General features: G+C 39.6%; 3 protein-coding genes across 6 annotated transcripts; 2 read left to right on the top strand and 1 right to left on the bottom strand.

Annotated features, from left to right (window-relative positions):
- Nucleotides 1-1,737: 1,737 nt before the first annotated feature.
- On the bottom strand, nt 1,738-29,218 carry gabrb3 (gamma-aminobutyric acid type A receptor subunit beta3). 2 transcript variants are annotated; one of them, XM_087836888.1, is made up of 10 exons: nt 29,104-29,218; nt 28,933-29,024; nt 28,784-28,851; nt 16,713-16,933; nt 15,531-15,613; nt 14,802-14,939; nt 11,155-11,307; nt 6,317-6,561; nt 4,971-5,051; nt 1,738-4,075 (listed from the first exon to the last, which is right to left on the bottom strand). In XM_087836888.1, exons 1-10 carry the CDS (start codon nt 29,181-29,183, stop codon nt 3,728-3,730), a joined length of 1,509 nt encoding a protein of 502 aa, XP_087693014.1. In that variant the 5' UTR covers nt 29,184-29,218; the 3' UTR covers nt 1,738-3,727. The 2 variants fall into 2 exon arrangements, with proteins under 2 accessions (XP_087693014.1, XP_087693015.1); XM_087836889.1 differs by lacking the exon at nt 4,971-5,051.
- A 4,815-nt stretch (nt 29,219-34,033) lies between these two features.
- Nucleotides 34,034-55,217, top strand: gabra5 (gamma-aminobutyric acid type A receptor subunit alpha5). Of its 2 annotated transcripts, XM_006790389.3 has the most exons (11): nt 34,034-34,213; nt 34,344-34,459; nt 35,348-35,432; nt 35,622-35,740; nt 36,473-36,540; nt 37,244-37,464; nt 40,735-40,817; nt 48,855-48,998; nt 51,427-51,579; nt 51,836-52,047; nt 53,591-55,217. In XM_006790389.3, the coding sequence occupies exons 3-11, from the start codon at nt 35,350-35,352 to the stop codon at nt 53,891-53,893; spliced, it is 1,386 nt and encodes a 461-aa protein (XP_006790452.1). In that variant the 5' UTR covers nt 34,034-34,213; nt 34,344-34,459; nt 35,348-35,349; the 3' UTR covers nt 53,894-55,217. The 2 variants fall into 2 exon arrangements, with proteins under 2 accessions (XP_006790452.1, XP_006790450.1); XM_006790387.3 differs by lacking the exons at nt 34,034-34,213; nt 34,344-34,459 and adding an exon at nt 34,492-34,864.
- A 6,569-nt stretch (nt 55,218-61,786) lies between these two features.
- Nucleotides 61,787-131,635, top strand: gabrg3 (gamma-aminobutyric acid type A receptor subunit gamma3). 2 transcript variants are annotated; one of them, XM_087835935.1, is made up of 10 exons: nt 61,787-61,839; nt 62,051-62,196; nt 81,061-81,128; nt 107,606-107,826; nt 113,612-113,694; nt 122,476-122,613; nt 127,470-127,622; nt 127,873-127,896; nt 130,160-130,359; nt 131,354-131,635. In XM_087835935.1, exons 1-10 carry the CDS (start codon nt 61,787-61,789, stop codon nt 131,633-131,635), a joined length of 1,368 nt encoding a protein of 455 aa, XP_087692061.1. The 2 variants fall into 2 exon arrangements, with proteins under 2 accessions (XP_087692061.1, XP_087692060.1); XM_087835934.1 differs by lacking the exon at nt 127,873-127,896.
- Nucleotides 131,636-132,948: the final 1,313 nt, after the last annotated feature.

The raw sequence follows: 132,948 nt of genomic DNA, 5'->3' as shown, positions 1-132,948 counted from the left end.
CGTATGTTTGTTTTTTAAATTAATCTGACGCCCCCTGGTTTCTCAGGTCAGCTGACAAGCTGCTCCTGGAGGTACCCGGGTCCAAGAGGGAACTCAGAATAACCTGCCCCTGCACATTAGACAGCCCCCTCCCCGCCTTTTAAAATGTAATTTAATATGCTTATCATTTTTTGTTTGTCAAGTGTACAGCACTTTGTTTCTGAAAGTGTTATATGAATAAATTGCTTGCTTGTTTGCTAATCTGAGAAAAGGGAACGGTTGATGCCGTGACCGAGTTAGTCTTCTTCTTCTTCTCATATCTTGCTGATATGAATTAAAATTTGGTTCTAAAGCACAAGAATGCCTTCGCGTTCTCTTCTCCGTTCTTACGTATGTGTTCGATCTCCAGCGATACATAAAACGTGATCGAGTGGAACTGTGATGTCCACCTCGGCTACTGTATTCAAGATGGCAGGGCCATGTGACGACTTCCACAAACCAGCTTCCGCTCGTATTTATGTTTAATAGATTAATTCTCACTTTGTGAGAAGGCATCAATTTGTTGAAAGATGTAATTAAACACTAATCAGTGTATATTTATGAGTACAATATTCAATATAATATTTAAACTTAAATGTCTAAATGTGACCCAAAAACAATGAGTATACTGTTACTTTCATCACACATGTAACAGTAACTTATTAAAAAACATTTAATGAAAACATATGTTCCTAATTTCCAAGAAACGTCACTAATTTATTTAAGGTGGGAACGCTATTGTAATTCAGTTGTTAGCTAAGCTTGAGGAAAAACTATACGGCAGGCAAAGTCGACCACAGTGTACCATGATATTTGCATAAATATGCATGAATACAATTAAGTTTTCATTTTTTGGCACAATGTCTTGTCAATAATGATCGCTGAGGTGTATTTACTCTTACTTGGGCTCACATATTGGACACAAAGGTAAAATTTCAACAGGGTACCATATAGAAGGATGGCTAAAAATACCTTCTGTTCATGGCACAGACAGACAGATATCCACACAGATGCTTTTATCCATCTCTCAAAGATGGAAAAAGACAACACAAAAATCTACTTATATCTCTCCAGATATGTATTGATCTTTCCATTCATAGTAGATGGATGGTTAAAAAGGAATGGATATCCTTGAGAGAGATAAAAAGATATAAAATCTATATTATAATGTCTGTAATGTAATTGCAAGGGTTAATCCTGGCAGCAAAGCCGAAGTGTTTGCGTAGCAGGGATATTTATAGTGCTCGGACCAAAAATTATGAATTAAAATGTTCTGATTTATTTAGCAAATGCCAAAAATATGTACCATTTCCTGCCCCGATCTTCCTGACCCATTAAGACTTTGAAGGTGGAGCACTTCATGGAAAAAGCTGCAGTGTCTGCAGAAACAGATCATCAAGCAAAGTGTTTAAAAAAAAAAGCGAAGCCCATTGAGAAAGCGTTCGTTATGTGCGATTCGTTCTTGATTTTGGGCTCCGTGAGGCCGGCGCGCATGGATGTCACCGAGCTGCGAGGATTACTGACAGGTGGTGTCACTCCCACGCGCTGCGAGTTGCTCAAGCAAGCAGTCAGATGGCATGTTGTAAGCTATGTCTGGCAGGAATGGTTGTTTAGGAGACGCTACACACCTCCCATCAGTTCCTCCTTCACTTAACAGGACTTCACATGCTCTACCTTTAGGAAAGAATGGAAATGATAACGAACTGATATTGTGTTTTTATATTTACTGTCACAAAAAGGAAATGATAAGTTTGTGTAAAGACTAACAAAAACAGAACAGCGAGGCCAGAAATCACTGAGCAAAACACCGTTGACAACATAGCCATGTAATTACTGTGAGCTGAGAGAAAATGTGCACAGTTACAGTATGTACATCAAATCCCCAGAGGGTCGGGATCTGCAGCCACGACTCAGTCCTCAGTACAACATGCAGTCTGAAACAAACAAGGAAGTTATGGATTGTGCTGTATTATGTACGTGTTTCACAAAATCAACAGAAAGCAACGTGACAAAAATAGTGGGACGATGTAAACTGTTCTAATACATTCCTCGATAAAAAATTCACTACAAAAGCCTGGAAACCTTTGTACTAAGGTCACACAATCTCTCCAGTTTTTGTCGGAAATATGGCATTTTGAAAATGTGTAAATGCACACGTTGATAAAATAGTTTGATATTTTGGGAAGTCCTTTTATTTTTGCATTTTCTTTAGAGGATTAGCCTAGCTTAGCGGTAAATTGCTAGCATTGCTTTGAACAAATATGAAAATAATCCATGTACTAGCCTCAAAAGCCCACAGAGTAACACAAAACATCACTCATGACCTAATTTGTTCACACAAAAATGTTAAAATGACAATTTTATTGCAGTGGTTGAAGTGGCATGATGTGTTAGCATCAGAAATACGATTAGGGCTAGCTCTTCCAACCTTTTAAAAATCTTTCATTCATGGCACTAAATGAGAGAATAAAGTTATTTCTAAAATGCAGTACTGGTTCTATTCCTGTTGTTTAAAATTGGGTTCTGAAAATTAAGCTAAGTTGATTGGATATTGGTATTTATACTCAACTTTCTGAGTCATCATCAATGACATGCGATAATCCTAACTCTACTTTTACAGAAATACTACATGTTGTGTCAGGAAGGTCATTATTGTTACTGACTGCAAAGACATGGCTCTGTTTTGATATCATAGAGTAACGTGTTATAGTTACTTTCCATCATCAACAAGAACTTACAGGATAGAAATGAGCATAGCATTAAACTATTTGATTAGCAGAAATGCTAACAAAGATTTTGGTCAGTAGGATCAGTAAAAACCTACTGAACTTTTTAAGAAAGTAGTATTTCCATTAAATTTAAATACAATTTGAACTGAAACCAAATGATCTCAAGTCTACGGAACATTTGAACACACGGCACAGGGACAACAACACACGGTCCAGCTCCTGTAACCTTGGTACAACTTATAGATTGAGCTTGTTGACCACAGACTCTGTTTCTATCGTCTTGAAGCAACTGGAACTAAACACTTAACGAGCTTTGGCATTTTGGGAGAAACAAAAGTGCACAATTGTAAGGAAAAGGGGTATGCTGGATGTATATAATACGACAAACAAAGGGCATCGTGAAAAATAACAAAACTGGATGCAGCCTTATTGTTTTAATGTCATTTTTATCTCAACTTGGCTTTTGTAATATCACATTTCCCAAAATATCACAACTATTCCTTTATGGCTGATTTCATACCAAATAATTTCCCGCCTGGGCAAAATCTGTTTAGTCTGGGTGCATGGGATCTTACAGGTCCGCCTTTGTCCATGTGCAGATATAAGGAAGGCTAGCGCTGTCATAATACTACAAACCTTTACGATCAAATTTAATAGTGTGGCCACATGTTATACTGAAATTATAGGGGAAGGTTTCAGCAGCTCATCGAAACCAACTTAAATCATCTTTTGGAGATGCAGTGCTGCAAAAGTGTGTTTCAGTTTGTGTGATAGAGTCGCAGGTGATCACAGGGCTGACTTCACATGCAAGTCTTTGTAAGATGCATGTTCTGCAGGTAAATCCTTGTGGCTGTGCATGATTCTTTCTGCACGTATCATGTTAAAAAAGCGTTCAGGACGTTACCGTGTCGGGTCGGCCACACAAGGCTTCTCTCAGTCATAAACCAGAATCACATGGGCTTAAAAAAAAACACTGTGCATTAATGAACATAATAAAGCCAGTAGATGAGGTTGAAGAGGGAGAAGGCAGAGGGGAATATAATCCGTGACCATCTGTCGATGGCATTCACATCAGTGAGGTCTGGGATTTTGATTTTGAGCTGCGAGGACCGTCTTTGTAGACGGGTTTTCTTAAGATGTGCGTTCCTGTCCAGGCTGTGGCGGACCGACTCGCGTGACCCGCTTGGCTTTCTGTACTGGATAGCTGAGTTGTCGAAGACCATGGAGGACGAGTTGTGGGTCTCGCTCAGACTGGTTGTTATCTCGTTCCCTCCCACCTCGTTGTGGATCTCCAAGGTTGTCAGCAAAATGTTCCCCTGGGAGTCGACCTAGGACCGACAAACAGCAGCGATGTTTAAAACAGGCTACAGCGACTGACGACACATGTGCAGCACGCATCGGTTCCCCGGGGTCGGTCTCCTCTCGCAGGCTGACAGTTTACAGCCTGGGAACCAGAGCGACCTTCAAAGGCAGGTTTTTCTGTCCCAAAATTAAACGTCTTCTCACAAATCAGCTCAAGGTTGGACTGGCTGGCTTTAATACTAATGTAGTGACAACTATTGATTCCCGCACAAAAACAGATATATCATTCAGACCAGTTGAGGCACAGGAGGAACACAGATATAAAAAGGTGACCACAAGGCATGAGAGGAGGTGAAAAAGTGAATATTTGTCTTGTTTTTTTGGCTGTGGTTTTACAGATCAACCTCGGACCTGACATACACTGTGTCTAAAAATGAGCTCAGGTCTGTGTTACACGGACTCTTTTAACAAACTGCAGAGAGTGGATAAAAACTCTCTCCAGTCCTCATACAATTCTTAACCAAAAAAAGAAATATTTCTACATGATTCATGGTCAAATAGACCACAGGACAACAAGGATACGCCTGACTGCTAAATCCTGTAAACTGATTTAAAATGTAACTCATGATTTTTCATGTTTTCTATAGGTATTCACCTAATGACATTAATGATGGAATGGTTTGATTGCACTTACTGGATAGCATGTTAGCAACACAGACATATAAAGACATTAAAAAAGGGCAAAAATACGACAGTGGGAAAGGCGGGCTAAGCAGAATGTACTCGTACGGTGAGATGTTTAGAGAAATGGTTGTGATGACGTGTTACTTTGTTAAATGAGGTCAAACTTTGCACTGCAGCAGCAAAGTTTCAGCCAGAGGTTTCACAGATGTAACACAACAGGCAGTGACAGACACTCACCCGTCGTGAGTGACGACGCCCTTGTACCTGATTGGACAGTTTAAGAGACGAAGACTTGCAATTGCCTCCTTCCAGAAAGGACTAGCCAGGAAAAAGACAAACACAAACCCTTTTGTCTGAGATTCGGTCACCTAAGATGCTCACAGAACATCGGAGTCAGGAGTCAGAAAGTCACGCAGTGTGGACTGGTTAAAGCTGTGACTGATGATTAATTAAAAAAAAAAAACATCTGTAGGATGTATTGATCCAGTCACATTAAAAATCACTGTCTCCCATCTTATCCCTCAGAATCGGCTCATCGTTATCCTTGATTTGACGATCATCCTGGCATCAAATGTAGGAAAAAAGGAGATCTTTCATGGTGTAAATTGTTCTGATCAGCCAGAAATTCCACAGACTATTGAAAGCCATGGTGTTAAGCCAGAATGCAGTTTTTGAGTTATCAACCCCAGTGCTTGTTTCTACTAAAGCTGAGGTTTTGGCTTTGTACTGTGACTCTTAGAGCTGATTTGGGTGAAAATGTCTGAATTAATGAAATTATGAGGAAAATGGTGTAAAATCTCTGAGGAGCTTAAAGTCTGAATACATTCATAGTATGAGATATATGGTTTCATTAAATATGTTAAAGCTAAATGTGCACAAAAGACTCTCAATGTTCAGGTGGGAATCTGTAGGGATCCACCCCTACAGTACTGCTAGGGGTGGATCTGAACGCATGGCCACTGGTTTGTGACCAATCAGTAACAAGGCAGACACATCCTAAAGCACACCCTGATTAATCCTCTACATGTTCCAGTTCGAATACAGAGTTTCAAGGAATACTTGACCTGAGAATTAAGACTGTAAAAATGTTTACTGGAGTCAAAGATCAAGACAGAATTCGGATTCTTTTCACACAAACTGCTGTACGACTGGTCTTCTTATTGCAGTTAGCAGCTAGAGATACTCCCACACAGTTAAATAGGTAACTTTCAGATGATGTGAGTGATGACGCCTACTTAAATAAATCACTGCTTGAAATGGAATCCACAAAAAAAAACCAACCTGAACCACGATAACGCTGCATCTCGGCACCGAAAAGCCAAAACATAATGACTACAGATGAATTACTGCAATAATGTTCATTATCATTATTGTAACAATGCTGCATGGTGACATTTCCCAGCAGCGGTTTTAATGTAACGGCTAATTCGTGTATATTTGTGTGATGTCCAAGGAGAATTGCTCCACATGGTTGATTTAACAGCTATAAGCACTAAAAGTTGTTAAATTTCAGCCTCGCTTGTTAAAAGAAACACTGCAGTTGTTTTTTATGAACCTTCTTGATGTTTGGAAATAATTCTCACCTTGGGCCTGTCAAATTTACTGCGGTCATTATTTGCCTTCTGCGCCCTTTCGGCCAGCTTTTTCTGCATCTGAGGACCTCGGCCAAAGAAGATGTAGTTGACGAAGGCATATTCCAGCAGAGCCAGGAAGACGAACACGAAGCAGCCCATCAGGTACATGTCTATGGCTTTGACGTAGGGGATTTTGGGCAACGTCTCCCTCAAATGGGTGTTGATGGTTGTCATGGTCAGCACAGTGGTGATCCCTGGAAGAAAAAAAAAATCTGTTTCCACAGTACTAAAGGAGGGCTGAGAATCGATCTCTAAAATGACCATATCCAGAAGAATACCGTGAACCCAATTTTTTGTTTTCTGAAAAGCTAAAAGTCGTCTGTTTGGGTGATGCTGAATATTCTGAACTTGGATGAATTACAACTCACATGACAAGCAAACAGACTCAACAAACACACTGTAAACTCTCTCAGTAGTTTGCGCCATCTACAGTAATGCTCCTGTGTTGTTTCTGTGTCTCCATGAAGGCTCACCGACCTGGACGGTGTGTCTATTTCTGTCGATTCAGGCTTACATAATTAAAACAAAAAATGTTGCACTGTATGGAGTGTGTGGGGGAGTCAAGAGCGCCAGTGGGTACATGGCATCGATTTCTGCATAACAAAGGGACGAGCAAGATTCTGAACACTCTGAGAGCTCAGAGGAGATGGTTACTCAACAAACCCCTTGAAATACTGCGCAGTGCTGTCCCTGAGAACACAGCAGGTAAAAGTAGATGGACAAAATAAGAAGTGATAATCATACAAGATGATAACACTTGCTGTACACTATTGTTCATGTCACAGGGGTAGGAAAGTAATGGTGAAAAAAAAATATCACTGGACTCCTCAAGATGGCATCTGCCCCTAATAAACTATAAAATGTGGCAAAACAGGAGTGTAATTTGAACAGATGATTTTAAAATCCTGTGTTTGCTCAACTGAGCTCTAGTTCTGGTGTTAAATCCAAGAAAACTGGCTAATACAGACCCGATCAAACGTTTAAGATCCCTTGAAAAATGGCAAAAAGTCATATTTTGCATGTTTGGATCTTAACAAGGTTCCAAGTAGAGCTTCAACATGCAACAAGAAGAAATGGGAGTGAGACACAACATCTTTTTGAGCATGCAATTTATTGAAAACAACGCTTCAACTGCAACATGCTGTTTTACAGTTGATCAAAAGTTTAGCACCACATGCCTTTAAAAAGCCAAATCTGTGCAAAAATGTGGATTCATTGTCATTTTCTGACATGTAGTAACACAGTCATGATGTTCTGTTCACAAAGGCAAGAAAATGTTTCCTTTTTTGAACATGGTCGGGTTGTTGAACTGCATAAGTAGGGTCTCTGGCAGTGCGGCATCGCTGCTGAGGTAGGACACAGTAAGACAGTCATTTGGAATTGCTTAAATCAGACGTTCCCAAAGTGTGGGGCCCGCCCCCTAGGGGGGGCGCAGAGCCATTGCAGGGGGGGCGCGTCATGAAAAGGGAAAAAAACCAAAAACAACAACGCTTGGACACTGCTAGCAGGGCGCCCACACAAAGGCAAAGCAGGAGATGAAGCATCGCTGAATATGTTTCCAAACCAACTTCATTCTAAGCCAAAGACTAGAAAATATGGTGAAGCATGTCTGCCCTTTGGCTTCACCTGCACAAGTGCAGAGGTAGGTCTCCCTGCAGGATTGGTTTTCCTTTTGTCGGGAGCAGCACTGGGCTGTTTAAATCACGGACAAACAGGATCCCACTTTCGTGATTTTTAGTTCACAAACACTTGTTGTAATGACTAACTACTCCTGACATTTTGGAAATGTTAGCTCTTTATACAGTAAAGTTACAGCTGGATACAAATAATATCAGGCTGATCCTGCCACAATTTGTTCCCCGGTTCAAATAACGGACAAACAGCATCCAACAGTTGTTTATGTTTTTGAACCCATTTTGCAGAGGGATTTTTTGAAAAATGTATTGATAGTAATGTTGAATATTATTACAAAGAAAAAAACAACTACATGTAAAATAATTACACCGTGATGCCTCTGCCTTTCTAAATGGAGGGACAGTAACTGCTTGTAAAACCTGCAGATAGTCAGATTAACAGTATTTCGTCTCTATCTGCCATTCTGCAATTCATCTCATGTAAACAATAACGTGGCGCACAGCGTGACGTGAAAAAAGGCACATACCTTTGACATTGCATGAGGAACTCTGTATTCCTCATCCAGTAAACGCAAAAAAGGAGTTTTAAAAAATCTCCGTTCTCGGTGATTCGAAACGCCGTTTACGTGTGGACGAAACAGCTGCGTTTTCAAAAACACCCCTGTAGGTGTGGACGCAGCGTAAAAGACTTAGTAGTTTATTTTCTTACTACCTGTAATTTATTGCAGATTACTTGTATTTGCTTAATTGTTTACTAAATGTTTGAGGTGTGAAATAAACCGCAATGGAGCAAAATATGGGTGTGTGTGGTTGGAGGATGTGTTCGTGCGTGCGTGCGCGCGAGGGGGGGCGCGAACATTTTTCTTGTAAAACAAGGGGGGCCCAGCAAAAAAAGTTTGGGAACCACTGGCTTAAATGATCCTGAGGGTGATGGAACAAAAAGTCAAAATTTCATCAGCACTGAGCCAGAGGATCTAATTGGCTGTCCGTTAAGCACTGGACAATCCTCAACCCAAATTAAGGCCGTTACTGGTGTCGACTGCAGCCCCATAACCATCAAACGGCATCTGAGACTGAAGGGCTTCAAAAACAAAATACGTCTTCAAAGGCCTCATCTCCTTAAACGCCACAGAACTGACCATTTGGACTTTGCAAGAGAGCATCAAACATGGGACATCGAAAGGTGGAAGAAAGTTTTATTGTCTGATGAGAAAAAACGTAACCTTGATGGTCCTGATGGTTTCCAACGTAACTGGTATGAAAGGGAGATCCCACCTGAGATGTTTTTTACGTGCCACAGTGGAGGGGGCGCCATAATGGTCTGGGGTGCTTTTTCTTTCAGTGGAGCTTCAAGAGGTGCAGGGGCGTCAAATGGCCACTGGCTATGTCCAGATGTTGAAGAGAGCATCCCTAATGAGTGAGGGTCATTGTCTGTGTGGTAACGCCTGGGCTTTTCAACAGTACACAACGCCCTCAGATCTAAATCCCATTAAGAACCTTTAGGGATGGAGAAGTTTACAAAAATGGACAATGGAGTTCCAGACAGTAGATGTCCTTCGTGCGGCCGTCTTCACCACTTCCAGAAATGTTTCCACTCACTTTGTGGAAACGCTCACATCAAGCATGCCGCAACAGATTTTTGAAGTGGTCAACAGTAACGGTGGAGCTACTCATTACTGAGATCCTGTTTGGAACTTTGAATTCTGTTTTGGGGGGTTTACGGGTTTTTTTCGGAGGTGTGGTCCTAAACATTTAATCAGCTGTAAAACAGCCTGTTTCAGTTTAAGCGTTGTTTTCAATAAATTGCATGCTCAATTTTTTTTTGTTTCACTCCCATTTCTTCTTGTTGCATGTTGAAGCTCTACTTGGAACCTTGTTAAGATCCAACCATGCACAATATGATTTTTTTTTAACCATTTTTCAAATGGTCTGGACTGTTTGAGAATTATTTTTTTTTAAAATGTGTATATCCTTCTGGGATGTGCATATTTTTTTTGCATTAAAAGTATATATATTTTATTACACCTTTCTGAATGACTCATAAAACTCCATACGCTTCAGACATGTTTTTCCGCTCCTCATGTATGAAGCCTGTTAAGTAGCCCAGCTAATTTGGTTTTGCTCAGGATATTCACACCACCCACCAAAGAGAATGGAGACCTGTAATGAATCACCGCTGATTGATTTTGTAAAGCACAGGAGTAGGGATGCTTTCTAACTTGCATTGATCTGACAGCGTCCCAGACAGCAGTCTTCTCAACGAGGAGGCGTTACGGCGGAGTGAGCCGACTCGTGCGTTAAATGACGAGGTCTGAGCCAGCACAGGGGCTTCCAAATCCAGCTTCCCACCAGACTTCCTAAGATGTACTACATTCATCTAATCACAGCATATGCTCAAGTGAGATTTTATTATTGGTACGTTAATGTGCTCTTCCTTACGCGGACTTGACTGAGAGTGCACCAAAGCTGATTGAGGATTTCCATTAAGGCAAATATTCTAGCAGCGATCAATGCAGTTAGGGAGGTATGGTGTTATACAACGGTGAATGGTTTCAGCCCTAGAAGCCAGTGGAAAGTGTGAGTCTTGAGATCCAGTTGAGTCTCCTATTACACCACAATGCAGAGGCTTCAAACAGACTGAAGGAAACGCACAGCTGTGATTATTTGTTCTTCTTGAATCTGTTGTTTATCTGTTCAAATGTGACACGTGGGAGGAACTCACCAGTTTAGTTTTGAATGCATAATGCCTCACCAGGACTATTCTTCTTTGTTAGTGCTACTACAGAATCTTTGTGAATGCTTTCTTTTACATAAATATTCTTTAAACAAACCAATTTTTCATTCCCACACAAGCCAATTCTTTCAATATTTTCGCGGTCAAGATTCATCTGGTCCTACATTTGACACATTTATAAGTCAGACAGATGGATACTGAATGCATAATGTTGATGTAAAATAACTGTAAGTAACCAGTCACAAATCCATCCTCTACTTACAGAATCGCCACTTTGATAATATCACAGTTTAGTGTTACTTTCTGGTTTCCGGCTTTGGCACAGAGCTGGTCACTGTTCACAAGTCTTAGAAAACACAGAGTGCGTGTAGATTAAACTACAGTCCAGAGGTCAACTCACTGCATTGGAAAAATCATACCTAATGCAACTCTGGCAGCTGAGGCGTCATAATTTATCCAGAACGACACCCAGGACAAGATGGTGATGAGGATGGAGGGCATGTACGTCTGCAGGATGAAGTATCCGATGTTTCGCTTCAGCTTGAAGCTCAGAGACAGTCGAGGGTAGGCACCTGCAGGACAACACATCAGGTAAAAATCAGGCCTCTATAATTCAGGAGAAACATGGGGATGCCTTCCCCTTTGATTTGGTTTCTGTGGTGATGAGCTCATCAACTGTATTTACACGTGAACTGCAGGCAGAAACGAGACACTGTCCACATTCTCGCATGATGCAAACAAACAAAACTTTGGGGAAAAGGGTGCCGGAGACAGGACACGTGAAGCCCACTTGCTCAGGAACGTTACAAGCAGGAAAAAATATACCAACCCTTAGACTTTATACTTGGGATCTGGCAAATTAAAGACATTTAATATCTGCTCCAACTTAGACATTTAGGTTTTCACATACAGCTCAACCAGGTAGTATCATGAAAATCTCAGGGTTGCAGTGCATGAGTGAAAAAGGACTTATTAGAGAATAATTTGCATGTTTCCATTAAGAATTTCATATAATATCAGAATCGATGAAAACTGTTCATGAGTAAAAGTAGTTGTCATTATTTACAAGTCCCTATGAATGTATATTTAAATATAAAGTACTCAGTTTCTTAGTTTGTTCCCTTAATCTTAGACAAAGATTAAGGGAACAAAAGCTATCTAAACCTACCTGCACCAAGTAAAAACTAAGTGGCCCTTAAACCTAATAGCTGCCATTCATTAACTACGTTTTCTGTCTGCTTATTTTTGACTAATATTCTTTTTTTTTGATAATCTGAAACATTTCAGTGTGAAAAATATGCAAAAATGAGAAATAAGAATATGAAATCAGTCACATCTAAGAGGTTTCAAGTAAACCTCCTCACAGTCTGCTCATTTATTGTACAGTAGCGTCAGTATATTTAACGAAGCCACACAAAATGTTACCTTCACACCATAAATATTTTCAGAGTTACAGACGCTTCAGGGGGATGGGGTGGGTTGAAGTTTGGAGCTTTTTAATTTGTTATTTCTCCCAGCATTTTTGAGCCCTCCAAACTTCATAAGTACTCGGACATATCCACATTTTCAGGGTTGAACAACACATTTAAGCTGTTAAAAACTGCAATTCTACATGAAGACAAAATCTTTTGCTGCTGTTCAGTATGATTTTGTCCTATAACCAACTGTGAGCATCGATATTTTGGGATCTGTCATAGTTTAAAGAAACTACAAAAGTTTGGTGTCCTCGATGTAGAGGGACCGAGACAAGTATTGGTGACCTTGGATGTTTGATACATTTCCAGTAATTCATGGAGTAAGCGACAAAAAGTGCATTCTGGGTAAACTCTCAAGGCGCATATCACCATGGCTGCTTAAAATAAAGTCTCCTTTTTTCCCTTCATTTTGATACCAGGATACTTTTCTCGCCACGATTGATTCTGTTTAGTTTTATAACAAAATAAGTATCTGAGAATGTGCACAAAACTTTGTAAATGTAAAGGCTCCTAGTAGACAGACTTATGCCAAAAAGTTGATTCTGTTCATCTGGACGTTGCATTTTCAGCAGGAGAAACATTTCGTCACTCATCCAAGTGACTTCTTCGGTCTCAGCTGACTGCAGGTTTCCCACACCTTATAAACAGTATATTTGCATAATGACTGAACTAGCACCACTGACGAACAACGGGCTGTGAAGTCAGTTTCTAGATCATTAATATGTAAATTGTCATGACGATCAATCAACAAGCACTGATTTAAGACCATTGATCAATGACAACTGATTAATGGCCGTGAGTACCATTCACAGGGAGTTGGGGAATTTATCTGGATAACTGAGCATGCATCAAGACACACACACCTCTGGTATCGATTTCAAAATTCTACATCGCCTTGTTCTCAAGTGATCCCGATCACAAGATTTTCAGAAAACATAACCTCTGACCTTGAGGTCATCACTGAGATTCAGACTTATCCAAGATTTTTAGTACATGCACCTATTTGAAAATCCTACATTGCCACGTTCTCAAGTTATTGCATTCACAAACCTATTGGTCCATGTCCCCCACAACAATACCCCATCAGCCTTTTACGGCTGAGGGGTAAAAGTTATGTGTCAATATGTGTGCACATTCTTAAAAGGTTATATGTATATTAATTTTTAAATATCTCAAAACCTAGACAGAGATAAAAAAAAGTATTTGTACACAAACACACAGTGTATATGTACAGATAATGAGAATTTAAAACACACACACGCGCGCGCACACACAGGCACACACACACAATGAGAGGATGTTGAGAAGAAGTTAAAAGCATCTGCAGACACTCCATTTATTAGAGTTTATTGTATCAGAATGTGACAGTGATCCTAATGAGCTCTAATAGGTTTCTCTACATTATCTGTATAGAAACGCTCGGACAGTAGCCATCCTACATGTCATTAATTCAGCAGTGAGGATAATCACTGTTTTGATGCCTCTGAGTTGTTGTTGTATTATAGGAGAATAATTCATGCTGCCAGCACTCTGCCTCATGAATGCATTATTTTGCTGTATGCAACAGCCCCCATTCTTTATCAACAGCATCAAGAACAAAATGGAGGTATGATGCAAATATTGCACTTAAGGAAGCTCAGTGCATCTCTTAATTTCAAGCAATGGGAATATAAAGTTTAACAGATCTGGTCATTGCATGAAGGACAGTTTATCATCCTGACTCGGCTCAGATACATAAAAAGAAAAGTGAGTCAACACCACAAAAAGCAGGTTATTTTCTACTTTTTTAGGCCCATTAGTAGCACTAAGACCCTTCACCCACTGTACCTTTACAGGCATGTTTGAACTAAATAGACAGTCCAGGTTCTTGTCTAAGTGCAATCAAATGCATCATGGGAGATTGCAGACATTCTCATGTCAGACTTAGTTTAGTTCCAAATTCTCAACCTGCACTCTGTGTGTCTTCAGCCTGAGTTACAAACCGGAGGATTATTTTAAACAGGTATGTGTTTAGTAGGCAGCAGAACTTTTAGTACATGAGGCGTCCAGAACCTGCAAACGGCCACTTCCACCTATGGGAGGAAGCAAGCAGTCCTTCTGCAGCAGCGTGCAGCTCCATCTAGTTTTAAGGCAGCAGTTTTATAGAATGTACCGTAAAAACAGCCAGTCATGAATTAATATACTGGGACGTCTCAAGATTGACGACAGGTAACAGAACACAACCTCGGCAGAGTCTTACATCTCTGCAGTTCAGGTGACAGATTCATCTGTGACGCTGCACATGTTTTAAAGTCTTATTCTTCTGTTTTAATCTGGGATCACTGATTATTGGATGAAGTGCAAGAATGCATCTGAATGCATCTTGATGGAGGTGTGTGAGACGTGCTGCTTTTACATTGTTTGCTGAGCACACGTTGTGCCAAACTCTTAATACAAGGCAAGGTGTTTTTATCTCAGTTATAAGCTATTTTCACTGAGGTTATTTAACACTATAATCAGGGACAACAGATCTGAACGCGAGCATGCACCCTCTAAAATGTTCTTTCATGGATTCAAGAAGAAACATTAAAAATGTGAGTGCCATAACTTGCCTGTGGAGAAGACTACATTCCTGGAAACCAGTTTGTAGTCCACTATGGAGAACTGAGGGAGCTCAATGCGTTTTACCCCGGTCACAGCAGTTTCTCCTCCTTTCCAGTAAAACTCTATATCATCTGTTGTGTAACCATCTGCAAGAAAAGAAGTCACATGATGTGTCCTTAACAGCGGAAAAGTGAATCTGTCTCATTTCACTGGAAGTATTTTTATATCCTTAAGAGAAATCAGGACGCCCGGTAGCTGTAACTGATTTAGAGTAAGTCTCATGAATCACACAGATCCTGTAAGTGCTGATTGCATGAGATGTGAATCTTCATGGGGATGTGTGTCAGTGCAGACAGACAGGCTGATACCAAATGCATGAGATCCATGACCGCCAACAGTTTTATGGCAGCACGGACAGCCGAACACGTCATCTAGACTGATGAAGCTGGACTAATCATTACGGTGCTCCACTATGGAAATCACTGTCTGCTCAGCTCAGAACCTCTCCGTGCAGACGAAGTCGTTTAACTGGAGAGGGTGCAGCGAGCAATCTCACTGGGATATGACAGATTAATAAATCCAGAGCAATTCAGCAGCCTGTGCAGTTTTTGTCTCCACCCGATGACTGAACATTTTTTATGAGAATTACGGCGCTGTTCATATTTTTAAGTGATGAAAAAAGTCGGGCTGTCTGCTGTATTTCTTTACAAAGCACAAGATGCAGGGCTTAAACTTACAACTCTCAATTTCCAGAGTGCAATTCTGCTCGTCCAGCGGGTATCGCCTCAGATCCATCATGCAGGCCGCCGTCGTCGTGATTCTGAGTCAAAACAGGAACAAAAGAGAGGTGACCTCGTTTTAGATTCAGGACAGCTGTTAGAGCAGAGGATGGTTAGGAGAAATGCGTTCCATCTGAGGAAGATGCAAATGGCATCCATTTTTTATTATTAATTGATTAAAGGAAGAAAAACAAACTTCCTGCCAATTACTTCCACTCTCATTTCCAGACTCTTCAGACTTGCACATTTACACTGAGAATCCAATTCTGAGTTAGTCCACACAAACGTATGACAGCAGTTATGAGATGCGACTTCCTGCATTAGCATTAAATTGTGTTGAAATGCAGCTTAAATTGCTTCAACAAAACAAATAAAGCTTTTTGCCACTTCATGAATCTTGGGCAGTTTGGAGAGCTATGCGATGGTGTAAAAGCCAGATGCAGCCAATAAGCACCGGAGATGGATTGGTAATTAATTGCAGAGAGTATTATGTATATTATGAGAGGAAGCCTATCATGTATGAATATTAACAAGAAAAATGACCTCTAAGTCTTTGTCCACAGCCAATATGTTACTTATGTGAAATAACTGACAAATTCTTATATTATTAGAAACATGACAGAATCAGCATGAAGAAATTGATCCCAGCATATGAGCTGATCTCAGTGGTTCAGCCACTGAAATCCTACAAATCCCCAATCTCTTATACGGTGCATGTGCAAGCCACTGCACAACCAGCCACAGCTGCTTCTTTTCATGCTGTTTGTGACTTAACGTCATATCTGCTGTCACTGATGCAGCTCTGCTCTGTGCTGGAGTCATACTGCTACTCTCCAAAGAGCTGAGAACAGAACTTGACCGGCTAATATAAATTCCTGTGGTTAAAACAACAGTTTTCCTTTTTCAACAGTGGCTGAAATAAAGGCCCGTTGCAAATAATATTTGGTTAAAAACACCCAGAATCTGGTGGAATTACTGCACTTGAAAATCCAGCCTCTCCTCAATTGAGGAGCCCCACTTTAAATGTTGGCCTTACAGAGACATGTTTTTCAAGACGGGAAGAAAACTGAAGCTCGTATAAACTGATGAATAAAGAATACAAGCCTACCCTGAAAGGTCAAGCTAAACAGCAGTTCTTACCTGAGGCCGTAGAGAACAGTGCCATCCGGGTGAAGTCGAATCATCCGGTTCTTTACTGTGACACCATGCACAAAGGACTTCTTGTCATTGAGAAAATAGGTGTCTGGGACCCAGAGCTGGTCTGCTACTCTGTTGTCTAGTGTCAGGTTGAGAGGGATCCCTGCATAAGCCAGCCTCTTATCTCTCCAATACTGCTGGAAGTACATAGTCAGCGTGTAGTCCTGTGAAATGTAAAAGAGCACGGTCATGTAGCTATGCTAAGTCAGAGAAGTGGATAGCATACATAACAGGAGGCAAACACCATCCAAACTGTAGCCAGGATTTCTAAAAAGGATTTCAAGTTTAGCGCTTGATTTGTGCAGCCCGCAGGTCTGGACCGATTTTTTGGTCACAAAAACGATATTTATAGAACTGTCAGTCTGCTCTGGGTGATCGTATTTCAGGACCTCCCTTAAAAAGAAACCCTTCTCAGCTGTTCTCTCTGCACAAGACTGACACAAGCCCTCAAACTATAGATTTCCATTACTACAAGCCGTGTCAACACCGTGTTTCAGCTTAGTACTGACCACTTTTTTTTTTAGATAGCATTGCATATTACCAGCTATACATACAAAGGCATCCATAATTTAGTGAGCATTCATTTGCAGCTAGCTCCACGAGTTAATCCATCAAACACAAAAGCTTTTTCAGCCCTTTAATGGAGCTCTTTACTAGCTCGCTTTGCTTTGTTCTGCTGACTTATGTTCTCCTGAATAAATAAAACAGGAAATAAACAAAAAGTTGACCACGCTCGGTGGTATTTTCTCTCTCTACGCTGAACTAATTATTGCTTAGGATGGTCTTTGTGGTGTCACGTTATAAACTGCTGATCTGATCGCAACAGATGAAAGAACTGCATCTTTTTTTACTTTGTATACAAAGTGCAAAGAGATACCTGGGTTTTGGAGGACTGACAAATAATAAGCTTGTTTTGTGTATGTGATTTGACAGTATATTATAATGCAGCATGGATTCCAATGAATAATTCAGTGTGTGTGTGTGTGTATAATCAGAATAGATATTCATTTCAAAGAGCTGCACAGTCGTTACTGTGACTGTGTGAGGCTTTTTCATTTGTTTGCCGTACAGGAAACATTTTTAACTCGTCAGGTTCTGGGTGTAGGTTCTGTAGTGAACTGTGGTGAGTTAGATTTCAGAAAATCCCTGGCTTGCGAATTGACTGTTTTATTTTCTGAGATGCCTTCACCCTCCCAATTCTCTTTCACCCCCTTGCAAACAGAAGATGCCCTCATTATGCTTCCTCCCACAAGCAGCAGAGCTGTGGGATGGGTGAATCAGCTTTACACAACAGCTCTTCTACTACAGCGATGGTGCCCCTCTACCAACACGCTCCCTCCATGTCTGGACCACAGCTATTTTAGTCTCTTTGAGATCTTCAGATCTCACAGCTATCCTTGACTACTTTAAACAAGCAGCTCAGAAACAAATTCATACCACATCACTCTCGCTGTACATGCTGTACTGTACGCCCTCGAGCTCCCAGCACCCAGTGTAACCTGCAGGCTCCCTCAGGGATCTATTCTAGGCCTCGGCTAATACCCCACAGAGGCTTTTCAGTTTGTGTACAGTCAAACAGCCACACTGGAGGGCAGCGTAGTCAACTCTTGTCCAATGAAAACTCAAGAAAGAGACCCAGATGCCAGATCATGTCACAATTCACTTGTTTGGAGCAAAAAGACTTTGTACACTGTTACAGGCTGGTAGGCCTTCCAAATGTGAAACACCACCAGTGTTTAACTAGTTGTACTTTGTCTCCTTTAAAGATTATCATCAAAGGTTATGTTTACATATTACATATATAATGTTTAATTAATGAAAAAGATAATAATGTGCCACAATACATGCAACAACTAGTTAAATTCAAGGTTAGAAATCTGATTGTAATTGGATTAATCAATGCATGAGGACTGTGCTTTCTGGCTGCACGGCATGTGGTCACAATGTAATGGTACATGATTATGTACCATTTACGTATTTCCTTTATGCTGGCAATGTTTTCATTGCAGCATAAGTTTTGATTTTTTTTATTAAACATGTGACCCTTGTCTTCCTTCATCGGTGTCAGTCAGGCCCTCTGGAGGGAAATGTTGCCCACTCTTTGTACAAAGTAGCGACTGTTTAAGCTCTTAAACTCCAGGCTCAGATTTGCCTGTGGAAGCCATCCAAACAGGATGTGAGACAGAGCTCCTCATTAATTAGACCTCCCTTAAAAACAGAATCAAACACCGCGAGCAGTTTAAGACTTTACACGTCTGAGGAACGAAATAGTTTCAGTAGATAATTTCTTTTTGGACGATCACGTTCCAGATACCAAAGAAATTTTTATCTTTATCTTCCACTTGGTAAAAACTTTGCTGGCCATTCTTTTGTTGCTAAAAATGGGCATATAATTAAAGTTGAACAAGTCATAACATAATTTATATTTTAATCTGAAGACTCACTAGTATAAGATCAATATTGTGAAATGGTTTTACAATTAAATTGTTAAATTCTAATGCAACTTTACTCATATTTATCTTTATCAAACAAAAAGAACTTTGATAAATACATTTCCCAGTTCTATCAGAGGCACTTATGTCCACTAATAACAGATCGTTAACAGAGGTTGTTGGGGGGGTGGAGGGAGCTCTGGCAGTTGTCATCAGATAGTAAAAAAAATCTTTATTCAATGGCCACGCTGTACATGAGTAATATGGCTAAATGAATGAGTGGTTGTGCAGCAGGAAAAAGCTAATCAGCTATTGGAAGTGCAGAATCTTATCAGAGTTAAGATGAAAGCAGTTAAAGTAAGCCTGTCATGCTTTTCCTGGTGGATGCTCGTACTAAGCAAGTGAATGTGAAAGTAATCTCCGTGAGTTCAGACCTCAAACTGCTCTGAAGAGATCCACCTGTCTACTCATCGTTCCATTATGGTGGGCAGTCCACTGGCAGCTTGGACTGCCGTCCACTGCAGAGAGAATCTATTGTCAGATGGGGGAAGTATCTAAAATTTGTGGTACAACCGGTCTCCATAGGCTACTCCTGCTTTTGCTGTTGGGCCACCAAGCATCTATGGAAAAAGTTCTAACATACAAAGACAGTTAAAGGCACTGAAAAGTGTCCACTACAGCCACTGTTGCTACTTTCATTGCTGTTATTTTATTTAAAAAAAAAAAAATCTTTTTTGCGCTTCTCCCTTTCCAGGTGAATTCACTTCCTGGTCAACTAATCAACCAATCAGCATTCAAATGATGCCCAACATCATCCACATAAGTCACTGTGCAGCTGGGATTTTGCACAACTGCACAGATCACGTGTCCAGTGGTTGAAAATCTCACAAGTGGGCTCCCTGTAAGCATATACCTCTGGGAATGGACGCAAATGCTGTACTTTAAGGTTATGGCTACAAACACATAAGCCCCACCCACCTGCTATTCAAACCTTCTATTTGCAAGAAACAGTCAATCATAAGCTACTCTACTAAATCATAAGACTCAATCAGCTTAAAGGACAATACAGAATTACGACTCAGCAATACTGCAGCAGTACCTTACTCTACACCACTGAGGTCATAATATGCCAAACACTTTGTCACTGACAGAATCTACCAGCAAAAGTTCTCAAAAAGTTCTCAAAGATCATTCTACGGAGGTTTTCAAAATGTTGGCGTCATACGATGACTCAACTCATGATAAAATGCTTAAAATACCTGCAATGCTTGTCACGTTGGTTTGGGTTTGAAGGGTGCTATTGTTTGCTGTCAGATATCACGTAGACCACAAGAGACATAAAGGTGCTTGTTCTCAGCACCAGTGAGTAAATGAGGCCCGGTGGGAGGTTGAGACTGTTGTGTCATTTTTGGCTCGGAGCGATCGCAGTCTCAAACTCAGACACGGTTAATGTGTGCCAGTCAAACATCGTCTACGTCATCCTAACACCAGGATGTCTGCTGGGAGTGCAGGAATGGCAGTCTGAGAATCTCGCCCCGTGCAATCGGGGGGCTTTTCATCACTCCATGAGACAGTTAGGTGTTCCCAGTAGGTTTCCAAAGTGTGCTAGATGTGTTTTACAAACTATCCATTTAATAGTTTCATCCTCTGTATCCTCCCACGCTGTAGCAAACAAGCCGTTCAATAAATGATTTATTCGTTGTGCTGTCAAAAATCTCGTACTATTACATTATGAAAGAAAAGCTGTTAAATAGCTGCTTTTGTGGAGGGGAGATATAACCATGCTTTAAGTCATTTAAGTGTCTTTGGTGAATGTGTAGACACATTAAGGCCTAAAAACATAATGGATCATCCCAACATACATCTCCAAAACGTCAATAATAGACAATTAAAGGCAACAAACATGACAAAGAGCCTGAAATGTATTAAATCACACAATGTGTTTTATGTACGTTGTGTAAATAAAACACAACAGAGCACAACAACATCGACATATTATGAAAGTGATCTGAGCATACAGCAGAAATAGGGTATTAGTGACTTCCCACCAGATTTAGCTTTACGTTTAACTGCCTTTTGATGCTGGCCAGGCAGCATAAAATGATTTTTCCACAGTAATGTGCAATTGCAGCTGAAAACAAATGGTGAAGTTTTATACATGTGATCGCTTCATCGTGCTGGGATCACAAATGAAAAATAAAATCTGTAGGAATTTATAAAAGCAGGAAGTAAAATCCAGGCAGGAATCATGAGAAAAGGATCTATCAAAATAAAACAGGAAGCAAAATAAGACATAAACTCAAACAAGAAGAGAGCGAAACACAAGGGATCACAGAAGCATACAGCACATGGACGGGACGGAGGGAAGCAAAGGCAGGGAAACAATAATGACAACACAAAGACCACGACCACAGTGCATGAAGCTACGTCTCAACCCACTCACACGTTTTCATAAAACCACTGGTGCAGCATTCATTTGCCTCGAATGGTAATGCCCAGCAATGGAGGCAACATGCTGCCATCGCTGACTGGCAGACAGGCTTCCAAAAATGCACTGCACACACTCAGGTCCCAAACAATAAAACCGCCAAGTCTGAAGTTGATCTGATGAATGGTTTTTGGAAGAACAGACAGACACACAGACAGAGATTCATGCTCTATTAGCAAAATTAAAAAAGAGGAATTACACAGTGTCTTCTGTTGGTTCTGCGGTTAACTATGAGCCATTTTAAATGAAAAGAAATTTAAAGAGCTCTTCACACACTGTGAAACTCAGTGATTAAAACATTTATGAGACCTTAAAGTAAAAAAAACAAAACAAAAAAACCCCAAACTTGGGTGATCTTGGTCTTTTCGATGCTTCAAACTGACTCTCATTTAGTTTAACCTAGAATTACGCTCCCAAAAAGCCCTTGAAGTTCTATTTTTATTCAAAGCGTCCAGTTAGAGTGGCAAAAACGGCCTTTATATTCCACTGAATGCAGCACAGTGTGAAACTAAAGAGAACTACCTTAGTATTTGCTGCTGAGTTCTTCTTACCTTCTGAGTGACCTGAGGTTTTTTACGATGTTTTATAGCTGACTTATTAACTAAGCCCTTCAATATAAATCTGGGAGAACATCTGTTTTGTAAGGGTAACACTTCCTTCAGGCAGAAGGTGGATAATGTTAAAGTGTCAAAAAGGATGGGAGTTTTAGGACATGATGAATTCATTTTCCAGCTGACTCATGCGGAGGATACCGAACAAATGTGTGACTGCACTGGTCGGAGGACCCGCTGTGCACGCACAGGTGCTTTTCTGCAAAGTGTAAGAGCTCTTCACATGAAGGAGTGATAGCTCTAAAGGTTGTTCCTGGAGTGCACTTGTGTGCAGTGAGACGCCGCGCGGAGGAGGCTATATTAAAAATAATGACAGAACTGAAGTGGACACAGAGTAATCTTAATTTCCCTCTAAAAATAGAGGAAAGTCAGAAAAATATTAATAATCTCATCTCCTAGACAACAAGCTCTGCAGCTCGCCCACACAGTCTATAACGGGCCAAAGCCTCGTGTGACTCTGGCTGTTTGAAAGCTGCCAGCACCTTTCTGCTCTCCACTCCTTCTCAGAGGGAAAGATGGCGAGTTCTACTTTTGTCTTTGTAGGTCACCAAATTTTTTTTATCATGATTTTTAAATCAGAATTTGACACATTAAAAATGCCTACCATTTTCCACATATAAAAAACAGGGAACAAAAACTACACAAAAAAAAAAAAAAATTAAGAACAAAGCAGATGTTATGACTGACACAGCTGTACCTGTTCAGCTGATCTCCATCCCATAATTACAGATTACAGGTGGCTAGCTCATTCATTGCTGGGAAATAAACCCTCCATCTCTCTTTCTCATGTCACCCAGTGTGTGTTGAGGACTGCACCATTCACACCTCCGCTGTTCCATCTGTGCCACAGAATTAGCATTATAACGGGTGGATGAGCTTACATTAATCGACTCCATAAGCATCCAGCTATTCCTAAAAGTTAAGAGAGAAAAGAGCTTGAGCCAGCCGTGTGTCTATAACCTGCCTGTGTCGGAGTGTAAGACACTGCGGCAGGAGAAACTAATTGCTAGCCATTGTTTTAGGTCCTCTGAGCATCACTTATTGGTCTATGCCACTCTTTTTTTTTTTTTAAATCCTAGTTAAAGTGGAACTATATTGTCCATTTCCAGCTCTGTTTTTCTATTCTTGGACTCTACTAGAGTAGTTTTGTATGCCTTTTTTTCTTATACTGTACCTCAGTGCAGCCCCTCAGTTCATCATCTGTCTGAAACAAGCTTAAAGTCTGAGCTTTTCCCTCACAAATATTAATTGTACAATCATCACACCACATACCATTTTCAGAAACGATATTGGAGGCATAATATTAGCCTGAGTCTCCAGACTCTTTCATGCTGACACATGTGCTCAATTTGAATGTGCTCTTATCTGCGAAGACAACAAGTACTGGTGGTGGACCTGTGAGTTCTGGAGTTCTCTGGTTAATGCCAATTGACCTGCACTGTGCTGGTCTGTGAGCACATGTCCCACGAAAGAACTTTGGGGTCTCATGCCACCCTCACGGAGTCTGCTTCTGATAGTTTGGTAGGAAAGATGCACATGAGTAGCCGGCTGGAGGTCATTCTGAAGTGATCTCTTGTTCCTCTCATAAAGAAGCAGATACTGGGCCTGCTGCTGGGTTGATGCCCTTCTACGACCTGTTTAGCTCTCCTTATATAATAGCGTGTCTCCTGGTATCTCCTTCATACTCTTTAGACTGCTGGGAGACACAGCAAACCTTCTTGTGTTGGCACATATGGATGCCCTACTGAAGGAGCTGGGAAACTTATGCAACTTGAATAGGGTCCAGGTACCATTTCATCATATTAGCAAAGAACAATAACCAAAAAGATAAACTAGAGAAAATCAGTCAGTAAAGAGGGTTTTGTTTTTCGAGTGGGGTGGCCTTGTTGTCACTTCTCCAGTACACCTGGTGTCACAATGGTTTGGACCAAAACAGATTAAATGGACTCACAAAACTTTGTTTTCTAACTGGACAGATTCATATCCCTGAACTTTCATGGACTTTGTGTTATGCTGCAATGAGTGTTCCCTAAAGTTTTTCATCAGTATTGTTTCTAATGCTTAGATGGATGACGTGAGCGATCACCAAAACCAATCACCTGTTCCTTGATCATTTTCTTTCCAAAACGGCAGCAATCCAACTGTGCTGGCTTTGCCCAAAAAGGCATTGATCTGTTGATTATCACAGCAGGGTGCGATAGGTGCTACTAGACTGCAGATAATTCACAGAGACATGAGTTTCCGGTTTCTCGGTACAATTGATAGGGAAAGAGAGCCCTGCCATTAACAGCACCTTGGTGAAACACATGAAGATAGACGTGCACTGCATTGCAGGTTTAATCTGTCGGTTTTCACACTCTTCTTCTCTTAGAGTACTATTCTAAGCGCAGCACTGCCGATGGTCTCCGATTTACTAAATGCAGTCTCTGATCCTGTAAGCAGATTAAGAGCTGCTCCAAATAACACAGCAAACACACCTTTAAAGTAACCAATTAGCAACACTGGCAGTCACATAAATAGCCTAAAGTAAAAGCTTCTTTCATTGTGGTTTGGTAATGCTCAGTAGGGATTCACACAGGGTGTTCCTTCAGCAAAGCGGTATAATAGATGACTGACAGTTTTCCTCTTCACTCAGAAAAAAATAGAAGCCCTTCATGATCTGAGCAGGCTCTGGACACGCCACTCGCCGGGCTGCCATTAGTGTTTGCTTCATGTTTCAAGCTGGAGTGACACGGCAGCTGTTATGGAAATGTCAAATTTCCATCACCAACCACTCACGATAATAATGCATTTCAGGCAGTGAGGCATTTAGCTGAAGCATTAGTTGACAAGCTTCAAGGATTTTGAATGCTTTTGAGTCACTTCATCATCTTAACAGGTTCCCCTACATTACTGATTGGTCGGAAATGCATTGTTTGGGCTCAGCTGACACTAAGAAGATATTTTTCAGCCTTGAATCTCTTGTAAAATATAGCATGGGCTTTGTGTGGCTATATTTAACACCTAAGTTTATTAAATTGCTCAGAGAACATCTCAAAAGGCTTTCGAAATGAGGTTAGAGCTGTTTAGAGGCTGACAGAGACGCAAAAGAGGCACCAGAAGACTAGAAGCGAGTAAAACTAAAGCTGCTACAGGTGCAGGAAAACAGTGGAAATCAGGCTGTATGTTTGAACATGATGTCCTGCTCATCAATTTATAAGCTAATGATTCCAAAAGTTTGTTATACTTTAAATTTACCATGTAATAACTGCACGTAACATTAAATTGCCTCTCAGTCTGTTTACAACCTGCACGTGTCAGGCTATAGGACACTGCAGCAGGAGAAACCTACTGCTGCTCAATGTATCTGCTCCTCTGAGTGTTGCTTAATTGTATATGGCACTTTAAGAAGGAATTTTTTTGCTCATTTCCAGTTTCACATTTTTATTCTTAGCCTGCACCAGAGTAGCTTTGCATGATTTACATTTCAAAATCATCCTTCTTTTTACTATACTAGAGTACTACTATGCATAACTGATTACCTTTAAAAGTTTTTAACGAAGGCCTTTTCACTGCATTGGTGTATGTTTTCCCCTGCATAAATGCTTAACTTGGCCTTGAGTTTGTTAATGGTCATGCGATGGCAGTATTTCTTCTTCACGTGGAACGGCAAAAATTCAATTGTACGTTTTTTAAAAATAGCAGCTGACTGATATTGAGCACTGCGAGCCCCCATCCCAAAAGTTCCTTAACCTTTAGAAAGTGCTGCCGTGATTCCTTTTTAAAAGTAGCTTTGTGGTCTTTTTACGTTTCTGATTTTATCTTTTTATTTTCTGGGCATTTTGTGTCTCTTTGCAATTGTTTGATATTACTTTAATCCCTTTGCAATCTTTTAGGCAGGTTCTCTGACCCATTGGGCTGCTGGTCCATCCATCCATCCATCCATCCATCTTCCTAACAAGTTATCAGGTGGTGGAACCAGAGCCTATCTCAGCTTACATTGGGTGAGAAGCTGGATATACTCTGGACATTGTGTCAGTCGATCACAGGGCTAACGCAGACACAACGAGGATCATTTACACTCACATCCATATTTTTGACCATACAAACTCTACCAAAAAAGGTCCCAACAGATGATGATCAGGTTCAAACTTAACTTTCTCGCTGTTAGGCGACATGGCTGCTTCTTCAGCAATCCATTCTTTGTATGTCTCAAACTTGAGACATATACTTTAACATCTCAAGTTTGAATCCAGCAGTGTGATGAACTGCAATGCTGTGTCTATATTTCAAGGGCATCAGTGATTCACTCTATCCAATCACAAGAGCCAAAAAGTGAAGTGTGAACCCTGTACAAGTCTCACCCTTAATGGCTGCCATCTAGCAATGTAGCATAAAACGAGGGAGCGACAAAAAGCAGGAGAATAATGCATCTTCGGTAACCAGAATTATGCCAGTGCTATAGACAGCCAGCAGTGGCACATAACTTGTGTCACAGTGTTGATTAGTGTTTTTGCATGCATGGTGAGAGCTACGGCATGTTGCAAACAGTCACACAATGCAGATGATAGCACAACAGCTGCAGTCAAATGTTTCAAATGTCATTGAATGGATGACATGTGCTTGATTTAGGACCGTGTTCCCGTGGGTTCAATGATGCACGTTCCTTTGAGAATTTGCGGATATTTTTGTCTGTCTCACAACTCAAAGACGTGAGTGTTTCTTTAATGCCTCGTGGAGACAGTGTCCCATCATTTTTTATCACAAGCAGAACATTTTTAACACAAGTGCCACTGGGACTGTTTCTTTTCTAGAGGTTTCCAGTTCCTCCAGCCTGAGGAGGAGATAACTCTGAACCCATCTGCATGCCTACAGCTACTAACACAGACAGTCTGATATGAAGAAGCTAAATGCTTTCATGCAGGATGGTCCGGGCAGACATAAACTCTCAAGTTAAAAGCAGGCGTGGTCTCTAATGCGGATATTATGTTTGGCCCATTAAGTGCTAAAATTCAGTTAACAGATCATAGATTTTCAGAGCTAATGACACTGAAAAATGATGTGTTTGTCTCTTTTTCTGTGCAACCAAAGGCTTACATCTAAGCAGCCAAACGCTGTGCTTATGTCCACAATAACTGGTGCATACATTATTAGGCTGGTGTATTATTCATCTGCAGTATAGAACACTGACACTGCTTAACAAAGCGCAGTATTTCTCCTGTGTATAAAACTGATTATTATATTTGAGGAGTTTTCAAAACAGATAAATTTAAGCTAACCACTAGTACACCATTAAAAATATGTTGCATGAGCCATTAGCAGCTCCTGCTTGCAGTTTTTTCCCGCTGGTATACAGGCAGCCATGACTGGATTACAATGGAGTCTGAGAAACAGGATGATTCTCAGGCAAGTTGCAGCTTCGTGGACATTTGTTTAAAGTGAACAATGATGATAGGGATTTAGAGATTGCATTGCATAAGAAGTGTCTGCACTGTGTCTGTCTTCGCCACTCTTGATTTCCAATGAAAATCCAAATCCAACACTAAGAAAGTCCAAGTTTTATCCCTGGTAAAAATCTAACAGTGCACTGTGTGTGAGTGTAAAACAGCCTCGCTCTGCATTTTCTTGATGAAACCACTCTATTTAACGCAACAAACTGAAACTAACTCACTTCCACAATAAAAATGTCTCAGCGAGCCACACTCTGCTGCTGTGTGGAGATGCATTAAAATGCACCACGGATACATTTCATCACACAGACTTGTCAGGACAGCATGTCAGGGGCTTTTTCCTCTCTGTAGCATGTGATCAGACATCGAGCCCTGTCAGCAGTTTAGAGCCCTGATAGATGGCGTAAAGGTGATAAACTGTACTCAACACATGCACACAGACACGGGCGCACACTTGCAACCAAGTAGCTTCACTATATTTGCATCATTGTTTAAAAGGAGAAGACACAGTAACAGAACTTACTGACCTTACTCTAACAGGACCACTAAGGCATCACTGCTACACGCACACAGCCAGTGACCCAGGATGTGCAACCACACAGCACAACTAGCTATAATCTAATTCAGCAGATGAACTGCACATTCTATGCAATACAGTTGCAACAACAGGCAATACGTTTTTGCTTTATAAAGGGCTGGTAATTAGCTGCTTTGATAATGCAATACTGGAGAGAGACGTCTAGCATGGTGGGGATGGTGGAGAGAAAGAACTTCATATTAACAGGAAGGCAACCATGTATACAAGCAGAGAAGGACATTTTTATGGGACAAATTAAACCACCTTCACATAAACTAATACGTGATCTACATTTGTAAACCTATATGCAATAAAAAGCAAAAAAGAAACAAACAAACAAAACAAATCTCTCCCCCATGGTTAAAACTTTAAACCTTCAGAATGAGACATGGGCTACTTTTCATTGGTTAAGAAAAGGAAGTCAAACACAGCCACAAATGGCTCAGATCTGAAGGAGGATTTGTGTGCTATACTTACCATGTTGACTTCTGACACCATGTCTATACTTGCCACGTCTATACTCATGCCAACAGCAACCGGTGGACCTTAAAATAGAGCAAAATAAAGTTAACTACGGATGAGCAATTCAGTCACATAAAACAGCAAAGAAACAGTGATAGTTATACCTCCAAAGTCTGGCCGAAGACGGATATCATATCCTTTGAGCAGTTTATCCACTGTCTCTTTGACAAAAGACATGTTCCCCGGTTCGTTGACGCTGAAAAAAGAGAATAACCCCCCCGGTGAGTTTTCCTGAAAGCGGACGCCAGGACTTTTAACCCCGCAGACACACTCACCTCTGGGCGCAGCACATCACGGCCACGACCAGCGGCACAGAGAGGGCGTCCAACAGACCTGTTCCCTGGCTGCCCCACATCCCTCGGGTGCTGTCTGGGTGCACAGCTGCAGTCAAGCGACCGACAAATGACTAAATGAAGAGTGAGCCGCGGTGCTCACACACACCCCCTAAACCAGGTGAGACGCCCTCCACATTGTCAGCCTGTGCGGCTTCAGGAGGCGCAGACTTCACTGCCAGATGTGCTGCTCGCTGGCTGTGACACAGCAGCGGAGCCGGAAAGCATCACACAGCTTGCTGCTGCTGCCCAGCATCCCCATCCTCTAGCCTTTCACCAGTTAGCACAAACTATAAAGTGCCCAATACTATAGAAATGTATAGAAATACCGCAGAAATCCACAGGTCCGCATTGTTAAAGCACACTGCATGCTTCAGCCTGGCAGAGCTGCTTGGAAAATGACTCTTCATGTCAGTACGCGCGAGTGTCATGGGGATGATTTCAGGGCACGTGACTGTCTGTTTTAACAGTAGCAGCTTGTTTGAGTGGTTCTATTGACAGAGGAGACTGGGGCGGCCCAGCTGCGCTCAGACGCAGTGGCGTGCTGAAGGGTGTGCTGAGGTCGGGGGACCCCTGCCCATTTCTTTAACTGAATAATCTCACAGTTTTTTCCCCTCTTTGAATGCGGGGTTGTTGGGGGTTTTTTCTCCCTCTTTTTTTAGACTAGTCTGTTAGTCAGATTGTTCTCTCCTTTTTAATCAAAGTATTAATGAATGCCAGAAATAACTATGACACTGCCCTGGTGGAATGCAGTGTCACAGCATGGTGAGACATTCATAACCAGGTAAAAAAATAAGCATATGTTTGTTGATGCTAAATGTTACTTATCAACACAGCAGATAGCTATGCATGTTTTATGCTTTTCCTGGCACAACCGAAAAGGAGCCTTGAATGTCTGGCTGGACTTGAACTAGAAACCTTTCACTTCTCAAACAAATCCATAAATCACCACACTTGCAACTGCTTGCTAGCACCTTATGTTGATTTATTGGTCCAATTCTAGGTGTGATAACTCTCAACATGGGTGTTGCTTTCCAAGCTGCTTCCTTTGCCTGGGTAGCAACAGTTCAGTTCAGCACCACCACCAGTACTTTCACCCTAACATAGGCTACGTCCACACTAACGGCGTTTTCGTCTGAAAACGTTGTTTTCGTCTGAAAGCGCTCCGCGACCACACTATCATTTTCAGTCGTTTCACAGAGTTGTGCGCTCCCATTGAAACGGCCAAAAAAGCTTATGTTCCAGTACTGCGCATGCATGAAACGCAAGACGGTTCGACCTGCCTCATTTCTGTCTGCCATTTATTTACTTTCCGGCTCTTTGAAACGTTGCAACAAAATGTTGAGGAAAAGCACAGTTTTTTAAATGGACTAACGATGAGGTGGAGTTGTTGCTCCGAGTAACACGAAAGTACAAAGTTGCAAAAGCGAGTGTGAATTAAAGAATTTGAAGAAAAGCTATCTGGAGCATGTACAGACTGATATTAATTTTTAATAGGGCTGTCAAAATTGAGAGCAAACAAAACCACTGCTGTGTACTGCCCTCCGCTATCTTAGTTTAATTGGTCAATTCACTGCATCACATGACTAAAATGTGTCATCATTTTCAAAAAGTCTCAGTTTTTGCTGTCCACACTGCGACGCAAAAGCACCGTTTTCAAATGTATGCGTTTTTGAGAGCGTTTTAAAAACGCTGCATTTTCCTTGAGTGAAAACGCCGTCTCAGTATGGACGGGAGGCTAAAACGGAGAGAAAACGATGCGTTTTCGTTTCGTGTGGACGTAGCCATAGGATCCCGTGTCATCTGCTTGCTACTTTTTATGGAGTTTTCTTCACCAAGATCGATGTACATGCTACAGTTTCACTTGCTAACCTGGAAAATTGTAGCTAATAACTATCTGATTAGCAGAAGGTGCATTTCCATTTTTATGCAGATTTTTAACAACACAGTTTCATTTTCTTTTTGAATAGAAATGTGAAAAAAATTGGACTTGGTGAAGATTATGAAGGTTTGAAAAGGTTGAAGAGTTTGTATTGAAATAATTCAAGTCATCATTACTGGTGCGGCCTCATCTTCTGCAATGGTTTAAAAGCACCTGAGTGGAGAATGACCACCAGCTGCTTACAACAATAAACTGATAATACTCAGTCCCTCAGGATTTTGTGCTTTACCTGCTTTGATAAGCTTGCTTTTTTTATTGCAGCTACTACATGCTAATGCTAATGTCGTACTGTGCATTAGCACTTACTGATACTCCAAAACGACCACTTTTGAACACAGTGCTTGTTGCTAAGTTTAAGTAGTGGAGTGTGCAGGTCTAATTGTCTTACATATATTTGTAGGTTTTCCAGATTTGGTTACAGGGTAAAAGCAGGTTGGAGATCTAAAAGTTCAATGCTAATTTTAGAAGATCTGACTCAGCCTTACTTGTTAATGAAAACAATGTTCGCACCCCCACGAGTGCCAATCAGTTTAAGTTGTTCTAGTGAAGATTTCATGAAAATGCTCACTGAGCTCTTTTTTTTCCCTCTCTGCTCCAGTGTTTGCCGTAGAGGAAGAAGTTCAATACTGCTGCAGGGAATGAGATTGTGCTTTAGTTGGACGCCTACCAAAAGATTTCTCCTATTTATTCAAGAGACCCGCTCTGGTTTTCTGCCACTTTTCAGAATGAACACTCTGCAACTTTTTCTAATAAAGTTTCCCTTTTGTTGCAGCCCTCAAGAAAGCAGTGTTTAGGGATTGATTCTTACCTTGTATCATAGATGGCATACAGCTTTTTGTTTCCATCAACAGCATTCCTGCAAACACAGAAAAGAAAAGATTACTTTCCGTGTGAGTACGGTGACTTTTACGGACTCGTTCCATGTCCCTACAGGGGATTTGTTCCCGATCCAGTTTTATTGCACATTGTTAGAAACACGCAAGTACCAGTTGTTGCTGCAGTATCACAAGCCAATCTTTCTACTTGTACTTGTGTTGTGGAATTTAAAATAACTAAGTCATCTGGAAGTGAGTTGACCCTAACCCTTTGAAATAAATGCAGATTCCTGTCCTAGAGGGTTCTCTGTGCCTCCTTGAGAAGCACAGAGTGACATGTTGTCTCTTCAAGTAGTCTGGACCACTAACCACCAAACCGGGACTCAGTTTTTAAAATGTCCCACTTAGGTCAGGACCACAATAATCTCAGAGAAATGGAGAAAGCATCACTCCAAATTAAATGGCTCATTTTTAACCACTGCCTCCTCCATGTAATTAAGCACGCTGAAAAGCAATAAAGCACATGAATCAAGCCATTAATACAAAACACTAGTGAGAGGCACAACCGACTAAAGCATAAATACACAAAATCCCACATTAAAGAAATGACTTCTGAATCAGTAACCAGTACCAGAACGTACCATTCAAATGGTTTTCAGTCAGTGTAATGCTTCTGAATCTCATAACACAAGGCTGAGGCCAACACCATCGTTTTCCAGGTTTCTGCATGATTACTTTGATTTCTCTACACTCAGGGTATCTACAGCTGTTGGAAATTCATGCAAACCATTCTCAAGCAATATTGTTTGACAAGACAAATCAAAAACAATTGTTCAGTTCATAATTCACAGTATTATCCCGTACAGTGATAAACTGTATATAAAAGATGGATGCAGCCCCTGTGACGCCACCCCCTGGTTAGTAAGGTCCTTTTAAGAAGCCTTCAGGTGAGCATGTTGACTGTCACCATGATGTGATGACTGTGAAACTGTGCCATACTGCATGGATTTAAATCCATTTGTACTAGTTTTTATATTAGATTATCTCTACTTTCTGTTTCACTCATTTGCGTTTTTAACTTGTTTTATTTATTTACTTGAATCTGATTTTTAGTATATGGGGCACAGAAACTGACACTAAATGTATATTTTAGCTTCTGTGCATACAAAATAAACTAGACTTCTTAATGAGGCTATTTAACTATTAACTATTTAACTTTAATTTTTTTAAGTAGACAACTTATCTAAAAGGGTCCTCCCTAAAGGAGAGTTAGCTTGATTGCTCTTTTTCACTCTAACTGGGGCCATAATTTACAAAGTGGAAATCTTATTGTAATTAATAAAATATGGAAATGGTGACTGAGAACATAAACTCGGGAAAGTCTTTACTTGGGTCAGATTTTGATAGCAGTAGGCTCTTTTTTCACAAAGACTTCTATAGACGAACCAAAAAGAGTCGCCTCTGCTGTCCTTTTGAAACATGGGGCTTCAGCTTTACTGTTCAGACTCGGAAAAAACACACCATAAAAACAGAGAAAAGGTTTATCTTACACTGCGAATTTTTGATAGTTTTATATTATATTGATGATATATTATAGTTTTATGTAACTAAATGTTGTAACATAGTATACAATAAGGGACAAGGGTTGGAAATGAGCAATAGCTATAGACTGTGATGTGCAGCATTGCAGAGTTTTGTGCTCTATATTGGAACTATGTTGAACTGCATTGTCCCTTTTAAATAAATAAATTGGAAATAGATGCATCCTTCTTTTTACTACAGTCTATATACAGTGGGTACGGTGGATGTCACTGGATGTTGATAAAATACAAATAATTAGTAGTTTGCAAATACACTAGAGCACTGGAGGGGAGCAGTAGATCAGTGCAGTATACCATGAGTGCAGCTGCCTGTTAAAACAATAGAACAGCGCTGAAATGAAAATAAGCCACTTCTGTTTGTGTAGCTTTAACCTCACATTAAATAAGTGAAGCTTTTACGGCTAATATTGCTGATGGCTCTCATGCTGTGGATTATTACTACGGACACTTTGATTTTTGCCTCTTTTTTGCCTCCCTCTGCCACCTCCCCCTCCCTCCCCTCTCCGTCTCTCATCCCTCTACAGCATCTCTCCTCCGCTCACTGGCCACACATCCTCCCGCTTCTCTGCACGCTCGCCTGCTCGTTTCGCACCAAACTCTACATTTGCACTCAGCTTTTCCTTTGGATACACTATTGGATTTTTTGCTAAGCTGGCTTTGTGCTCGCGGCTCCTCGGAGACCAAACTAAAGGATGGTCAGTCAGCACAAGTGTTGGGAAGCCTTTATTTTTTCGCTGCCAACCTTTTAATCGCTCTGGGGAGAAATAAAGCTCGCTGACAGTGAAATCAGTCCACATCTTCTTCCTCTCTCTTTCCAACATACAGTTATTGTGCGCGGATGGAGGTGGCGGCCTTAGGAATTGATGCCAAATTGTGAACAGTGCAGTCTGCGTGTGTGTGAGAGACCTGCGGAGAAGTTTGACTGCGCATCGTCTTGTGTGGTAAGCTTTGGTAACTGCGTCTCGGCTCCTGTGCAGCACCGCGTTATTTTAGGCCACTACAGTATGAGATGTAGTAGCACGGATTAGTGAACAGGCTAGAAAAGAAAAGAGTATCCCCGAGGTCTGCTGCTGATGATGCTGCTGCTGCTGATTACGAAGGACCCGCAGACACCGTCCTCCTCACGGGAGTTTAATCAGCTTGTAGAGATCTGTGTCCGACTTCAGATGATTGAGTGAAGAGTACCTAGAGTCACAGCAACACAGACGCGGGTTAATAGAGTCCAGCTGTGCTGCAGAAAGGAATCTTGTAGATGCAGCACAGGTGGAGGCATTTCACCTGGATATACACGCAGCAGAGCTCACACAGCGCCAGTCCTTTGAACAGAGGCTTTTGCAGTGAGATGGGTGGGTATAGAGGGGCTCCAACAAAGAAGGAACTCACTGTTTGCATGTCTGAGCCGTGAAAGCTGCACTGTATCTTGGATTTTTATCAGCTTTTCATTTTTTCTTGTCACACCTCCGCTGAAGGTCTGAACATCTGCATGTCTTACAGATGTTGCCTAGTGTTTAGGGAAGGCTGATGGCCACTGCGCTGCGAGATGCTGAATTGATTCTGTCACACACTTGCTGTGGTGGAGCTGTTAAAGATTTATTGAACCCATAGGCTTGGAGTGAGTGCAGAGTTTCTGGGGGACAGTGTGCAGATCATCTAATATTTGACTTAGTTTCCTCTGCCAAAAAAAGGCAACATGATGTGCCAACAAGGTCACATCTCAAAAGCTCTCAAACTGAACTAAGTTCTGATTATTTTGAACTAAGAGTTAGCCCTGGCAGTAATAATAAAAAAAGGTATTCAAGTTTTAAACTACTGCGTGTGTGTTTTTTCAGGAATGGGCGATGGAATGTGCTGCAGCTTTGCAATGAGGCGTCTGTGGTTCTGTGTCTTGCTTGCGAGCATCACCTGCCGTCTGAGGTAAGGAACTGACTCTTAATGTTAGCCCACTGTAATGGCACATTTTTCCCAGCTCATTGCTTAATAAATATGAATTGATTGTTCAATATTTTTAAATAATTTTACAGAAAGTTAAAGGTTTATATGACATCCTTTTTTTCTAATCCACCCATGTCCAGGATCAGCTTTCTGTTTCTGTGTTTCCTCCAGCTTCTCCCAGGAGATAACTCCAAAAGAGGCAGAATTAAATGACAATATTACCATCTTCACGCGCATTCTGGACGGACTTCTGGATGGTTACGACAACAGACTCCGGCCCGGATTGGGAGGTAAGCCCAGTGAATGTTTAAACCTCGACACAAATTTTCTCCCCTCGGAGAAAAAATGCTCCGCACCGCAACATCTGCCTTCTGCTCGGCCCAGAAAATTAGTCTGTATTCACGAGACACATGACGAGCTGTTATGACCTCAGCTAAGTATGATTTAATGGCACTGTGAAGTATGCAGCGTGCTGCTGTGACCTTGAGAGAACCACTTCATCTTTGGTTGGAAGGTGGGTCCTTTGTTCTGCAGCGACTGTAAAGTTAAGTTCCCATAAATGATATTTATCAAACTGAAAAGAAATCTGGTTTGATGTGTAAACATATAAACATTAAAGTATAGAGAATGCTCACTGGCCCAGCTTCAAAGGTGTCATGCATTAATTACTGAACAATATGCAGGCATAAAAATCTTAGCATGGCTTAAACAGTATTAAACATAGCAGAGATGAAGTGACTTTTCAAAAGATGGACTGCAGTCACCCCATCAAATAATCCACGATATGCCATTTTTAATTTTAATTTTATTTATTTATTTTTTTGTGGAAGAACCTAAATTTTACAAACCCAAATGTCACACTGGATTAGTTTTTCAGATAAAATGAAATTAGAGATTTGGCCTGTTAAACTTCAATCTCTGCCCAAAGAAGCAAGAACCTAGTCCCTCATATTTAGACCAGATGATGTTGTGGATGCTGATGTCTGCTCTGGAGGCTCACTGTGTTCTGTGTTTTCTTACAGAGAAGGTGACGGAGATCAAAACCAACATCTTTGTCACCAGCTTTGGTCCGGTCTCTGACACCGAAATGGTAAGAATCACACTGCAAATACACTAAATGCATACATATTTTAAGTTAAAAACCTGGCCTTATCAGAACTTTAATTATAGAAATTACAAGTCTACTCTGAGAACATGCCTTCTTTTACCGTCCTGTTCCACTGATTTGAAAAAAGTGATCCAAATTGTGCCAGAATTGAACAGATTTAAATGTTTCCATTTTTCACCTCTTAACCACAATTCAGGAAATATGGCTTGATTTTTGCATAATGTTGCTGAACACACCAATAAAAGGCAACGATCACACATTCAGCTTGGTGAAGGGATCACACCTGAGCCTAAGCTGCATGATGTTAGATTTCGCTCATCACTCTGCTGCTCCTTCTTAACCCTCAAATGAGCCCGAGTGCGATCACACATAACTTTGTTATATTTTACAAAGGATGCCTTTTTATTGGCTTTGTTTGTGTTTCTCATGCCAAATACTGTTTCTTTTATCTGAAGCAAATATTCCATAATCTTATAATCACAATTTTTAGTAATTTTTATGCAAAAAGGAGTGAAAAAAACTCACAAAATATATGAACAAAATGTACCAATTCCTGTAAGAACTGTGAACTATTGTAGGAGAAACAGACAATTTCATGACTGAGCACTCGTTAATCATCATAAACTTTCTTTATTCCATCAATTTGTTTAGATGCATACGTGACTTCTGAGCTGTTTTCCTGCAGGAATACACCATCGACGTATTCTTCCGCCAAAGCTGGAAGGATGAGCGACTTTGCTTCAAAGGCCCGATGGAAATGCTTGCCCTGAATAATCTTCTAGCCAGCAACATCTGGACCCCTGACACCTTCTTCCTCAACGGGAAAAAGTCCATTGCACATAATATGACTACACCTAACAAGCTGCTGCGGCTGAAGGATGATGGGACTCTTCTCTACACCATGAGGTAAGCAAACGTTTTATCCAGCTTGAACTGAAAGCATTTCTTTTCCAGTCAGTCTTACATTACAAACCTTGACTCATAAGAGCTGGCTAGCCGTGTTTAAAGATATTGTATAATCCAATTAAACCTGGAGCGATGACTGAAACCTCTATCAGTCTGCGATATTCCTTTGGTAATGGTTTTTAAGACCCCCGCTGCTCTAATACAGCCCACACATTTATACTCTGTGTCTCAGTGGTGCATTGATGCGTCATTATGTTGTCCTCACACTGTAAACTGGAGGTCAGGGGAACTGGAAATGTTTGCTTTGACCCAGCGCTCTGTTCTCTCCTCTACTATTAACTAACTCTGTCACCACGTCACAGAAAGCTTTACTTTGAAAACAGCACGAGCTGTTCGCAGCCCAGATTTCACATGCTCTGGCTCTTTCAAAGGATGCATACAGTTCAAGAATGCGTCTTGTTCTCAGTTTGTGCCGCCTTAACAACTGGAAAGAGATTTTTTTCCCTGCATAAAGCATACTAATCCACTCATTATTAGTTCAGAGAATGGCTTGTGGATGCATAATACATTAGACTCTGTGCTGTGGAAAGAAATGTATTCTAGATAGAACCATCTCATTTACATCCACTTTCATTTCAGTGCTGCGTCATCATCTTATCAGGTCAATAAATCCTGCAAATCAAATATTAACAAAGGAAGTTTGAGGAAATGGACATGGCTGCGTGTCAAAAATCATTATCGATCCTCTTACTTTGAAATTGCTACAAATCTACAGCACATTTTCCAACGCTATGAGCCATTAGAAACGAGTTCACGGCGGCCCATTAATGCATTTGTGTTCTGGGAACGAGGTTATTAGCGGAACATTTTAGCCATGTCTTACTCTCCTCTCCTGGGTTCGCCGTTCTGCAGTGTGCAGTGCCCCAGCTGCTGTAGGATGAAAAGATCCCTTAGAGAAACATGAAGGTTCCTTCCAGACAGTGCAATGCCACATTATGCACAATATGCCCCAAAACACACAATAGTTTCCTAATAATCCAATAACATGGACCTTGGTGAAATAACATAGTGAATAGCATCCGTCATCCTTTTAATCATCTGGTAATTTACCTGCACTCTTTTTATTGGTCAGTATGATTTATTAACATCTGTATGTATTTGACTAACTAAATGATCTGATGATGTAGAAGTCTCAAAACAAAAAGCTGTGTGTCAAACATGATTCACTTATGAGTAATTCATCTAAAACAGGACAGAATTAAACACCTGCTGTTGTACCGATACTGTAAGTGCTGACATGGCAATCAGCAGAAACAATACCAGGATAATAATAGTGATTTTACCTTACGTTTAATTTATTTAAACTGTTTTATCAACAATCTTTCTCAAATTTTCCGTCTAGTTAATGCCATGAAAAGTGATAGTTAATGCATGTTTTTACTTTCTACAGTCAGATCTGTCATATTTAGACAGATTGGTTTATAAATCCAAAAAGATGTTACTCTCTGTTCAAGAAAGGAGTGAAGAAAAAAACTGAAAAGAAGGACACCTATATTTTCCAGCATATGTTGCATGTTTCAATAACAACAAAACCTAAATTCGACTCCTCCAGTCAGATAATTGGCTGTAACGATATAACACAATCACCACTAGGGGGTCCTATTCAGACACAGCGAGCAGTGACACATTTTTATAAAGTATATTTTGCTCTGTGATGTATTCAGTGAATCCCAAGCTTATCTGTATTCATCTTTGATTCTCTCTCTCACATCGAGGCTTGTGCTCTGTGCCGTGTGGATTTTATTCACACGAAACAGCCGAGACAGCAGATGCGGTTCAAAATGAAGAAATCCTTCTTCTGTGCAGGATTATGACTCAAAACTAAAGTTTGCTGCAAAAAAATTGGTGGCAAAACTAAAAACTAAAAACTAATTTGATATTTTACTGCATATAAAGTAACTGCAGTAACTTCAAAATACTGCAGAAATATCTTCTTTAGTTTTGTCTGCTGTCAGTTTGCTCAGCACAACAAGACCGAGCAGGTGTCGTTGCACATTTGAATCGAGACTTTGCATTGCGTTACAATGTTTAATGCGCAATGTGCAATATCAGCACTGTTATAAAAATATATGGACATTCACATCTGTAGATTTCAGTGTGTTGTTGGAGTCTTGAGTCTTGCGTTTTTTAGATATATAATTCCTTAGATTTGTGGAGGTTTGACACCTCAGAAGATCAACTATGAGCGATAAATTGCACATGTACTCGCAGCAGACTGATCATCTGTTTCATAAAAGAGGGGTTCATTAAATGTGAGTATTTTCAGAGTGTGCTCACACATTTTTACTCAAGAAAGGGAAAATTAGATATTTGAAATGGTTGCACAGATCAACTGGACTGAATGTGATACATAAACTTAACGGAGGTTGACGGCCCTGTTTGTGAGGTATTCTTGGTGGAAAACATACTATGATCCATTATTTAAATCAATGTGAGAGTCACAACCACACCTGGAATTGTAATGATCACCAAGTAAGACAAAAATACACCAGAGAGAGCAAATCCAATGTTTGGGTCATACAGATGAAGGCAAGCAGATCAGGAGCAGCCGCGGGGCAAAGTTAAGTAAACTTTCCTAAATGGTCACAACTAGACTACAACCAAGAAACGTCAAACAACGCCCCCAAATACAAAAGTAGAAACAAAGTGAATGTACACAAGAAATCCAGTTAATCAAGTGATCACAGGATTTGTATACTGAAATAGAAAATATGTCATCCCAGTGAAATATAGCACGTCCTGTTACCATGGTGCATTCATCTGAATAGTAGCAGCTCTCATTGTTCTCCATGTGACCAGCAGATGGCAGTGTTATATAAGACCTGGTGGTCCATTGGCTGCCTGTGTGGCTGAGCTGTGTTCACACTTTAGATCCAACATGAGCTCATTTGTTTCCCCGTTTTTATTTCCACTGAAGCTTCATTTGTGCATTGTTGTATTCCCACAGACAGGTGGCATCCTTTCTCCACAGACCAAAGCTCATCACGGGTCCCTCTGCTGGTTCAGATGCTTTTTGCTCTACACTGGGAAAATTGCTTTTTGCTCTACTGTTAATTATTTGAGACACTAATGAAGACAAAGGGAGATTTCTGTTTATAAATGGCTGCTTACAACATCAAACACAATTTATAATAAGGGGTTGTGTTTAATTGTGAACGAGGTGATCATGATAATGATGTAGTCAGGTCATTTTCTGCCCTTTTCTTTCAGGCTTACCATCTCTGCTGAATGTCCCATGCAGCTGGAGGACTTTCCAATGGATGCTCATGCTTGTCCCCTTAAATTTGGAAGCTGTAAGTAAATGCACCTTCAAGCAAATGCCCACTGCACATAACGAGTCTTTAATAATACAGGAAAGGGTGTGATGTAAATGTTTTATGTCAGCATCCGGAACTAGAGTGATGTTAAAATAGTTAGCAAACTTTTCAAAAAAAGGGGGTACACCAGAAAGAAAAGCAGCATGTTGTTTTGACATGGCATCGGTTTCAGTGTCTTTCTCCATGCAGAGGGCATAGGGACGGATGAACGTTAGTGCGTTTGACAGGCCGTGTCCCTCAGGTGTAAAGCTATTGTTGCGGCGGTGCAGGAGAGCCATGTAGACACTGACACACTCCTCCTGATGAAGCCATTAATCAACATGTCAGGGCTGCTCCTCTGCACCCTTCACTGGCTCGGCTACATTTAATGGGAAATTTCTGAAACAGCTACCCTACATGCACACACACTGGAAGAAGCTAGAGACATAAACACACACACACCAAATCTAAATTTACCACCAAGGTAACCTTAGAAATCTGGACGTACTTTTGCATATGAACTGCCAAATCACCGCCTTCCATGTGACTTCTGTGTTAGTCAGCTTGTCTCACACGGCTTGAGCGGTCCAAAATTATCTGGGGAGCTCCTGTTCTGTAAGCTTCAGATTAGCATTTGAGGCTTTCCCTGCCACTGACGTGACGTAGTGATCGCAGTCCTCGTGAGCGCGCTTGCCGCACGCTGACACTTAGCTGCTCCCACAGCTACTTTGGTCACCTTAGCGGCAGGTGAAACCAAGTGCAGGGATAATCGCAGCAGCTAATTAAGAGAACAACTGCCATGATGCTGATGAACTCTACTTGAAGTCCATCAGGGATCCCTGACAATCAAAACCTTCTCACAGAGGAGTTGTTCTTCTCATTTTTAGCTCCATATTTTTAATTTTGTATGATTCACAGATCAAGGTTTTCTTACTCATATCAAGGTGGACCTTAGTGCTACCCCTCCTCTCCATTCTAAGGCAAGCGAGCTTTGCTCTGATTGGCTCTCGGTCATAAACAGAAGGTTAAAACAGAAAGTAAGGGGAACTTCTGTGCTCACAACCAAAGCTATGGCCACGTAGCTACTCTCACTGACATCACACAGATCCAAGAGTATAACACCTGTGATGAACTGAGTGAACTGAGATCAGTCGGCAGGCGGAGCTTTGGGCTCACAGGGGTTTTGTGTGCATATACTGAGCTCATTATTTGAAACTTTGGCCTTTTTATAATGCCAGTGTCCACTGGAACAGAAGATTTATGACAGGAAATAAGGAAATGCATAAAAGCGCCACTTTAAATTAATTACGTAAGTTTAAATACAGCACCAGTTGCTTGGTTTCTTGCAGATTTAGTGTAACAGACAAAGTCTATTGCATACAGCGGCTCATTGCACATACACAAAGAAAAACCACTGACAATAAAAGTTGTAACAAAAAAGCAACAGAATCTCTTTAATTTTGTGAAGATTCTTTTAAAATTTGATAACCTTGAATGGAAAAATGTGAAAACCCATCAAAGGCTGAAAGCTATGTTAACCATCAGTATTAACTACAAAAATAAAATAAGTGGAAATCGTTCCAAACTGTCCAAATAACGCAAATAATTAAGCTCAACAAAAGCAGTGATGGAAGTGTGGCTGCAGTATGTATTATTGTATTATTGTAGCTTTGCTAAGTTGTGATCTATCGTGATGAAGGTGAAAAAACACAGAAGTTGCCATCCTAAAACTAACTTTTTAAATCGTAACTGGAGAGAAAAAATCTACGTGAGGCTGTGAGCTGTAAAAGTTACCGTGCGATACATCCTGTTTTCTCCAACTCCATTAACCCAAGCTAATCCTCTGACCTAATGGACAGCACTCACCCGTGAGCTCAAGGCTTTCAAAGCTACAGTAGACCTTTCCTTTGCTGTTGTGTTAATCACCTTTCATGGACTGAACTGTACAACCATCAGTGTCTGTGTGCCTGCTGTCGCTCATCGCTGTGACACAATTTAAAGGAAGTGTGTGATGCACAGAAAGCCTTTACCTGATGTAAATACACCAGAGCAACACGCAGGTCTTGTTTTGTGATCACACTGGTGGCCACGTGACCATGCGTATATATCTTAATTTGTTTTAGTCACATTACACCTGCAGTCTCTTTGAGTCTCTTATCATCTTGTTACTTAAGCTACTACTCTCCTCCTCGTTGCTTCATATTTAGTGTACCTCCTTACATCCGACTTCCAAAATTCCAAACCAACTTTTGAAAAAGAGCCGACAATTCTGGTGAAGTTTTTATCTACAACTGTGCCAACTGCCTTAATTAGAATTCACTCGCCATAACAGATGGTTTCTTTTTGCCTGAATTTACAAAGATTTATTTGTACCTCAGTAAAAACGCTGTTAAAAAACATCATAATACAAGAATAAGTCGAACATGGCACGCTAGCGTGCTGGACTCTTGCGACACTATTCTGTCCTCATGTTTGAGTGTTAGCATGGAAAAATGCTAATCTGGAGTCGTGTTCTTGCCGGCATCTCAATTTTTCACAGCTGAAGTAATTGCTCAGATCATTCATGCGCCTGTAAATGAACCAAAATGCAAATACAAAACAAAGTAAGACGAACGTTCTTACTCAGTCTGAAAGGCTGTTTTTTCTAATTTTAGATTACACCCTGGGTGACAAATAGAAGTGCTCCGTGTTCAGATATATGCACACAAACCACATTTATCAGGAGGATTTCTTACTTTCATTTGTCTCTTTTTTGCACTTAATGATGGGCAGAAAACACTATCAGGACCGAAACAGGGAACAGAGTCACAGTTAAACTGAAAATATGACAAAAACCTTTGAAAAGGATGTTTTTAATTTGGTTACTAATAAATGTATTTATATGTCTGTATAGGTTTTATACAGACGTAGGCCTGATTCTATTACTGTGATATACAGCTCCTGTTAACACTGCAGTTTATGCAGAAGCATCTTAATGTTTGTGTCTTTTAATAAAGAAATCTCCTATGCTTAAAATATACTTAAGACATCCGGTACAGCCTCACACGAGACTAGTGGCCTCGCCACCACCCACCTGAGTGGTAATGAGTGTTTTCAACCCTTTGGGTCTCTCTGATTTTCTCAGGCATGTCTGAAGTACACTGGCTGCTTTATGGGCCACATGTACAGTGACTTCCTGTATGTAAAGATGTTTTACAGATGACGTTTCTGAGTGTTTGAGCTTGTTCGCCGACTGTGATGAGCAGTAAGGTTTGTAGTTTTGTTGCAACAGCTGTACTGCAATAACTTTTTTTAAACTTTATAGCTGATATTTGTAATAAATGTTTGAATTTCTCTCATAGTTACCATAAAATAAAAACGTTTTTTACTATGTGGAACGAGCTGGTGAACCAAATCGGGTCCAAATCTTCCTACATATCTGTAAATCAACAACATAAAAACAATATATATTTTTTACATTATTTTAAGAGAAATGAGTGGCCAAGCAAATTTTCATATTTAACCTTTTTAAAGTGCTATTTGCTGTCTTGTGTGTTTGTCGTGTTATGTAGAAGTGGCTACAGAGAATAAAGTGTGTTCACTGTGAGCATACATTGTCATTAAGAACTGTAGTGTATCAGGGTTGACACAACAGAAGTGTTTCACCTTTTTTTAGGTTTGTTCACACTGACCTTTAAGGTACGCTGTCGTAAACAACTAACACCCTCTGGGGCTTAAAAAAAGAAAAGAAAAAAGAAGAAGCTAAAATCTGCAGTTCCTTGAACGCCCACTTGAGGCTCCGAGAGTCAGTAAATAGCAGATACAAACAAAGAAACTGGAACTCAATCATAAAGATGTATGGAAAAAGAAAAGGGTGAGTTTTAATTAAGAAAGCCAATATGCAAAAAGTGCTACTTAGAGTTTCCACACTGCAGTGTAGTTTGATTTGGGGAATTACCATTAGCCTGAAGACTGGAAAGAGTGTAAAAGATGACAACTTTATTTTCAAGAATACTTTTAGTCTAAAGCAGCGACCTCTTTCAGACTCATAACCAGTGTGATCTACGGTATCTTGGGCTTTCTCTCCAGTTTCATGATAACTCTGAGGTCAGTCTTTAGAACAGTGGTTCCCAAACCTTTTTTGCTGGGCCCCCCTTGTTTTACAAGAAAAATGTTCGCGCCCCCCCTCGCGCGCGCACGTGCGCGCGCACGCGCACGCACGAACACATCCTCCAACCACACACACCCATATTTTGCTCCATTGCGGTTTATTTCACACCTCAAACATTTAGTAAACAATTAAGCAAATACAAGTAATCTGCAATAAATTACAGGTAGTAAGAAAATAAACTACTAAGTCTTTTACGCTACGTCCACACCTACACGGGTATTTTTGAAAATGCAGCTGTTTCATCCACACGTAAACGGCGTTTCGAATCACTCTGCAAAATGGGTTCAAAAACATAAATAACTGTTGGATGCTGTTTGTCCGTGATTTGAACCGGGGGAACAAATTGTGGCAGGATCAGCCTGATGTTATTTGTATCCCGCTGTAACTTTACTGTATAAAGAGCTAACATCTCCAAAATGTCAGGAGTAGTTAGTCATTACAACAAGTGTTTGTGAACTACAAATCAAGAATGTGGGATCCTGTTTGTCTGTGATTTATACAGCCCAGCGCTGCTCCCAACAAAGGGAAAACCAATTCTGCAGGAGAGACCAACCTCTGCACTTGTGCAGGTGAAACCAAAGGGCAGATATGCTTCACCATATTTTCTAGTCTTTGGCTTAGAATGAAGTTGGTTTGGAAACATATTCAGCTATGCTTCATCTCCTGCTTTGCGTTTGTGTGGGCGCCCGTGCTAGCAGTGTCCAAGCGTTGTTGTTGTTTTTTTTTTTTCCCTTTTCATGCCGCGCCCCCCCTGCAATGGCTCTTCGCCCCCCCTAGGGGGCGGGCCCCACACTTTGGGAACGTCTGCTTTAGAACGAGGTGACAGTCCTCCAACCTGCAGGATGGAAAACAGCGACGGTGTGGCTGTTGTTTCTGAATCGTTTTTGAATTTTAAGAAACTCTCTAAAAAAGCACAGACTCCCTTTCAGCCTGTGCAGAAAGCGGTTTTGAGCAAAGTGCCATATATAACCCCCAGTCTGTGATGACACTGGCTTAAAGTTCATTTTTTCTCTTTTAGAGCACTGAATGGCTTAGTCATTATATAAAGGTCTTTTGTCTCCCAACAAGTGTATAAGCCTCGATCTACAGACAAAGCTCTCTGAACTGTTTAAGTGTGGGTGAAGTGTTACAGTAGGTGCAGCGCGTAATGTATTCGGTGACTCGGATGTACAAAGATTCGTTCGAGGCAACGCGGAGCCTCTTTAAGACGATAATCCACAGCCTGGTTGACTGGGGTCAATCTAAATTGCAGTGAAGTCTTCTAACACCACAGTTGCTGGATTAGTGCAACACTGTTAGATTGGATTCTGCACTGCAGTACAATTGAGAGAGAAAGACACACAGATGCATCTACCGTACAGTACGTGTGGAGTTTGTACTTCAGCACAAGTGCGTGGGATCGCCGCCTTTGCGTTTTGCAGAGTTCACTTGTTTCTAAAACGAAGCTATGAATGAAAGATTGAGCTTGAAATGCGCGAGGATGAAGAGGTAGTGGCAGCAAAAGGAAGAGTCTGACGTGTCACAACAATCCCCCTCACTGTGCCACATATAACATCAGGGCGATTATGTTAGAGCCACACATGAGCTCTTGACAGTGACTTCAACTTAATCTCTGTGTAATGAAGTCACACTGGTGACTTTTCTTTCAAAGAGCTCTGGTATTATCACTATTTTAGCTAAGTGACTGATTTTCATCATGAGGACACTTTCGTGATAAATTAAGAAAAATGTTTTGCAAGTGTAGCTTTTGACACTCATTCGTCAATGAATAGAAAACAAAAATTAAGGATTTTCTTGACTCAGACTGAAGCTGTACATACACCAGAGGTAAAAAAAAAAAAAAAAGAAAAAAAAAGACACAGCTGAAACTAGTTAAGAAAATAAAAACGAAGCAAATTTGGACATAAGATACAAAAGAGCGAGGAGAAAGAGAGAGGAAGCTAACTAAAAACAAACTCCACAAAATCATCGGTAGATAAACCCGACAAGGAGTAAAGTAAACATATAAAAACACGAAGAGATCAACTTAAAGCAAAGAAGAATGAAGAATTCATAAAGAGTCCATAAATCACATGAAAGAAATGAACTATGAACTCAAAATCCAGGGACTGGGGCCCTTTTAGTGCATCTGCATGAACACTGCTCGGATTTCTGGATCATACTCAGTAAGTTAGCGTTTGTCAGTCATTTGGAACTTTTTTCTGCTTTTCCTATTAAACAGCACCTGTACCTGAACATTGACGTGACTAAAAATGCAGCTCTTACATAATTTCATTCACGTAACATGTCATTTATCAAACTCATCTTTGCTTGACAGGAAGTAAAAGCTCACAGCGGACACAAAATAATATTGTGAACATGCACCGTGGGTGGACGGCTCGTGTGGCATTAGGTCTTTTGTTTTTTTGTTTGTTGTTGTTTTTTTGTTTGGTTTTTTTTTGGGGGGGGGGGTCAGGCTTATGTGTGCGAGTGTGTTGTTTGATCCATGAAATGACATTCATTCAACGGACCGTTTATTTTTGTTCTAATAATATATTCGAATCCTTTCTGAAAGCGTCAGAAGCAGTCAGTCACTTCAGCGCTTTCCACTTTGACAGACAGGAAGGAGGAAGCAGAAGGAAGTCAAACTAAAGTTAATGACAGACCCACTGAAACAGCTGTGCTACTCTCACGCTTACATGCTTCAGAGTTCCTTTTATTCATGAAATTAAAGAAATATAAATGATGTTGGCGACATAAAGGTAGTTTCTGTAATGAGGTTTGGAGTTTAGTCATCTCAAACCTCTTTGAGTCTTTGATGGACTCTGTGCAGATGTCTCACCTCAGCGATATCACTGATGGCAGTTTTATTGTTTATTACAGATATTCAGAGTCCCGTGTTTAAAACAAGCTAAATAGCAAAGCCAGCTAAAATATTCGACATGAGTAAGCGTTTTTACAGGCTGCTACAAAGACATGCACCTGGTAACAGTCTGTTTGGCTTCACCTCAGCTAATCACAGTCCCTGAACTGTTTGTGCTTTGTGTTTGAGCCTTTTGGGACATTTTTAATATAATAATCTGAACAGTAACATCGCTGCTGTAGTGTTTAATGCACGTCCAACAAGTCTCCAGTTTTGGTGACTGAATTCTAGGATTTTACTTAATTATTTACTTACTACTGAGCATTAATTAGCAGGCATTCGTGTCTGAGTGGCGCTCCTATACACTCTGTACCCAACCTTGGCCACTTTCTGCTGCTGAAAGAACACCATGGCCAACATATTAGCACCGAGGCTTCAGAATATAGAGCTCCAAAACCAGTGAGCGACATCACGATGTCTTTTATCGAGCACACTCTTCACCTGCAGTTAATGAGTTCAGCCATGTGTCCACATTTTAAACAAATCGTGTTTTTGATCACAACTCAAGAATTCATTCAGCAGTTATTCTAAAACCGGAAGACTTGGGGAGTTAAAGGTGTAGAAGGTTAAAGGTCAAATCTGGACATAGACATTATCGATGTTTATGTTATTTTAAAAAATTGTTCCTGAAGCAAAGAGTGATATTAGTTATTGGACTGTTTCTCATAAATGGGAGATTCAAGAATATTTTTTGTGATGTAATAAAAACTGAGTCCAGGCAAATATCAGATAAGTTCTTTTTTCTCTGATGAACAGTAAGTATTGCGTTCAACCCCTAATCTGAAATGCGTAGGTGTTGAAAAGTCCTTTAAATGGTGTTTTAAAAGTTTGTAGTGTTTTTTTCTGTCCTTTTTTGTTTGCCCTGAAACCAACTGTGAGCATGGCGGTTAATGAAACTGGATAAAATTACTTCCTGATATAAATCCAAATAAAATTGAAAAAGTTTTAAAAGACTGCACATCTTTGTGTTTTGTTTTCTTAGACGCTTATCCGGTCTCGGAGGTGGTTTACAGGTGGACCGAGAAAGCGGCTGACTCGGTGGTGGTTGCGGAGGAAGGGTCCCGGCTCAACCAGTATCACCTGATTGGTCAGGACGCGGGCACAGAGGACATCTACACCAGCCGAGGTAAAGCGAAGAGTAAATGGACTCAGATTACAGATGAACCATCCCACAGCATCACGCACACGACCTCTTACGTCTTAGCTCGCGCCGTTACTTCCCTTCTTACTGCAGCGGTCATACCCCAGCTTCAGGCTGTGTTAAGCCCTCACTTCCACCCTATTATCCGTGTTATTATAGTGTTCCAAAGATATTGTGTGAAGAAACTGTTTTCAAATCAAGCAGGATAGAGACAATGAATGAATCACAAGGATTTGAGGATGCCTCCCACACATAGCCAGCTGTCTCTGCAAAGAGAAGAGATAGGATGGTGCTGGGAGGGGGGGTGAAAAAAAATCACTTATCCGTGGTCTGAGCCATTGGGTCTGTAGGGTTAATCCGTTTGCAGGCCCATCAGTTGTGCTTTTACTAAGTGACGTCACAGCGCAGGGATTGGCTGCTGGAGTGGAGGCATGTGGGGTGGGGGGCAAATGGCATCTGCTTAATTCTGTTATGTAAAGAAGTACAATAATACAATTCTGCTGCTTGTTGGTGGAGAGTCTGTCACAGAGGAGGAGTTCCTATAGTGTGATGTATACAGAAATAGCTATCTTAATCTAGTATCTGCCGGGGCAAGGCGGCGTTTACACTGGCTGGTGTATGAAAAGTGAACATTTGTCGAGAGGCACGTCACATGCTTCTTACATGGTAAAAGGAATAAGCCAGCTATGCTTACACAGGAGGAAGACCGAGACTCAGTAACCGATGACATTCTGCCATATACAGCAATTCTGTCTTTACACACCCCTGCAGCTCAAACTGGTTAAAGAGGGCAGACACACAAAGCCATCGTGTCCTTAATTAGTGTCACTAATCTGGGGTGCAAGCCCTCTTTAACAAGCCGAGAATAGCTCAGCAAGGTGCTCACACTGACATGACCTTTGACCTCACAAGCTAAGCTGAGGATGATGTGAGAAGAGAAGCAGGAGCTGACCTGAGAATACTTGTGATTTCACTCGGTTAAAGACACCGGGTTACAATTAAAAGAGGCAAAGCTCAACAGATGGTTTCGAAATGTACTCACCAGTTGACCAACATAGCTGCGTTGTTCTCTGCTATGAATGGCAGTTCTCCACAGACACTCCAAAAACCAAACAGTAAAATCCACCACAACTGCATTTTTTCACGCCTCGGAGATTTCCATCCACTTCCAATCCCAGCAGGCGGTCAGATCAGAGCGGGGTTCGCCCGGCCGTGCCACCACGGAGCAGGGCTGCTCACTGCTAGTCCTCGGAGCGAAGGCAGCACAGGTGCCCTTTTCATTAAGAACATGATGCTCGTTGTTGCATCTCACAAAACTTTCCTGCGGTCCCTCTCAGCCCCCCTCTGCTTCAGTCATCTGTGCACCTGCTTGTAATCACCGCTGATCCAGGTCTGTTTTAGTGTTCTCGCTCAGGCAAGGCAAGGATGTACGTCCCCAATCAAAGGCCTGGCCTGACAGAATGGGATGGACTGTCTTTCACACACACACACACACACACACACACACACACACACACACACACACACACACACACACACACACACACACACACACACACACACACACGCATGCATGCACATAGAAAGAGAGAGAGAGAGGGGGAGGAAGCGAGAGAGAGATATACAGGATGCAGATTGTGACAAGGGATTAGTGAGACAGAAAAATCGGATTTTGCCAGGAGAAAGCAGCAGTCATCTGTGGATTTTCTATAGTTTATCAGACTCCATGGCTCAACAGGATTTTTGTAAAAAAAAAAAATCCTTCAAATGCAATCTTCAGTTGGTTAACGAGATATGATGAGCTCCCCACAAACCTTTTTTCTTTAAATAATCGAATTCACACATTTGGATGATGGCCAGGGCACAGAGTGCAAAGTGACGCTGTAGCAACTGCTCACAGGCCACATTTTTCAGGAAAGGTAAAAGGTCTAAGAGATTAAGGGGTCAGGCGTGATACCCGACGCAAGTAACTCTTAACATACATGTGAGAAAAATGTATTTATGAACTATGTGTTAGGAACCTCTGGCCTGCAGTGGTTCAGCTGTGGTAGGTAGAACCAAAGTTAGTGGAGACCAGAAGAAAAGCTAAAAGAAGACTGGAGGTTGGACCAGCATTCTCAGGTGGCTAATAACATGACTTCAAATAAAAGGTTAATGCAACTGTTTATCCTAAAAGTATTGCACTGACAGGTTGCAGTGCCCCCAAGTGGCCAAAAGGTGCAAAAAGGTTTTTTTGGTTAATTAGTTTTTTTGTTTTGTGTTTCCAAATAAAAGAGCATTTTAAATATAAATGCCACTTTTCTTTGTGTTGTTTACAAGTTTTTGCTCAGTTTTACTCTATGTTATTTTCTTTAAAATACGGAATTGAAAAAACTAAAATAACTAAAATGCTAATTTCTGCTGTTTTCCACAGGTCAATACACCGTGATGATGGCTCACTTTTACCTAAAGAGGAAGATTGGCTACTTTGTCATTCAGACGTACATGCCTTGCTTCATGACTGTAATCCTATCACAGGTTTCCTTTTGGCTAAACCGCGAATCGGTGCCAGCACGGACCGTGTTTGGTACGTTTGAAAAAAGGAGAGAAATTAAATGAATTCAGATATTTTACATAATGTTAGCAAACTTAATGCGCTGTGGGAATATAAAGCTGGGAAATGAGTGCAGTGAATATTCCTAAATGTCTTTTTCTGTGACTCGGCTTCACAATCTGCCTGTAATACTTTGATACGTGCCCTGTTTTTATGACTTAATCTGCTGGAATAGAAACTGAAGAGCAAGTGTGGTGAGTAAAACTGACCCAGTTTTCTGCACCACCAGGTGTGACCACAGTGCTCACCATGACCACTCTCAGCATCAGCGCTCGAAACTCGCTGCCTAAAGTGGCTTACGCGACTGCCATGGACTGGTTCATCGCAGTGTGCTATGCCTTTGTCTTCTCTGCCCTCATTGAATTTGCCACAGTTAATTATTTCACCAAAAGGAGCTGGGCGTGGGATGGGAAAAAAGCAATGGAGGCCCAGATGCCAAAGGTACGTGCTGTGCTCCAACCTGCCCTCGACTCACATTCTTGTTGATTAACTACAGTGGAATTCTTGGAACAGGAAAACTGAAAATACATTTTTTAGATCTTGATGTAGTTTTTAAAGTCAATATTGACGGCTGGAAAATTGATTTTTTTTCCTCACATAAAGTTGGCCTGTATTCTCAGTGTTACAGCTGGTTGTTAGAGCTGAATATATTTGATAGAGCCAGGCTCACTTTATTTAAAAAAAGGTCCTGTAAAACAGCGGTCCCCAACCCCCAGGCCATGGACCGGTACGGGTCTGTGAATCGTTTGGTACCAGGCCGCGAGAGTTGAGGCTCGGGTGTGAAATTTATGGTTTTCAAGGTTTTTATGTTAACTCGGTTTCTCTGGGTCTTTTCCCTTGTGTTATGAATTTTTTTTTTGTCTTGGTCATATCATTTTCATTTGTTGTATTTATCCGCGACACCTTAAAGGCCGGTTCTTGAAAATATTGTCTGACATTAAACCGGCCTGTGGCGCAAAAAAGGTTGGGGACAGCTGCTGTACAACATGCCTCTGTTAGGGGATCCCTTGATATGTTTGAATGAAAAACGAACTAGTTAAGACATAATGCTTTGCGTTGTGTGTAAATTTACAGCAGGTTTGTGTGTAGCCCATAAACTGTATATAAAAGACTGTGATGGTTTGGTTTGGGTTGGTCTATGAGGTCCTGGCGTGAAGCCTTAACTTGATTTTGACCACCATCTCGGTTTTACGCATTAGTGACAGGTTGGTAGGGGCTGATGTGACAGAGAAACTGAAGACACCGATTTGTTGTACATATTGGCTCTAATAAAGACCATGATTTACATTATCCACTTATGCTTCTGTGTTAGATTTGACGTGAAACTAGCGCCTGACGCCATAAACGCATCAGAAAACATTTACTGAGGTCATAAGTCAAGTAAATTGTTCTGTCATTTTCCCAAAGAAAATTATCGCCCCCTGCTGATCATTAGAAGAATTTCAGCTTCAGCTTGTCCATCTTTTATATACAGATAATGATTCAGGCAGTACATTTGGCTCGATTAGGAGGAGTCAACCAGTATTTATGTTTAAATAAGTTATTATCAGTGCTGCCTCAGTGGAATAAAATTGGAGAAACGCTGAAGTTTGCCAAACTGTCTCCTCCCCTTTTTTCTCGACTCTTTCTTTCCGTCCTTTCATCTGCAGTGGGGAGAGAGAAGAAAAAGGGGGCGCAGTGAAAAATTTTATTTCCCAAATAATAATAAAGTAAGAGATGAATTGGGCGATGCGTAGAAGTTGAAAAAAGCCGGATCAATATCTCCTCTGCTCAGTGTGCCAGCGCTGTGGCACAGTGCCAGTTCATTACTGCCCAAGGACGTTGATCCCTGCCTTCAGATCTCACCAGCCATCTTTTATTGTTCACCTTGTGTATGTGTGTTAGTGCCTGTGATATTATCCACCTGTTTTATTATGTTCAATGATAAATGTGCCACTTTTTTTGTTATGCATATTGAATCAAAGTTTTTTTTGCTTCTCTACAGAAGAAAGACCCTTTAACTCTGTCTAAGAAGCCAAACAACAATTGTTCAGCTGGTGTGAATTACACAACCAACCTAACGAAGGACGCGTCCATCTCAACTATTTCAAACAGCACGGCTGTCCAGCTCAAACTGCCTGAAACCAAGGCGCCAGACCCCAAAAAGACTTACAACAGTGTCAGCAAGATTGATAAGATGGCCAGGATAGTGTTCCCTGTGCTGTTTGGGACCTTCAACCTGGTGTACTGGGCTACGTATCTCAATAGGGAGCCAGTGATCAGCAGAGATCAGCAGAGAAGTCCTTAGTCCTTGAGTCATTGACATGTTTTTTAGCTAGTTCGATAACATTGCATGTGCGTTGCTTCAAGAACATTTTGCCATGTTTGCTTAGAGTTTGTACATGATTAAAAAAGCCTAATTTGTCACACTTTACCACTCAGTTATTGATTCGTTTCTGCCACATTGTGGTCTTTTAAATTTTTTGGCATTTGGCATTTATATTTTCTCCTTGAGTCTACATTCGATGATGGCTCAGCAAAAGCCAAATGCTATGCAAAAGATGCACCTGTGTTATTACTCGAACCGGCTTTTTTCTCCTTTGTAACTCGAACTTTGTACAAATGGGCCGGAGGTCCGGGATTGCGAAGCTGGACCCGGGCACATGGAAATTTGCTTCCTTGTTAAAAGCAGATGAATAGCCATGCTTAATATGTTGCCTTCAGAGTGTGATAACTCATTATGAATGCACTGAAATCCTCTGCTATTACATTTATCAAAAGCCAGTTTTTCAGCTTTTACTTGAACGTTTCTGCTTCGTGTTTGCTTTCGCTGACTTTCTCCATTTCGTACGGCGAGTTCTCATTTACCGTTTTGTTCCTGTTTCCGTTGGTCCTGTAAAACGGGGGACGATTTAAAGCTAACGTGATAGTGGCAGCTTCTGTTTCCAAGTCCTCGTGTAGAGAATCCTGTATGTATGCAAGTGTGGTAGTAGTTTGGGAAAAATGTATATATATGCTCAGCTTTTAGAAAGGCACCACTAAGCCAGTAAGGTTCATCTATGTAAAGCATATACAGCACCAGTATTACTCTAGTCTAGCGCTTTATTGACTGGATTAGGAAATGATCCAAGTAGCTTAAGCTTTAGAGATGTTGACATTTTTTTAGGTTACTTTGTTGTTTCTAAGCTTTGATAATAACTTGCAAATATTATTAATCAATATCTGGTTGCTTTGAGCAGAGTCACTCTTTGTCATGTAATTAAAAGACTGATTTTAACTAATCAGGTTATCAAGAGAGACGAGGGTCTCAGTGACAAGGGTCTCATCACATTACATTAAATAAAATTCCGATAAGCTAAATGAATAATTTTATATTCTGGCAATATTTTATTTGCTTTCTTGTTGAGAGTGTAGTGAGAAGATTAACACTGCTCTCTCTGTGCAGTAAGCAGTGACGCTCTCCAGTGTTCAGACCTTATCTTAGCATAAAGACTAGAGCTGGGAATGATGTTTATTTCATTCTGATAGGCTACCTTGGGGAAGCCTGCTGAAGGGCAGCACCTGGTGCTTGTAAGCTGTGCTTGGTCTGTGCCCGCAGTAGATTACCACGTAAAGAAATGTGTGATGAGCTTTTGGAGTTCCATCATAGTGGTTTGTGTTTTCTATACAGTCTATGTTTCACGGGCAGGAAAACGTACTTTGAGGAAACTTTAAGTTTTCCAAGAAAATGAAACAAACAAGCCGAGCCAAGCTGGCTGTTTCCTTCTACTTTAAGTCTTTATGCTAAGCTAAGATGACCGACCCCTTTCTTTATATTTGTTTCATATGAAATACATTTCACATTTCTCATCAACCCTTTGCAAGAAAGCCATTTCCCGTTTTTTAAAGGTACTATTGTTTAAATAGAATATAATGTGATGCCCTCCACAGCAGCTGCATGCTCTACACTCACTTCAGCAGAGTTAGTTCTGCAGACTGAACAGAATCATGTGACTTTATGCCTGCGTGGCCTGCCACTACTTCATTTGTTGGATTCATTTGAGATTTTAGATACATACTGTACTGTTGTTTAAATGCAATGATCTGAAGCAATAAATAATGCTCATGAATAATGACCTCTGCTTATTGTAGTGTGTTACCATCCATCCATTCTCTTCCACTTATCCTTTTCAGGGTCCCAGGGGGTCTGGAGCCTATCCCAGCTATCTTAGGGCTAGAGGCAGGGTATACCCTGGACAGGTAACACATAGACACAGACAACCAGTCGCACCCACACCTATGGGCAATTTTGAGTTTCCAATTCACCTATCCCCACTAACTGCATGTCTTTGGACTGTGGGAGGAAGCCAGAGTACCCAGAGAGAACCCATGCAAACTCCACACAGAAAGACCCCACCATCAGACCCGGCCTTGCTAACCACCGTACCACCATGCTGTTCTTATTACCATTTGATTCTCATTTCATTCAGATTTTCTTCATCTGGGTAACGTTTTTATTTGTTTGTTTGTTACGAACACTTTTTTCCACCTGCCTCTGCTAAAGCTTCCCAGACTCTATCCGACTGCTTTTAGGTCCAAAATCTCAGCGATGATAAAGCATGAAAAACCTTCATCATCTCCGCTGTAGCATTGCATGTATGGAATGTAATCTGATGAGTGCAAGATGCTTAATCAGTTTCATCCTTTCATATAAATACGCACATCGAGCGAATCAATTTTTTGCTACATCGACGTGGTGAAAGAGACGATGGCTTAATCTTGCTTGATGGAACAACAACTGCATGTTCCTCTGCTCCTCCTTTGATTACATACATCTATATCTGGCTCACGTAGCAGTCCACTTGTTTGTTAAATCTATCGTGGGGGTCTCTGTGGCAGTAACATCTGGCTCACATCTGTTCAACAAGGATTTAGCTCTGTTTAAGTTGCTTTTCCCGTTCAGCAAGGCCATACTCTAAGTCACAATAAGCTGTCACCAACATCACATGTCCACAGCATCAAACCACACTCCATGCTTAAAGAATGTGTTATTCCTTCTGTCCCTTTATGCGCACATTTTAAATGCCAGACTAAAGAAAAAGTGACATTTTCTTGATGAAGTGGGCCAGTGGCACTCCCTGCAACCTGTAGGTCAAGCTAACCCATCATGTGAAAGCCATTAGCTTTGTTTAAGGACAACATGGGATTCAAAGCACCGATTTCTGATTTGATTTTGTGGCGCTGTATACTATTGATAGCAGCATAAACACGACAAGTAGACTTCTCCCTTGGTGCAATGGATAATGCATCCGACCACTGATCAGAAGATCCTAGGTGCACTCTTGGCCTGCTCTGCACTTTGAACACTTTCCTCGGGTTAATCAAGGATTCTGGTTATACAGCATCAATGTATGCTAAGACTTTATATTGGAAGGGCCTTACAAACCCAATAACCCAATAAACTCTTAATAACAGTGAGGAGGAAATGCATTTTTAAACAGAGGAAACCTTCAGTCGAAGGAACTGAGACAAACGGGATTTGAGCTGCAGTCACCTGACTGAAAGTCAGGTACATCTGTGTTTCCATCACTAACCTTCTCACGTTTCTACAGGTTATATCAAAGGTTTTTCTCTAATATTGACTATCACAGGCCTTTAAAGCCCGAAACATGAAATAATTCCCAGAAAATTCTTGATTTTTAAAAGAAATCAAATGTTTATTGATCCTTCTGATGAAATAAAATAATATTAATGTATCAAATGCGATACACTTGACTTTAAAGTGTAGGCTGCATTCACGTTCTGTTATAATAACCATGAATACAAGTTTGCAGCTTGGAAATAGCATTCAGTTGCAGAAAGCATCCAAACCTATCTTCATGTCTGGCCCTTTAAAACTGTTTGTTTGCAAGCTCTTCTTATTTGGTGTGGCACAGTTCATGGTGGACAAACATCAGAAGTGGAGACTATTAAAAGTAAAAGAAACTTACTGTGCCAAGTAAAAAATAAACATTCTTTTTATTATGCATACTGTATAAGACATGTCTCCAAAACTACTTGGTCAGCAGGGCTAGGACACATTCACTGTACCTTATGTTCGGGTATATACTGCAGCTACTTTTTCATCATACAAAATATCTATAGCCGTGCTTATAGCTCTCTGGTGTAAGCTGATACATGAAATGCTGAATGTGCATTTTGATTAGGAGATTCATGTGTGAATCTAACTTTCCTCTGCAGCAACACAAGAAAATGTAACATCAGAGCATTTAAAGTGGTTGTGATTTTGTTTTTCACTTATCTTTCCTTCACCTTTAAAAAAATTCAGTCACTGCACAACCTTCAGGGTCAGGTGGAGGCGTTGTGTTGAGCTAGATAAAGTATGAAATCACCAAAAAGCTTTCAGAAGAAATATTATAGAAGTGAAGTGTAATATATAAAAAAAATCATTAGTTAACTTTGATTCACAGGTTTTAAATTTCATGTGCTTAACAAAAGCCTTTTAATATAATAATACAGCATTTTATATTACAGTTGCAAGGTGCCAGACAAAGGACAAAAACACATTTGTCAGAAAAGTGATAAAAAATGAAGATAACAAAGCTAACATTGTTAAATGGAGGTCAGAGAGGATAACAGCCAGCGCCCATAAACGGGACAGTAAAAAGACTTTAAAGAAGTCATTTGAAAGTTAAAGCAAATTATTCAGCCTCTTCTTTTTCAGCATTGTATTTCAAAGTCATCTTCACATCACCAGGAACATGAATCGCTGAGGCTTTGCAGGATGCTGAACTGCTGGATTGATTAAAGGATTTGTATGGAAGATATTCTGATGGTTTTTTTTCTTCTTTTTTTTTTTTTACATCTTTGCAAATTCTGACATTTTCTGTGTGACCTTTGATTTCGTCAGCACAATATCCTGCTCCCTTGCTAATCAATGTACATCAGTGCCTTACTGCAAACTTTAATTTAGAGCTTGGACGGATGCTCACACAGTGCAGTCATGTATGCAGAGAAGGAAATGACTTAAAAAACAACAACAAAAAGAAAACAACACATTAAAATATATGATATGATTACAGGATACCTGTGATATCACAGGTATCCTGCAGGCGTGGAGTCTCTGCACTGATGCATAGTTCACGAAAGAAGCACCATGAAAGGTAAGCAGAAAACTTCTAAGTGGTATAAACTGTCTAAACTGTGTACAAAAACAAAGGTTACGCTGCCTCTGACAGAACGAGGAAGAAATTGTTTGATTTGAAAACAGGTTTAATTTGTTCTTCATCAAAGAATTTTAAAACTTTGCTGTGTTTTACAACAAAGTCACACTTGTCACAAATCAGCGCTTTCTTGTCAATCATCTCACCACCAGAATCTGCACGTGTGCACTTCACTGAAAGCAAAGGCTAGCATTTAAAGAAACTTAAAAGTAGCGCTAAAACTCTAAAAACAGATAACACAGTCCTGCTTTACTTCCTGTGAGTGAAATATTGAACTTTTCGATGCGTGACAATGAACCGAGAGTTGCTGTAAAGTTACTTTACAAAGGGAAACAATCTGTTTAATAACCAACTAATAGATTGATGAAAATCACATAGATGCTGTCTTATTACTTTGCAAGTTTCCCAGGTTTAAGCGGAGAAAAAAATAGTGAAAACTCTTAGGCATTATTAAAATATCATTATTTTTTCTACACTGAAATGTGGACTATATTGTATTTGTATAGCACTTTTCAAATTAATTAATATCTCTTGTGGATGTTCGCACTGAAAGTCAATTTATGCCAAAGGTAATACAAATTAGCATGTCCTTAATCACTTCCTTTGGGTCTACTGAGCCTGTATGTTTGTAGTAGGCAGCACATTAGTGACCAGTTAAAGCAGCAGGATAATGAGGACGATTTATGTTGTAGCCTTGTTTGGATGGAACAGTCCTAATTAGAGCAGCACATGCACTCAGTGTTTTAGAGTGTGCAGATCTACTTTTAACCAGCAGAGGGTGACAGCAGCACTGCAGACAGGCTTCACTATGGGTCTGTTAGAGCGCACATCCAACCAGGCCCGTGCATGTGGGTCCTGTGAGGCTGCTGTGGCTCACTGCTCATCGTGCTTTACAGTGCTGGCACAGAGGGATTATTTATCTTTGTGTTCTTGCTGGACAACTCCTCCTCCATTGTCCAGCCATTCATTTGAAATCAATGCCACCAAGGACCAATCAGAGTGTTCTTTGAAGGAAAATTATGATTGCTCCTGAAGAGGGTCAATCATAAAAATGACAAAAAACACCTTTACCTGGAGCATGGGGTTGCTTGTTTTATGCCTTGTCATTGGTGGGGCTTCATGCCCTTGTTTTTTTGTTTTTTTTTATTTTTTAAAGGTACACTTCAGTACTTTCTCTAGTCCCCAGTTTCACGCTGGTGATGTAATCCATTTTGTCATCAGGGTTATTCTGACAGAAACTTAAAACAGGCATGTTTTGGAGGTGTGAGCATAGGAGGCAGCTGCATTGTGGGAAACAAAGCCTGACTAAGCAGCAATCTCTTCGGCTAAAAAATGTAAATCATCACAGAGGTGGAAAAAACTGCAGTTCCTCTAATGTCCACTTGAGGCTCCAGCAGTGAGTCAGTCCCCATAGACTCCCCTGTTAAATTGTCCAACTTTACAGGAGAAATAAACATGTCTACATCCTACTACAAAAAATGTTTTGGGCTCTATAGTTAATGTGCCCCTTCTTGACAACTGCACAGGGGGTGCATGTAATAAAAATTCACCCTCTTTGGGTGCTTTGTTTGACACGTGGATACCAAAGCAGGCATCTACTTATTAATGTCCTAGAAATGGATCTCTTGAGTGGTGTCAGTGCCTCTTGGAGCATTACTTGTGCAGTTATCTGACCAATAATATAGATGCTGTGCAGTTAATTGTACTAAAAGAACATCCAAGAAGTCTGAGCCCCAGTTTGGGTGAGTGAAATTCTAGGACTATATAAGTATGTTATGTCTGCTTGCTCCTGATTCACCCCTACAGTTTAGCCTATCTGAGGATTAACCTTCAAATAATCAAACTCCATCTTTGATATACAGCCTATGAACTTGACCCATACTAGAAAATAAATATCATAATGTTTGAGCCTTTTTTCCATCTTTGGAGTCCTTTATGGAAGCATAGTATTCAGTGGAGCACCACCTTAAGCATTCAGCCTTAAATAAATGACATCCTCACAGGGAGAAGACAGGGGCTGTAAACACAGCATGACAAGGGCTCTCAATTACAATCACAAACACGGCCACAAAGGCGGCTTCATTCTCTGAGAGGCTGTATGCCAATTAGCAGCGTTTGGTAGCTTTAAAAGGGCTCTTGCTGCACTTTGATATACAAGCTTTCAAATGAATAACAAAGAGGCTGCCTCACAGGTGCATCATTAAAACACATGCAACAATTAGTCGATCAATAAAAGCAAATCAGTAGACAAATGAGAACGGCTGTTATCTGATAATCGATATCTAGCTTATAATAAATATTAAATAAATATAAATTCTATTTTTATATATAGAACTTTTTGGTCGCACATAAGAGGCAATAAGATGACATCACCCGTATCACTTTTACTGTTCTGTCAGAGTTTTTGGTACCATTTAAAATGTAAAAATCCACTAAAATAAGAAACTTTAGTTCCTGCCATAAAAATAATCATATCAATCTAAAATATCTATGCACACAGACACTCCTGCCTTGCATACAAATAATCTATACTGTATTCACAAAGGGATGCGTTCTTTTGGCACTTTGTACGGATAATTAGAAAGAAAGCAAAACACCACTAAAGAGAACAGGTGTAACAGCTCTAATAAGATCTGTAAAGTAGCCCCTACAGTGGAGTGACGCAGGTTTGGCCACGGAGGAGTTTTTGGTGGACCAGGGGCTTTCAGAGGGACGCATTCAGAGTGTGCGTACCTGCGTAAAACACAAGCAGCGTCCGCTATCCAGGAATTGCAACCCTGTACAGGTGAGACCAGCTACTCCTCCGTCTATACGAGGAGGCGCTCCCACGAGGAAGGATCTATTTCACAACAATGAATGGCATTTCTGCTGGATTACAAACTACGAAGGGCTGCTCTTACGTTATCTCCCCTGAGCAGCAGTGACCGTCGCGTCCAGACACCGACACCTTACGCACCGTCCTCTCACACATCTCTACTTGTTGTCCTCCTGCGACAAACATGACATCCCCGCTACTGGCTTATATCCTACTTCTTTCAGCCCTTCATACCTGGTAAGTGGCGCCCTTTGGTCGCGTGATGCGTTTTGGTGATGCTTTAAATGCTCAGGAAACTTTGTGGCTGGCTCTTAAGTTTGCGTGAAGGACTCAGTGACACTAACGATGTCTTTGCGTGCATGCACTCTGCAGACTGCGCTGCATGTTTTAAGTCAGTGTCATTGCTCCTGCTGTTTTCAGCCACCTTCTTTTATTTGTGTCCCTGTAGCTCTCTAACAATCGAGTCCGAGGAGGACTACGAGGATGTCACTGTGAACCAGATGCTGGCTCCTAAATCCCAGCAAACCGACGCCACGGAAATACTCAATAATTTACTGAAAGAATATGACAAGAAACTGCGACCGGATATTGGAGGTAAGGGTTACTTCTGTCCCAATTTCTCAGCTAACTAATCACAGAATTTGAATGCAAAGCAGCTTTCTCCTTATAGACACACCTGTGTGAAACCCGGGGATGCTATTAGTTCTAGAATCAGATAAATGTAAAAATTAAGTTGATGTTTATAATTTAATTCAGAACCTACATAACACCGTACGCATGAACTGTGTACTAAAACCTTTAAGTGTCAATATTAGCTAAAGCCTTGCCAGGTTTGTCCCCACTGCTAACACTGAGCCCAAAAAGTCTGTGCCGAACTTAATTTCATTTTACAAGCTTAAACGTTCTTGTACAAATGTACATAAAATACCTTTTTATTAGTCTTTTTTTAAGGTTTGCATTAATGAAAGATGCCCTCTCTGAAGACTCCATAAAACTGTCCAGTCGTTATAATGAAACAGCAATACTAAGTAAAGCAAAACTTTTAAAAGGACTAAAAGTATTGACATTTTAAAATGTGAACTTACTATCAGCTATTTAAACACTACAATCTTCAGACATCCACACATGAAGCACAGGGGATAGGTGATTTCCTCCATCTCTCTTTGGCTGATAGAGGTGTTGGAGTAGCACTTTTTAAAGTCTAACTTCAATAGCAGTGACAATGCCAGGGAATTTCTGAATATTGTAGAATTTATTTGTTCCCACAGCAGATGTGATTGTGCAGTGTTATTCCAGGATGTCAGGACGATTCTGCAGGAAAGTCTTTGACGGTCAGCTCTCCTTGGTCTTCTTTGGTTTTTTTTGTGGTTGTTGAAAAGCTTTGAGGTGTTTGGCTTCATCACCCTGTTGACTCGTTCATCACAAAAATCCAAACTTGAGGGTGGGGCATGTCTCTGAAGAATGGAGTGCTGCTTCTCCATGGTCAGAGAGGCGTTGATTCAGTGCACGTGTCCAGAATATTCCCACCCTCTCTATGGGTTTCATATAATGTGGTAACATCTCCTTATAGACACTCTTCTGTTGCTACCACTATCATCAGGATATTATATTAATATTGTTTTTCTTGCTATTCGCTGTGAAGTGCTCCCTTAGTCTACTCTTGTGGTCATAACTTTAAAGCAATGAATTTAAGGACATTCTTTCTAATTAGATGACACTATTTCGTGCATTTAATGGGCAGGTAAAGTTTTTTAGTGGTTTTACTTTCTAACCCACGATCACAAAGGGTCAAGGTGTAACTCATGAATATAAATTACATCTGAAGGTGGAAACTTTGAGTGGAGGAGAGAGATATGTAATTCCCTGACTCATTTTCTCCTGGATAAAGTGAATGTGTTTGTCAACTCTGAAGACTCTGAAGAGGCTCTGCTTCTGTTCTTGTTCAGGGTTTGCAAAGTGGCCTCTGGTGGCAGGCTGCTGCCATATGGTAATGTAGTTAGAATCAATGCATAACAAAGAGGGGCGTCTTAGAACACACTTCTGTGAGTTGTTGCTCGTTAGGTATTAACTTAAAAATGGACAACTTTCATCTTTGCAAAAAGAACAAGCAAGACATGGTTGAGCTGGAGGTCAGTCGTTAACCATCTGACAAAGCCGAGTTGCTTTGTGAGCAGCAGCAGGCGACATCCAGTTGACACCTAACAGCCTGTTGTGTTTAACAGCAGGCGTCGCCTCAGATGTGACCAAGATTCAGCTCGTGATCACGATTTCTTCTTTGCTGATGGAGGGTGTTTGCATTTGTAGCCTTGATTTAGATGGCACCTTGCTAACAAAACTTGTCCACAAATATCTAACTAGTGCTGGCAGGCCTGGGATCAGTAGTCTTGGTAAAATCATACTTTTATTAAAGGTGCTGCAGTTGCTATAGATGTGTGTAACAGTGCATCAGATTACCTTTTATAATGTGAATTTGTTTTGTTTTTTTGCAATGATAGCCGACAGATAATGACACTGGATTCTTACTTTGGGACATGTAGGCATTTCATGCTACTATCAGCACTTTACCATCATCACATCGTCATCACCAGCTGCTGTAATAAATCATACACCCAGTGATGAGAGTTAGTTGAGTGTTCGCGACTCATGAAATGTGTGTATATATATATGTATATATATAAAATAACAACAACAACAACAACAAAATGTTAATACATCCTAACCAAGGGTGGATGACATGCCTCCTCCAACCCCACACCTTCAAGTTCATGTTCAAGTTTGTTTATATAGCACTTTTAAAACAGCATCTGTTGACCAAAGTACTGTACAATAAAAATAGCCAAAACAGAAGACATAAAATGCGATAAAGTTAGAAGGGAATAGAATCATAGAATGATAAGATAATAAAAACAATAGTAACCAACTCATACTGATTTAAAAGCCAGAGGATAAAAATGGGTCTTTAGAGTATCCAGTGTTGGGGAGGTCCTGATATGCAGAGGCAAAGAGTTCCACAATTTAGGAGCAGTCACCGCAAATGCCCGGTCACCTCTGTGTTTTAATCTGGACCCTGGGACAACTAGTAGCATTTGGTCCACAGAGCTCAAAGATCTTGCAGGAGTATACCAGGTTAGAAGACCAGAAACATATGTAGGAGCTAGTCCATGCAGCGTCTTAAAAACAAGTGTTAAAATCTTAAAATCAATTCAAAAACTATTTGGCAGCCAATGTAATGATGCAAGTATGGGAGGTGCTCCATTGTTCAAGCATTTTTGATGCAATTATATGGCGATGGCTGCTGCGCCGTTCATTGTATTAACCGACCATCTGAGAAGTCTGTGCTGCAGTTTTGATGAGTGAAATTTTAGGATTTTATTTGGATGCTTCAAGATGAACTGCTGAGTCCAGAACCAATAGATGACATCACAGTGGCTATATCCAAGCTTTTTATACACCCAATAGCGAAACTCTTCTCATTTCCAAATGTATATCTACTGATCAAGATTAATCATTCATTTGGGGAGAGCTGCATTAAGAGATAAATTAGTGTTCTCAAAGCATGCAAACTGCCCTAAGTTTTCTCTTTAACCTAATTGGGAAGTCTTAATAGATCCATAGAAGAAGAGACCATTATTGTCGACACCTGCACCATTTGGCTTCAAAAAGGGAGAAACCCACAGATGATGTCACAGTGGCTACGTCCATCCTTTGTATACAGTTTGTTGTTTTGGACAACGAAGTAGGTGGATCCTTCAGCATCTCTTTGAGATTCTTCAGTCACTGCTTTAGCAAACAGGATTTTTACATCCTGAATCTTGTATAATATCTCTGTTACTATGGATACCAAGTAGTGCAAGCTCCGTTGTTCCTGACTGGGAAAAAATAAAGGGCACAAAGGAAAGAAATGTGATTGGTACGCTGGGTGTTACTCAGTGGCACGTATAGATGACCTCACAAATGCTCTGGAAAAGCCCTTTCAATGCATTCCTGAGAGAGATGATCCCGTTCTTACATCCTTAGTGCCACTTTATTAGACTTACTTTCTCAATGTTTCACTCCAGCAAATAACCCTGAACTCTCACTTTCCTCAGTTGATAGAACAAACCTAAAGTTTACCATGTCATCTGCTCATCCTGTGGTCAATTAAAGTTTTTTAAACTGTTTTCCTTGATGTTTTAAATCCTCTCCTGACTGTTGTGATTCATACAAACAAGGTATCGGTTAGATTTTCCATCAGGATACGGCATAACGATGGCCTTTGTCAGAACTACATAAATACCTCTTGTTCTAGAGTTCCAGTGCTCAGCTGGATGCTTACTTTTAATCCAAACATTAATGTCATGGAAATTTGTTTTCTCTTGCTATTACTCATCTGCTTTTACTGCAGTTTAATCTATCTAAGCTTGCTGAAGCTTCAAGAATAACATATTGGAGAGGATAAATAATGTGCAATTTCCCTGTAGCTCGGTAATCTATTTTTCGTTATAACCTGGTAACATCTAACAGTAATATAACTGAGTTTCCCTGGAAACCACAATAACAATAACAAAAAAAACCTCAAACAGGTCCATTTAGTAGCTTCTTTGTGTGCTTTCAGTAATGTTACTTAATTCCTTACAGCAGTTAGGGCTCAGGTCCAGATCCAGTCCAGATATATGTAGATATGGGAGTTGGTGGCAGTGAAGCCATGAGACTCTGAAGCAGATATAAGTCCCAATTTTTGGGAGATTTGTTTTAAAAGCGACCTGTTCTGCTAATTTCCTGCTTCGTTTATTCCATGACTTTATCAGAGTAGCTTGGCATGAGTCACAGTTCACAATAACACTCATCAGTTCATCCTGTCTCATCCCTGTGTCTTTAAACCAGTTTTTACCTGACTGTTAAGTCAGAACTCATTATTTGAAGCTTTCATGCTTATTAGGAGCCTGCATCAATATAAACACTAATATATTTAAACTTACCGACCATTTTATTAGGAACACCCATTCAGCTATTGAATCAGCAGTAATGGCAGCAGCTAAATTCATTTAGGCATGCAAACATACTCAAGACGACCCGTCGAACTTTAGATTGAGCATTAGAATGAGGAAAAAAAAGAGATTTAAATGACTTTGAAATGGTGGTTGTGACACGATCTGTTGAGTGTTTCAGGAACTTTACCCTCAAACAACCATCTCTAGGGTCTAAAAAAGAGAAAATATCAAATAATCGGCAGTTCTCTGGGTGAAAATAGCCAGACTGTAACTCAAACAATGTAATAACTCTAACCACACATTACAACCAAGCCATGCAGAAGAGCACCTCTGAATGCACGTTAAACCTTGAAACAGATAAGCTACAGCAGCAGAGGAGCACACCGGGTGCCACTCCTGTTAGCTGAGAACAGTAAGCTGAGGCTTACAGTTCATGTAGCCTCAGCTCACTGTTCATGTAACTCACCAAACCTGGACAACAGAAGATTGGAAAAACAGCTGTGAGCATTGCTGCTGACCGTGTCCATCGCATGACAGTGAGTTCACTGAACTCAGATGGCCTCCACAGTCACCAGGTCTCAGTCCCAAAGGTGACTGCACCTTTGGGATGTGATGGAGCACGACATGGATGTGCAGCCAAAAAAATCTCCAGCAGGGCTGTGATGCCTTCATGCCACCTAATTAATAATGTCCCTTTTAATGTATGAAGTAATAATCTCTTTGCAAAGGCATACACTGGAAAAATACCATTAATGGAGATGTCAAAGCCATTTGAACTTTATGCCCACATGGTAAAATTGAGGCATAGCTGATTTTTCTGTGTGTGTTCAGACAGCAAAACTTTGCTGAATGCTTTATGATGCCATGGTATACAAAATATACCCGTAACCTTGTCTTCGCTTCTTTGTTTGAATTTTGTTTCTAGCACAAACTATAACAACATTCCGGTCATTTAAAGGAATGGCTACAATTACATATTATATAAATGTAACTGACATCCAACAGCACAATTTTCACTCTGAAAAGGAAAAGAAACAGCCATGAATTTACGCTGAGCTAAATAGTCAATAAGACCATCTAAAAAATGCTAAGTGCAATTACGAGGAGCATTTCAAGAGCCTGAAGAGTCAGAAATGTGCTTTTTTTTGTGTATCGCACACAAAAAAAGCCTCAACAATGTTCTTAGACTGACGGTAGCTCAGACAAACTTTCTCAGCACTTTTTCTGCACACAAATGTGTATTTTTAAAAATCCTGTTTTATCAGGATTGTGATGCAAACATTGACATCACATCACTTATAATTTTACACTGAATTTCAAGTTGAACACGGTTCATGCAAAAAACTCTAAATTAGCAGCTGCATAACGAGTTTATTGTTTGTGTTTTTCTATCATTCCCCAGCTGTGGAAATGACATGGGAGTGATGGATGCACTGAAACAGCAAACAAGTGAAAGTCATGAATAGAACGGGACTTTTACTTTTTATGGATGATGTGTGTGCTAGACTGTTCAGCAGTCACCCACAGGATGTATGAGTCCAGACTTTGTGTCTGAGTAATAAACACAGTGACCTTTTCACTAAGCTTCTTCAGGGACTATTTTTCTGGTGGGTTTTTTTGCTGTTTTTTTTTCCCATTGCACCCACGAGGAGTCATTTACACGGAAAATTATTATTCTATAGTGTATCAGAGATCTGTATTCCTCCTGGCCGCCCAGCCACGGCACACTAAATTAACTTGTATGGATAATTTCAGAGAAGAGACGATAAATAGGATGCGGGCAATTAGCATTTATTTTTTGTAATTCCCCTGACCACACACCACAGATAAGTACATTAGAAAGCCATTTGTTGTGTTGCGGGTCCTTTGATGACAGATGGTGAGCTGAAGTCATTTGACCTTGTCCTGCTGGCATTAATGAATGTGACTTTTTAAACTCGTAGTTAAACAAGAGGCGTTTCCAACACATGGGCTGAATGTAAAATGATGCCTCTGTTGATGTTGTGGAGTGAGAGTCAACTTTAAATGTCCAAATGTCATTTTTTCTTGTTAGTGTACTTCACTGGTTATGATTTTAGGAGGAAAATATGAAGAAAAGGTGCATTTTAAGTAAACTTGATATTTTTCCCACCTGGTATTGTTTTTTAACCTTTAACTGTCTGAGTGGCATCAGTTGTGATCCCAGCTGTATATTTTTATGTAATGTAGTAATGTGAAATATCATAAAAACCCTCCTTATAATTAATTTGTCAGACTACTTGTCCTGTAACTTCTGATCATTGGTATAGGTTAAAACATGGAAAGCTGTGTGGAAATAAGTGTTTTTAACATTGTGGACTTGGACTTGTGAATTCAATTGTAATTTGTTGGTAATTATTCAATGATTAGGCTAGGGGTGGGCGATATAAACGATATATAATAGAAACGATATAAATTTGGCCAACGATAGAGATTTTGACTATACCGCTCTATTGCTATAGCGCATGTTGATGATGTCATCAAGCTGCACCTATTTTGGTCAAAAGCATCGCAGCAGCTACAGCCATTATCATCTGCAAATTATGCCGACAGTCATAGCAAAGAGATGAAGCACTTTTGAAATATGGGGAAAGCCAAAAACTGCGCTTCCTCCACTTCCGTAACATTGATTCATTAATGTTGAATTCTCTCGCAGCTGCTCTATTCCCATGTTGTTGCAGTATATTAATAACTAACCTCGTATTGTGGATGAATAATCTCAGTTGTTCTCCTGACTGAAGTTTGGCCCGTGTATAGCATCCTGCTATGTGATTGCATTTGTTAACTTTTATCGAGTGGAAAAAAAGTTGGCGTTCATCCTCCAGCTTCACTGTGCTAATGTTATGCTAACATAGCTGTGTCGCTAGCAATCACGTAGCACAACATTATATTCCAGGTAGTCATTACACTAAAGAAAGAAGCAGTAAAATATTCAAATAGAAAAAGTTAAATAGAAAATATAGAAAAGCGCTCAATAAATCAAAATCTCAATATGATACAAAAAGGAGCTTCAGTATAAATTAAATGCAGGTATCTCTAACATCTGTGTCAGTGTGTCAGCTCCGTGTTCCACTGCATCTCCAGCGAATGGTGGGGGGTCGGGATCCATTCATTATCCACATCCATTAACCACAGCCATTTGGGTAACCTCTGAGTTAGCTGATTGAGGAATCCAAACAGGGTGTTGATTCAAACAGTGATGAATTCCCTCGGTGAGTAACATAGACACATTCCAACAGCTTGCAGTTCAGCATTCACGTCTTTTTCACTAACATGTCTGATATTACAAGGACATGGTACTGGAACCCGTACCTTTTAGTCAGAACAGGTGGAGTCTTCACATTTCTTCTTACGTCTCTGTCGACCTGAAAAGTCTTGAAGCTGATGAGTGAGGCAGTCTCAGTGCAACGATCCATGAACTCTTCTGGTCTTAATAATCTAATCAAGTTCATCCATATTATTGTCCAAACACCACACTGACCAGCTACATCTTATTACGAAGTCACCAGGTCATCTAGATTTTGTTGTTAAAATGATAAAAGAGTGTGTTTGGCTTCTTCTGAAATAAAAGAAATTGAAATCTATAACTAATGACTTTTGAACAGTTAGTAATATCTGTCATATGCAGATAAAGGAAATGGTACAGGTATGATAAATACATGATAAACACAATATAATAACTTATCACTTTAGATGTTAAAACACAGGCGATTTTACATAAAACACTTTAAGAAATCACTTAACTGTATATGAAAGATAAATATAGTTGTGGTTGGTGATGTTTCATTTGAAGCTTAAGGGTTTAGGGGACCATAACTCCGACAGTCTTGGTTGTTGTGTCCTTGGGCAAGACACTTCACCCGTTGCCTACTGGTGGTGGTCAGAGGGCCCGGTGGCGCCAGTATCTGGCAGCCTCGCCTCTGTCAGTGCGCTCCAGGGCAGCTGTGGCTACAATGTAGCTTGCCATCACCAGTGTGTGAATGGGTGGCTGACTGAATGTAGTGTAAAGTGTTTTGGGGTCCATAGGGACTAAGTAAAGCACTATACAAATACAGGCGATTTACCAGTTTATGGAAGAGGACTGGTCAAGTTTAGCACACAGAGTATTTCATGTTCCTGTATAAGAATTCCTAACAGCTGTGTTTACAACACCTCTGGATTGACATGTTGTCACACTTTCTTCAGGCAGCTTTTTCCAGCTCCATTACTCGACGAAAAATTACGTTATACAGTAATGAGACCGCTCGAAGTGACAAATTGTGATGAACGATGGCAGTCATCTAATCTATGACAAATGAATTGTTCCCTGTGACTGCTTCACAATCAAGGCGCCCCGTTTATTTTTTCTTTAAACATAAAACAGCAGTAGTTTGCATCTGCAGGAACATAACCCCTGTCTGATGGGGTGATGGATGAAAAGAATAAAAGCAGTGCTGCATAATAACAGACGCACATACGTAGTCCTCTAATGAACTTTAAATGTTTTCTTTCATTAATGTGCACAAAAGGTTTAAAGCTAACAACTACAGTAAAATAAGAGGCTTTCAAATGACAAAAGAGGAAGAAGTACAAAAGAAATGTGCAGCTTCAAGTGGAGCCCATTCACACAGAAAAATGACGGAGACATTTGTTTAGACATTTGTTACCTAGTAACTATTTTGGCTCCTGTCAGGATGCGTCAGACTCGGCTTTTAAAGCAGTGACAGTGATTGATTGATCCAGTTTACACATTGTACATTTGGTTCACTGTAATACATCACAAGTATTTGTCTCAGTGTCTGGGAAGAAGAGAAAGCCTCCTTTGTATAATGTGGGAGATGAGCGGGGCAGTCTGTCACAATCAAGTCAACCGGTTATTGTTACTGTTTTTTGTGGAATTAGACTTAAACAACTTTATTTATACTTTATCTGATCATTAAATATTGAAGGGCTTTTGTGCAGTTAGGTTGGAAGTTTGATCATGATCCAAGGAACAGATAACTTTATTAAACGTCATCATTTCTAACCATTACATAAGGTTGAAAACATCCTAGAATTCAAGATTAGGTTTTTCTGTCAGGGTGATTCATGTGGCCATTTATAAAGAGCTTTATAGTATAGAGTGTATTACTTCAGTAACTGCAATGTGCACCAGTAAGCCACAATATTAAAACCATTTGCTTGACCGATAGGGGAATATACTCGGGACTTGTGCAGGTGCCCTGTGGTTTCTGCCTCGGGGCCATTGGCAGCAGATCTTTTAGGTCCTGTGGGTTGCAGCACAGTTGGTGTTCAAAATGCTGAGGAGGGTTGTCATGAACCGCAGTGCATGCACACAAGTGGGATCCAAGAGCAGACTCAATACGCCTAATGCTTTTATTGTTTTAACAAAAGGTGACCCAGAACAACCAAGGTAGCGAAAATGTGGAACTGAAGAAAACCGCGAAGACAAACGAAACAGGGAAGCCGTAATCGGGACTGTGGGAGGGATCAGAACGGGACCATGGGGCTCGGAAGGGGGGAAGTGTGTCCGTGGGAAGCGAATCCGAGGAGGCAGTGATGAGGACAGATGGTGCACTTAGTGATCCGAGCAGGCTGAAGGACAGGCAGGTGGCAGACACAAATTGACGTAGTTCATGTAACACATATATACAAAGCTTTTGCGGAGAGCCCAGTTACCACTGAGGGGTGACTAACGGACTGGCGTGGAGCAGCGCAGGGTTAAATAGTCCTCCAGGTAATTGCACGGAATGGGATGCAGGTGTGATGGTGATGGTCCAGCCCGGGGCTGTGGCCACCGGGGCATCCCACACACTCCTCAGACACAGGGCCACGGACCATGACAAGGGTGGTACATGTCAAAACAACCTACTCACCAGGACCCAAGGTTTCAGAGCAGAACTTTAACAAGATGATTAATATGCATACCTTCAAAGTCAGTGGTTTTATTGTTTCAATTTAAATCAGGGGCTCTGTCGAAATACATTTAACGGTCACAATCTGTGATGCACTCTTTATACGTGCAACAAGAGACAGCTGAAAAGTGCCAAAAGCACTAAGGTGTGAGTACAACTCTTAGATTGAAGTTGGCCTTGATTGCAGCTGTGTTGCAGTTATTTTCCCACACTTTCATTAAAGGGCCCTCCTTAAACTGGCTCTGGTGTCTACTTACTGGGTGACAGATGATCAGCCGTGGTACAGCTAGCCCGAAGGGGGTGATCTGTTCTGCTTTTTGAATATTTCAGAGCCCTTGGCATTTCTTCTTGCAATGAGCTCAGACAGTGAGAGCAGAAGTCTTTATGCCATCAGTCCTTATGCTGTGGCTTAGAGTATGCAGACGCCAACCGAGAGGCTGGGACTAACCCATGTGTGGTTATGTCATCGGGATTTCCTGCTAGCTCATGTGATTAACAACCAGACTAAAATATGCAGCAGTGGATAGTAGCTACTCCAACTATGGGGAAGGACAAGAAAAAAATTATAATAATAATTTTTAAATGATTTTTCTAAAGCTTGAGATACTTAATAAATTATGCAGTCACGTGTGTGAGGTATCTAGTCAAAAAGATTGGTTGGTAAAAATGTTTCTTGGTAATAGTCAGAATTTGAACTAGTTTTTTTAGTTATTTAGTCTCAGTTCTGAAATCATAAATCAAAATTATGACTTAATGAAGCAGGATTATAGAACAGTTATTCAAACATTTGATTTGACAAAATAATCAGATTGTAAGAGAAGTTTTTTTTTGAGTGAACTTATGTCATCAAGGTAAATGAGTTGTTAAAGCAGGTTTAAGTAAATGCACAGTTTTTTTTTTTAACTTAACATTTCAATCAAAATTTCTTTGTCTCATAAATGAAAGGATTATAAACACAAGTAATAATGTTGTGGTACGAGGACTAGTAGAAAAACTATATTTCATGTTACATTGTGACTTAGATTGAAAAGAGATACCCAAAACTATGATTAATTTTAAAATTAAACATTTGCGTTATTTCACAATTTTAAAATGACAGAAAATTAAGACAGACACATTTTTCACTTGAGATTATATGATATAACATTTTGTTTAACTACAGAATTATTATTTTAATTGCAAGATAAAATGTTAATAACTAGATCAAAATCATAATGTAGTATCCAGTGTTCTTATATTCACCAAGTCTAGTTAAATACTGTTCAATTTTATATAGTCAAACTTTTTCAGTTTTATATACTTTATGGTAGGTTTATGCATTATGAGTCTTTATAATTATAGTATAATTATGATAACACTTTACCATCACTGTGTAGATCAGAATCCAACTGAATTACAAATAAAGAAACACAATAATTACCAAGATTAGAAAAAACTGATGTGAATTTTGCAATATATGTATTTAAAAAGTTTAACAAATATATTGTAATGATATTAATGTGACAATATTTACTGGGGCGACCGTGGCTCAGGGGGTTGGGAAGCGCATCTGTAACCGGAAGGTCGCCGGTTCTCTGTCCTGGTCGTTGTGTCCTTGGGCAAGACGCTTTACCCTACCGCCTACTGGTGTTGGCCAGAGGGGCCGATGGCGTGATATGGCAGCCTCACTTCTGTCAGTCTGCCCCAGGGCAGCTGCAGCTACAACTGTAGTGTGCAGTGTGTGAATGCAAGAGTGAATGAATAGTGGCATTGTAAAGCACTTTGGGTGCCTTGAAAAGCGCTATATAAATCCAATCCATTATTATTATAACACATAAACCAATTAGACTTGAAAATCTCATAATAATATGAAGAACTGTATTAAAACAGCTCTAAACAAAGCGAGCACAACAGCAAACTGGAACCACCAGATAACAAAAGAATCAAGAAACAACTCAAACATTAAATATACTTAATCTCAAAAGGAAACTAAAACTCAGAAAACTAAAAACCATTTCTCAAAGACCTGGGAACCATGGCACTTACTTCTTGCTCTATACCTTTTTGTGATAAGTCCTGAGAAATTACTGAAAAACAGAAGGTAGCCACTCAATAGAGGATTTGGTGGGTAGAGCCAAATTCCCTCAGAATAACACAGGAGGTCAGAAGAACTGATCAGTTTGACTATTTAAATAAACTCGGATGGTTAGGAATGTTACATCCAGTGAAAACAAAGATAATGAAAATGCATTTTCAGTGCTGTTTGTCATCACTTGACAGTTCATGGAGACTAAAGCAGCAAAAGATAAAGAGAGGTGAGAAGTAACATGTACTTATAGATGAGTACCGTCCTGGCATTCCTTTATTGTTTTTTATTTTATTCAAATTTTGTTCTCTTTGAATAGAGCTGACAGCCGAGCGCGGCCTGACAAGGACATTTCTAATTTTGTTTTACCACAGAAAGGCAAATATGCAGCTACGGTGACACGTTTTTGTTTGCCGTAAATATCACTGTCAGTGTGTCAAACACAGAGACGAGGTTGCAGTTTGTCTCCGCTCGTCACCGCCGGCTCATGTACAGACAGGGCCAGGCTCCAGTGCAAACCTGAAGCAAGATTAGCTAATGTCTCTATAGACCTGTTCATCATGCTCTGCCCACTCTAATGACAAATAAATCTTCCAAATAAAGCTTCCCTGTCCCACTCATTGGAGGAGCGTATAAATGTCTCCAAGTGCCCGTTCACCAGTGCACAGCTCATCGCACACTTGCCAGACTTTTAATGCGTTGGTATTTGATCTGAACAGTACAACATATTTAACGGGACCACAGATAGTATTCTCTGATGGCTGCATGGATAAATAACCTACACACTAATGCTAATTAATTTCTAGTTCATGCCATCTCTTTCCCTAAAGTTAATGAGCTGTCTCCATTTACTGAATGACTAGTCACAGCCTAACTGTTGCTAAGTGGTACTGTATGCAGGTGCTGAATTACAGCCTGCCACCCAATTATACTGTACATAATGAAGAAAGTAATGCAATGCAGCTTCACTGCCAAAGATACACATCTTCAATGAGACATAATTAAATACTGAACTAGAGTTTGTTTGTAGTCTCTTACAGCCCACTCAGTTCGATCTATTCTTGCTGGAGTGGAAGACAAGAAAAACTTTCTATTTATGCTCAATTCTGTGTGTATAATGATATGAGTGGCAGACTTTGTGAATGTCTCTTATTTCAAAACTGTGGTTTCTTCATTTATGGGAGAACTAGCCATTTCTTGATAAGGCAAGACTGACAGACTTGTCGCTTGTGCCTACTGGTTATGCAAAACCAGGAAAATTGCCAGAAGAATCTCCGTCGATGAGTCGTGAAGCAAGGTTTTAGAATTGGAAAATTTTTAAGTTGTACAAATGCTGATTCACCTGTTTGTGTCATGATATGCAAGGATAGATTGTGTGAAGAGAAAGAGGTGGAGCCAAATGCAGACAACGGAGAGGTGGAAGCCTTTATTGTTGGCTGCATGAAATACTACAAAACACTCAAAACACGGAACACGGGACGCAAGACTGTTAAAGTAAAACAGGAACCAAGAGATGTGCACAAAAACGCAGACTTGACATTGTGACACGAGGAAGAGACACAACTGGGAAACAATGAATAAACATAAAGACAGAACCAAACCTATACTGGAGACATGACCCACTAAACATGGGAGGCACAGCAACAAAACCTAAGAACTAGAAATCACCAAAATACAACCAGAAACTAACTGAAATGACGCATATTAATAATCAAAAAACAGAAACAGACACCGCACCGTGACAGTTTGTATCGCCTGCTGTTAATAAATGTCACTTTACCCCATAAAATACACTTTGCATGCAATTAGAAGAAATTGTTTTTTTTTATTATTATTATTATTTGGTGTGTATCTCAAAGGAGATATTTATAATTTTAGGGTTGAAAGGTACAAAAACAGTAGAAGATCAAAACTAACCATCATCTTAACTTGCAAATGACTGAGCAGGCCCATTTATGACCTGTCATTTTATTTGCCATTAGAATATTTTAAATTTCATAACTATTTCCTGCCATGAATTTGTGAATATATTTCTTTTCATGCAGGAATTGGCCTGTTAGTCTGGCTAATGGTTTCCAGGATTATGGAAAATTGCCTGAAAAGTTTTTTTTAAACACTAGAATCTTTGATTTGGTTGTAATTTGGTGGTAATTATTACATAATTAGGCATCTCATTTTGGCACATTGTAGTCACACAAGGGAAAATAGTGGCACGACCAAAATTGTGATGGTGTGCATTGCCTTTGAAATGGTTATTCCAAAGACATGCACCTGGTCTGCAACCACACAGACTTATGCTTTTCTCTGATCACACATAGTTTTATCAAAGTTTTAAAATAAGTCTAAGTATGACATTTACAAGGTCACCTACAATTATCCAGCCTGTAGTTCATGTTCATATTCTTCTGGATGATACACTTCTACTTCACAACTTACTTTTAAAAAACATATTAAAAGACAATTAAAGCTGAAAATATGATATTTTTTATAGAAACAGATCTCAATTTGCTAGGATGGTGAACCCCAGCAAATCAAAGAGAGTATGTATTGCATGTCTGTCAGTTACAAAGCTCTGCTGCAATGATTGCCTCCTTACCGCCGCTCCTTGATTGAATTTAAACAAAGAACTTACAGATCGGAAATTTTAAGGTCAGCTGTGATTCTTTTTTAAAACAAACTTGCATTGAGCTACAAAAACTATAAAGCTGCATCTCCTTCACTGAAACATTTCAGAGGGTTGTATTTGTAAATCTGCAAAAACTCTGGTACATGTTCTTTTTCATTTTTGTGTATAATGTGTCCTTTTTATTATGTAGCTGATTGTCTCGATTTTTATGTTTTCTTCTTTTATTTTTTTTATTTTTGTTAACCCATTTTACACTGATCTATGAATCATTCAAGCATAAAAAAGGCGCCTAAAAGGAATGAAACACTGTTAATCCCACATAACATAACAAACAAGTAAGAACCAATTCTAAAAATGTACCTTTAGGGACTTTGTTACAAGCAGTATGTCACAAAAAATAGTTTTCTAATTTCTTTAGCTGAATCATTGAAAAATGCCAAAGATAATACAGCTCGACAGGCATAAAACAGATTTTTTTTTGTACCAACAAGGTGATTCTCAAAGAGCTATTAGCTCAAATGGCCTGTCTCAGCATGGTGTGCAGCGTGTCCTTTAAAAATAAATAAAGAAACTGGACAAGTAGAGGACAAAAGCAGAAGTAGCAGGCCTAAAAAAGTATCTACAGCAGATGAACAATATCTGAAAGTCATGTCCTTAAGAAATAGGAAAGATGAGAGAGACCTGACACAGGAGCTGAGAGAAGCATTTGGACCTTCAGTTGATCTGAAGACATCGGCTGTCAACGAGTCATTCTTAGGGAAACAGGGGGAAAAGGCAGTGGTATGCCAAGTTACACAAGAACTGGACTGATATCATACATTACAAATATTAGAAGCACAAACAGAGAACCAATCTTCTTTTATAAAATATAACAATCATTTTAGTTGCTAAATGGCTCGAGACATTTGAGGGTTTAATTTGTAATCAAAATGCGATTAGCACAGGTGAGGAAACGAGCGGCACGAGTGTGTTGCTGCCCAACTATCAGGGTTAATTGTGTCCAATTACTTTGTTGCCTGGGCGGTCGCTCTGCTGCCAGCACGTATCCTGTTGCAGTCACTGACATTATCATCTGACAGCTTCCACACACTTCACCTGTAGGAGTGTGTGGAAGTATTTGCAGCCTGACCTATGTGGTGGTGGTGTTAAAAAAAGTTATGATTTATGAGGTTTTGGACAAATATTCCAGATATTTTTACATTTTACCTCAGATCAATTCAGTTTGCTCACCAGGTGTTGTGCCATTATGAATATAGTGGTCTTGAAAAGCCGCCTCAGCGGGAGCTCTCCAGAAATGTTCTCTCATGTGCCATCTGTTAGCATGTGAAGCGAATGCTGGAAGGGAGACTGGCAGGTGGAGAAATTCTCGCTGTGCATTTAATTGGCTGAGACATGAAGACTCTAAAGACAGGTAATGTAAAATGATGGAAGAGCTCTTTGCTATGCAAATGTGAACACTCGTGGCAGCAGTGTGTCACAGCTGTCACTTAGCGGTTAAAGCTTGAGGTTTAAATGACACTTTTACACCTGTCCATGAAATGACCGAGAGCAGCAGAGGCGGGGAAAGCCAGGGGTGTCCCTCCATGAATAAGGCAGGCTGGTGTAAATTAATTAAAGAAAAGAAGAAAGGAAGTCCTTTAAGTAGTTGTGTTTGGAATGTGTGTATCGATGTATATTGATGCTGGTTGTAAAAAAATGAAGACTGAGGCAACTTCCTGGTGGGAAAATTGTTGGCTCAGTGTGTTACAGCTATAATTACCATCTCCTCTTATTGAAAGCCTAGCATGTATTTAGTAAGTTATCAGTTGCTGTATACATATAATTTAATACGAGCCCTTCTAGGTGGCTTGGTGGATCCATAGATCAATTAAATATTAGAATGAATGTAAATTTTGGAAAACAAGACGCAAAAACAAACACCACCCACTGAACACTGGACGTGGGATAGACGTGCATTGCGTTCATCAGTCCATGACCAATTCTGGACATCTATACAATGTCCAAATAGGTCCACAAATTGGACGTCCAAGCATGACCCAACTTGGAGGTCAATATGATGTTCAACATTTGAACTTTGGACTGGGTAGTTTTTTGTGGTTTATTTATTTAAATTAATCAACTTATTTGTTTTTAACCAGGTCAAACTGTAATTTATTAAAATGTGTTGAAATAAGTTTAAAAGAAAAGAAGCATTATATATGGTTCATTTTTTTTTACAATTATCCTGTTTTATTGTGAAGAATGAATGAAGATTGTGGTTGTGATCAGTAGTGAGAGAAGTTGCGACAAAAAGTATGAGAGTTAGTCCAGTTCATACACAAACACTTGCACAATCTGCTAGACAGCCTTTGTCGATATGTCCATTTTGCAAACTTCCTGTGAGAAGCGGGGACATTTCTGCTTCAAATTCACCGTGCAGCTGCTCACTTTTGTTTTAGCATCAAGAGCCCGCACCAACCATCCACTGATTATGGACCATCACTCTGCATTCCTTTACACATAACTGTTTCCCATGTATCCAGGGGGTGGGGAACAGGTCCTCCACCCTCTGGAAACATGGGACTAAAGAGCCCCTAGAAGCAGTATAAAAGTGCCGTCTAAAATTAGCCTAAGTTTGACATTGAAATAATTTCTGTCATTAATCCAACATCTCTTTGCACAGTGGGCGGACTTTTTAAGCTTTGTTTACATATAGTGTATACTCTTTGCAGGCCACAGTCACTGACATGGTGTGGTTACATAGATAACCCTCATCATGTGTCATATTAATCATATTATATAATATTATATTAATGATTTCCTTAAGTTGAGAAACATTTTATGTTACCTGTGAATTAAGGTCACCACAATCACTGCCAAGTCTTTTAAGCCTATTTTCCATTAGTACCTACGATTTTTTGAAGCCATCTTTTCCATTGTCGGGTTTAAAAAATGGCGGTTTTGATTTTCATAAAGGAGACACTCTCATGACTCATTAAGTGATGCTACTGACCAGCCAATCGGTGGCATGCAGTCTGACAACGCCACATTTTAGTACCTGTTCAGATCGCTTAGAACTATAAAAAAAAGTACCTGGCACCAGGTATTATGACCTAATGGAAAAACCTGAAAACTGTGGTGAACCGTGCCGAGTCAATTCAAGTAGGTCACTGGTATATAAACAGCAACCAACTGTGTGCAGGATTATTGTGAAGGTAAAACTGTGTGATGTGTCTCCTCAAGTCTGTGGTTAAATAATTATATTATGCTGTGATTGGATTAGTAGCTTACAAACTAACCGCTCTGCTCTGTTAGCTTCTTGCTACCTGTGCGGATTTCTCCTGCTGATGACCTCATGTCAGATTTTGGCATTTTTAATTTGTTTTATCATTTACTACCTTCAGATGATATAAAAACATCAGTCCACATCCACTGGTCCAGTCAGAGATGGGGGCTCCAATGGTTTATCACTTAATTGCATTTAGCTGGTGTCTCAGGTGTAATTCAGCTCACGATTAGCTGGCGAGGGTGAAAACCTGCAGGGAAAAGTGGGACCAAGACCCAGCGGACTACTTCTGATTTTCCTCTGATATTCTACATGGAGTTGTCATTAGTGATGTCTTTGTCTGAAATTTAAGTGAAATTCTGCGCTGCACTGTGGTGCGGTCTGTGGCCCGTTGGTGAAAACGCAGCATAATTGCTGCATTAAAGATTTTTAACAACCAAAACTTCCAGAGGGTTGCGTCTCTCAGCAGCTGCTCATTCTTTAAATAATTCTGAACAGTAAATTTTCATTAATGCATCTTCGCTCTGCTTCTCTTTGATTTACAAAGAGGCAGGTATGGTTTTTAAATGTCTCAATCAGCACTGATTTTTTTTCCCCTTTTTCTTCCATTTCCCCTGCAGTTAAACCAACTGTCATTGACGTTGATATATACGTGAACAGTATTGGGCCAGTTTCTTCAATAAATATGGTAAGTCAGACCTTTCTCCATTAATCTACATGAAATTATATGTACATGTGGGTTTATGAGGAATACACAGTGCACAGGTTGAAAGGTGACAGTGTCTCAGCAGCAGCAGCCAATTCAAACTTTTGGATGTCAGCGACTGAACTAATTCAGAACAATTTACCTCCTAACACAAACATGTTTACCTGTTTTTGGTACTTACGATTTGTAAGATAATTTCACTGGAACAGCTTATACAACATGGCCAAAATTCATTATGAATTTTGAATGATATTAATATTTATCTCTGAGAGTTTGTTTTTTTTCTCCTAATGGATCTGTCGGGCATAATAGAGAGTGGATATTCCTAATATGCTCATCTCGGGGCATGGCAGTGCTGCGAGTACATAAGCTCCAGTCACCTGCTGGTTTGCAGGAGACAGCCAATCAGATAAAAGCTGCCTTAAAGGGAGACGGCTTGTTTCAAACACCGAGTCCCTGATAAAGTAAATGAGGATTATTTTGAGCTGTGGATCATACAAAGCTGTATTATCTTTAATCTTAAAGCATCACCACATCATTTATCTGTCAAATCTGTTTCCATAACTTATTATTTAGCAGTTACTTACTTAACAGTTATTTACTAACTGTTATCTTTTCAAGCAGCAACATATGAATATATGTAACTTTCCACTTTGATGTTTTTAATGTACAAACATATCTAATCAATATATAATAGTATTTTAGCATTTAGTGCAGTATTTAGCACTTGTTTCCCCTCTGTGGTGCAGTATAAGGGTTATATTTTATTTTAACATGTTGGCTTTAAAATTTAATCTGACATTTATTCCAAAACGTGCATATATTGCATAAATAAATGTAACACTTCTTATAGTTTAAATTCTCTCCTTACATTTCTGCATGTATTATGCGCAGCATAATTCTGCTTAAAGCATAGCCTTGTTCGTTATCTTTTGTTTCCTCCAATCCTCAATATAAAAGACGAAAAGAAAGAAAAAGTACAAGGACAACATACAAATATCAAAAGAAATCAGCACAGAAAAATGAAAATGAAATAAATAAATAAAACCTCATCCCCCAAAAGCTGAGGAGCCTGCAGCATGAGAGGCTTAAATGCTGTCAAATCAGAGGGATGAGATCAGTTTGGATGTAGGAAGAGGAGGAAAGCATACAAATTGTTAAGAGAGGTGAGAGATGGGCACTTTTAACACACTTAGAGTGTATGTGAAGAATGAGGGAGGGGCTTCTGAAGAAAATGGAGAGAGAACTGATGGTCTGATAAGCTGAGGGATGAGAGTTGCTTAGTTCAAAAAGGAAGAACTGCTGAGCCAAACAGAAAACAGGATCATTTCTGTTTGTGTGGCATTAAGTCTGTAAAATAAGAGAAGTAAGTGAGTACAAAGGTAAGGCCTGCAATGCTTCATCAGAAAATCCATCGTTTGGTTAATTACTGTAGTTTTATCTAATGCCGGTGTGACATACTATTACTGCTGTTACTGGTTTAGTCAGGTGTGTTAGGCTGTGTTTTCACAGATTGACACTGAAATAAGGAATTTTAGTTCTTCAGCTTTGTTACTGTTCTTTAAGCAGCATTAGCGAAACCTTGAGGAAAACATTATTTAAATTGTGATGCTCACAAAGCATTCATGCAAGAGATTATATGTGGTTTGTAAACTTTCACAGCCCTAGTCTCAGAGCTTCTGCTTCCATTGTGCCATAATGGCCCCTTTAAAAAATGTGTTACCTCTATTTAGTCTTTTGGATACGGAGCCCCGCAGGGGACATGGGAGAAAAAAAAATTAAGACAGACTTTTGCAAAACTTTTGCGAGATCTCGCAAAACAAACTCGGGATCTCGCAAAACTTTTGCGAGATCTCGCAAAACAAACTCGGGATCTCGCAAAACTTTTGAGAGATCTCACAAAAGTTGAATTCCAACAATGGCAGCAGCTACTTAGTTGTAATATTACTCTTTCTGGGTCACAAAATACACTTTTAAGATATTTTGAGGCGTGAATGTAGTTGTGTAAACGTCAGATACCTGCTCGGTTTACAAGACATCACATATTTGCAAAAGTGCACCGACGTTTTCGGAGATCTGACATCCACTAGCTCGAAGCTAACGGGAGGTCGAGACCTACTACAGCCGGGAGGAACACCGCTTTCCCGGCACATCGTGCCTCAACCTCCCAGTCGGCTTCAAGCTGGCGGCCTCCGAAGAATGCAGCTAAAATTTTTGCGAGATCTCGCAAAAGTCCGTCTTAATTTCTTTTTCTCCTATGTCCCCTGCGGGGCTCTGTATTTGGAGGCTCACCTCTTCGCCATATTTCCTCCTCTTTTGGTGTTTCAGCAGTCTGCTGCTCTCCAGTCCTGATTGTAAAAGGAATGCAGTCAGCACGTGCCAATCAATAAATCCATCCAAATCTCTCATTTTTGATAACATGATATGATTAACACATAATCTATCAATTTCTTTATACACTGATTCAGCCAATTGCTTGAACACATTGGCATATATGAGATTGCAGAAAAGCAAATTATCGATCTTCCTTTTGCTGCCTAAACAGTCATCAAAGTTTGCTATTTGATGCCAACACTACGGGTTGCCAGCTATAGGCTAATATTTAATACAGCAAAAGATGTCAATCAATCAGCATTTTATTGATTTTTAATCCTGCTTCACAACCACATCACTTCCTTTTTTTTTTGGAAAATATTTTTATTGAAAAAAGAAAACAACAGTACTTGCAGTTACCGAAATACAATTAACCTTTCTTCATTTTCCTAAGTAAATATATATATATATATATATATATATATATTAGGGGTGCAACAATACACAAAATTCACGGTTCGGTTCGGTTCGATACTTTGGTGTCACGGTTCGATATTTTTTCGATACACAAAATGTTCATGCCTTTTTATTAATTTGTCATTTATTAAATTTTCACGGCACATTCTGCACCACCTCTCTGTGCGTTCATCATTTGTTTGAAGCCAGCTCACCTCCTGCAACCACTTTTCCGAGAATACGCGCTTCTTTTGTGGTTCGGACTCCTGACATTTCTTTGGAGGTGGAGGAACACCAAAGTAATTGCTTAAAGGAGCTTCTTCGACATCTTTAAGAGTTCTAAACAAATGTCTGTCCTCCTCCTGAAAATCTTATGTATGCAAACACGCGTTGCAACTTCTTATCTTGTGCGCGTTTTTTATTTTGACAGCGAATGCGCACCTGCGGACCACTAATGTGTAGACCTGGTTATTTAGCTCGTCATATTGCAGCCACAGAAATTCTTTTGTCCATGAAACCATAAAGCTGCACGTTCTTTTTGCCTTATAGTCTGATTTGTCATAACTTTTCCGTTTTGTGGTAAGCTTTTCTTTGGCTGTCACTTCTTCACCCTGACCTGTCTTATTTGGCTCAGCAGAACGAAAATATATATCCTGCTGCTTTTACACACGCACTCACATAACGCTCAGCGATTCTCTGCGCGATCAACCTCTCACATGTTTAAGCTTGCTGCGGGAGATTTCACTTGTCATGTTTGCATAGTAAGCTAACGATTGATAAGACGATGTCAGAGGAATTGGTGCGCAAATTATCATCACTCACCAATCAGTGCTGTCGCTCTCTATACACAGTTCGCGCGATTGCAAAGTGAAAGCAAAAAACAAGCGCAAATTCAAACACGATTTCAATATGTCACATATTGACAGTGGCTCACCGATGCCAATGACATAATTACCCAGCTACATTTCCGAAAGAATGCAAAAGCATTGACATATATTTTTCCTTCCTACGATAGGCCGACGAGCAGAGCAGGGCAGCCCGACTGGAAAAATCGCTAGCCCCGGGACGTCGGGCTAGCGATTTTGCGAGCCCTGTATCTGATTGAGGAATCACTCATCTTTGGAAAAGAGAGTTTATTACAGAGAAATGGCTCTTTCCAAAATAAAAGCTATACTATACGCTTCTTCTGGGCTATATTCTCAGCAGCATATTAAACATATCAGGTCCCCATAAGGAGAATCATGTGCTAACGGCTGTCTAAATGACTCGGGTAAAGTTTGTATGCGTGCTTGTTGTTTTTGTCTGCTTCCACTTGTCTTTGCACTAGGATGCTATCGGGTAAATGTGCAGTCATATTCGTTGTGTTCCCACTAGTGCTGTCAGCCTTAATCTGAAATGAGGTTAAGGCCACAACACGGCAAATCTCCGTTAACGAGCTACCGCGGATTGCCCCGTGTGTGGGGCTGGACAGCGTCAACACGTTAACGAGCTAACTGCGCTAACACACTAGTTCCCACCCATGTAATTGAGCATTGCGTGGCACATCTGACATACTGTTTTACTTTAGTCCATGACACGCTTACCTTCAGGGTCATACATCACATGAAGACCAAAATAGTTCCAGACGCCAGATCTGAATGAGGGTGGGGGAGGTTCAATTTGCCATGTTGCAACAAGCTTAACTTCTGTCTAGCTAGCTTGCCCTGCGCTCAGTGAATCTGCTCACATTAACTAATGCGTTCCTTTATGTTAGGATTTTAATTTGGAATACTTGCCTTCAATTTTTAATTTTTATATTTTCCACCTTTTACCGTTCAAAGCATGCACATTTCACACTTTTTCTATTTTCTGCAAGAGTGCCTTGCTACTAAAATGATAAGTGTGTGTGTGTGTGTGTGTGTGTGAGAGAGAGAGAGAGAGAGAGAGAGAGAGAGTGTGAGTGAGAGAGATAGTGATGTTCACCTTCAAGTTTTTTCTCTTAGAAGGTGACGCTCGGGTTTATAAACTAATTCAATAACAGTAAATGATCAGTAACCTGTCAGAGATTTAAAGATCTCTCAGCAGCAAGAACCAAAACAAAATTTGACAGTGTTTTGCACTGCACCCATGGTTAAAGTATGGTCAGTAGTGCAAGAGCTGTCAGTTTGGAGATTGCAAGACTTTGCAGCAGAGCCACTTTACAGGAGGCTCTGGAAATGATTGTGCACAATATTTGTGAAGGTGATGCCTCATCCTCCTCTGAGGACTGAAGCTGACATGGAGGAGGCCTCAGTGGTAGATACAGACCATCTAGAATCCAACTCTGACTCATCTGAAGGTGAAAGTGGAGAGGAGTTGAAGCAGTGACAGGATGGACTTCTCCTTCTCCATATTTTGATCCTCCACAAAAACTACAACACTCTGCTACATGCCAGCAGGGAAAGGTTAAACCCAGGACCAACACACCATGCCACCAGCTATGCACTGCTGCTGATGGATGAAATCCTGCAGCAAATTGTGGCCATGACAAACCTGCTTGGGAAACACTCAGTGGCTTGTTGACACAGAGGAACTGCAGGTGCATTCCTATAAATACTATGTTTATGAAACTACTGTGATAGAACCATATCCAGTATTGTCTCGGCTATAGCCTAAACCAGGCCCAGTTATTCTGGGTGGTTAAACCATCTCATGTGTAACATACATGTGTAAGCTGTTCCACCCATCCATTATCAACTTTTCTGCTGGCTGTCAGTTCAACAGTCTTCACACACCCACACACAGTTTTTCCAAAGTCTAATCAGCAAAATTAGGCAAAAACACCTCTGTGGTTGCACCATGGGTGAGCCGCGGGCTTTAACCTTGTCATCACTGTTGCCACTTGAGTGACTTTGTCACAGATGATGAATGTACAGACGCTTTTAGTCACTTTATTTCACCAAAAAAAAAAAAGAGGAAAGAAAAAAAGATTTCACTGTAGCTGCAGACATCAGCTTTTTCCTCAAACCTGATACAGCTCTCGAGCTTTGCTGTTGGTGCAAACTGAAAGCTACTTTTTGTCACAGTGTCTGGAAGAGGAAAGTGCAGTGCTTGCACAGACCTGTGTGACCCAGAAGAAAAACAGGAAATAAATTAGATCTGCTTGTGTTCAGATACAAACCAAATCCTCCTGTCAGAGGAGAATCATTGTGACATGCTTACTTGTTCCTGTATTGATCCATTTTGTCATACTGAATGTTTCACTGTTGCTTTGATGTTCTGACTCCAATAAATGAAAAGCAAGCCTTCAAGTTTATATTTGGGATATTTGAGACAGTGGGAGAAATATCTTTTGACCCTGTGCTTAATTTGTGAGTATGCTTTATTAACAAAGAAATGAACAGTTTCTAAATATTATGATTCATTTTATTGGCGAGAGAAAGAATGTCAACCACAAATCCAGAAAAATGTATTTCATAAAACTTAAAAATTCATTTACAAATAAATAAAATAAAAAAAATATGATTTATTACCTAGTGGAGAAACTCCTGTTGGTAAGCCTTTTCTTGTAGTTGGTCACCAGGGTTGCATACATCTTGGGAGAGAATTTGGCTCACTCCCCTTTACAGAAACTCTCTAAATCATTTAAGTTTCTTGGCTTCCGCTTGGCAACTGAGGTCTGGAGACTTGCTAGGCAACTCCATGACCTTAATTTGCTTCTTCTTTAGCCACTCCTTTATAAATTTGGTGGTATGTTTTGTGTGATTGTGATGATGGCAAATCTATCCACAACCGATTTTCAGTCTTCTGGCTGAGACAAGGAGGTTCTCGTCCAAGATTTTCCAGTACATGGCCCTGTCCATTGGTCTCCCCAATGCAGTGAAGACGCCCTGTTTCCTTATCAAACACAACAGCCCCAAACCTAATGTTTCCATTTCCTCCAAACACAGTGGGTCAAGTTGACGCCAAACAGCTTGAATTTCATTTTCTTTTGCACTGCAGCATTTCACTCAATTACAGCATACTTTGTTACCAGCGATGTTCTTGGTGACTGCAGTCTCAACTGCTGTGTAGTGTTGGGCTGATCAACTGCCTTTTATCTTCACCCAATGAGGCAAGATCTCTGACGTAGTTGCAGACCGAGGGTAACTGATGGTTACGTTATTTGGAAATGGGAGAAATATAAAATGACCAACAGCTATCACCTTCTTGTCAATCTTCTTGCAGATGGTCTTGTAGCCCATGTGCAGGTCTGCAATCTTGTTCCTGACGTGAGGCAGTCTTTAGTCTGGTTCCAGGTGGTGGAGAAGTTTGAATGGAAGAAATTGATTCTATGGACAGGTGTTGAACATGCAGATAATGAAATGATCAGGAGCATCTATAATTAATTGACTGATTGAGAGCCAGAATTCTGACTGGGTTGTCGGAGATCAAATACTTTCTCTCAACTCAATGACATGCAAAAGTTGCATAAAATTTCTCAATTTTTATTTTTGGATCTTTGGATTCTTTGTAAGTGAGCAAATGCACAAATTTAGCAAAGGATCAAATAAGTATTTAATTTGTAAATATGTAATTTGTCCTTGAATCAGCTTTACTGCTTATAAAGTGCTCTATAGGCTGTAAAGCACCGTCTCTGCTGTGCAACCAGCTTACAGTATTGTAAATCGTATAGTCACAGAGCAGTTCATGTGGTCACATCAGTTGTCATACTTGTATTGGTTCTAATTACAATGCAACGTTTATTTCAGGGTGCCATGACTTCTCCAAGAGACAGGTGGTGATTAATTCCTTTCTGAAGAAACTCAGCAGACCGTTTTCACATGTCGAAGTGCAGTCAAAGACTTTTCTGCACACCTGTGGTGACATTTTTAACAATGGCCCGATTAGTGTTCATTTGTTCCCTTATACGTTATGCCTAGTCCTGTGACGAAAAGCTGGCAGCGCCTACGTAGAACTCGTGAAGTCGAAGTACTGTTGGAGACAAAACAAAACCCTTCATTCTGAATCTCACACATTCATACCGAGTGGCTAACGTTCTTTCATTTAAGCATAGTTTGTGCGTATCTGTATCTGTGTTCAGAGGTTTGCCAACCAAAGTCACTCCTGTCAAAGCAAGCAGCACAATTTTATTTCTTCACGCATGAATCCAGCAAGCAAAGATTAAAAGATATTCTCCAAGTTGTATAGGTTTGAACTTTATTATTATTTTTCCAGTTAACGCTTATTTTTATTCTTAAAATGAAGTCTATGAGAAATTAGTCAACCAGAATTTTACAAGAGGTCAATTTGGTCAATTTGAAAAACTGTCATTGAAGATTATTTATCTTACAACAATCCCTAAATTTGATCAATGTATCTCTATTTTGGAAAGACTTTATGCTTAATGCTAATTGGCATAAATGCTAAGATATCAGGTATTGTCATCATCTTGAACATAATGAGTTAACACTGAATACAGGTGAAATGTGTGGAATTATTTTCACACTAAAGTTTTATCTGAGAACAGATAAAAAACAGTCACATTAACTTTCATCTTTACAGAAAACACTTAAATGTTTGTCTAACATTGATTAATAGTGTGCTTACTAAAAGCTTGTTCATGTTGCTGGTAAAAACAGCTTTTTGTAGGCTGTTCATTGAAACTGCTGAGGAAATAGTATACCTGATAAATTGCCTGTCTTCTAAACCTGTCAGAAGGAAGCGAGTCCTCAAAAGACAATATATTACATGTCATGTCCCAGCTGCTATGAAAAAGTGAGGACAGGACAAGGACTTCTACATGTAAGATTTAATTACAGTACCAAAAGTTCACCCTGTCTTGCAAACACAATGAAGTTCCACTTTGAACAACTTCATTTAAAAAGTGACTTGTAATAACTAAAGAATAGACTCTTAAAACATGCACGACTGTGACAGGAGATAAGGACTAAAAATTCCACGTCCACTTTAAAGACAGAGTATTCAGATTCGACCCAAATCTGAAGAGAAATTTAAAGTTATTACATTTTTTATTATCATTATTCATTTTTTGTATGTATTCCGGCTATTATTAAAAGCTGAATGTAATGGCTAAACAAAGGTGCTGGAAATGAGTTTATATATATTCACTCCTGTGAAAAAGTTAATTATTGCCTGCTTCCTAATTCTAAATTTTGTTTGTTTTTTTGAAATTTATCAAATTAAATGTTTCAGATTACCGTATTTCCCGGACTACAAACCGCACCTGAATATTAGCCGCACAAGCTAAAATCAGGGGAAAATCCTGTTTTGTACATACATTAGCCGCACCTGACTAAAAGCCGCAGGTGTTTCAATGTTGACTTATCATATGTAAGAGAATATGCACAAAGGGAATTGTCAGGAAAGAGATGGCTGTTTGGAGACACACCCCTTTTATTAATATTTTGAAAAACAAGTTATGGGTACATATTTGCATAACTTTTTAGGTATATGTACAAGTAGCGGTAATTACAAGTACGAAACATGTACTGAGCTTCATAAACGAGTAACAAATGTAGTACATAACAATAACCTACAGCACACCAGAAAAATAGATTTGGACTACCTTTTAGGCTCAGGTGCAGTGACACGGCTTTAACAAGAAGAAAAGTCAGTCATTCACCACCATCTTCCTGTGCACTAAAACCACCAAAGTCCTGTTCTCCAGTGTCAGATACGAACAGGCTCAGGATGGCTACGTCATCCACTCTCCGCTTCTCTCCTTCGTTGTCACTTTCAAAACCAAACAAATCCTCGCTGTCAGTGTCAGAGTCGAACACCCTCAGAAGGGCCGTGGCGGTGTCCTCCTCTCCATCATGCAGCAGTCCAGCCCTTCGAAATCCGTTGGTGATCATGGATGTTTTCACACTTTTCCACGCTGTCAGATTCCACCGGTGGAGTTGAGCATAACTTGCTTTTCGCAAGTTTATCGCCGCTCGTCATCCACGCCTCCCGCTGAACGCGTAGCGCTACTTTGAAGTTTGTTTTTTGCGCTACTTGTATGGCACTATGTTGCCTGGCGGATGGACATGTAACCAACATACCACTCTTGAACCCCGATACTGTGTGTCTGTGTGTCTGATCACATGCTCTTCCGTCTTACGATATGACAAAAATCATGGACAATCCATAGAAAAGCCCCACCTGACTAAAAGCCGCAGGGTTCAAAGCTTGTGCAAAAAGTAGCGGCTTATAGCCCGACAATTACGGTAAACAAATTTTGATATTAGACAAAGAAAACAAATATTAATACAAAATGTAGTTTTTAAATCATTTAATTAATTAGGGGGAAAACTGTGTGGAAAAATAATTGCTCACTCTTGTTAAATCATGAATTAACTCTGATTAACCCAGACCTGATTACTGCCTGACCTGTCGAATCAAAAAAATCACTTAAACAGAGGTTGCCTGACAAAGTGAAGTAGGCTAAAAGGTCTCAAAAGCAACATGTCGCCCCACAATCTAAAGAAACTGAATAACAGATCTTTGGAAAATCTTCTGTGACCTGATGAGAAAAAAGCTGAAGTTTCTGGAAGGTTTGAGTCCCGTCATATCATACAAGTAACAGAAGCAGTAAAAAGAACAACAGAATTCCCCTCTCTACCAGAAAATAGTGAAGGAAAAGGTCCTAAAAAGAAAAGCAAAACAAAAAACAAATGAAGGTTATGAAGTAGCCTGGACTTAAATCAGACTGAGATACTTTGGCGTGACCTTAAACAGGCTGTTCTGTCAGTGTTTTCAGTTTGGACTTTTGTCAGTATTTAGTTTACGTGTATGTTTCCTGTTTTGTTGTGTTAGCCTTTTGTCTGTGCGCATTACGCCAAGTTCTACTTCCATTGTCTCATTAGTTCGATTTAGTTCAGCTGTGTTCTTACCCGTTTCTAATCATTCTCATCATCCAGTGTATTTAAGCCCTCGGTTTCTCTCAGTTCCTTGTCCCATCATTGTTGTTTCCGCGTGTGTTTCCAGTCCAGTCCAGTCATTCAGTTTAGTGCAATCTGTCATGTTCTGTTCATTCTGTCTTCATAATAAACACCGTCCACATCCTCAATCAGCCTGCGAATCCTGCATTTGGGTCCCCTCTTCCCTCTCTCCACACACCGACGTGACATGGTCATGCTAAAAAACCCTCCAGTGTAGCTGAATTAAAACAATTCTGCAAAGGCAAAATTCCTGCATGTGAAAGACTCGTTGCTAGATATCACAAATACTTGATTGCAGTTCTTGCTGCCAAGGGTTGCACAACACGTGCATGTTTCTTTTTTTCACAGAGGAGGCTTGGATAACCCACTTTTCCTTAATAAAATAAATGATTTTAAAAAAGACATTTTGTATTCACTCGGGTTATCTTTGTCTAATATTAAAATCTGTTTAATGAGAAATTAGAGGGAAGGTTAATGCTTTTCAGAGTACTGTATTATATTATATATGCATATACACTAAAGAAAGTTTTTTTTTTTATTAAAAGAAAACAAGTGACTGTCGTGTCTTCTTTACCTCACTGTGCTGTATTAAGATATAATAAGCTCCTAACTGCTCTCCTGAGCCTGGTGGGTGGAAATCACCAAGCGGTGCTAATCAGTTGGCGAAAAGTAGAGTTAGAATTGCTTTTATCCCCCGATGCCCACTACAGCAAGACTCAGCCATACCTCAAACAGAAACAAACTTTTATATTTAAAAAGTACAATTTCAATAATACCTCTGTGATTTTCTACATGATCTAAATGCTGCTAAAATGAATTAAAGACAGCATGATGAGAAAAGCTTTTGGGGCTTAAACTTTAAGAATTGAAGGCTCATATTACAGAAAAACCACTGGCAGCTTGTTACCAGGACTTTGTCCTATAATTATAAGCAGACTTCTTTTCCATAAGTTGTTTATTTTAAACTGTTGATTTGCTCCTCCAGTTTTTTTTTTTTTTTGTCCAAGTAATGGTCTTTCCATTAGTGAAAACTTTGTCGGAGGTAAACTGTAAAACTGACATGGTCATTTCCATGTGTTCCTAAGTTAAAGAGTGGATCAGACTGGACTTTTCAGGGCCATGTGTTTGACGCTCCTGGATTAGAATACCATACACCAATGTGTCATACACCTGGATCTCTCAAATGTTCCTCTTGTGCTGGTTTATGGTCATAGTTTAGTGTATTTGCATGTCAGTCCCAAAGAAATGTGCTTCTTGTGTAAGGTATTTAATGCAATAAAATCAGCATTTTATGAAGTGCATAAATCAAGATTATGAGGGGTAGGGTCTTTACAATATAAAGCGCCTTGAGGCAACTGCGGCAATTTTGTGCTCTATAAATATTTCATAGTTTATTATATAAACTTCAGTATATTGTATTTTCAGACTCATGTTAAGAACAACCATCATCACATTAACCAGCAGCCAGAATTAGTTCAGTCAGATCATCTAAACATTATGCACTTGTAAATTCTCCTTTGGGTTAGGGTTACCTTGTGATATATTTAATTAAAGTCAAGGAAATATTATTTATTTATATATTTTCAACATTTGACAAAAACCCTGGGGTCTGGCTGGGCAGAGGAAAAGGAACAAAAGCATGAAGTAAATCCACAACAAGAGAAAACTAACAAGAAGTAACCAAAGACCAATAACAGTGAACATGTAGACAAATGCAGGCGAGCACAGACAACACTGCACAAAAAACCCAACAGAAAACACAGACCAGGAAAGACCCCATGCCGAGTGTAAAACAATCAGGGTCATTTAGAGAAAAGGTGTTGAAAAGGAAAGCATCTAAACGGGGACCGATTTCCAGTAAGTTGTTTAATTTGAAAATAGTGACAGTGAAGCACAGCAAGAAGGAGCTAATCAGAAAAAGCTCTGAGGCATGTTTTTGTTAGCAGTGAACAATATGCTTAATCAGAGAAGACCAAATCTTTGTAATCATAAAGTAGTTGTGTTAATACAGAACTTGCTGGGAATGCAGTGTCCAAGGAAGCCTCCTGTAATCAAGGAATTCCTGCCAAACAAAAGCCAACAATGCTTTTCTCACTCTGAGAGCTTCCCACTCACAAGCTGTTTGTTATACACTGGATGACCAGAGAAACACAGTGTTTATGCCAGCTCATTTCCTGCTGCAGAAAAAAGCTGCTGGCAGAGCTCCTCCAACATCCCTGCTCGTGTGGTTTTCTTTAGCTCCCACCACAACATTAATTTGTAATGTCCCTGCAGTTTGCAGTCACTGTAACTGTTTGGCTCACACCTGCTAGAATACAAAATGACCTTGATCATTTCTCATCCATGGTGTAAAAAACAGTTTTGTAACTGATGGTTTAACAGTTACAAAGCGTCTATTAGAACAAAGAGAATGTTGCATTTCTTATTTTTACTTTGTGGCTGAAGATTTGGGAAATTAAGTCATCAGCATGAGGATCAAATTATGAGGCTCTCGGTAACACAACATAGAACAGGTCTCTGGAATATTAATATTCTCCACGTGTGGTTCAGTCAGTATTTAATGAACTCAGAAATATCTTTTCTGTTTTTAGCAGTGTTCATAATTTTCGTGATACCTGTGCGTACAAAGGATCCTCTTTGTCTTGCCTACTGTTAACAGAAGCAAATTTTCCTAGTAGGAAGGAAGGATTCAGTGTGTTTTTGGTTTGTTCTCTTGCAGGGCAGATTGTCTGATAAAATCTGCAAAACCTGAGGTATCAGTTTCAGTGATGCAGTTATGTGGGAGAGTCTGAGCACCTCTGGGGATGTCACAGTGTGTTGTCTTTGGGAGTTAATGTACAGCCACTGTAACAAAAGACATAAATAATCCTTGTTTTTTTCTAATATATTTGTTCTTCACAGTTTATTTAAGTAATCTAAGAGTCAGCCACTACCTAGTAACCTTGCTTGGCAGTAGGGGTGGGCGATATACATGATATACGATAGAAACGATATAAATTTGGCCAACGATAGAGATTTTGACTATACCGCTCTATCGCAATGGTGCATGTTGATGATGTCATCAAGCTGCGCCTGTTTTGGTCGAAAGCATCGCAGCGGCTACAACCATTATCAACTGCAAATTATGCCGGGCGACAGTCATAGCAAAGATATGAAGCACTTTTGAAATATGGTGAAAGCCAAAAACTGCGCTTCCTCCACTTCCGTAACATTGATTCATTAATGTTGAATTCTCTCGCAGCTGTTCTCTTCCCATGTTGTTGCAGTATATTAATAACTAACCTCGTATTGTGGATGAATAATCTCAGTTCTTCTCCTGACTGAAGTTTGGCCCGTGTATAGCATCCTGCTATGCGATTGCATTTGTCCCTGACCACCAGAATCCCTCACGTTAACTTTTATTGAGTGGAAAAAAAGTTGGCGTTCATCCTCCAGCTTCACTGTGCTAATGTTATGCTAACATAGCTGTGTTGATAGCAATCACGTAGCACAACATTATATACCAGGTAGTCCAACTTCAGTAACCCTGCAAACGCCACTGCTGTTTAGTTTCTTGTCTTCATTTATGTTGGAAGTGGTAGCAGAGCCGTACGTTTTAATTAGTTTCAAAAATATCTCAGTCAGAACATGGTATGAAATGTTTAGGTGGAAACTAGCGGGCTAACTTCCTGTTAACTTCTAACTCCGTTAAATTTAATAAATTCTGTTTTCATGGATGCATGGATGTTAAACTTAATGTTACACCTGCTAAAGCAGCAACGCTGATGATTTTATTAAAGATGAAAGAATTTAGACCATTTGTTTGACTTTGGGACCTGAAGCGTACAGAGTTTTGGACCCAGATTACTCCGCGAAGCTCCTCACTACAGGAGCCGTAATGATCTGACAATCCATCAAAACATTTTTTAACAGATTTCTGCACACCAAAATCGGTTCGAGGTCAGTAAGCACAACCAGAATTCATACATAAGGCACACTCGATTTTTGAGACAATTAAAGGATTTTAAGTGTGCCTTATAGTGTGGAAAATACGTTATACAGAAGAAAAGAATATATCGCAATATATATCGTTACCGCACGTGCTTCAAATTATATTGCGATATAAATTTTAGGCCATATCGCCCAGCCCTACTTGGCAGGTATTTTCAGCTTCTGTTAGAGTTTTTCCAGGTCTCGTTCTGGCCCAGTGATGTGACTCTCTGTCCTTGACATTACTGTATTTCAGAAAGTGCCTTCCATCCATACTTTTAGTTTTTTTTTCTACCCTGAAAGAAACTTCAACTAACAGCACAAGAATCAAGGTTTGAGAAAACCTTTTATTGGCATATATTCAATTTCTTTAATGACCCTGAAGCCATTCGGACACACAGCATTGCTAACTTCATCAGTCTGCTGCTCAGTCTTTTGTTAATATTCCTCATTCCGCTTTAACAGCTTTAGTAAAATATTCTTTTAGCACTCACAGTCATAATGTCTAACATGCATTCAAATTTGTGCAATGATAGAAGTTGTCTATAAAATGCTGCTGCTCTCTCTCTCTCTCTCTCTCTCTCTATGGCCACATAACTTCATCTGATTGGTTATAAACAGAAGGTCTGAACAGATCAGACATCTTCACACAGATTCGGGAGTAGAAAAAAAAGTTGAGCTGTCTGCAACCTGAGCTTTAGTCTCTTAGGAAGTATTTGTTCATACAGTGACCTCATCATTGATCATTTGTGTGGTGTCAACAATTACCTTATTTAAGAGGAAGTAACAAAAATACTGGCAGCCACCATTGCTACTCAACAGAAAAGGTGAAAAAAAGCAGAACTGGTCCACCTTTTTCTCTTTTCTCTGCAGTCCAAGTTTCAGGGACGAGTCACATGTTGGCAGGTTGTAGTTTCATGCAGGAATACCAAAGGAATGCACGCGCTGGGATGCGGTCTCAGAATTATTAGCTGTAGCTGGGCAGTTGATGAAATTAAACATCTTAATTCATTACCAGTGTCACCTCTATCTGATAAGTTCTCTGCTAACTGGATATGCTGGCCATTATTATCAGTAATGTTCAGAGGACTTAAGGCTGTTGAGTGTTAGCAGAAGGTTTGGAATATGTTTTTTTTAATCGGCTGAAGCAGACTAAAAGACAGAAACACCGGATAGCTTTTTTGTGGGCTGATAAAGTTAACTCAACTCTGACACATGAATCATAACCAAAATAAACCACAACAACCATTGTTTGCTTGGTTTAGCGATCCATGCTAACACCATCCTCAGTCCATTTACATTCAGCAGACTCTTTCAGTTGGAGAGAAAAAAAAACTGAGTGAGGCAGAAACAGGTTTACATACCACGTCAATGTGTTGAGGTTGACCCAAATGCAGATGAAGACACACGGGAATGAACTCGTGATGTTTGCTGAAAACCTGATAAACAAAAGTCACATGAGAAACTACACTTCAAGTTAAAATGATGACAGACTGTATCTGTGCACTTTGAGCACTAGGCCCTACCACATGGATGATAAAGTTTGCCTCCTTCTTACATGTAACCTTTTGCTGCCTTTAATAAGTACAAGAAGAAAACCCTTAGCCGGGAAGGAGAGTGCCTAGATGACTCAAAGCAGAGGACAGATACAGTATGTACTTTGTGCCTTTTTCTGCATAATCATTAAGTGCCAGCTTCACACTGCAGGGCTGAAGCTGTACACTTTGCCCTAGTTTATCGTTCTTGGTGCAGTGACCCGCGCTGAACTTACGAATTGGAAATGAACAATACAACTGTAAAAGGCTACAGATTTTAGCAGGACGATGTTTAGTCAGGCAGGTAATTGCTAGGTAGTTGAAAACAAGGATGTGGCAAGAATGAAAGATACAGCTATTTGTGATTTTCAGAAGAAATACTTGTTCTATAAGTGCTTCAGTTCAGTTCATGTGAAGTAAAATATAGATTTTATAATCCTTGAAGAACTTGAAGTTGGGCACCAATAGTGCAACCACAATCTTTGGAATAAAGTCGATGAATACCCAAGGGTGAAAATGTAGTTTGCTCTCATTTTTCTTTTATTCTATCCATTATTCTACATATTCAATTCTATATTCATATGTTGGCACATATCAGCATGGCAGCTCTACTGCTGCCTCTTAATGTCCAGTTAAAAGTCAAGTCTTGTTCACCTTTTCTGAGAAACTCCCATAATAAGGCCTGACCTCAAGCTTTTGATAATATTATACAAAGAAGCAAGATTTATGTATTCATCTAATGTTACCTAAGTTGCCCTATTTTATTTGAAACACGGTCTACATACACATATACATACACAGACACACTAAAGGCAATCAAGGGCAAGGGAAACACCTGGGTAACAGAAAACAGCTGAAACTAATCAAGGTTAACAAGAAGTAAAAGTTAAGTTAAATACAAGTAAAGTTAAATACAAGAGACCAAAACTACCAACATGAAAAAGGAACTACACAAAAAGATTGAAACTTGACAATAGGATACAAGATGACAAGAGAGAGAAGAATATGAACAACATAACATGAACAAAAACACAAGGTAAAAATAACAGGGGACAAATCTTGCAGTGGTTAATGCTGTCACCTCACAACAGGGGTTCGGCTGGCTCGCTCTTTCTGTGTGGAGTTTGTATGCTCACCTCGAGTCTGGGTGGGTTCTCTATGGTATTCTGGCCTCCTCCCAAGTCCAAAGACTTGCTTGTTAGGTTAGCTGGTGATTCTAAACTGGCTGTAGATATGGCTAGTGGAGTGTGGGATGCCTGTCTGTGTTAGGCTTGGTTTGAAATAGCAACCCGGTGACTGTGAATTATAAGTGGAAGAGGATAAATGTCATTGTGTCATTAAGTGACTTCATACATCAGTAGTCTGATGAATACACCTCATGCGACATCCTTGCCTTTCAGCTGTCTCTTTTAAGCCATTTCAGTTAAATATTAAATTTGGCACACCCATAGTATGCCACAGACATAAATGATGAAGGGCAGAAAGTTTGGTAATGCTTCTGATCATCTTAAATCACCAAAAGAATTTATGAATATGAAATAATACTTCATAGAGTAAATCTCCTCCAGCAAACTGACCCTGTCCTCTGTCTCTCCTCCAGATGCATTTTAAGAATTTAGGGATCCTTCAAGATGACTGATTTTCAGGTCGAGGCAGGATGACAGAGGACGTAAGGTGGCAACAAAATGGAGAAATGAGAAAAGCCTGTAGTGTAAAACATGGACGCACACTAACATTAGGATCAACAAGGACCAACCCAGTGTCTGGATTTGGACACTTAAGCCTGTTTTAAAGATTTAAAGCGGAGATAAAACATTCCTTTTTATATCCAGGTCACGTGACCTGAGACCACTTCAAACATGTCAAATAATTTAAAAGATGATCTTAGAATTACGGTGAGTGTTAACTGCAACTTTAACGCTAGCTCAAACGCTACCTCTCAGTATACAGCAGTGCATTAGCTGGATGAGTAATATGGCCAATTATAGAACCGTGATTCAGTTCACTGTTAATTCTAAAAAGTCGAAACCATGAAAATTCTAATAGTTCTGAAAATTCAGTGTTTATTGAACCATCTGACACATCAAAAAGAAATTTGCATACAAGTTTTAATTTCTCTTAAAAAAACACAATTTAGGGTTTTTAAAAATAATTACATTAATGATATAGAAGGTCTTGGAAAGTCGTATCAGATGTACACTTGGCATCACAGATTAAAGACATTAGAGCAAACCTGCAGCAGTAAACTGTGTACAACCCCAATTCCAAAAAGAAGTAAGAACGCTGTTTAAAATACAAATAAAAACGGGAGTTAAATGGTTTGGAAATCTAATAAACCAATATTTATTAGTTTTGCATCTTTTATTTTCAAAATATAACATAAAAATGATATCAAATGTATAAAGTGAGGTTACTATTTCATGAAAAATATTAGCATATTTAGAATTTGATGGCAGCAACATTTCAAAAAGGTTGGGGCGGGGCAAAAAAAGAGAGCTGGGGGGAACATTTTGCAGCTAAAGATGTTAATTGGGAATAGGTCAGTGATATAAAAAACATTCTTAGAGAGGCAGAATGTCTCAGCAGTAAAGCTGGACAAAGGTTCACCGTCCTGCAAAAAACTGCATCCACAAATTACACAATTTCAGAAAATGTAAAACACTTTGAATCTCTCTTCATCTATAATACATAAAAGCTGCAGACACAAAGCCTTTATGTGTATATACATATATATATATATATATATATATATTTATTTATATATATATATTTTTTGTTTTTATATATATATATATATATATATATATATATATATTTATTTATTTATTTATTATTAAGCGCTATAAAAATATCTTCTATCATTTCTATGCTGATGACATTCAACTACACTTGAGTTTTATAAATTGCCTAATTTAAGTAACTGCCTGACAGAAACCAACCAATGGTTAAATGACAATTTCCTCCAACTAAACTCTGATAAAAGTGAAACTCTAATTGTTGCTCCAGACCACATGGTCTCAGAAAAAAGGCAGCATATCAGCTTCTTAGACCCTTATGTAAAATCGAGCCTCAGAAACCTCGGTGTCATATTTGACAGCTCGATGTTGCTTAAGCAGCATTCTCAGCAGCTGGTCCGAAACTGTTTTTATCATTTACGGACTATTTCAAAAGTCAGATGGTGTCAAAGCCTGAACTTGAGATGATTATTCATGCTTTTTATTTCCTCCCGTTTAGACTACTGTAACAGTTGTTTTACTTGTTTTAACAAATCAGCCTTAAATCGTCTTCAGACTGTGCAGAATGCTGCAGCACGTCTCTTAACAGGCACCAAGACAAGATCTCATATCACTCCAGTTTTACCCTCCCTTCACTGTAAGTTTTAGGTATCATTTTAAAATTTTAGTTCTAACCTTTAGGGCCCTACATGGTGAAGCTCCCCAATATTTATCTGACCTGCTGAAACCACATTCATCTTCTCGAGCTTTAAGGTCATAAGATCAGAGACTGCTGGTGGTACCGCGCACTCGTTTTAAAACTCATGGTGATCGGGCCTTTAAGGCAGTGGCACCACGGTTGTGGGATTCTCTTCCACTGTCTCTACGCTGCACGGACTCCATTGATTCTTTTAAAAAACAGCTGAAGACATTTATATTTAGAAAAGCATTTGATTAATTTCCTCTTATGTTGTTTTTATTGTTTTGCATTGCTGTTTTATTTACCCTTACATTGTTTTATATTTCCATTTCTTGTGTTGTAAAGCACTTTGTGATTTTTATATGTGAAAAGCGCTATCTAAATAAATTTTACTTACTTTACTTACATTTTTATTTACAATTTACAGTGTCCCACGGTTTTGGAATTGAGTTGTAAACACAAACTATAATATATCAAACAACTCATGTGTGCGTGTTTTACTGCAGAGCTTATAGATGCATAATTCCATGCAGGGGTCAATGAGGCAATTTTAATGTTTTATATTTCAAGTATTCCTCTGCATAGGCAGAATGTGGTGATTAGGTGTATCCCACCCATTCGAGGCGACACAGTGCGGAACAAGGTTATTCTATAAATTGCTTTGCATCTAAAAAGTCATTAACAAAGATGTATTTACATAAGAAGACAGGAAGGTTAGTGGAAGATGGCCCTAAACAGCTGAACCACTGCAGGCGGTTCAGAGCAGAGGTGTCATCCTGCCTCACATTTCAGCTGTACATTCATTCCTGAGCCATTATTCAGCCCGGTGGCTGTCTCATTTGCATTCTGGCCACTTTAAACAACGGGTAAACTGTGGCAGAATAATTCCTCGACATTAAGCCATGTGCATGTTTTCAATAATGAGTAATATTCCCATTTGTCCACATGATTTAAAAGCTGATGAGGAATTATTCCATTATGAGAGTAAATGTGGTCAGCGTGACCTAACTTAACTTCTGTCAGACAGGACAGAATGAGAAATGATGGGATAATATTTAACTTTCTCCACAGTGTATTTAAAAAAGTAAATTTACACTGGTGCCTCATATGAACCTACACTTATTTTGTCAAGCATTTTCCATGTCTACATGTCAAAACTGCAAATGAACAGAATACCCTTATTATCTTCAATTACCAAAAACCTCATGTTTGCACTTCTGCACGTGCTTTTAAATAGCTTGTTGCTTGCACTTTTTACATTTAGAATATAGTAACTTTTAAACACAATTAATCACATTTTTGGAGAACAACAAAAGGACTTTTGTGAAAAATTAGAAGTCGTTTTTGATGTTTGTCAGTGTTTCTAAGGGAGAACAATTTTCAAAAGCCAAACAACACAAAAGCTTAAGAGTTAGGTACTCACCATCATCTGTGATAACTCTTATACACTGAATGAAAAAAAACAAAACATTGCATAATGTTATGGCCCGTCTAGGGGTGGCCAGACCATAACATAAGTGTGATCCATCCCCGTATGACCCCAAGCAGCACATCACATAACGAGTGACAACGAGACAGTAGTCCTAACCAGTGTTGGTCAAGTTACTTGAAAAAAGTAATCAGTAACTAATTACTGATTACTTCCCCAAAAAGGTAATCCTGTCACTTTACTGATTACTTTTTTCAAAAGTAATTAGTTACTTAGTTACTTTTTAAAAACACAATTTACAACCCGAATAGGTGATAAAGCGATAGATCTTTCAGCCCAATTCTACTTTTTCTGCATAATCCATCATACAAAAAGTAATCAAATGGAAAAGTCTCTTTTTTTTAAACTTGTTTTATCAGTTTTAATCTTTTAACTTTATGCATCAAGCAAAAATTAAATTATATGCACCATCCTCTGACTTGAAGAAATTAGTTTAACATTTAAACCTATTTTCTGCACATTCCAGCATATAAAATAAAATATTTTTTGTGTTTACACTCAGTCTTTCAAATAGATGCAAGTAAAACACAGCAGAAAATAAATAAAATCAAAGACAGGCAGTCCTGTTGCTCTATTTTCACCTGTAAAGCAGGAGTGGGGTAGGCAGAGGTTTACCCTGGTGCAGGTGTGCCGCAGCGGTCAGTGGAAGAATCGGCGAGTTTCTCGGTGCTTGTTTAGGGGTTTTTTTTTCGCTGTAAAATAAGTTTTCTTCCCACGCACAACGGGCACTAATGTTTTTGTCACTTTTTATGGAATCAAACTCAAAAAAAGGTCAGTACTTCCACGCTTTAAACGCTGCACGCTCATACTCTCTCCCGCACTCGATATATTATCCATTGTTGATCTGCACACAGCTGTTGTCACAAACGTCGCACTCGCTTACATCATTGTCATGAGACATTCTCGCAAAAAAAAAATCACGGTTTTAGTAACGCAGCGTTCCTATGGGAAAGTAACGGTAATCTAATTACCGTTTTTGCAATAGTAATCCCTTACTTTACTCGTTACTTGAAAAAAGTAATTAGATTACAGCCCATCTCTGGTCGTAACAATAATGAGAAGGCTCAAAGATTGCTGCTGTAACTGCCATGCGGCTAAATGCAGTGTCATTTCATGTGTGTGCTGCAGTGGCAGCTAACCACACTTCGTAAAAATCTTAAAAAAAACAACCCTTAAACAGTACTTTAATGGATGATAGTACAGCACCTGTAACAAGCTAAGACAGCTTCCACTATTCCACAGTTTTCTCTGGAACTCGAATGCCACACGTTGTCGGGACAGTTCACAATTGGTCAACGTTTGTCCAATTTGAAGTCGGCGCAAAAGAACTACATGCTCCCCCACTCCCCAAAAACCGACATTTAATGGTTTACTCACACACAATGAGGGCAGTGGGGGTCTTTCCACAGGTGCTCAAGCCTGATTGCAGAGATTTGGTCCCATTTAGCCACAGAAGCAATAACGAGGTCCAACTCTTCCAGTTTATTGATAACACCTGGCTCACAGGTGACATTGCAGTTAATCACAATAGTGTTAAATGGGATGAAGGTCACACCAAATTGGGAAAATCATTATTTTCACGCCTCTGTCTTTTTGTAGAGAGACATTGCCATATCGAAATGAGGTGGGCCATTTCCCAACCTGCCAACACAAAGCTGGAAACGCTGTTGTCACGTACTGCAGTATTCTTTTTTTCTTACTGGACAGCAAATCAAAACCTTGTTGGTTAAAGTGAAAGATGAACATCTTTTATTCTGTACTTTATATTGAATGAAATGATTATGTGGAGTCTATTTGTAACGCACATCAGCACCTTTAAATTTAACATGAGTATGTACAGTATCTCTACATCAGCAGCCTTAATATAGCTGCTCCTCTGAGGCATTTGAGGTGAAAGACCCATTTTCTTCACAGCAACACCTGCTGTAATGACTGGAAGCAGCTGCGAGCAGCAGGGAGGGGAAGTGTGATCAATACTCCTTCAGAATAGTTAAAATTACCTCTAATGTGAAATTATACAAGACACTCAAAGCTAGAAATGCTGATGTGTAAGGGTTACGTCTCTCCCTCCACCTGCAGCTGACTGTTTCCAGATGTGATTCAGCTCATATTAAGTTTCATTGTTTGATCTGCAGCTCTTTTCTTTCACTGGTCATTAAGTGCTGGATATTGTTTACATTTTTTCCCCTGAGCACCACACAATTAAAGGTCATGAGTACCCAGTGGTTCTCTTGATTATGGACTTCCTTCTAATTGGTGAGCTATTCAAACTGGTGCAGAGACTGGGTAAAAGGTCAAATGCATCTCCGGCGGTGGCAGCAGAATAAAAAGATGTAGGTTGCTGGAGGAAGGCAGGCTATCATTAATTTCATTATGCTTCACTTCTTTGTCTGTATTGTTACCAAAGGACCGTAAGAACTCAGCTGTTGCTGAGGAGAATTTTAGCTTGGCATACCGCAGATCGCACCAGCACGACTCATCATTGCTCATCTACATGATTTATATGTTTTCTTGTCACAACACGGATAGTTACTGTATCTTCTGAATAACAGTCAATTGTTAGCTTGATTAAATTGCATCCTATGTGCAATTAATGTAATAGTGATGTGTTTCTTTAATCACGTTGTCTTAAATAACTTTTTGTTTTAGTTTTATTTTCTTAGGTTTTAAAAATTCAAGTACTGAGTGAATGTCTAAGCATCATCTGCAGACCAAGAAAACCTCCACAACTCCATGAGTGCTGCTACTAGGGCTGCCACGTTTAGTCGACTAGTCACGATTACGTCGACTATCAAAATCGTGGACGACTGATTTAATAGTCGACGCGTCGTTTGAAGCTTTGTAAGATCCCAAAAGACGCAGGAATAAGTAGTAGGATTTAAGAGTGTAATAACGGACTGAAACAGAAGATGGCAGCACTGCATGTACAAGGATGCCAGCTGCCGTTAAACCCCGAAGAAGAAGCTCTGTCCCAGAATTCATAGCGCAGCCCTGCTCAGTTTCCAACGATGGCGGCAGCTAGTTAGTTTTAATATTACTCTTAGTATTCTTTCTGGGTCACAAAATAAACGTTTAACATATTTTCAGGCGAGGATGTTGTTGTGTAAACCTCAAATATCTGCTCAGTTTATCAAGACACCACATATTTTCAAAAGCGCTCCGACGTTTTCGGAGACGTCTGTTACCCACTAGCTCAATAGCTAGCCGGGGGCAAGGCTCACTAGAGCCGTGAGAACACCGGACTCCCAGCTAATCGTTTTCAAACCCACTGCCATCTTTCGCTACTCAGGTTAAACATATATAAGTCACTTAGATAACTTTGGCTTTTTTTAGTATTTTATTTGTTCCTGAGTGAATCGGTTTGGCTGAGATCAAAGTTATAGTTTTAACACAGCTGAATAAACGTCAAGCAGACAATTGATTATCAGAAGTGTGAGATGCTCGAGAATATACTCCGGTGTCCTGTTATATTTTAGATAGCAAGGAGTTTATTAAACTTCACCGAAACAATCTGCAAATTTCATTAAAATTTAATAAACTATCATCTTGTCTTTATTTTTAGTTAGCACATACCTTAAACACTTAAAGCTGTAAGCTAATGATAGTTATATAAGAGCAGATGCTGCTGTTGCAATAACCTATATGTTTTACGTCCAATGGATGCATGATCTGATTAGTCGACTAATCGCAAAAATAATTGGTGACTAGTCGACTATCAAAATAATCGTTTGTGGCAGCCCTAGCTGCTACCATAGAGTGCAGGATTTCAGCATACCGAGTGAAGTCGTGCTTGCTTATAAGAGCAACACCAGGCCGAACTGTACATTGAGAACATATATTTACTCATGAGAAATGCAGGAAGAGGCTTTTCACTGCCACTTTACACCTTCAGGTGCTAAAACCACCACAAATACCAGGAAGTGTCATAACAGTATATTTGTTTGGTTTTAAATCCTGAAAAAAAGACTTTATATCAACAGCATCATCGGCTCTTCGGTGGTATGCTACTGGATTCATTTTCACATTTTCCTCCCTGCTTAAATGGAAGACTGTAACTTACATATAAGCTTTTTGATAATAACTCTTGGCAGAGTTAGTAAGTAGTTTTAATATTAGGAGAGAATTTAAAAACCTACGTGAGATAAGATTCAGATAATGTATTTGAGAGTTAGATAAGAAGTAGAGTGAGTCAAGACTAAAAATATAAATAAGTGAGAGAATGTCAGAGGCTCAGTTTTCACTTTAACATGAAAATTCGAAAATAATTTGACTAAGAAATAATGGCTACAAAATGATCGTGGTATCAAATGTAGGTAAATGGAGACCTGTGATTTGCTCTAACCTGTACTGAGCAGCCACCTATTGCACTTGGTGATATGGAGCCTTGACAATTTACCCAGAATGCACTTTTTGTACTTTTCTCCAGTAAAATATTAGAAAACACTCAGTTTCAAATGCATTTTTCATGCCTAAAATCTTTTTCGTTTTTCATGTGGATATCACCTTATGAAACTCTCAGGGTTAAAAAATGCAGAAAAATGTGTGAATGTGAGTTTGAAGAGTGGGCTGTCTCTCCGTGTTAGCCCTGACATAGATTGGGAACCTGTCCAGAGTCTACCCAACCTTTTACCCAATGGCAGCTGGAATACGCTCCAGCCACCCTGCGACCCTGAATTGGATGGATGGATGGATGGACAGACGGTCATGGACGGGTTCTTTGTAGTTTAAAATGAATGCTATTCAATTGTTCTTCTTTTAAAGACTTCACAGAGTCAGCTAAATGGAGCTGAAGTGGTAAATCGTTCTTGAGTCTTGATGCTGCAGACTGAAGAGCTCTGTCCATCCTACTCTTCAGGCTTGAATGAAGGACAACTAAAAAATTTTGAGTATTTTAATGAATACAGTGAGCAGCAGTGTGTTTAACAATATGATTTATTTTATTTTTTTTACATTTCACAGGTCTGCTGGTTAACACAGGCGTGCCATCGGTCTGTCCATCAGCTGTCTCATTCTCATTTACATATTTCACATTAATTGTAGTAAATTATCATTTTATTCAAAAAAATTACAAATTGATAAAAAATAATGTAGCATTTGAAAGGTCAGACCAATGATGGAATAAGCATCACTGGTCACATATGGCCAAGTGAATACGTAAAATGATAGATGCTCCCCCTGGTGAAAATGACACATGATTGATGGTATAGACTCATGTGTTTCTGACACACATAATACTCCTATAAAGAGTCATTCACAAACAGAAAATCAATAATCCTGGTGGTGACATCGCACCTGTTTTCTCCCCATAGCCACAGAACAGCATTAGTATTTTATTTTTTAATAGTTTGGATTATAATATGGCAAAAAAAAATGATGCGTTGTTTGGTTTTGTTTTTCTAGGAATATCAAATTGACATCATCTTTGCCCAGACGTGGACCGACAGTCGCCTCAGATACAACAGCACAATGAAAATACTGACTCTGAACAGCAACATGGTTGGACTTATTTGGCTACCTGACACCATCTTCAGAAACTCCAAGACTGCAGATTCCCACTGGATTACAATGCCTAACCAGCTGCTCAGGATATGGAACGATGGGAAGATACTTTATACCTTAAGGTAAAGACAGAACTCAACACAGACATCTGTTCATGTTTTACTGAAATATAACACAGTCAGAAGATATGCAGAATTGTCCCACAGTGTACCCGGACAAATATGGAGACACAGTCAGAGAGTGTAAGGAACCCTTTAGTCCTGCGAAATGACCTGACCCCCAAAGTCCAGTTCAGTGTCCGGACACGAGAAAGCGTACCATGCCCTAAAAATCTAGTGCGATCACTAACCACAGACGCTTCTTCACTTGCAACTGCCTCTGTGAAAATCATGCCCCAGTTACATGCATACAAAGATGAACCTCCCTGTACTTAATCCATACATTCTTCAGTTAATTTTTGTAGCCGCTTATTAAACTTGGGGGTGGAGCATATCCCAGCTGTCCAGATGGGGTACATCCTAGACAGTTGCCACTTTGCTACAGTGTGTCTACATAAATAGCTCAGGAGGGTAGAAAAGGTCGTCTACTAATCGAAAGGTTAGTGGTTTGATGCTCCAATCTGCATGCCAAAGTATCCTTGGGCACGATAGTGTACCCCAAGTTGCTTTCTGTTATGTGAGTGTTAGCTAGAAAGCACTTTGGTGTAGAAACAAGTGCTTCAATGAATGTGTGTGAATGGGTGATTGAGGAATGTTCTGTTCAGCACGTTGAGTACTCAAGCAGAGTAGAAAAGGACTGTATAAAGCTCAGTCCATTTAGCCCATGCAGGCACAGGGAGAACATGCAAACTCCACACCCAGCCAATTATTAGGCTGCTGCGAGGGGATGGTACCAACCACCACCAGAAGAAATGCTTTTGAAGTTTTGAACTGAAAACTTTGAAAGGTATTTAGACCGTTACTGCTGGACTTTGTAGAGCAGTTGAAGCATTGAGTCAAAGTGTTCAGGTGCATTTTAAGTCTGGGCTCTTTGCTGGGCCACTCCAGGACAGAGATTCTCATTCTTTTGTGTTCTTTTGCCTCTATGCTTCTCAGCATGGCTTAATTGTATATGCATAAACTTGTATATCCTTTAAGTATGCATGAGGGGCCATAAATAGCATATGGCATACACACATTCTTACGTCTGTCCCCATATTTGCTCATTTCTTAGTTCTGTTTGTTTTAATACTGGACACATAATCATAATTTGACAATATAGTATTATGTACACAAATAGTTAAAGTATAACATAGTGAACATAGTGTAACAATAGATTTATTTGTGCTTATAAATAAAATTTGAAATGTATGTTGTTTCATTCAGCCCCATTTAAGCTTCTGATACATGTGCTCTCTATAAGGGTCTTTGTGTTCTCACTGTCCTCGTTTATCCTGTAATTTGAGCAAGTTTCAGTGTTTTTAGGTGGGACTGATGTGGCACCAAATATCACTTCCCTCATTACAGGAAGAAATGCTGCAGTGTGGGCTTTATTCTTTCAGTTGTTAAGATAATGTTACTGTTCTTACTGCTAATTTTGCTTGAGTTAGCAGGAATAGGCGTTAAGTGATCGGATGTTTCGTCTTCAGTATGTGATGGCATTTTATTTTATTGCACAGCATGTAACAGCAATGCAAAACAAATGTCCTCTGTCTGCTTTTAACTCCTTGCAAGAACATAAAATTTTCCCCAGTCCAGAAAATTGCCTGCATAAAACCTGCACATTAATCCTCTGCGTAAACGTGGGATTTCTGTTTGTACAAAGTAAAATAACTAAAATAACCCTGTGACATCATTCCTTCTAAGTGATCATCAATAATAAGTACCATAAATGTACCATAAATTGGGTACATATGTTGCACACTTGGATTAAAATGAATTGAAACCAGTGTGGCTTTGTGAGTTCGCCTTTACTGCATCTGCAAATATATACATTGACATAGCACAACGTTACACACTTTTGCAGTCTCACACAACTCTTATAGGCGCACTGCCTTATGGTTAGTCTTTAAACTCAAATCACTAATATTTCTTACAGTGCAACAATGAAATAAACATAAACAAAAGATAGTGTGATCCACCAGTCTATATCTGCTGTGATTAAAGCCCGGTACAGGTATAAATCCACAAAAGCGCCACGAGGTTTCCGCACAAACTAATGAATTAGATCTAGCTGCTAATCGTTAGCGTCACGGCTAATTCACATCGCTACCAATAACTTATATACTAATGACACATAGTGGGGATTAACGGCCAACTTTCCCACATTCTCTGCAACCCCGTGGACTCATCTGTAGATACATTTTAAGTTAATTACCATCTTATATCTGCTTACCTGCAAATATATATATGGACATAGCACAACGTTACACACTTTTGCAGTCTCACACAACTCTTGTAGGCGCACTGCCTTATGGGTAGTGGCTAGGCTTATTTACTCCCGCTAGAGCTGCTCATTTTAGGGGATACTCCCTCTTGTGGTGTAACGGAGGAATAACTACCCTTCCTGCACTATGTCATTTTTGGAGACTGGGGCACACATTATTTTACCACAATCAAAGAAAAAATATATTTGAACAATCAGACCATTTAACTAACTATAATATTGTAACTAAAGATTATGGGGGGTGTCCTGTTTTGTCCACAATGTCTTTCTTGTCCTTACACATAAATAACACATACATTTATGCATGTGTTAATATGCTATGGTACATAGCATATTAACATTTTTTTCCATATGATTTTTGTAATTACTTTTCTGGAGCTTGATGTTTTCTGTGCCGTGTCGCCTTTGAGCCAGCAACATCCATTCATTTCATCTTGTAAGGAAATTTAGCATCCTTATTTAACAATAAAACGAAGGCAGCACCGTTTGGGATGGAAACATTCTCCAAACAGAGCAGTGCAAGAGCAATTAGCCCCTGTCTTCAACAATTGTAAGTGCAAATTGGCTGCTTGAGATATAAGACCAATTTACAGAGGCATCTACTCTCGTGCCCTCGAGCACTCTTTGTAATTGCAGCACTTCACATTTATAATAAAATGCTCCTTCGCTAATAAGCATCTCTCGACTGTCCTCAGTCTTTTTGTAGCTGCCCTTATGTTTGACATCTTCACATTTTTTAATTGACATTTTCTGTTGAGGCAACTGCATTGCAAATTATTCCACACGTAGTGTGTTTAAAGTCTATCAGACTTTTTTTTATTCACACAGAGTAGTAAATCCAACAAAGAAGTAGCAGCATTTCGATGTCCAAGTCAAGCCATAAACAAAGATTGGTCCTCATGAAGCTCTATTGACTATTCAGAAGCGTGCAAACTTTGAGGAGTAATATCCGCTGATGGCATGAGGGAAAGCTATGAAATGTCATTTGGTATTAATTGTGCACTGGCTTGGCTGGAGTAAACAGAGATGACATTTTGTGATATCCATGCCTCTCCCACATGCATCGTATTGTCCCAGTTCCATGCCTTAATGAGGCTGAAAGATCATACCAGAGTCACTCTGCAAAGATCCTTCTCTCTGCTTTTCTTCGCTTTTTACCGTCTTTTTGTTAATGTGACACATGTAATCTACACGTACAGAGCATTCCTTTTATAAAGCCACTTTGGAATAATTAATATAATGCTTTAAGATTTTTTCTCCTTATTTTAATGGTTGATTACTCAGTCACATGGTTTGATGTGTGAATAGAACCAATTCCATTATGTAAAAAGAGGTCAAGGCATCCTCATCACTTCCTGTAGCCTCTTTTTTCAGTGAAATAAGAAATGCCATTTGCTCTTTTTGGTTTTGTCTTTTTTTAAATCATTTTAATTATATCTCAGTACAGCTTTACCCCTTTCTATTATTAATTATATTATTATTTTATGTCAAATACAATCACTGTCTTTTGAGTTTTATAAATCCATTGAAGGACAATAAAGGCTGTCACAAGTGCACAGTCAGCCAGGGAAAGCCATGAAAACTGTATAAAATTATGCATATTCCTTGTGTCACTAAAAAAGATCTAAGCCATTGGTCCCCTCTTGCTGTGTCCTGTCATGTGTGGCAGTGGGACATTTAGAACATGGAACATGGAGTAGAGTTAGATGGACTATTCTCAGAGAGATATCTCAATCCTGAGCAGTTATTGTGCTACTGCCCATTAATCTGGAATGGGTAGTAACAATGAGCAGTACAATGAGAAAGATTATTCATAAATGAAGAACATCCAAGGCAGTGGATGTCACAGTAAATTCACTCCAAGGTCAGACTGTGAAATCCTCGGAAACTGGAGAAAAAAGTGCTACATCTCAGACTCTACAGGCTTCAGTTAACACGTTAAATGTTAACGTTCATAACAGTACAATTCGAAAAAGACTGAACAAGTATGGTTTGTTTGAAAGGAGGCAGGAGAAGTCTCTTTTGTCTTAAAAGAACGTGGCACCACAGCAAGGTGGTAGAGGGCTGATGATAGGGGCTTGGTTTTATCATTTACATTTTAAAATTTGCCTCCACTAATACACAGTGACTGGTGAAAGGAATATAATGTTTCGTCTATTGTATCGGCTGTCTACCCTGAAACAGTGACCTTTGCCCCAAAGGTGACCGGACAAAATGATAGATTAACGAGTCCAGAGTGGCATCTTCAGATGTTATATTGTCAAGTTTTTCATTGTAAAGTAACTTAAAGAATTAATGACTGAAATACGTCAGCGAGTTCAACAGCCAAACAGAGTTAGAGCTTCGCTTCCAGGATCTGAAACACATAAGTGAGATGTGGGCTAACCTGCTGACTGAAAATAAGAAACATTTGACCGCTGTGCGGGCCAACAAGAGTTTACCCGCCAAGTACAAAGTCTTGCTAGGAGATTGAATACTTATTTCCCTCAATGGCATGCAAATTAATATGCAACTTTTATAATATCTGTTTTTGTTTGATTTTAGTTTTTTGTTTGTCTCTCAAACTAGAAGAGTCTGTTTGTTTCTTTGTAAGTGAGTAAACTTAGAGATTCAGCCCTGGATCAAATAATAATTTTGCCTATTCTAAATTTCAAATTTATATTAATCGGCTTAATCTGAAGGCAGCAATGTGCAGGCAAAAGAGCAAATAAAAAAAAAATACCCCCAAAACAAACAGTGCAATCAAACTCCCAGAGGCACAGGCTGAAGCAAGAGTTTAAGGAATGGGCAACATTGACACAGAAGGAAAATCTGAAGATCTGTTTTAACAAAGCTGGAAAGCTTAACTGCAAAGAGTAACGAGGCATTCAGCTTGTATAGCTGAACAAGGTGGGCCAGAAACCTCATAGGAAACTAAACCAAACTGGAAGTAAAATCCAATAAAATGCATAACATGAAGTGCTCTATATGCTTGAGGCCTAAAAAGGATTTGAGCACATTTTTGAGATTTTGTAAATCATTAAAAGAGTATGTGAAGAAACAAAATACTCTTCTTTCACTTTCTATCAAGTCAAACAAAAACCTCAGTATTAACATTATGTTACACAGATGTTTTGTTTCATGGCCAATGTTTTCTTTGGGTAGAAATGACCATGGAAGGACATAAAGAAGCATTTTACAGGGGTTAGAAAGGACAAGCTGAAACTGAAATGGAAGAGTAGCTTCTTTGCCGTCGCCTGTCCCCGCGTGTGCAGTAGCTTTGTGATTTAGACGTTTCTCACACTTGAAGCTGCATCACACTAGCTGATTATCACTTGAATCCCCAATATGTAGCTGCAAGGACGCTTTTATAGCTAAATGATTGTTCCTCCTTTCACATTCCACCGATTCCATCGAGATCATACTTGAACCTGAATATGAATTTACACCATCTGGAGCAAAGCAGAAGAGGTTCATTACAAGAAAATCTTGTTCTCTTTGCAGGTTGACCATAAACGCAGAGTGCCAGCTGCAGCTGCACAACTTTCCAATGGATGAACATTCATGTCCGCTCATCTTCTCCAGCTGTGAGTACACTGTGTTCAGTACAGTGTTCATCTTCTACTGTATCTTCCATGTTTATGAGAGGTACAGGATGTATTTTACTCCTCTGCATTTTCAAATTATGTGCATTGTTTCACCATGAGCAGAGCTATACGGGTCACACAGGATCCATATGATCCTGCTTTGTATACTGGGATATATTAACATGTGTTAATACATAAATTGAACAAACACGGAGAACAATTAAGACTAAAAAGGACCTAGGTATAACAAAGACTTTTACATGTCTGCATCCAGTGGCCTATTGCGTTAAATCTTCCTGTACATATCACTTTTCCAAAAAGCAGTTGTTCTGTTCAGTTAGTAGTTTTGTTTTGGGGCATTTATTTCTTACAGTTAATGTAAAGGATGTAGTTTACTTCAAGGAAGAACCATAAAACCACCAAACGATTAGTTTGGTGGTTCGAACCTTGGCAGCTCCAGTCTATATGCCAAAGTATCGTTGGGTAAGAAACTGAATTCAATGATGTTTTCATTGAATTGTGAAAATTAGATAAAAAGCACTTAGGTGTAGGAAAAAGAGCTTGTGTGGATGGGTAAATGAGGCAAGTTGTATAAAGTGCTTTGAGAGGCATTATATAAGAACCAGAATGCAGGAACATTCCTGACTCTACAAAGGCTTTAAAACTTTGGCAGGGCAGATGCGTTCATCCACCTGGAAAAACTGTATTAACTGATAACTCTATGTGTGTGAAAGAGATTATGAAGACCCATGTCACATGTCCCAGAATTGTTGTGCAGTTGTCCAAACGGTTACCACAACTCTTTAATTTAATCAGGTATTTGTGAGAGGCAGCAGGTTTTATCCTCAGCTTTTCATTTCAGTGTGGTTATAAGTAGTCATGGCAACATTTGAGCAACATCTCTTTGGGTAAGCTCATACAGAAGTGCCTGGACATTTTAAAGAAAATAAGCATGCCATAAAGCAGGGGTCAGCAACCTTTAACACTCAAAGAGCCATTTGGACCTGGTTTCCACGCAAAAGAAAACATTCGGAGCCGCAAATACTTTTTGACATCTAAAATCAAGATAACACTGTATATATTATTTTTTACCTTTATGCTTTGTGTGAACAACTAAGGTGTGTTGCTTATGAAATCCATGAAGTGCTACAGAGAAAATGACATTTTATTTATGTAATTAACACATTTTGAACTCTTAAAGAAATATAACAAAAGGAAAGACACCCAGCTGAACTAAAATGATCCATGTAGCAAATAAAAACTGTTGTGAGCCGCCACCCTTATATCGCCTTTGGGCTTTTGGAGCCTTGACCTGGCTTTAAAAAAATAAGTGGAAAAAAAAGCACTCTGCTGCTGAAAAAAGAAAAATTGATATTTGCAAAATTCTGCCTAAAAATGTATTTTACCTGGTTAATGTGTGTGGTCTAGGAGGACGTACCTGAGCGGCACCCGCAATCACGCCTCGCCGCCTTAACGTCTGTGCCGTCTATGCTGTTGTTGGTATGTGCTGGGCTGTGAGCTGAAAAGCTACAGCCGGCTGTATGCGTACAGCAACCGTGTGTGAGAAGTGGTCAATAAAGAGATGCTGAAAAGCATGTTCATCGGGTCTGCCGTGGTATGTTTACAATGGGACTTCTGCTCCCGAACCTCTGTGCACAGCGTCTGCAAATCGGGGCTGTACGAAGTCACTTTCATCTTTATGGAGGACTGTAAGCTGTCATCTGTGAGGCGTGAGCGGTGTTTGTTTTTAACATAGTTCATGGTTGAGAATAGCTGCTGTCATAATGTGGATCCGAAGATCCATAATTAGCCGACCTGGGGTTGAAAGTCTTGATAAATGCATGGCGTTTCGGCGGGTTAACCGGCTTCCACGAGTGTGACGCTTATTTTGAGCCATGAAAAAATTATTTATTTCAATATCACAATAATCTTCCAATTTAGAACTACAAGTTAAAAAAGATCTAACATAAATAAAATACACTTCAGCTAAATACTTCTAATTTATTTTCCCCAAGCCACGCGGAGCCGCACTATACGGACTAAAGAGCCGCAGGTTGCCGACCCCGGCCATAAAGCATGGCGGGGCCAAAAATAACAGTTCATCCAAGATTCCATTTGAGGCTGGCTTAAAAGTGAGTAAGTCCCCATATACTCCCATGTTGAAAAGGTCCAACAGTTCATGAACATAGCTAACCAGTGTTAGCTGATTATTTAGCATAATTTAGTCATTTCTGTCCTCAAAATACTAAAACCGATGCTTTGAAACTGGCAACCAGAGGGGATGTCACAGCGGCTACATCCATATTTTATTACAGTCTGTGCTTGTTTGTTTTTTAGTGGCTTTTAAACATCTGTTACTTGTAGCAGATGACCCAGTACAGATGTTACAATCTAGTTTTATACTTCCAGTCATTGGCCACTTGTTTTGTCCACAGGCCAAACTGAAGGATCTTTAAACATTACAGCTTTCACCAGACTAGCATGCCTCAGCTAACAATTACAGCTTCACAAGGATATCATCAGATGGAACAACGATATGATGCTGTGGATGTTTACATCGCAGTTTCCATCTTGATTTCAGGCTCGCTCCTCCCTTACCATCCAGTAAACCTGGCTCACAGTGAATGTAGAAACGTGTCTAACTTGAAGCTTGAGGTGTCTGTGATGTGTTATTTGCAGTGGACCTTCAGTGGCCTCTCAAATTAGAGGATTGAATTGGTGTGATGAGACCTTGCGCCCTGTGTTGCCTATTAGGGTTTAAAATATTCTCGCTGATCTGCCTTGACTGTGGACCCATCCTGCTGTGATCCAATAAACCCACTTTCTTACCAACTGACATTACGCTGGTTTCCATGACGATGTGTCAGTTTTAAGATTAGTTTACGTCAGATTTGCTTATTTTAAAAGCCATCATGCCTCTGGAGGATTAGAATAATCAACACGGCACATGATTCAATGCAGTGCACACAGATGAAGAGAGCAGGATATAGATTCTGTTCAGCACATGAGAAGCAGAAAACATGCGAGGGGTTTCCTCTGATGTGAAGTTTAATCCTAATCTTAAATGTAAACTTCACAGATGTTTTACGAAATGTTTTATAGTCTTTCAACTCGTCGTTCTGATTTTTGTTCAGACCCATCAGCAACCTTTTTTCCAAGCACTCAGGAGGCTGACTTCCTGCTCTTTACAGCCTGTGGAAACAGACAGCAGACACACAGTGCGGAAGTAAATAGTGAGCACAGGGAAGGGCAGGTGTAATACCTGTTCCAGGTGGCTGGAAACACAAACTTAACACAACTTTTGTCATAATATTTTGCTGTACCTTCATATTTTTAGGGAGTTTGATAGCACCCCATCTAACATATTTTTTAGCTGCTCTTTGTAACTAAACTGTTCAGTAACATCAGGCTGTCATCATCCTTAATTTGAACTTTATGTACACCCATAAGTCAGTGCTTTCTGGCTGAATTAAGGGTGATGGGGACAGTTTTTGAATTTAAGCTTTCTTACTATTTGTTTAAGCAAAAACAGCCCAGTGTATGTTTCTGTTACCCACCCATGTGAGGAGGAATAGCTTATAACTTCTTTTAAGCAGGTGTGGTTTACCCGTCTGTGTTATGAAAGTTACTTAATCTAAAGTAAGAAAGGTTAGAAGGTGAAACTGTTCATTAATGTTTATGCATAAAGCCGAACTAAAGACCTAAAGACCTTTTTGACCTGACTTTTATTTGAATTAACATTAATTCTGCTCACACTTTTTACCTTTTTTAAAATTACTTATTGTACTTTTTTTAATCCTCTCAATTATTGTTCTTTTTTAAATCTGGTTTTATTTATTTTTTTATTTGTGTGTGTGTGTGTGTTCCTGTCTAGCTATCTTTGTGAGGCCCGAAATCTGCATTCTATTATACTTGTGAGAACCAACAGTCACTTGTGAGGACACACACACAGGTCCTCACAAATTTGAAGGCCTTTTTGAGGCTCAAAATGTGGTTTTGGTGTCAGGGTTACAATTAGGTTATGATTAGGTATAGGGTAAGGGTTAAGGTTAGGCATTCATTTTTAATGGTTAGGGTTAAGGTAAGGCGCTAGGGAAACCTCTATGTCAATGAAGGTCCTCACTAAGATAGCTGAACGGGCTTGTGTGTGTGTTTGCGACTATGCTGGGGCTGTTTTGCATATGTTGTTCTGTAAAGTACTTTGAGCTGCAAAGCTGTATAAAGAGTACTATCTCATAGACACGTGCTGGATTGATTGAAGTTATGCATTCTTATCACACTAAAACTTTGTATCCAAAAACATTGTTTTCATATATTTTATTCATGTTTTGAAGGTTTCTGGTTTGTGCAATATATCAACTATATATAATAGTTTTATTTTCATTAATTACTGAAATAAAGACCCTACATGATTACTGTAGGGTCTTGATCTTACAATATAAAGCACCTTGAAAGAACTGTTGTTGTGATTTGGCATTATACAAATAAAACTGAATTGAATTTATTAGGTGAGAAAGTTATCAGAGAAAACTGCTCATCCAACCTTAAAGTCACCATTAACTTCCTCCATTTGTTTAGTCTCACATTTTTTTCCCTAAGAGTTTGTTTTATTGTCCTTTTTTAGTTGACTTCTAAAATCGTCTCCATAAGGAGCTTACACATCCGGCGGATGTACTTATTAGTAAAACTAGTGTTCACTCTTATTCTGTTGTTATTCTGTTTTTTAAACACTGCACTCTGTTTACCAGCTATTTGATAAATGTGTCTGTAGATCATTACTCTCCTCAAAAGAATTCATCACTCGGTTCTTCTGCATGTTTTTGTGAGAAATTAACATTTTGGAGGGAATATTGTAACTCTTAGTAATAAAAACTGTTTACTGAGGATATTACATGTTTTCAGATGAGTCCTTCATTTCCAGGTCATTACTGAGAGCTATCCAATTTCCTGCAGTTTTAAATGAGTAGTGTTATTGTATGATCCTGATAATCTCTTTTTCACTGGATTTCCTGCAGAAATGATCACGCAAAGACACTGACCTATTTTTCTCCTTTGGGAACCTGTGAAACAGCCAGATGCTTCAGGTGCAGCTACTGTAGCTTCATTACAACAGAATTAAACAGAAAAAACAATACCAATGACAAACCTCATTCGTCATTGTCAGCTAATCAGCTTTATAGATCTGCACACTTGCAATTTTACACCAGAGCTCGGGGAAAAATCAATTGTAGAAGAGACTGAGATACCAGCTCCAAGTGCAGCAGAGGCAAAAAACACAACACTGCACTTTCAGTCAGGAGCATGAGCAGTATATGAAAAATATACAATCTCTGGTAAGGAGCATGACACTTTTACAAATAGGAGTCCTCACTCCCATGTAGGGCTGCTCAATTATGGCAAAATTGATAATCACGATTATTTTCACTGAAATTGAGATCTCGATTATTTGACGATATTTATTTAACAATAGCAATGTATTGAATAATGACTTAAAAGATTGTCAAAAAATAATATAAAATAGTGTGCAAATACTGATAACAGTGCAAATGTTTGCAATATAAAAAATAAATGAAAAATGTAAACATCTATGTTTAGTGAACTTTGCAGTGTTGCTCTGTGTTGCAGCTACGACACTGTAGCAGAGTTTACACACTATGTCTACTTGATCCACGTCTGACTTCGCGAACCCATAATGTTTCCACACCACTGAAGTTTTTTTTACCTCTCTTTTCAACCAACAGCAGTCACTCTCCTCTCCAAATAACTTCTGCTTAGCTTTCTGAGCTTCCCTCGGGTCCTCTTAATTAGCGGTCCCCAACCCTCGGGTACAGGTCCGTGAGTCGTTTGGTATCGGGCCGCGAGAGTTGAGGCTCAGGTGTGAAATGTATAGTTTTCAGGGTTTTTATCGGTTTTCAGCGTTATTTTGTTATCGTTTTTATCGTTTACTCGGTTTTCCTGGGTCTTTTCATGTGTGTTATGAATAAATTTTCTTTTTTTCGGTACCGGTACTAGTTTTATTTTGTTGTATTTATCCGCGACACCTTAAAGGCCGGTCCATGAAAATATTGTCGGGCATAAACCGGTCCGTGGCCCAAAAAAGGTTGGGGACCGCTGCTCTTAATTGTTGTGACATGTGTTCGAAATGCAGAGAGGTGCGCTCGATTTGCCACATGGAGCAGCGCGAGAGTAAAGCACGAGGGAGGGGCTAATAATCGGCTCAGTCATTTTTAATGATCGTTGAAAGCCTAGATCGTAATCGAGATTAAAATTCGATTAATTGAGCAACCCTACTCCCATGTCAAATTTCTAACATTTTAAATAAAAAATTCCATCACTGATACTTTTAAATACTGATACTTTGATGGTTTTGTTTATTATTTTTAATAAAGTTCTTTTTCTTAAAGACCAAACCAATATTTTAACAAATTTCCAAAAAGGAATTCAAATAAATATTTCCATGTAAACCTGGAAATGATTCAAAAAATTTGGAGACATTGCTCTTGAACTGGTAACCACCACCAAAATGTCTCCAACCTGACCAAAAGAAGTAACTCTGCGTTCTTTAGGCACCTGTGTAAAGAGCAGCAGTTCTCTGCCTTGTCAATGTCAGAGGTCAGAGAAGAGATGGAGAAAGGCCAGACTGCTGGATTACAGCAGCATCCCGCACTGGGTTACACTGCTGTCGGCTAAGAACAGGAAACTGAGCCTACAGTTTACATGGGTGCATTAAAAATTGCAAACATTTTGCTTGGTCTGATGAGTCTCGATTTCTTCTACTGTCAGTAGAGTCTGAATTTGGTGTAAACATCATGAAAGCATTCACTCTACCTTGTGTCCAAGGTTCTGGCTGCTGCTCGTGTATCAACTGAGCATCATATAAACACACAGCCTGCCTGACTATTGTTGCTGACTGTATCCATCCCTTTATGACCCCAGTGTACCATCTTCTGATGGCTGCTTCCAGCAGGATACCACACCGTGTTGCAAAGCTCAAATCATCTCACACTGGTTTCTTGAACGTAGCAGTGACTGAATGACTGTACCCACACTCACAGCCTCCACAGTCATCACAGAAGATTCACATCATACACGTGCAGTCGACAAATCTGCAGCAACTGTGTGATGACAAGAGGGCCAACCCGCTACTAGCAAGGTGTACCGATTAAAGTGGCTGCTGATACTGATATTAATGATGATATATTACAATGTGAACAGTGAACCCACAGTCATCTAGAAATCCCAGTCTCTGAAAACATGCATATGGATCAATACCTGCTTTTGCTGGTTATGGGATTAATTTGACCAAATAACCACAGATTTAAATTGAATACATTTTTATTTGTTGTTCTTGTCGTGTCATATCTCTCGGATAAATCTGTTACTGTTTGTATGAAACAGCTGACGTCTGAAACAACCGTTCTGCCTCGTGGAGTACCTCAGGGATCTCTTTTGGGTCTGATTCTTTTACTTTAAATTAGATGGCATATCAGCTTCTTCAGACTTTTCGGTTCAATCATGCTGGTGTCAAAGGCTGAACTTGAGATGAATTTTCATGCTTTTATCTCTTCGTATTTGGAATTTTTGTAGCAGTCTTTTTACTTCAGACTTTAAGACTGTGCAGAATCCTGTCACAGAACTTTTAACTGGTGCCAACAGAAGATCACTCACCACTCCAGTTTTGGCTTCTCTTCATGTTTTACCAAACATTTTAGAATTCATTTTAAATTTTTAGTTTTAACTTTTAAGACCTCCATGGTGGATCTCCCCAGTAAATCATGACCTGCTGAAACCTCAGACTTTTTGCTGCTGACCCCACTAACAGCTCTAAAACTTGTGGGGATCAGACTGTTCAGGCAGTTTTACCAAGGTTGTAGAATTCTCTTCTGCTCTCTCTACACAGCACAGACTCTACTTCCTCTTTTAAAGAAGCAGCTGAAGATATTTTTATAGAGTCAAGCTTATAATCAGCCTGTTTTATGTTGAATTATATTATGCTTTACATCGTTATGATATACTTTTAGCTAACTATTGTAACCTTTCTTGCTGATGTGCATTATATGGATTTTGTTCCCTTGCAGATGCATTACGTATCTCGCCTTGAGCCATTACTAATGCTTTATGCAAATCCAGTGTAAGAGGCCATGAATGAAGTTAGTTTGGATAAAGCGGTGCTCTCAACAGATGTTGTATTCTATACATTTTTAGTTTACGAAGGGTTTGGTAAATATTTAATGACAGCATTAATGGAAGAATGGAAATGGCGAATGGAAGACTTGTGGAAAATGTTAATAGAAGTCATTCATCAAGCATGTTTGAAAACAATTAGCAGTTCCCTCACGGTTAATGTTTTTTGTTAATTGAAATCCTATTAAATCAAATTGCTGTCAGGCAGTTTCATAATTTTGTTAGCTTTTCTACTTAAAATGATTATGTGTGTGTTAAAGATTCAGGCTAGCATTACACCAGAGAAGAAATGGAATCATTAACCCATCGTTAACCTCACATGATCAATTGTAAAAGCGCTTCCAGGCTCTGTGTGCAGCTCGTGAAGGTCAGACGTAACATTTAGATGGACTCACTATCTTATTGAACCAAAGCTTTCATTTAATCTGCTTCATTTTTGCCTCTGTCTTCATCCCAGTCTTTTCATTAGCCAGCATCCACCTCAAGACAAATATTGCTCCGGGTGGCCCTAGGTCTGTCTGCACAGGGTATCCATCATTAGGATGTGACATGTAGTGCCAAGGGTCACACACACACATATGCTCTGTGTAATTGCAGATGGATACCCACAAGATGAAATGATTTACAAGTGGAGGAAGAACTCTGTGGAGGCGGCTGACCAAAAGTCCTGGCGTCTGTACCAGTTTGATTTTATGGGCCTGAGGAACACTACAGACGTCATAAAGACTACAGCAGGTAAAGAAGCACAAATTCATCTGTTTAACATTCGTAAACATTGCTGCTACCAAGCTGGAAATGGGTTGATATTTGGAGTCGGCGTGCATTGAGCTTCATTTCCACTCCTTCATTCTTTTATTGTGCAACAATTTGTGTTATGAAATCATGTTTAGCCAAACTGTTTGGAGACTAATTTGGGATATTAGATGCCTATCATGCTCAGAAAAGAAACGGCAACAATAATAAGAAAATCTGGCAAGAAACAACAGATAAAATATTCACAGGATTTTCACTGCCTTCCACTCCCACTGCGGGATTTCATCCAGTTTGTCAATGAAAAATTACTTCTTTCTGTTTAAACTGCAAAGTCAAACTCTTGTTGTCCCTGGGAGGTCCCTACTAAGATAAATACATATTCATTAGTTAGACCACTTACTGTTATCTTTTTGTTTACACTGAGATTACAAACAGTAAAGGTCCCCGAAATACAGCTCTTTATTTCTCCATCTGTCATTAAATACAGTTCACTGAACGCGTTTTTGCCCAGTGGTTCCCAAAGTGGGTGAAGATGACCATAGGGAAAATATATAATATTATATATAAGTATATAATACATATACTCATCAACTCCTCGTGACGTGGTAAAGAAACTGAGAAGTCTAACAGGAAATAGAGGCTGTTCACCTTCAAACTAAAATCTACACCTTTTGAAACATGTTGGTTTCAAAGGCACTTTTTCTGTTTCTGGTTTGATTTTTGGTTTTTTGTTTTTCTTTCACAACTTGGTTAGTTGGCAAGTGTTTGCAGACTAATTGGCATCATCTTGCAAACTATGGATAACAGCAATCAATAAAAAGAAGAACGCGCAGCATGTTCCATGAGGATGAAGTAATGCTTCATCAGCACGAGGTCCAGGACACCATTATCACACTTGCATTTAGAAGGTTTCAAAGTATGGCAAACTAGCTACTGTAGCAACTTATTAATGTTAGTGTGCTTTATCGCCAATGCTTTCGAAGCCACGTCACTATTACTTTTTGTCTTGTGTGCAGTTTGTGTTTTCCCCTGCTGACTTGGTGGACTTGGTTCTTGAGAGTGTTTGGATTTCCACTGGAAAAAAATCCATTTCCATAACATGTGTCAAACTTCCGTAACTTTTTTTTTAACTAAAATAAAGAGTCACGGGGCAGCTGCTGTTGTGCATCAGTACCACAGAAAACAGCATTCATGCTGAAACGCATTCACAGGCTTTCAGAGGCGTTGAGGACACTCTCATCTTTTAAGATTTGTTACGGTCTGCTGACATAATGGCAGTAAAAAAAACTGTTATTTTTTCATATTCATAAAATTCTTATATTTAAAAATGTTTAATTTCAGCCCTACTTGACTTCATTAATGTTGCCAATTACTGTAGGAACAGTGAACGTCTGTGTCCACAAACAGTTTTTTATTCTGCGAATGTAATCCTATCTTCTTCTCTCTTTTTTGACATATTCGATGAAGCTCAGCATTTACACCACTCACACTTCTCACTGCCTGTGTGGTTGGGAGATGAGGCTGATGTCGCTAACATGACAGTAAATGAAACAGTTTGGAAATACTTTACCACAGACGCTGATACTAAAATACAGAAAAGCAATTACAGAGTGTAAACGGATGAAAAGGTTTTACCAAAAAAAAAAAGAAATGACAATGATGTATATGTAGTATCAAAAACGGGTTCTGATGTTATGTCAGCAAATTTCTTTTAGGGCGTAAGTAGTTAACTTCATGGATTATCACTGACTGAAAGCATAACTTTTTCTAATGTATTTCAGTGTTCCTCTCAGTAATATTAAACATCGGCTGTAGAGAGAAATAATTTATAAGGGCCCGCATTCACAGGAAGCTGTATGTGATCTGCATAAGGCTGACTCAGCTCTTGTATTTTTAGAAATGCTATACAGTACTGTTCAGAGGTTTTTGCCTCTTAAATTAAGTAAAAACTCTTCCAAAAGCAAAGATACTTCATACAACATGCAGTAAGCAGAAATAAAATGAGGCAGGTAATTTGTTCCGAGCATCTTGTGGAACTTTCTGCAGCTGTTCCGTGGATTTAGTCTCCGTGTTTTGTGTCTTTGTGTAATCTATATGTAATCTATGTTCGACTCTGTGGTGTTGTATTCAGGGGTCTGTGTGCAGGCAAATAATTCACAAGCAGCTGTGAGACTCTTTTCAAAGGCAAACTGAGGAAAGTTTCATTACTCACTGTAGAAATACCTGAAAGGAAAAAGAAATTCTCAATATTCGCTTGTCAGATTTCTTCTGGAGGCGTTCATTTATCATCCGAGCGAAGCAATTTATAATTCATCTATATATGTGCCAACATAAATTTGATAATTAGTAACAATCTCTCAGAACATTAAACTTTAATGAAAATAAATGAATGGCAAAAACCACCAATAAAGAAATTTTAACTGGAACTGTTGCATTTTATATGACCAGACTTCCATTAACTGTCACGTATCTAAATATCCTTATACATGTTCACAGTGATACTGCCCATTGAGGGCAAAGGCAAGTACACTGACTGTGATGCTGGGAAATAGAGGCTCACTGCACAGTGCTGCCTTTATTAGATTAAACAGTGGAATTACCTGATCTTGTTTTTTAATGGCTGACAGATTACATGTTACTCCCCGCTGCCTGCCTGCTGTCTTTAAAGACGTGATTGTCAGGCAGGTGGAAAACAAAGTGATGATTATGATTCTGGTCTGTAGTTCTCGTGTTACCCTAACTCACAGTTCCACCTGGCTACATGTGCAACAGTATCTTTTCATTTGCCATGTTTAAAAAAAAAAGAAAAGTTAATACTTGTTACCTGATTGGAATTATTATTTAATAATAAATTTATTATTATTAGTTATTATTCTGTAACATGGCCTGAAATGTCATTATCACATAATTACTCATTAACAGTATAAACCTTAGGCTACACACACAAAAATAAATAAATGAATGAATAAGCCGAGAAAAAAATTCAAAGTGATTAAACTGATGTGCAGGTAGAAATGCAGGCTACGTTGCTCATCGTCACACACTGGTTTTTGGTCAAGTAGTCAATATTAATCCTACAGGATTTGTGTTGGAGAGCCAGCACTGGTTTTCATCCATTCTATACTGGGCCATAATTGGACAGATTAGGCAGCCAAACTGTAAAACCAGTATTTAATGCTATAGCAATATAAACATCTGTATACTTAACTTATTTGTACATAATCTGTTCATAACTATTCCACAATTTATACTACCCTTATCTGTATATAATCTGCTCTTATAGCATTTTCTGCTCTTGCACTTCTGATTAGATGCAAACTGTATTTCGTTACCCTGTATTTATACATGTGTAATGACAATAAAGTTTAATCTTAATCCTAATTAGAAATCTATGTTAAAATCATATGCAAATAATTTATTACTGCACCAAATCTAAAGGACTAAAGTAAAACCACAGACAGCATACAAGAAATCACATATTGGCTTGTATATCAAGTCTTGTTATGAAGCCTCGATAGCAGCTTTTTAGCCATTGCCATCTTTGCACTTTGAAACCAGATGTGATAAGGGGAAGGGGAAAGCGGGAAGTCATTAGCCAGTGAGCATACCCTGGATAATCTTCCTCTTGGAATGACCAAAATGTACAAAATGAACTTGATGTTTTAATCAGCATAACCTGATATAAGTTACTGAGCCCATAAACCAGAAACAGTACTTATTTATATAGAAAAAGAAAGTCTTTTTGCAACAACGGTTCACGCCCCTCTGGTGGTCTTTAAAATAAATGCATGTTTAAGGCACTTTTGATATACTTTTTAGACCATTTTTTTAATGCACTTGAAAAACTGTTTGCACATTTAAACGGAACTTGTGTAACTTGTGTATGATAAGTGACCTTAAAGGTTATTTTATTAATCTTTGTAGCTGTTTCACAGCTAGCTGTTGTCACTCACTGCTGTTTGTTGGTTTGTTTGGGACATTTATGGCAAATGGCCTGTATTTGTATAGCACTTTACTAGTCCCTAAGGACCCCAAAGCGCTTTACACGTTCAGTCATCCACCCATTCATGCACACATTCAGACACTGGTGATGGCAAGCTACATTGTAGCCACAGCCACCCTGGGGCGCACTGACAGAGGCGAGGCTGCCGGACACTGGCGCCACCGGGCCCTCTGACCACCACCTGTAGGCAACGGGTGAAGTGTCTTGCCCAAGGACACAACGACCAAGACTGTTGGAGCCGGGGCTCGAACCGGCAACCTTCCGATTACAAGACGAACTCCCAACTCTTGAGCCACGATCGCCATTTATGTACTTATTTAAATGGTAACAATGCAGGGATTGCAAAGAAAAAAAAAGAAAAAAGAAGAAGACATTTGTGGACTTTTCCACAATCTTTGTTTCAGCTTGCATTCTTTGGCCAGGTTTACTAATGCCCTGCCCCAGCATTAAAAAAAAGTGTTTTCTATTTACAGAGTGCAGTAACAGGATTGTGTATGGGAAGTCACAGTTTCACAACTGACCCTGTTGCATGAAATTCCTTCTGAAGTCGCAACATATAGGGGGGAGAATATTTAAATAAAGCTTGTACACTTATTTACCAAAGGTTTGCGATATGTAGTTAATGGTTAATCGCACCAGTATTTAACATGTCTTATTTTTTGCACTTAATATCGAAATGAAAGATCCACCCCTACCATACGAGCGCTGTTAGGGGATTTGCACGCTGTGCTGCCCCATTTAGTAAATCTGACCCATTGTGTGGAATTTTTTACATGATCAGAACAACTGATTGAACCATCTAGAAGTTTCACATGGTTGTTATTTTCACACACAGGCGACTACGTGGTGATGACCGTGTACTTTGACCTGAGCAGAAGAATGGGCTACTTCACCATCCAGACATACATCCCCTGCATCCTCACTGTGGTTTTGTCCTGGGTGTCCTTCTGGATTAAAAAAGATGCCACTCCAGCCAGAACAGCTTTAGGTACAGTGAACTGATGGCACCTGAGGGTCTGTCTTTAAAGGAACAGTACTGCACCGCATTAAATACATGGAAATAATACAGGAAGCATTACTTCAACATCCCACTTACAAGATTTAAGTTTGCACTTTTTGGTTATGTGTTTTTGAGGATTCATCTTTATGTGCTTCTCAGATATTTGTCACTAAAATCACTCCATCTGTCTGCTCTTTTGTGTTTTTCTCTTTCGTGCATGCTTTCTGTTGTTGTGCAGTCCTGTGGAACATTTTTTGGGAAGGTAACAATTTTTATTTTCTCTCTTTTTCTCCATTATTCACATCTGAGTGAGGAAATATTGACCCAGCCTTGAGTTAAGGGATTGGACAAAATGCTGAGTTTAACCACTAAAATTTCAAATTTATAAGCCTTCTAAATGTAGCTGTGTAAGCTGTTTTTACCACTGTTGTGTGAAATTATATTTTTGCTGATGAATGTGCTGTTATTGGAGCTAAAAAGGAAAATGCTACAGCTCGGTGTCACAAGGCTCCCTGTATCGCCCACCATCACCGTGTTCGATACTGTTCGCTCACACAAAGTTAGAAAATGAACGAGTGCTTTTAATCTGTCATCTTTGCTCTAAAGCATGCCGATCAATGGCTTGCAAGTCGGGAAGAAGAATGAAGATAATGAATGGATCTTAGATGTAAGCTGATTGTAAATGTATCTGGCAAGCCAGGCCAGTGTGGGAGTAAAGATAAAGCCCCTTTAAGACTCAGTCAAGGTCAGAAAACCTTTCAGCCGACTTACACACTTACACTTTTAACTTTGCTTAGTAGCATGCTTATACACTATGAACATTTCTTTACAGAACCTCATAGTTTCACATTTTAAGCTGTCAGTAAAAAGTAAAATGCCTCCGAGACGTTCCTCTCATCCAACCTGCTATTCATGCTGTTGTTTAGAGGAAAAACTCTGTGTCACAGCATCAGCAGAAGCCAGGTAAGAGTAATCACTGTGGCAAGCAGAGGCTAAAGGAAAAGTGCGAGATGTCCGCCTGAAATAGATGGGGCCAGCTTGTTACCATAGGAACCTCAGTGAAACAGTAACGGATGTTTTTTTTTCCTTTAAAGGCATCTCTTTAAAGCTCACAGAGGAGTGAGATTGGCGAGCGAACAAATGAAATTATTCTGAGATGCTGGAGGGATAGAGGTCTTCATTATATCTAATTAATTCATCGTTTGTCACATAAATGACACATTTGGCTTCTAACACGACTAAATAGCACAAGCAAAATAAAATAAAGGCCTACTGTAACTAATTTAATACAGAGCGAGCCATGACAATTAATAGGAAAATATGAATTAATACAACATAAGAAATAACCGTGTGTTTGGAGGACTGCATGTAAATACGCTTCTGTAATTTTTACATGGGATGAATTCCCACACGTGTTGCTCATTATCACTCTTCATGCCCATCAGTCGCATCAAACCCCAAAAACAAGTGTTGTTGTTGGTGTTGACAAAGGATATGTTAATCAAAAACACAAATTCAGTCACCTACTTTGTCACTTTTTTTGTTTTTACGTGGTATTAGTATGATTGATCATGATTATTATTATTTATAATACAGAGGAGGTACAGGGGTTAGGAGAGTCTCCTCACAACACGAGGTTCCTGAGTTGGAACTCTCCATGTGGAGTCTGCATGTTCTCCTGGCGTCCTCCCACAAGCCAAAGACATGCATGTTAGATAAATTGGTGATTCTGAATTGGATGTAAATGGTTCTTATTGTCCCTTTGTTAACCTTGTGATAGATAGACTGGTAAACGGGTTGTACACCTCTCACCTGATGACAGCTGGGATACGCTCCAGCCCCAACCCACCCACACCTGCCTTACACCCCATAAATCGAGATGGAGCTAGGAAAATATACAGAACTAAAACAGAGGATGAACTGAGAAGCCTGTTTTGAACACGCACAGCTACTCTAGAGTCAAAACTAAATATGTAGAGCTGGTGATCAGCACTGTAAGGCAACTTTAACGAATGGGTAAACGGGTTCTTTGCTTGTGGTGATCTGTTGTGTTTAAAGCAACAGTATCACTGATCTCTTCACTGTGACTACCTTGTCTTTGTGTACTCATCTGGGTTTTCAGTGCTGCACTTTCATTGAAATGAAACCATCAGTGTTCTCTTGCGTCTCAGCGTCTAATGTGATCATAAAGGATCTCGAGGCAATCACCTCACAGATGTGTCGATGTTTATGTCGATGAGAATCTCTCGGTTGTGTAATCCTCGTCCTGCCTGGCTTTTGCCGGACTGTCTGAAACACTGAACACGCAATGCTTTTTTGAGTTGTTTTTCCACTGTTATTGTTGTAATTCTGCATCACCAGCTCAAGTGTCTGTAGAGATTTTAATGTTGGCATTGTATCACTTTATAGTGATGTGGTCAGCAAGCGCAAACAACAAAACTCAGTTTGGACCAAAGTCACATTCCAAGTGGAAACAGATCCAAAAAACTTGTGTTTGACTGAGACGACTTTTGTTTGTCCTTCAGGTATAACCACAGTTCTGACCATGACCACTCTCAGTACTGTGGCCAGGACATCACTGCCCAGAGTGTCTTATGTCACCGCCATGGACCTTTTTGTCACCGTCTGCTTCCTGTTTGTCTTTGCTGCTCTGATGGAGTACGCTACGTTAAATTACTACTCATACAGCGTTCGAAGACCCAGCTACATGGAACCGAAAAGACTGGTGAGCTAGTTTGTGTATTTCAAACAGATGTGTTAAATAGTCTCACTGAGTTAGGTCAGTGAACTCTGAGGAAAACGGTAAAATTTAGATCGAGGTGATGCCTTTATGCACAGGATTTATTATTATTGTCACGTGTTAGAAATTAGCTTTTTTTCTGATAGTGCTTCGGTTCTGTTATCAAAGGATTGAAGTAAGAAAAGTGCTCTGAGATGAGATGATGTGATGGTGCCTTATATACGCGCTTTGATAGAACCATCACTATTTTACAGGACAGGCGGACCATCAAATAGTCCACCTCATGTCCTGTGCTCTCATCTTACACTTAGTGTCGCACATGAAAATGTTTCCAGACACCGTTAGTGGACACACAACAGACTCAGATGTTCTTTTACTTCGTCCACTCATGTCAGCAAAGTATCTACACGAAGCATGAAGCGCATATTTCAGCTTCTTTTATCAGCATCATGATTGCAGTGTGAAAACGTTCCCTGTCAGATTTTTAGACATCATTTCTGACAGCTTGCAGATTAATCAACAGGTGGAAAGCTGTTGAATTATACTCTCTTTCATTTTGCTTCAAAGTTTCCTTGCAGGGGAGGTTATTATGAACGATTATTAAAAAAAAATAGATATAAAGACATTTTAATTCGGGCTTTAAGAGGCTACTGCCCGTGTTATGGCAAAAATGATTTACTACCACTGCTGCACTCACTATTTCCCTCTTGGAGAACATGTAGATATCAGACATGTTAAGAGTTTGTCTAGACTGAGCTGCCCTAACAAGGGCCCAAAAACACACAATTGAAAAACATAATGGATATAAAGATGTAAGTTATTCTCCCTCAGAATACTTTAATCTTACTGAGACTAAATGGCTACAAATTGGACTTCAGATCTGTAACCATCAAACTTTCTGGACAATGTTCTTCTTTAAAAACTTCTAATGTGATGGGGGGAAAGCATTTGGTACTCAAAAGACTTCTTGTATTTTCAGAACTACTCGGTCCTCGATGTGAGACCTCCTCCACACACAGTCATCGCTTTAAACAACTCCATGTACTGGCAGGAATTTGAAGACCCTTGTGTCTACGAGTGTCTGGACGGGAAAGACTGCCAGAGCTTCTTCTGCTGTTTCGAGGAGTGTAAAGAAGGCGGTTGGAGGAGAGGCCGCGTCCACATAGATGTACATGAACTGGACGCATACTCCCGCGTTTTTTTCCCCACCTCCTTCTTACTCTTCAACATCGTCTACTGGGTAGGCTATCTCTACCTTTAGCACACTGAGGTTGCCTGCTTGGTTTCAGGAGATGGGCAGTGCAGCTTAACAGAGGTAATTCAATCTGAATAAAAGGTAACACCAAATAAACTCTTTCCTGTGGACCCTGAAGCAGTTACCTGGAGATGAAAACACAGTCAAGAGGACTGTGTGTTTGTGGTGTGTGTGTGTGTGTCTCTGTGTGTGTGTGCAGCCCTGTGCCTGGCAGAGATTTCAGCCTCAGTGGCTTCAGGTATGAGAATACATCACAATAGTGACTCTCTTCATATGCTGTACACAGAGGGATGTCAGGATGGACAGTGCACTAACGACGACTTGAAGACGAAGAAGAAAATGTGTCCCAGACTCCTCAGTCAGGAGGATGGCTTGTGTTGTAGGGAATGCTTTTATCCAGTCATTAGTCAGATCCAGATGATGAAAATCCAAGGATGTTCAAACCACTCATAGTGCCTTCCTCTGGAGGGGTAGATACTATCTGCTACAATAATCAGGGAATAATGATTTATTAAGAAAAATAGAAGAGCCTGGCTTTGACTGATTATGGCTATTCTCATTCAGAACCCCATTTAAAAAATGGCCATTTCTTGGAAAACACAAAGGATTATTAGATTCTTATCACTTCATTATGACTTTCAGCCACTAGACATGGCTCATTCCTCCTTTGTCACAACACTTTGAGTTCTCTGTATGTTATAAAGATCAGGCTGGTAAAAGGACGATTCAAATGAACTTGACAGCCAAGATAACAGCGTGTGCTTTACTGGTATATTTTTTATTACATTTTATGGTGTTAAACCAATTCTTTCAATGGTTCTTTATACTGTTTGTGTTACTATAGTAACAAGTCAAACTGTGGGTTTTACTTATTCTACACCCAGAGGTGAGAGGAAAATTAAATTACTGAAGAAAAGTCTGTCTTTGGCACAAAAGACCAGCCGACAGAGATCAACAACCACATGTATGTGCTTATGAAAAAAATACTTTCCTTTGAAAGACGTGCTTTTTCTATATTCTGCAAAATACACCTGTTGAATTCCTTGTATTAGATAAGAAGACTTCCTCCAGGACCTATATATGAATTTAGAGCTCGCAGCTGGATCGTTTAGCTTAGCATAAAGACTATCGTCTTGGAGTTTATGAATTTTTCCTCCCTGCAATTTGGTTTTTGCACATACGAGAATAAGTCTACTCTGCTTCACTTAGTTTGGCAGGACCAACATCAGTCACACCGATAAATCTGTAGGAACGTGACAAAGATGTGGCTTCAGTTAAAATGATCCCATTTAACTCTAGAACACTAATGTGCAGTTTTG

Source organism: Neolamprologus brichardi, chromosome 23 (assembly GCF_056152115.1).
Source record: "Neolamprologus brichardi isolate AB-2024 chromosome 23, ASM5615211v1, whole genome shotgun sequence".
Taxonomy (NCBI): Eukaryota; Metazoa; Chordata; class Actinopteri; order Cichliformes; family Cichlidae; genus Neolamprologus; species Neolamprologus brichardi.
This window is presented reverse-complemented; position numbering and strand designations above follow the sequence as displayed.

Excerpts from the sequence above, each read along its gene's own strand:
- gabrb3 (XM_087836888.1), bottom strand. The coding sequence starts at position 29,183 with ATGTGGGGCAGCCAGGGAACAGGTCTGTTGGACGCCCTCTCTGTGCCG. Across the intron at positions 29,025-29,103 it reads GTGATGTGCTGCGCCCAGAG|CGTCAACGAACCGGGGAACA; the intron begins GTGAGTGTGTCT and ends CTCTTTTTTCAG. Across the intron at positions 5,052-6,316 it reads GTAAATTTGACAGGCCCAAG|TCCTTTCTGGAAGGAGGCAA; the intron begins GTGAGAATTATT and ends TTTCCTGGCTAG.
- gabra5 (XM_006790387.3), top strand. The coding sequence starts at position 34,771 with ATGCAGCACAGGTGGAGGCATTTCACCTGGATATACACGCAGCAGAGC. Across the intron at positions 35,741-36,472 it reads ACTCCGGCCCGGATTGGGAG|AGAAGGTGACGGAGATCAAA; the intron begins GTAAGCCCAGTG and ends GTTTTCTTACAG. Across the intron at positions 52,048-53,590 it reads TGGAGGCCCAGATGCCAAAG|AAGAAAGACCCTTTAACTCT; the intron begins GTACGTGCTGTG and ends GCTTCTCTACAG.
- gabrg3 (XM_087835935.1), top strand. The coding sequence starts at position 61,787 with ATGACATCCCCGCTACTGGCTTATATCCTACTTCTTTCAGCCCTTCAT. Across the intron at positions 107,827-113,611 it reads AAGATACTTTATACCTTAAG|GTTGACCATAAACGCAGAGT; the intron begins GTAAAGACAGAA and ends TTCTCTTTGCAG. Across the intron at positions 122,614-127,469 it reads CGTCATAAAGACTACAGCAG|GCGACTACGTGGTGATGACC; the intron begins GTAAAGAAGCAC and ends TTTCACACACAG.